General features: G+C 35.1%; 9 protein-coding genes across 9 annotated transcripts in view; 8 read left to right on the plus strand and 1 right to left on the minus strand.

The window, feature by feature from the left end:
* Positions 1 to 552: 552 nt before the first annotated feature.
* LOC128210680 (protein mono-ADP-ribosyltransferase PARP14-like) lies at positions 553 to 17,543 on the plus strand. Its single transcript, XM_052915031.1, has 21 exons — positions 553 to 610; positions 864 to 1,079; positions 1,214 to 1,492; positions 3,009 to 3,293; positions 4,462 to 4,749; positions 5,264 to 5,521; positions 6,102 to 6,338; positions 6,454 to 8,157; positions 8,298 to 8,553; positions 9,044 to 9,249; positions 10,482 to 10,646; positions 10,788 to 10,853; positions 12,059 to 12,248; positions 12,563 to 12,717; positions 12,949 to 13,160; positions 13,423 to 13,541; positions 13,801 to 13,974; positions 14,193 to 14,296; positions 15,289 to 15,431; positions 16,489 to 16,666; positions 17,251 to 17,543. Exons 1-21 carry the CDS (start codon positions 553 to 555, stop codon positions 17,541 to 17,543), a joined length of 5,586 nt encoding a protein of 1,861 aa, XP_052770991.1.
* A 3,975-nt stretch (positions 17,544 to 21,518) lies between these two features.
* On the plus strand, positions 21,519 to 29,429 carry LOC128210681 (uncharacterized). The gene is made up of 10 exons (XM_052915032.1): positions 21,519 to 21,593; positions 21,747 to 21,962; positions 22,082 to 22,360; positions 22,990 to 23,226; positions 23,602 to 23,886; positions 24,649 to 24,903; positions 25,572 to 25,958; positions 26,372 to 26,683; positions 27,434 to 27,672; positions 27,785 to 29,429. Exons 1-10 carry the CDS (start codon positions 21,536 to 21,538, stop codon positions 27,800 to 27,802), a joined length of 2,286 nt encoding a protein of 761 aa, XP_052770992.1. The 5' UTR covers positions 21,519 to 21,535; the 3' UTR covers positions 27,803 to 29,429.
* On the plus strand, positions 28,168 to 38,833 carry LOC128210682 (uncharacterized). Its single transcript, XM_052915033.1, has 3 exons — positions 28,168 to 28,364; positions 33,350 to 33,552; positions 38,658 to 38,833. The coding sequence occupies exons 1-3, from the start codon at positions 28,168 to 28,170 to the stop codon at positions 38,831 to 38,833; spliced, it is 576 nt and encodes a 191-aa protein (XP_052770993.1).
* Positions 38,834 to 38,974: 141 nt separating this feature from the next.
* On the plus strand, positions 38,975 to 52,129 carry LOC128211211 (protein mono-ADP-ribosyltransferase PARP14-like). Its single transcript, XM_052915738.1, has 10 exons — positions 38,975 to 39,036; positions 40,279 to 40,458; positions 40,817 to 40,984; positions 41,376 to 41,587; positions 42,013 to 42,131; positions 43,852 to 44,034; positions 45,493 to 45,596; positions 46,596 to 46,738; positions 49,369 to 49,546; positions 49,762 to 52,129. The coding sequence occupies exons 1-10, from the start codon at positions 38,991 to 38,993 to the stop codon at positions 50,052 to 50,054; spliced, it is 1,626 nt and encodes a 541-aa protein (XP_052771698.1). The 5' UTR covers positions 38,975 to 38,990; the 3' UTR covers positions 50,055 to 52,129.
* A 21,312-nt stretch (positions 52,130 to 73,441) lies between these two features.
* On the plus strand, positions 73,442 to 87,027 carry LOC128210683 (protein mono-ADP-ribosyltransferase PARP14-like). The gene is made up of 11 exons (XM_052915034.1): positions 73,442 to 73,454; positions 75,099 to 75,269; positions 75,407 to 75,472; positions 76,925 to 77,104; positions 77,408 to 77,575; positions 81,411 to 81,622; positions 81,884 to 82,002; positions 83,191 to 83,291; positions 83,763 to 83,905; positions 84,563 to 84,740; positions 86,345 to 87,027. Exons 1-11 carry the CDS (start codon positions 73,442 to 73,444, stop codon positions 86,635 to 86,637), a joined length of 1,644 nt encoding a protein of 547 aa, XP_052770994.1. The 3' UTR covers positions 86,638 to 87,027.
* A 10,928-nt stretch (positions 87,028 to 97,955) lies between these two features.
* Positions 97,956 to 100,197, plus strand: LOC128210684 (uncharacterized). The gene is made up of 4 exons (XM_052915035.1): positions 97,956 to 98,010; positions 98,353 to 98,439; positions 99,213 to 99,440; positions 99,905 to 100,197. Exons 1-4 carry the CDS (start codon positions 97,956 to 97,958, stop codon positions 100,195 to 100,197), a joined length of 663 nt encoding a protein of 220 aa, XP_052770995.1.
* Positions 100,198 to 100,440: 243 nt separating this feature from the next.
* Positions 100,441 to 104,639, plus strand: LOC128210685 (uncharacterized). Its single transcript, XM_052915036.1, has 7 exons — positions 100,441 to 100,591; positions 100,802 to 101,098; positions 101,334 to 101,588; positions 101,874 to 102,206; positions 102,473 to 102,724; positions 103,010 to 103,246; positions 103,365 to 104,639. Exons 1-7 carry the CDS (start codon positions 100,441 to 100,443, stop codon positions 103,466 to 103,468), a joined length of 1,629 nt encoding a protein of 542 aa, XP_052770996.1. The 3' UTR covers positions 103,469 to 104,639.
* Positions 104,640 to 109,548: 4,909 nt separating this feature from the next.
* Positions 109,549 to 110,042, minus strand: LOC128210686 (transmembrane protein 127-like). The gene is made up of 2 exons (XM_052915038.1): positions 110,036 to 110,042; positions 109,549 to 109,874 (listed from the first exon to the last, which is right to left on the minus strand). The coding sequence occupies exons 1-2, from the start codon at positions 110,040 to 110,042 to the stop codon at positions 109,549 to 109,551; spliced, it is 333 nt and encodes a 110-aa protein (XP_052770998.1).
* Positions 110,043 to 137,682: 27,640 nt separating this feature from the next.
* The window catches only part of LOC128210687 (protein mono-ADP-ribosyltransferase PARP14-like), a 10,987-nt gene continuing 4,490 nt past the window's right edge, over positions 137,683 to 144,179 (plus strand). The window contains exons 1-7 of the mRNA XM_052915039.1: positions 137,683 to 137,809; positions 138,114 to 138,194; positions 138,471 to 138,665; positions 138,796 to 139,074; positions 140,667 to 140,951; positions 142,983 to 143,102; positions 143,399 to 143,686. Of these exons, the coding sequence (XP_052770999.1) occupies positions 137,683 to 137,809; positions 138,114 to 138,194; positions 138,471 to 138,665; positions 138,796 to 139,074; positions 140,667 to 140,951; positions 142,983 to 143,102; positions 143,399 to 143,686 (1,375 nt within the window). The remainder of the gene's footprint in view (positions 137,810 to 138,113; positions 138,195 to 138,470; positions 138,666 to 138,795; positions 139,075 to 140,666; positions 140,952 to 142,982; positions 143,103 to 143,398; positions 143,687 to 144,179) is intronic.

The following is a 144,179-nucleotide window of genomic DNA, read 5'->3' on the forward strand; positions in this document are numbered from 1 at the left end:
TAATGAAATATCACAATTAAAGATAATCAATAAACATGCAAAGCTTTTTAATATCTACTTTCGATTTTAATATCACATAAAGTCAAATAAATTCTTCTTACGATTTTAAATATTTTGTTGGAAATATTTATTCGCAGACGTGTAAGTCGATGTAGTTATTGTTTTTATGAAATATTTCCATATATTTACCAAGAAAAATTCGCATTTGTATTCACCTACCTTGGAATTTGTTAACCTGCTTTCTTACCACCCCTCGCCGGCCCTAAAAATAGATCAAACATATGTATAATAATATAAATAAATAAACAACAACTGGTTGCGGTGGTTTAAATATGTTGTTTCTACAATACCACTGGCTACACCGGTGCTTTCTAATTGAATTGATATGTATATCTATTTGTATTTCACGGTGCACTACAAAATATCATAACCTGGAATATATTTAACTATCACCTATGTATACCCTTTCATTTGTTTTCAATCTTCACCTTCTATAATAATTTTGGCATGTTTTTTATTTCATGCTCAGATCGTCTGAAGCATTGAATCAAGATGGCATGGGCTAGCCGCCCAATGCCATGTCTTGATGACGAAGTTGCGGGACGTAGAGGTAAGTTTCAAGTCTTTCGTTAATAAAACTAGTATGATAATCATCAATTGTTACAATCAATTTTCAAATAATACATTTTAAGATGAATGATTGCACTTGTCAAAGTGTTCAATAGTAGTAGTAAAGAATCATGGAACGCTGCCATCTTTACCCTAAATAGTTAAAAAAAAAAATGAGCTTGTCCCTGTAGTTTTGATGGTATTTTGAAAGATTTTAATGCATAACTTATATTAAAAGTCCGTCTTTAAACCAGCTGCCATAAGACCTTCAACAGATGAGAGCTCTACATCACATTTTGAGGACGGAAAAAAAACTGCAGTTTTTTTGAAAGGCATTCCCGAAAACGTTCATGAGGAATTCATTGAAATGTACTTTGAGCACAACAAGAACTTTACAGGTGTAAAGGTTCACTCTGTTTGTATAGACAGGGAAGAGAGAACAGCTATAGTAAAGTTTAAGGACAAGCAAGGTATTCACTTTAAGGTCTACTACGTGCCTTTCTAAGGTTGTATTTTATCATTCATGACAAAAACGCTTCTATAAACGTGATAGTTAAGTTTACAAATTACAATCTTTCATGCCTTCAAGTTCTTAATTTTGCAGCTGCCAATGTCGTTTTGGAAAAAGAATGTATCATCATGAAGCGCGCAAGGGTTCATATAGAATCGTATCACCCCGAGCAACAAACACAAGATGTAAAACAAACCGTACACAATACGGAACTGCCAAGAGTTATTTTGAAAGATTTGCCCGATGATGTAGACCAAGAAGATATAGAAATGGTGTTATGTAGCACGAAACGTGTTGGAAATATAGAAGTGGTTGACATTGACTATAATGAGGAGGATTCCTTGGCTGTTGTGACTCTTGGAAATCAGAAGTGTAAGTTTTTGTCTGCCGCATGTTGATATTTGGTTTCGTTGTTTTTCGCCAAAAGTGTTTATTGATTGATTAAACATTTATAATTAATATTAATCAATGCAACTGTTTTACTGCGATAACTAGTCAAACATAATTTGTGGACTAGATCTATATGCCAAAGTTTCCAAATAGAACTCATTTTAAAAACATTACTTTCTGATTGAAATTGTAAATACTCCCGATACTGTTAAGAAATAAACTGATATGTATATAACAGATTCTAATTATTCAATAATTAATTTAATGTGAATGAATGTTCACTTCTATTATAATTTAGTGTTACAATTTGCCACATATGGTCAATAAATTTGTAACGAGTAAAACCATATAATAAAAACAATTATTTTCAGAGCTTAATAGCTCGAATGATGAACACCATTTTTAAAGCCGATTAAGTCAATACCTCAATTAACCCTTGTGCCATTGTAAATTATATTTGTAGGCCATTATATACTGGTTTTTCTGTCTGCCATTGTAAGACTATTTTAAACCTACATGTCCTTTGATAACATAATAGAAATTGTTATGTCTCTTGATATATATATATATATATATCAAGCGTATCTGTTTCTTGATAACAAAGTTTAAATAAGTCTGACCTTTGATAACATATTTCAAGCTTTTCTGTCCCTTGATTACATAATTTCTTTTAAAAGTGTCTGTTATTTGTTTACATATCTTGAACCTGTCTGTTCTTTGATAACATATTTCGAACCAGCTTCTCCTTTGATAACATATTTTAAAGTTTCCTATTCTTTGAAAACATGTGTTTAACCTGTATATTCTTTGATAACATATTTTAAACCGGTCACTGATTTCAAACCTGTCCATCATGTGATAACTTATTCAAACCTGTATGTCCCATATTTAAAAACTGTTTGTCCTTGATTACACATTTCAACCCTGTACGTTGTTTGATAATATATTTCGAGCCTGACTGACCGTACGCATGTAAACAATACAGTTTTTCTTAAGCAGTTTACATATCAAAATGTTTTCTATTGTTTTGATAGCACTGGCGACTCTTCTTGCAAAAAGCCCCTTGAGAATTTTCGGGGAAAGTGTGCAAATCTTATTGCATGAGTCAATGAAACAGCCGAAGATTCTTGTCTCAAGACTACCTGAAACTGTCGATAATGAAGACGTCGAAATGTTTTTTGAAAATAGACGTCGATTTGGTGACACAAAACCCTTGCATATAGAGTTTAACGAAGAGGATCATTCGGCTATTTTAACATATGATACAGAATACAGTAAGTTGTAATTCATTATATTTTGGCTTGAAGAAACTTTAAGTGGTTTCAACGATGATAACAAAATAGACGTAGATTTGGTGACACAAAAACCTTGCATATAGAGTTTAACGAAGAGGATCATTCGGCTATTTTAACATATGATACAGAATTCTTTATGTGCATTCAAGCATCAGTTTCGTTAAAAGGTAAATTTCACATTCAAATGGGAAAAACTGTTTCAGGTGCTTCTTTTGTTGTCAATCGGAGTCCAATAAAAATGAACGGAAGCAAATTACTACTTAGAAAGCTGCCGATAGATGAAATAATTGGTTCAGACGAAATTATAGCTGATAATGGAATCGATAAAGCACAAACACAACTTCTTGTAGAAGATATTCCGGAAGATGTTGACAAGGAAATTATTCAGATGTTCTTCGAATCAAGAAGATTTAAGTCCTGCGAGGTGATTGATGTTGATTTCGATGAGAAAGATAGAAACGCTGTCGTCCGATTTGCAAAACCAGAAGGTAATAAATATGTTGAATGTTTTCTTTTCCTACCTTATAAGAGCTGAAGTATAACAGTCCGTATATTGTTCCTGTCGGCGTCGATTTTTACTATGAAGGTTAGGACATACGACTTGACAACTTTGTAAAATATTGGGCTCTTATCAATAGATATATTTGGAAAGTATTAATGTAAACGACATGTTCAAACATGAAAATAAGGGTAAAGTTAACACGATTTTTTTCTAAAAACAGACGCCAAAGTTGTGTCGGGCTACATGAAATTAATTTTATGTTTAATGTGCTCCCAAAGGGGAAAGCAATCGTTTGATTAACCAAGCCATCTGTCCCTATTTCACTCCCAATTACATGGGTAACATTCCAAAACCGCTTGAAGCCTTTTCAAATAATTTGAAAAATACCTATATTCATTTTAAACCGACGCACAGGCGCCATTTCCTGCCCGTCGTACTAAAATGGTTATGGTCGCACTTTGTACAACTTTGAGTTCTTCCTGCTAGACTGTTTTCACTACTCAATTTTTAATTGAATTACAGATATATTTGTTTTTGCATGTTTTTTCATTCATTCCTTTTCGCCCATGAGCTTTGCACTGTTCTCATAGAACGTCTTGATTGTGTAAGATGCACAGATGGTATTGGAATCTCGTCCACTTTGCATGAGAAACCAGGAACTTTCGGTTCAAATCTACGTACCAAAGCCCCTGGACACGATAATGATTAAAGGGCCACCCGACGTTGTTAATGCGAACTCTTTAGACATTTTAGAGCTGTATTTTAGCAACGAGAACAAATCTGGAGGCATGGATATCATAGAAAGCAAAACAACATTTGACTTTGAAAAAAACATTGCGTTTGTTACATTTAAAGAGGAAAAGGGTAAGTCCATAAATCATTGAAAACTAATATCAACTAAATATTTCTCCCTAGCGCCTTAAGGCATTCGGCATATATACATATGATGTCCGTCATAATTCATTGAGATAATTTGATCATTCGAACAAATACACTTGTCCCCTTCTAACATGCGTATTTAATGTTCTCTTATCTGATCTGATTGGATCCAAACACATCGCCGTTTATTTTGCAGTAATATAATACGTTTGCTCATTTCTTCAATAAGATAGTATTTATATTCTTTATTTGTTCATCATCATTGATCTGTACAGTTGCAGATAGGGTTGTTTTGCGACAAAATCATTACCTAAGAAAGAGACATTTACATGTCTCACTAATCAGGCCACCACGATCTACAAAATGTCAAAAGCTTCCACGTTACACTCAAAAGAAACCTTCTAGGACGATACGTGTCCGTGGGATGAGGAAGATTAGGACCAGGGAATCTGTGAACTGGTACTTTAAAAGCAAGAAGAGGGCAGGAGGTGGAGATATCGAATCGAGATACACCGATGAGGAGGACGATGATACAGTATACATTACATTTAATGAGGAGAACGGTAATCGTATGCATTTTTTGTTTCTGAAAGAAATTTTTCTTTTTAAGAGAAACAACTCATGCTCTTCTCATACTCTAATATTCTCCAATGATGAAGTGATACTTATATGCCTGTTTGAGTAATAGGACGCATGTGCTGAAATTTGCTTTCAGACGTATGACATTATTGATCGCATCAACAAATATAATCAGACTGTACTGAAATAGCCATATGGTATTACAATTTAAACACACTGCTTTGACGCATAAAAATTATAACCTAAATGTTTAAAAGCAAAATCAACAAGTTCTTGACAAACTCCTAACATGTTCAATATTAACTAATAAATTTAACCTTTTTAGTACATTATGCAAAAAATCAGAATGTTTTACCGTCTCGTTTAAAAACAAGGGTTTGAAATTCGCAACCATCTATTTCAGCCGTAACTGCAAGTGAGAAAAATCTTCAAATTTATTGTATTTATTTTTCTATTCAACGACATACATTTAATTTTAATCTGGTCATCTATTTGCAGCTGCTAAAGCTGTAGCAGACCGTGAGCACCACACTGTGGATGGAGTTGACCTTATGGTATCCCTATACTCTCCGTCCGTTCAAACAACGCCTAGTTACACGAACAAGGTCCTAATCAAAGGGCTAAACACAAAAATAACAGAGAGCCTACTTGGACTATATTTAGAAGCTAAAGCTAACTATACTCTTATAGATGGGAGTCTTACCTACCACGCTGTCCGTGATGATGTTGCTTTAGTAACTACAGAACAAGATATAGGTACGGTGCAAATGGGAACTATTTGACTTTTTGAAAATTTCAATACTACTATAGCCGGTGTTGTTGGGCTTGGTCAGTGTTGCCGTTTTCATACGGTTTAATGTTTTAGGATTTTGTGTGTACGTCGTCCATAGTGACGGGTTTTTTTCTTTCATGATTAATGAATTTTGTTTGTTCTGTTGTTGTGTTTTGTAATAGAATACCGCTTAACCCATGTTGCATTGACAGTGTTGCAATTTTATTTCCTTTAAAAAACGGTTTCTATCCAAACTTTTAAAACTGATAAAAATATAATTTGTGCTCCTAAGAAATTCCGTTCCTAAATATATATATTTGCCAATTTTCTTGAATTAAATGATGAGATTGAATTATCAAATACTTTGTATATAATGCTTATTCGTTATGTTTAAATTTTATGATAACGTTCGAAACAATTACGGTAATTATTTTAAGTGTTTGTAAATTGTACGGAATATAACACACTGTAAACAGTCTTTTCTTAAAAATGTTAATGTAAATGGTGATGCATTAAACATAAGCTTTTAACTTATAACTTGTACCGTAACACTTCCCTTACTAGATTTTGAATCACTGGAACGGGTATGCAGAGATAAACCGCTAGAAGGCTCATACTTGGATGTCTCCTCTGTTCCAATATCAAACTGTATCGTCGTGTTCAACATTCCTGACAATGTAACCAAAGACATGGTTGAGCTCTACTTTGAAAATAACAAGAGGAGCAATGGTGGACCAGTTAGCAAAGTTGGGATGTTCAAATCCCTAGGATTCTGTTTGGTTTATTTCGATGATTTTAAAAGTGATTATACAATTTATGTAGTTAATTATATTTAAATGATACAAAATTTATGAATTGTTTGTATTTATCATTTTCCTTTAATGTCTTTGATACTTATTTGCATTATTTTTTGCAGCTGTGGGATCTGTTTTAAGTAAACAGCAAACATTGAGTAGCATTGTAGTCGAAGTGAAAAGATACCTTCCATGTATTGCAAGAGCAGAAGAGGACTCTGTTAATGGAAAACTTCGATTTTGTGATCCCACTGCAATAATTGTGAGTTCATCAAAAATCAGATTTATCAAAAGTTCTCAGTTGGCTACAGTATCACTTGATGCGCAGATGAGCATGTGCTATGCAGCATTGACCTGGTCAGAAGAAAGTTGTTCAGTCGAAATAGCATGTACATTGACGACTGAAGTGGAAAATTGTATTTCATTAACATGTAATTGGAAGGAGCGTGCAGAACAAACTTTCAATGATTTTATAGACAAAATATCGGGCCAGGACATGCCCGTTAAGCAAGAGATTTGGGAGAAGGTCACACTTAAGCTCTCTAAAGTTTCCCTAGAGAAGCCTGATGTGGTTGCCGTCTATTTGGCGAAAGAAGACAGTAAAATAATCGTTGTTGGCATGAAGCATGCTGCTGATCCGCTTTTTGATAGTATTTGTGGCCTCATTGAATTGGCTTCAAACGAGTTTGCGAACCAGTGGACAAGAGAAATTGTTACGGTATTAAAACAGATTGAAACAGAGATGCTTATTGCGGACAGATTTCCAACAAACATGGAAACAATTAATCCTGACGTTAAAGTCAAAATAAATCAAGTAAAGAACGAAATTATTTTCGAAGGTACAAATAAAAATGTGAATTCAGTGCTTTTGAAAATGTACGAACTGAAAGAAAAGTTTCGGTCGCAAGAATTTCAATTCCAGAAAGAAGTTCTTTGCCTGTACGACCCAAGCAACAAAACTGTGAAGGAATACATCGTGAAAAAAATGAAAAACAATCACGTTGTTGCAGTTTGGGAAATCCGTCGAAGCAAACTTATTGTGATGTCTACAAATAAGCAAACACTAGCCACAGCTGCAAAACTTGTTCGAGAATCTGTGTTGAGTAAAACAATTATATTATCCGAAGAAAATAGTTATGTATTACATAGCGGCACTTGGAAAGAAAAACAAAAAGAGTTGAATGCAAAATATAGAGACAAATTGGTCCTGTACACGAACGGTCTAAGCAAACTTGTTATTGGGACCACAGATGATATTGCGAATGAAGTCGAACATTCTATTCAGTCATTCATAAGGGCTCATTCCATCTTAATAGACACCATCAAAGTCCCCAAAAATGTGTATAGGTTAATGAAATGCAACCATGAGAGTGATGTTCAAAGAAATGCAAGTTCTTTGCATTCAGAGCAAGTTCGTATATGTTTAAAAGATGATGCATATGCGTTTGAAATATCTGGTACAAAAGATGGAATGGAGCAGGCAAAGGCTCAAGTGGAAGTACTGTTGAAAAAGGTAAACAAGAAGAAGCACGAAGTCAGAAAACAAGGTCTTGAAGAATATATGCAAACTGAAAAGGGAAGAGAAATAAAGCGATCTATTGAATCGGCGTTTCCATGTGTTTTATCCATGAATGACGACAGTGATGAAGATGATGACATGGGAAGTGACAAAATTTGTGTGATTGCAAGCTGCACAGGTTATGAAAATCGACAGATTTTTGCTGCCGTTTGTGATATATCAGAAATAAACGTAGATATTATTGTTTACCCATCTGACGACAAAATGAGTATATCTGAAGGACTAGGAAAAGTGTTAAAAGTGAAAGGTATGTTGTCTTAAAATGTGTTTTTGCATATCAAGGTGAAAATTTAGTTATATTAATTGTATATGAAAGATAACTGGCATATATTTATTCAAGAATAAAGTTTAATCATTTTGTATCGTACTGCAACAAAACCTTTATAGGAGGACTAGCGCCTGAACGCCCTTGCAAAGGTTTCACCAAAAACAACGGCCCACTGAGTGAGGGAGAGGTTTTTGTATCCCCGGCAGGAAACCTTAAAGCAAAGCACATTATTCATGTGGTGGTTCCGGCTTGGAAGGACGGTACTCAACAAGAGGATGAAAAGCTGGCAGAGGTGGTGTTCATGGCAATGAAACAGGCGTCTATGAAAAACCTGAAATCACTTGCCATGCCTGCTTTAAGTTGTGGTGTTTATGGGTTAGTATTGTCTTTTATATAATATCTTGTGTCATCAATGTAATATGCTACTCTACTTGATTTTTTAATAACATTAACATATTGTGGTGCTATGGATATAAAATGAAGCTTTGGTTGATTGCACACATACAGCATGTATGTGTACTAATTGTTATTGCCTAAATCTTTAGGTTAACTACGTTAATAGTCAACTGTTTGCATTTGTGTCATTCATGGCGGACAAACAAAATTCGTTTCAAACTATTTAGCTGAATATGCGAAGGCCTATTAATGTGCTTTATATAATTCAGACCCTCCTGAATTACACTTATTTCTCACAGACCGACCCAACATTTTGCTAAGTCGCTCTTCCGAAGTCTTTTTGTCATGATTATTGTGCCTTGAAATAAATGTTTGGTTAACGTTATGGCCAATGAGCTTGTACGTGTAGTTTCCATTATTTTATAAACATATGGCAACCATGGTTATCTGTATTGCAATTCCTTTTCAGATTTCCTGTTAAGAAAGCGACATACATAATTGTAAAAGCCGTTAAGAACTTTTTCCGGGAGAAGCAAAATAGCTCTTTGACAGAGATCTACCTGTGCGATAGGAAGGATGGAACAGTTTATGCTTTTATTGAAGCTTTACAAAAGGAATGGGTAGAACAAAACGTGAACAAACACGCAAACAACCAAACACCACGTCAGAAATCTGGTAATTTACATTGATAAGCTTGAAGAAGTTGACTATAGTGTGTGTGTGTGTGTGTGTGTGTGTGCGTGCGTGTGCGTGTGCGTGTGCGTGTGCGTGTGCGCGCGCGCGTGTACGTGTGTGTGTGTGTGTGTGCGTGCGTGCGTGCGTGCGTGCGTGCGTGCGCGCGCGCGTGTGTGTGTGTGTACGCGTGTGTGTGTGTGTGTACATGCGTGCGTGCGTTTGTGTGCGTGCGTGGTGTGTGTTTGTGCCATAATACTCTGAATGACAAAACTTTCGACGGATTTTGATAAGCTTTGGTACACATGTTATATATACTAATATGCATTACAATCTCTTCAATTGTGTGGGTATGACAAGCAGGTAATCCCTGTTTATTTTGAGGTCATCAGGTCAAAATATCAAGGACACAGTGACAATGATGTAAAAAGCTTATTCATTTAGTGATTACTAGACAGTGCATAGACCTTTGTGTCCTCAAACATGGCATGGAGGTTGGTTGTGACCAAACATTATTCCCCATTGATTAGCTGCATAAAGTCAAAGTCGAGATTTGCCTTACGGTTTTGTTGTTCTTGAAAGTTTAGTCCAAGTCAGATTAAACAGTAGGCATCATAGCCTTACTGTTTCGCTCATGTCGATCTAGCTAATTTGGTTTTACGGCATAACCTTAAAAGTTGATCAATGATAAGTAATGAATAATACCAAAAGAACGTTTGTTTGATTCTTAAATTTTGTTAATATATATAGACCTCACGTGTTCCTTCTCAGTGCAAGTTATTGAAGTTCGTTAGATACTTTTTTCAAAGCATGTGTACAAGAATACCCTTTTTGGTAAAACAATTTACAAAACTTGTGTGAAACCACTCAGTAAACTAATAAACAAGTGTTGGGTATATGATGATGGTTCTAAAGAGAAACGAACAGGCGTTGATGATCTTAATCATCAATATTTGCAACTTTTTAAAATTTCGATACGGAATGTAGATTAGTGTTCATTTCTTGTTAAATAATAATAACCACGCAAGGACTTGGTATCCACGTGAACGTCGGCGTTGTTCATAAACAAAAGTTTTGCAAATCGGAAACCTTTAAAGATAATCTAATTATGAAACTTGATGAAATGTATTGAAGGATGTCCCATTGGTAAAGTAAAAAAAAACGAGATCTTTTTAATCAACCGATTGGGATTTTCTTCAAGTTACTTAATGCTGCTTTCTGAAAAACAAAACCAGACGCCGAAGAAGCCGAACATTTATACGAGAGACTTCCGGGAGCAGAGTGCCCTGACCCATATTTGTTTTGGAACGTGAGAATTACAATCAAATCAGGCGACATTACTTCTGAGGATGCTGAGTGCATTGTTAACAGCTCAAATGAGGACTTGGATTTCAAAAGAGGTACATATGTTGAAATTCGCATATACTCGTATTTCCAAAAACAACCAAAAAATCATTTGTAACCACACTGTACATATCCGCATAGCAATATTCACATATTTCACTTTGTATTCATTTCCGAATGATATATTTACATTTAAGGAAATGTTTCACAGGCGTTGATGAAGAAGTGCGGAAAGCCGCTCTTGAAGGAAGCAACGTCAAAGAGTAATTGCTTTACACCTTTTTCTTTTTGTTTAATTAAAAAAACTATAAGGCTAGAATATAATTCAGGAAGTAAGTATTTGTGAAACAGTCATATCTAAGTATTACCAAATTCAAAAAATGAATAGGATTAAATAATTAATAAAATAACTGAAGAATTCACGGGAACAGTAGAATGTTATGATACACGTAAGTAGTTTCGGTTTAATTCTGTGTACGACTTTGTAAAGCAGTGGAAAGCCTAACTTTGTCAAAACAACACCATACACAATATTTGAGAACGTTTTAATCTAAACTCCTTTTATATGACTTTCAGTTGGGAGTTCACTTTTATTGCAAGGTTTAAACACTTTGACACAAATTATGTTTGGCTTGATGGGCGGTATATTATTAACAAAAACCTTACTTGGTGACAGTTGTTGTAAAAATTAAGTGGTAATCAGGTGTTATCGTATGTTAATTTAAAAACAAAAACGTTATGCAAGTTTGATTTAAATGCTAAATTGCGAAATGTCGAGCAGTTTGAAAATCCCTAAACTCTGATCAAATCGTGTTTGTTTTCATAACTTCTCCATCAAGTTCGGTCGAAGGTAAATGTCTGTTTACTACGTAACGAGTAAATTACGCCCAATGTAAGTTAGCTTTGCAAGAAAGTATGTTTTGTCATCAATAACTAATTTATTTTCCAATCATGATGATTTCCTGCCATCTTTATGAGGATCACAGTGTAGTTCAATCCGTAGGGTCATTCGTGTCAGTTACTCGAGAAAAATGCTATTGTTCAGTGAAATGTAATTGGTTAATTACTTGTAAGTAAAGTTTTTCATTATTATCCAGGAATAAGCTAAGTGAGTTTTTGTAGCATTATGTCTTCTCCAAGGTCGAACAGGAGATAACACTATTACACTAGAAATATGCTTGTATTATATCAAAAACCAAGTGTTTTATTTTTGGGTATAATAAATTGATACTTAAATTGGTTCAACTGAGTGGCGCTCCAAATATGAAAAACATCCGAATCTGCAGAAATATATGGCTAAAATGTGAAAAAAACATCCCTATGTTTAAATTCGCGACATGATTGAGTCAAAACGAATATTTTACACTCGCGAAATTAATCAAATTTACAGTTTGCTCGATCAATATAGACTTTCCAAATTCATTGGATAAATGTCATTTTTGTGTTTGCTCTAATGGTATTTTTACAGAGGGTGACATGAAGAAGGATGAAGTGGTTATAACGAAAGCTCCGCGTTTGAAGTGCCGTCAAATTATGCATGTTGTGGCCAAAGAGTCACCACAGGAGTGGAAGCAGATTATCGTCAAGTGCTTAAAACGTGCCAAGAAAAAGGGCTTCCGTAGCCTTGCATTCCCTGCATTAGGAACTGGTAATGTTACGTAATGTTTTGATGTCATAATTGATTGATTAGAATTTAATGTATATCGTGTATTTATGGATGTTTCGCAAGTGAAAATAAAACTGTTGGACTAAAATACAGGTAAGTGTGTGAACGTATCTATTTCATTTAGTAATATTATTGATAAAACTACATGAAGTCTCTTTATACCATTTCATATTCCTTTGAAAAAAAGCAATCCGACTTAAATGCTATTTAGCAACTTTAGGCCTATTGTGATTTTAGTTTGCCAGGGTTTATAGATCTGTTTCATTGTGTATGACATGAAGATTTCATCTTAGGCATGAGTACTAGCGTCGCTGCGGCAACTGCACAGATAATGGTACAGTCGACAAAAGAATTTGCAGCGGATGGGTGCGGCAGCTTAACAGACATCAGATTTGTGATTTTTCAGAAAGAGATGATTGAAAGTTTTCACTGTGCAATTCGCAAGGCAAAGGGCTTACAGGGTAACTGGAGTACACTGTTCTTTATATGTTCTGTTTGTACCTTATTGTACCCACTGCAATGCATCGCAGGAATACACTTTGTGTGTATATTTAGTTCAATTAGTCAAACGTCAATGTCAATGTGACTTTCTCTGAATTTGTATACCTAAGCAAAATCAGTTTTTAAAACCTGTAGTATCGCCGACGTATATATATATATTCTAGTTAAAGTCTAGTTTGTCATTTATCCAGGAGTTCCCGGAGGATTGCCTCCGCCTCAAAAGCCGTTCACTCGTAGGTTTGGTAAGTTTAAAGCGAATGAGGACGCTGTACGTTTCACACTGTGGGCCCTTGAACAAAACACTATAAGTTCAGCAATTAAAGAGTTAGACAGTTGCATTGAACATGAAGTGTCTACGAAAGTTTTTAGGGACAGTGTTATTTCCCGGATGAATGATAAACAGGTATTTGTATGTGTGTGTGTGTGTTCTCTGTGTTTATCCGTATATGGTATTAATTATGAATTATTTCGACTGTGTAACACACTTAAGATCAATTTAATACACTGAAGAAGTGTTATATTGACCTAACCTACGTGTTAGATTGAGTATCCGAACCCCACTTTAACCCCAAACTACTCAATAAGGAATAGCTGGTCTTTCAAAAATTATTTTTATTATTATATAGCGGTCGTGTACATGTTTTTCGTTTATGTTTTGGTTGCAGCTAAAGGAAATCAAACAGAAGGCAGACGAAAACAATGTCGAATACAAACTAATTGGTGGATATATCCAGATTGTTGGTTTTATGCCGAATATGGTTCAAGTTACAGATGATATATATACGTATGATGATTTTCAATTAGCTAAACATTGCTCCCGGACTAAAAAACATAAATAAATCGAGTAATTACTTATATACAGGCAAGTTAAGAAAATAGCATAAAGATTTAACTCTTCAAGATTTTTATTTTTCATTTCTTGCGAACATTGTTATTTACTATTTATAGTATATGTAAATATTATATTTTACAGTTAAACAGTATGTACAATATAAGGAAATAACTCGATGAATGTATCTCGACACTCTGTTCTATATCAACAGATGTATGCGTGATGCTTCAAAAATAGAAAATGCCGCTATGATACTAAAAGACATCGTGCAGTGGTATTGGATAGAACAGATCGAAATGGAGAATGAACTGAAACCCTATGAAAGTATGCTAAACTATCAAATAGAGCAGGCTTTCAAGGCGCAAAAAGACAATTTTACTTACACGTAAGCCTTTGGAGATCTTCAATTAGCTTATAATGCTAATTGAACAATACCACAAGTCGCTATTTGTATCAATGCCTTTTTCTGCTGCTTTATTATGTTCCTGGGAAAATAGGGTTTAAAATACCCTTTTCTGATTCACATGACTTCGACGTGTCAATGCTATGTAGCAAATATTTATTAGCATGAAATATATTTCGACGTATTTTTGTCTTTAACAGTGACAATGGAGAAATGATGATCGTTGATTTTAAGAATTGCTCCAAGTATTCCCAGTTCAAGCATGAAGAAAAAGATACTATTCTTCGAAAAGATCTCATCAGAGGTAACAAGATTATTTTATAGTCTGAAAAAACAACAACATAATTTTCGAAAACAATAAAAACATTTTTTCAATACTTGAACACTAGTTATCTTTGACTTGTGCTCTTTCGTTTGTTCTCCTCCGTGGTGGCAAAAATGTAAAATACTGATGCGATGCGCCAAAGATTTGTCTTACTTTCACACCAACACTTAGCTTGTTCGTGTTCGGTGTTTCTCCGTCCGGAAAGCATGACTCATTGGTATTTTTGTCTTGATAACGTTTCACCTGAATGTGAAATGTGAAAAAGTGTCAAGGCGATATCACGAAAATGCTCCAACTTAAGGGCAGAAATGCAATGCATTTTTTCGCATTTTCGTCGCGCTTCTTAGGGCATGTTCCTTTATCAGTTGGCATTAGAGACATTTAAGACTCGATACTTGGTACATTTTCTTCACTTCCCCTACAAGCAAAACTGCAAAAACGCTTCCAAGACAAACCATACCGATATAAAGTTGATTTTGACTTTGTATTTGTCTATGGTATCATTGAATGTTATAAGTGATAGAAAGCATTTGCCACTGTAAGCGATTATCGAAAATCGAACATGTCTGATTTAAGTGGATCGATTGTTTTTCAATATTTTGTTATATACCAAGTAATGAGTTTGTGAACCTGAAAGACAAAAAAATGTGTATGCTTGTTTCCTTTGTTTAACCAAATTCGAGAGTGCAATGTATAGCTGTACTTTCCTGATTCTGTATCATTCTAGGTTCTTGTAGATTGTATTGTTCCTTTTACACTCGCATTATATATTCTTTATGTATATAGGTCATTAATTGGACTGTGATACCTTATAATCGAGGTTAACGTATTATGTAGTAATCTTCATAGCAGGCAAAGAAGATAGTTGGTGTCTACAAATGATATCGTGGTTGTTGATACTTGAATTTCCTATATATACTCAAATAACATTGTTGTTGTATTTTGCACTTGAAAATATTTCCCGCGTCCAGTATTCAGCGGTAAGGTTCCAGCCAACTGGAAAGCCATGAAGGGTTTTTTTCTGGTGTATAAGTTGGCCCCCGCTGACAAGGAGTACACTGATTTATCCGGGACATTCAACGCGTCCAGTGGTGGAGGCTACATTATTCACTCGGTAAATCATCGACCGATGCTAACTTGTGACCTATTCCGTTGTACCCTTTTGTTATGAGCCCTTTTATAGAACGGGTCATTTTTATAGTTTCAACTACGGTGTACGGGTGCACGGATTGGCAGGCGGGTGTTGTTCGGTTTGTTGTCCGATAAATTAAAAAGTCGTCCAAATATTACTAATGAGCCAGAAGTTGTTTAGGCATACTTTTTAAACAAACCCGAAAACCATCCATATCCGCTCAGACATTCGAGAGTAAACGCCCTTTGAAAATAGAATTTACCTAAAATTGATCTTTCGCGTTCAACAACCTATAATCGTTTACCGAATCATTACCAAATTCCATCAAAATGTGTATGGGCATTACATCTCCAGACAACTTTGATAACCAGCCATAGTGCTAGTGTCACTAGAGAGTAATCACCCTTTACTATTAGTAAGTAGCTGAAATGGGTCTTGTCTGATCAATTATTTAATAATCATTCGTCGAATAATCACCAAATTTGGTACCACAGACGGGTTCGATAACAGGCCAGTTCGCCTCAGTCACTCTGGAGTTATGAACCTTGAATTAATTTTAAGTTAGTTATTTATATGTTCATTCGCGCCGGCTCATTTAACGTTTTTTTCTGATTAATTTGTTCTCTATTAAAGATGCACTCTTACTCCTTAATAAGCAGTACCACATTTGATACGATTGTTTTAATTTAATTTTCCGATAAATATAGATCGATATCGAAAATAATATTGTTCTTATGAAGGATACGCGTTTAATTTGACTGTGCAATGAACACGTTATTTCTATTTTATGACACGGTTGTTGAACACAGTAAATTTGAGGACCCAGCAGTCATTTTAAATATGTGCGTTTTGATGTTATAAGTAATTAATTATGCATTTTTGTAAGAAGTTTAAGGTTTATCATTCGTTATTGTTATACATGTATTGATTTGAAGTACAAGTATCACATTGAAATGTCAATTCTTAATTAGTAATCTGAATGTGATCAACTTTTGTAATAGAAACGTATGGTTGCGTTAAAGTATATAATGCTTTTCAGATCGAGAAAGTTCAAAACAAATCACTATGGCTACAGTATGAAGCGAAAAAGAAACAACTCGAGGGACAGAATCCTGCAGGAACGAAAAACGAGCAATTCTTGTGGCACGGTACATCTGAAGTCACCGTGGACAATGTCAACGTATTTGGCTTTAACAGGAGCTACTGTGGAAAAAACGGTAATCCTTTAATTAAAATCACCGGCTTTTACCTCAAAAACAAGAACTTATAATTTTCTAAATAAGCTCAAGATGGGACGTAAATTGAACGCTTAAACCTAACCATTGTTATGATATTTCTTTGTATAATTATAGTTCGTTTTATTGATGTTAAATCGGTTTATGCACATATATACCCCTATACCATTAAGCTATAAGCATAAATTATTCTATTTCATCATTTGACCGATTGTTCAGAACATTGTTAAAGTTAACAAAGTTGTTAACTGGATCGTTGTAAACATTCAAATCTGTAATACTCTGAAAGGTTTATGGATACACATGTTTTTACGGTACTTGTCACAACTATTGCGGTAGCAGATTCAGCTATGCTTGTTTTATTTTAAAACATCAGCACATAATAAAATATCTTACCTTTAAAAGTTAACAAAGATACTGTTAACAACTTTGTTAACTTGAACACTCGGCCCATTGACTTGATCTTCTCTTGAAGTATAATAGCGTAGTACATTGCAATACAAATGCTTACGTAGTAGGATTAACGGTAATAACAATAATGTTGAAATGTGTTTATTTTCTTTAAGCTACGGCCTTTGGGGATGGCGTTTATTTTACTGTAAATGCAAACTATTCCTGTCTTGATACGTATTCAAGACACGGTGCCCAGGGACTAAAGAAAATGTATTACTGCGCTGTTTTGACTGGTGAATTCAGTTTGGGAAAAGCTGGAATGCGCGTCCAGCCACCGAAACCTAACGCAGGAAAGAATGCCTTGTACGATTCCGTCGTTAATAACGTTGCTGGTCCAGCTATGTATATAATATTTAACGACACACAGGCCTACCCTCTTTACATAATAACGTTTAAGAAACAGTAGGTAGTCTATGGCGGAAATATTTTTTTCTGCTCAAGCACATGCTATCTAGAGACATATATCTGTAGAGGATATCAATCTTGGAGGTTTTGAACGACAATAAAACACACTTTTTTGAAGAGGTCGTAGTGTCCAACTCCTCGGACTATACTCTAAGATACTTTTTATGCTACTGTATTTCCGTATAAACTGTCTTTGTTTTATCATAAAGCTCTGCAATGCATACCCTTTTAAATATGAAATTTCATCAGACCGTGGTGTGTTTAAACAGATGCCCAAATATCTTCGAGCATTCTCCAACACATATGATTGGTATTTGTGATACTCTACTTCAGAACATAGAATTGTATTAGCGATATTCTAACGTTTTTTGTTTTAATTCTGCTGTTGTATCTTGTGTACTTTGGGCATAACAAATGCTTGCACATTTGTTAATTTCATTGATTTCCCTGATATCTAATGTTGTGTAACCATTCACTTAAGTCCATGCCAGCAACATCTATGTTTATTTTGTTTTGATTATTGTATATAACGTTTATGAAGAGTTTTTTCTATAAGCTTTTATTTTTTTTATTTTTTAAGGAACCTTGTTTAAGTCATAAGATTAAATATATCAACATTTTTCAACTAGCAATTCCCTTGTGGAACTTTTTCTTGCATGATTTGTCTACAATTGACTAATTTAATAGAAATATATTTTACTATTTGACTTTGTTATATTGTGCATATATGCTCATCGTTGTATTACTAATATTTGTAATCGTTGTAGAAAGATATTGTGTTAATTATGTTAACGCCAAGTAAAACATAGTAACAGGTTATTTGCTATAAAGCAATATTACCTATTGGGACTTCCCTCGTTATGTATTACCTCTATACAAGAATATATTAATATATCTTTATTTGGGTAAAGAAGTCCCATACTATGTGTATGTTTGCCTAGATGCTCTAGTTACCATACACTTTTCATCAAAAATAAGTATATACGAATTGGTCTTTTTTTGCAAACGGCCACATATGATATTATCGTCAAATCGGTAAACCAGCTAGAATATATATACTAAATGAAATGAAATCAATGTTTTCCAGGCAAAATTTATACAAATGTGCTTGAACGTTTTTGATTAAGAGACTGCCTTTCATATCAGTTTATTATCTTTTGTATGTAAACAGCATATTGAAAAAGCTGTTACGATTATTATTATATTCATGTCCGTTTATAAGACGGTCAATCAATTAAAATTTTACCCAAGTTTTGATATGATCAGCTTTTTCTAAAGCGGTAAAACAATGGCTATTATATGTGTGCTATCATTGTGTGTGTATCAGTCTTGAACCGCGTACTTTATCATTGCAATTGTACTTGATACATGCACTTATTTTGCTGAAAAGAGTGTGCGAAATTGCAATGGAAATAAGTTGTATGCACAACTAAATACGATCTTATAAATACGTTTGTTGAATTCAAATTATAACTATAGCCTATATTTTGAGAGTAACGTTGACGTCATGAATGAATAAAAATTTTACACGCGCCTTACGATTTGTTTCCGGTATATAATGACGTTACTTAAATGTCATCGAAATATTATGCATTGCTAAAGATTTTCCACTCATTTTCTTTTAAAGTTTTGCTGATTTCATTTTTTTAATTTCACTGCTATTATTTCAACCTAATCATTATTGTTGAATATTTTGTTAGAAAAATCCATATTGAGTATCTAGGCATACCATTTATCCTGTCATGTATTATTGTGATTATTTGATTAGGATGTATGGTGTTTTAGTGTATATGGTCAATGCAATGTGGTGTTATATACGTACTATTGGGTGTATAAGCTCAATGCAATGTGGTGTATTAGATTCGGATGAATTAGCTCCAGGAAATGTGTTTGTTAGCTCGGAATTATATGGGTTATTTAGTTCCATGAGCATTGGTGTACTAAATGTTAGAAAGCGGCGTATAAGATCGTTGATATGTTGTATTTTAAAAAGGGGATGTTCATTTGTGCTGTATAAAATTTGTGATATGTGAAGTATAGGTTTAAATCCATGATAACGACACCAATATTTAAAGACAACAAAGTATAGCCATTGGTTACAGATGCATGGTTAAACCATGATATATCGTATAGTGTGTATAGTGTAAACGCTTATCATAGAAGTGTGTAGTTTATGTACAGCAATATATGATGAACAGAAATACTCTGGAAGCCAAAAGGACACATAAGAAGTGTTTCTCTGTTCGTGCATTTTTGTACATTTTCAGAGCAGGCTGTTGAAAGTGTTTCGAATAAAAACATGTATACCATGTTAATGCAACATCCATGTGGTTTGTAAAAGTATGAATGTTAAGGATAATAAACGTTGTCATTTTGATTTGAGGTGTTGCTGTTTCGCCCCAATAAACTTTTTAACGATCATATAATCTATACCCAAGTTAAGAACGTTCATATATGTCCTGCTTTCGTTTTCTTATTATAAATTTTCTTTGGTGTTGGTGTGCAGGACTTTTTTTATGATCATTACATATTTACTTATATCTGATTCCCTAAATAATTAGATTTTCTCTTGTGAAAGATAAATTACGAGAAATATGACGAACAAGGCCTATTTACTTTATATATGTCAAAAAATAATAACCTTATTTTAATCTCCTCTAGATGCTGATTGATAACATACCCTTCCCATTGTCTTAAAGACGTTGTATTGTTATTTACCCGCCGAACGAATCTTCATGTTTTCTCGGTTAAATGGATGTTAGGTTTGAACAGCAACAAGCGAGTGTAAATGAATAGCGCTTCTCTAACAGCGACCTAAAGCTTACTTTGCTAGCAAACATATTGAACCGGTCATTTTCGGATTCTTAAATGCAGGCTTAAAACGAAAGCTTAGTTTCTTGAAGGCAGGCTGCGTCGGATTAAGTGTTCCACTTACTTTTTGAGATAAGATTGATGTCTAGTTTTAGCCAGTCAGTTCATGTGGAGCCGTATACATTATTATAGGAAATGCTTTTGAGGATGATGGGGTCAGGGTCATTGTTACTAAAATAGAAAAACGATGACCGTTCATTCAATCTTTTTATTTTGATTTATTTAGACATCCAAGTTAGTTTTGTTTGACCCAACAGAATACGTTGTTTTACAACTACTTTTAAAGACAAATTTTGGATAAAGTAATGCAATTGTTGAACATGAAAACCAATCATGCCTTCAATGCCTAAATTATTAAAAATGTCGGAGAATCACTTATGATCTAAAACTCATTTATTTGTAAAATACCACTGGGTTGCATATCAACTTTAATTCGATTGTTTAATTTTGTAAAACATGTACTGTAGGTAATTATCAGAGCGGTAATAGTCCGAGCTAGTGTTATAAATACCGATTAACATTTAAGTATATTTAATTATAGTGACTGTCATTTCTGTTTGTGTTGTGCGTCAATATGGGACTTTCTACAATATTCTGGAAATACTATTGTTTTCCATTTAAGTACACGATCAATGCATTCAGGTACTTTCGTATCTTTGGCATATACAAATTTAGCTTTCTCAGTTGTACATATAGCTTTTTACATGTACATCCTGCTTTCTTTCTTGTTTATCTTGCTTTTTTACTTGTACATCTTGCTTTCTTACTTTCTTGTACAAAATATCTACTTTCACTTTAATACAAATTCCATATCGTAACAGTGAGTAATACAGATGCCTTCTATTTGAAAAGAAGTAAATAGAAGCGATAAGTACATGTATTCACATTTAATGGTATACTTACATATTTCAAAAGAACATCACCTAAAAGGGAAATAATGCGAATACGTACTTGAAGAGTACATGCAACCGTCCCCGAAGACTGAACAAATCCCTGACGTGGAACATACAAGATAATCACACATGTATACATACATTTCTATTATTTCAATCTTTACCTTCTTTAGTCATCTGTAATATTGTTATTCAATCATGTATAGATCGCCTGACGCGTATATCGAAGATGGCGTGTGCCCGTTGTCCAACGTCATGTTTTGATGACGAAGTTGCGGGACGAAGAGGTTAGTGTCAAGTTTACAGTTAAGAAAACTAGTGTATATGCTATATCTAAGTATGCCTAATTAGTAAACATACAATATATTTATTTGGCTTTTCAATGGTTTCATTGTCAACATTTTACAGCATAACTTATATTAAAAATCCTTTTTAAACATATATCACCCGTCCCTCAACAGATGGAAGCTCTATATCACAGTTTGCGGACGGAAAACATACTGCAGTTTTGTTGAAAGGCATTCCCGAAAACGTTCATGAGGAATACATTGAAATGTTCTTTGAGAACAAGAAGAACTTTACAGATGTAAAGGTTTACTCCGTTTGTATAGACAGGGACGATAGAACAGCTATAGTCAAGTTTAAGGACAAGCAAGGTAAATAAGTATTCACTATTAGGTATAGTACTTGTCCAGTTGAGCATACGTTTTCATTAAAAGGAATAGCAAAAGTTAAATCTACAATCTTGCATGCCTTGCAATTCTTAATTTTCCAGCTGCCAATGCCGTTTTGGAAAAAGAATGTATCATCATGAAGCGCGCAAGGGTTCATATAGAATCGTATCACCCCGAGCAACAAACACAAGATGTAACACAGTCTGAAGACAATAGGGAGCTGCCAAGAGTTGTTCTTAAAGATTTGCCCGATGATGTAGACCAAGATGATATAAAGATGTTATTATGTAGCAAAAAACGTGCTAGAAATATTGAAGTGGTTGAAATTGACTATAATAAAGTGGATTCCCTGGCTGTTGTTACTCTTGGAAATCAGGAGTGTAAGTATTTGTCTGCAGCAAGTTTTTATTTGGTGTGGTTGTTTTAGGCCAAAATCTTATTTTAATTGATTAAACAATTAGTTTTATTATTAACTAATGCAACTGTTTTATTGTGATAACTAACCAAACGAAAATATGTTGACTATATCTATTTATCAATGTTAACAATTCTCTTTAGGCTTAAGCACTCCTTTTAAAAACATATTTTTTACTGAAAACGTTTATGCAAACGATATTGTTACGAATTAAACTAACGTATATATGCTACATTCAACTTATTCAATTGAACATTCTATATCAATGTATGTACATTTTTGCATAATTTATTTAAGATCCATTTATTTGTTCCAATATGCCATCGTGTGAAATTTTCAACGAGTAGAATCATATAATGATAATATTCAAATTTAGTGCGTAATAGCTCGAATGATGAAAACTTCATATTTTCAACCAGTCTGTCCTTTTATATTAACATATTTCAAACCTGTCTGTCCTTTGATAGCATAGTTCAATCCTGTCTGTTCTTTGACAACGTATTTCAAACCTGTTTGACCGAACGCATATGGACAAAATCAATTTTACTTCAACTTGTTACAAATCAAAAATGTTTCTATCATTTTATTTGACAGCACTTGAGACTCTTCTTGCAAAGAGCCCATTGACCATATTCGGGGAAAGTATTCACGTTGTTTTACAGCCATTAGAACAGCCTAAGATTCGTGTGTCAAGACTGCCTGAAAATGTCGATTACGAGGACGTCGAGCTCTTTTTTGAAAATGGACGAAGATTTGGTGACATAAAACCGTTGGATATTGAGTTCACAGAAGGAGATCATTCTGCTATTTTAACATATGATACAAAAACAAGTAAGTTGTAAAACGTTACATTTTGCGTTTAATGCTTGATTAAGAGAAGCAGATGAGATGAACCTTTATTTGATTGCAAAGATCATACCAAATTAACAATGTGAAAAAAGAATAAACGTGTCGATTTTGTTTGGTTTATATCGCATTCAAACGGGTTACACTTGCGGTTTGTTACACTCTGTCTTGACCGTCTTTGTTCTTAGGGTTTTTCTTCGTCATGACATTGTGTCTTTCGTTATAGTTTTAACTATGCATTGAAAGCGCTAACCAGCAAAGAAATGTCGGAGCGCATTCAACGTCGGTACACTGATTTTTTTTATGATTTTTCTGTTCATTTTATTCATTCTCTTAGTTCCTGTATTTACTATATTCCAGGTGTTACCTTTGTTGTCAATCGAGGTCCATTTAAAATGCGTGGAAAACAATTGATGCTTAGAAAGTTGCCGATAGATAAAACAGTTGGTTCAGACAAAATAATAACTGGTAATGAAATTGATACATCTCCAACACAACTTCTTGTAGAGGATATTCCTAATGATGTTGACAAGGAAATTATAGAGATGTTCTTTGAATCAAAGACATTAAAGTCATGTGAGGTGATTGACATTGATTTCGATGAGAAAGATAGAAATGCTGTCGTTCGTTTTGCAAAACCAGAGGGTAAGAATTATATTGAATTTGTCTGTTTTTCACCTAATAATATCTGAGGTATCCCTTACATATTTGCTGTCGGCATGAATGCGAACTGAAAAAAGGTTCATATTGCATATGGTTGACTACATTGTATAATATTTGCCTTTCAATTGATCAATGCATATATTTTCAACAGTTCAATTTATACGAAATGTTAAACAATGAACATAAGTATACAGTTCATTTAATATGTTCTTATACAGACACCAAAGGCATGTCAGTCGACATGAAATGCATTTATTTTGCTGCTCGAAGGGAAACATGTAATTAGCCCTTGGTCCATCCAGCCGTCTTTCCAAATTGTATGTACATCATGTACAATTTCTCAACCGCTTGAAGAGACAAACGTACACCCTCCTTTAACTGATACACCGAGCGCAATTTCCGGCACCTCGTACCCTCATGGTCCCACTTGGGGATTAAACTCCATTAGTTCGTCTCCGTTCCATTCTTAATAACGGATGTATTTTAATTTGACATTGCGCAAGTGTTCGTTAATCACACAACGGCAAAGCTAAGATCAATGACACACTGATGGGTCAAAAAACGTGACAGCTTTTATGGTGCTTCTCCCGCTGGAAAGTTTTCAAAATATGTTTTGCCTTGGGTTTATCAAACTAGCTTGTTTTTACTTTTAGACATTTTATTAAGTTAAATAAGTATAAGTGTTCCTATATTCTTTTTTGATGAACATTATACTGTTCCTATCGATAGCCTTGCTTTTGTAAGATGCACAGGTGGTATTGGAGTCGCGTCCACTTTGCCTAAGAAACCAGAAGCTGTCGATTCAAATCTACATACCTAAGCCCCTGGACACGATAATGATTAAAGGACCACCCGACGTTGTTAGTGAGAACTCTTTGGACATGTTAGAGCTGTATTTTGACAACGAGAACAGATCTGGAGGTTGCGGTATCGTAGAAAACAAAACTACATTTGACTCTGAAAACAACATTGCGTTTGTGACATATAAAGACGAAAGGGGTAAGTCCATACATTATTAAAAATTCAAGAAACTATTTCACCGTAACGTCAAAAAATATTTGACATATATACATGATATTCGTCATAATTCATAAAGTGGAATTGAACATTCGAACAAATGCACATGTCCCCTTTTAAAACGCGGCTTTAAGGTTCTCTATCTGGTCTGATTTGAGTCAAACACAACACAGTATATTTTGCAGTCATTTCATAAGTTTGGTCTGTATATTGTTCGTTTCAACGGTTTAATCTTAACAAATACCTCTTTATCGCATGTATAACAAAACTGCACTTGAATCATGTTCCTGTAAACATTTCTTTAAGATGAAAACAAAGGTTTTATCAAGAATATCATGTTTAATTTGAAAGAAAGATGCCGAAAACACGGTAATTCTACCTTACGAGAACATAGGAAATCCATTCATTTTTTAAGCAATCACCAATCATTTAATATTTTTGGGTTTTCAGCTATTAAATACACGGTTACAATAGAGTTATCATTAATTAATATTTTCTATAAATGCATTCTTTAGTAAGTATTTGAAGGTTTATCACTCAAAATCTATGTTTGTTATATATGTGTATATATTTATTTTGAATAAGAGTGTCACTTTAAATGTTGTTCAGATTCTAGACTATGTGTGTTTATTAAGTGTTGATCTGTATAGTTGCAGAGAGGGTTGTGTTGCGAAAAAACCATTACCTTAGAAAGAGACAACTACAGGTCACACTGTTTAGGCCAAAACGATCTACAAAATGTCAAAATCTAGCACGTAACACTCAAAAGAAACCGACTAAGACGATACGAGTCCATGGGATGAAAAAGATTAGGACCAGGGAATCTGTGAACTGGTACTTTGAAAGCAAGAAGATGGCTGGAGGTGGAGATATCGAAACGACATACACAGATGAGGAGGACGACGATACAGTCTACATTACATTTAATGAGGAAAGCGGTAATACAATGTCATGCTTGTTTCTGAAGGAACAATGTGATTCAAAGAGCGATAAATCCTATGACGTATTCGCCCGTTTGAGTAATGGGACGTATTTAGGTATCAATAATGGTGGGCGCCCTTATCATCCACTGAAATTGTTCACTCGTTTACTTTTCTGGGGGTTTTTCTAGCCAAGTAATAACAAACTATGTTACAAATGTTTTGGGGCATATATTATATCAGCGAGATTTTGTTCGTAATTTCGGACCTGTGGCAAATTTCATTTTGTTCGCACTAGTTCTTGTTCTTTTTCATGCAACTATATCTTTGACAGGATTTACTTTAGCAATTTTCGAATATTTAAAGAAAAAGATAGCATTGACCATTGTGTATGTACATATTCACCTCAAAAAGGTTTAATATACTTAATCATGAATTCTCTATAATGATTGATAACCGTCATTAGATTGCCCCGTTGGCGGTCGTATATGCTCAGCCTCACGGCGCTTAAGATTATTCTCATCCAATAGTAAATCAGCGACATACAAACGTAACCCATATGACAATTATTTTATTTTTTGCAGCTGCTAAAGCTGTAGCAGACCGTGAACACCACACTGTGAATGGAGTTGACCTTACGGTATCCCTATACTCTCCGTCCGTTCAAACAACGCCTAGTTACAGGAACAAGATCCTAATCAAAGGGCTGAACGCAAAAATAACAGAGAGCTTACTTGGACTATTTTTAGAAGCTAAAGCTAACTATACACTTGTAGATGGGAGTCTAACCTACCACGCTGTCCGTAATGATGTTGCATTAGTAACAACAGAACAAGATATAGGTATGGTTCAAATAAAAACTGCTAATGTACTTGTAGCCATTGTGTACATGTACTGTGTAAAAGTTAACATCAGCTCAATATGGTTACCCTTAAAACAGCATTATGATTGTCTGTTTTTTGTGAGTGCTTTTCATCCACCATGCATTTTTTGTTTTTCTTCGGGATCATTGAACATGTCTTAATGACTTTTTTGAAATTTGTTACCACTAAAACTGGTGCAATGCCATTTTCATAAGGTTTAGTTTCAATGACTTTTGTGTACGTCATAGTGTAGTTTTAATTTTTCGTTAAGAATCAATGAATATGATGCTTTTGTAATTGAATATCGCTTTAGTCATGGGGCATCGACAGTGTTGCAATTTCCAATCAACAGTTTTAATCAGACTAAAACGTTCAAACCTTGGATGTAATTTATGCTTCCTAAGGAATTTCGTTTCAGAACACATATATACTGAAAGAATATTTTTAGCACTATTTCCACTGAATGTTGCAAATTTGTGGTTATAATTTAAGTTTTTTTTTTCCAAAGTACTTGCCTTAATGGAGCTGATGGGATTTTATTTACAAATACATTGTACATCAGGCTTATTCGTTATGTTCAACAACCACGGTCATTATTTTTAGTGTTTGTAAATTGTACTGAATAACACACTGTAAACAGTTGTTTTGAAAACAATGTTAATGTAAATGTTGATGCATAAAACTTAAGCTTTAAACTTATAACTTGTTTCATAACACTTCCCTTACTAGATTTCGAAACACTGAAACGGGTTTGCAGAGATAATCCACTGGAAGACTCATACCTTGATGTATCTTATGTTCCTATATCAAACTGCATCCTCGTGTCAAACATTTCCGAAAATGCTACAAAAGACACGATAGAGCTGTACTTAATGAAAATAAAAGGAGGAGCAATGGTGGACCCGTTTGCAAAGTCAAGATGTTCAAAACCCAAGGCTATTGTTTGGTTTACTTCAATGATTACAAAAGTATTTTACTAAATAGCTGTAGTTTACATAATCAATTAATTGTGCATTTCATACGTTAATATCATTTTTATATATCTATTGTAAATTCTGACCTATTCCTCGCATTTTACAGGTGTGGATTCTGTTCTAAGTAAGGAGCAAATGTTGGATGGAAACAAAGTTGAAGTTAAAAGGTACATCCAATGTATTGCAAGAGCAGAAGGAGACTCTGTTAAAAGACGTTTTCGATTTTCTGAATCCTTTACGATTTCTGTCAGCAAATCGAAGACAAAATTTCTCAAAAACTCACATATGGCTAAAACTGCACTAAGAGAACAGATGAACATGTGTAATGCAAGTCTAACCTGGTCTGAAGAAACCCCATCGGTAGAACTATCATGTTCATTAACGACTGAAGTCAGAGATTGCATTTTATTGGCTTCAAATTGGAAGGAGTGTGCAGAACAAAATTTCAATGATTTTATAGACAAAATATCCGAACAGGACATGCCCGTTATGCTAGAGCTCTGGGAGAAAGTCACACCAAAACTCTCTGAAGTGTCTCTAGAGCAACCTGAAGCGGCTGCCGTCTATTTGTCGAAAGAAGCAGGTAAAATAACCGTTGTTGGCATGAAACATGTTGCTGATCCGCTCATCAAAAGCATTGGTGCCATCATTGACTTGGCTTCAGATGAGTTTGCTAAAGAGAAAATGTGGACAAGAGAAACTGTAACGAGTCTACATCAAATTCAAACAAGAATGCTTCTTGCGGACAAATTTCCGACAAAAATGGAAGAAACTTTTCCTGACGTTAAAGTTAAAATAAATCAAGGAAAAAACGAAATCATTATCGAAGGTATTTGTCAAGATGTGAATACAGTGCTACTAAAAATGTATGAACAAAAAGAAAAATTTTGCTCAGTAGAATTTCAGTTCCAGAAACAAGTGCTTTGCCTATACGACATAAGCAACAAAACAGTGAAGGAGTATATCGTGAAAAAGATGAAAAACAATCGCATCGTTGCAGTATGGGAAAACACAGGAAGCAAATTAATCGTGATGACTGCAAATAAGGACACACTAGATACAGCTGCAAAAGTTGTTCGAGAATCCGTGCTGAGTAAAACTATTCCATTATCCGAAGCAAATATGTCTGTATTACAGACAGACATTTGGGAGGAAAAACACAGAGAGTTGAATTCAAAATATAGAGACAAAATTTGTCTTGACACAACCTATTTAGGCAAACTTGTTTTCGGGACCACAGATGATATTGCGTACGAAGTCGAAATTGCTATTCAGTCATTTCTAAGGACTCATTCTATCTTAAAGGAAACCATTCAAGTCCCCAGAAATGTTTATAAGTTGATGAAGCGTTATCATGAGAGTGATATTCAAAGAATTGCAAGTTATTTACACTCAGAGCAAGTTCGTATATTTTCAAAAGATGATGCACATGCGTTTGAAATATTTGGTACAAAAGATGGAATGGAGCAGGCAAAGACTCAAGTTGAAGTTTTTTTGAGAAAGGTAAACAAAATGAAGCACGAAGTCAGAAAACCAGGTCTTGGAGACTATTTGCAAACTAAGAAGGGAAGTGAAATTACGCGATCTGTTGAATCAGCGTTTCCATGTGTTATATCCATGAATGAAGACAGTGATGGTAATCATGACATGGGAAGTGAAAACATTTGTGTAATTGCAAGCTGTACTGGTTATGAAAATCGAAGAATGTTTGTTACCGTTGGTGATATGTCAGAATTAAACGTCGACGTTATTGTTAAGGCCATCATTTTTTTATTATCTGATTTACAAGATTTTTTTCAAAAATGTTGAGTCGAGGGGGCGAAATAAAAATAAAAATAAAAGCTGAAAAAGTGAGCAGTAGTACAAAAAAATAAAATAAAAGTACCGAGAGGGAGCATACATTTTATTTCCATTTATATCATTTTAAGCCCAAAATGCCTGTTTATAGAGCTATATATCATGTATATGCATGTTTTGTGTCCATAATAACCACAGAAATGTATAATAAAACACTATTTTACTTCACAACACAAATTTGCTCAATATATGCTTTATTTTCAAGGCTTGTAGATTGAAGCCAGATTAAGATTTGGAATGGATTAACAATTGAATTGTACAAAATAAATTGAATGAAGAAACATGTTTTGGCTTATTGTAACATAACCTTGTAAAACAAGAATGACATTTCAGATGAAATACTCGCTAACATCAAGTTAAACAGCAGTCAAACAAATATTGCAAACTATTTGTTTTTACTTAGGTTGTAATGCACTATTACCAATAGTGAATGGTAAACTTTCTCTTATTCATAACAACTCAAAATTAATGTTCTATGTAGCAGTTCAAGGTGACATAAAACATCAGCTATTTCAGATACAGTAAAACCTCCCTTAAAGACCACTTCAATAATAAGACCACCTCAAAATTAAGAACACAATGTTCAAGTCCATTTTCCAAATTTTGCTCTGTCATTTAAGGTCGTTATTTAGGCCACCTCAATAATAAGATCAGTTGTAAAGGATCCCCAGGGTGGTCGCAAAGTGAGGTATACTGTATATTGTAAGTATTGTAGCAGTATAACTACAGACTTTGTGAAATAACTGAACATAATGACATCAAATTCTCACAAAGTGGTCTACAATATCAACCAACAGATTGGTCATAAATGTTGACCACACATTCAATACATACACAGTAAAGTATTTTACTTCACTTCAGATATGTTAGTGTACAAAGAATGAAACAGAAAACTGTACACTGAGAAAGTTTGACAGCATTTAGGTAAAAAGCTGCTGAATAAGAGAAAAAAGGTCTGCATTATCTGAAGTGCATTGTTAAGTACTTGTCATACTAACTGAGTCATAAGAACATTTTAATAGACTGTCTAGATGGCAAACGGTTTTTAAACCTATTGAAACAAATATTGACGTCCGGATTTCAGCATTGTTGGCACAATTCATATACAAGTTCACCTTCCACAGTCTAATCTCTTATTACATGTTATAGAACTTACTACATGTGCTTGCAAAATAAAAATCTTCACAAACAAACTAGTGTTTGTTAATATTTTAACTCATACAAGCTAAAATGATGTTAGAAAATTATGTAGTCATAACAAGAGATGTACCAAAGCCTTACTATTGGTATTTTGACTAGAATAAACATTGTAACATATACATTTTGTCATTTTTTCAACATATTAACAAGATTCCCCTGGTATACTGAGGATATAACATTAAATGCTATCAGCAAAAATAATATATTCTCATTTTATATATACATGCATGCATATATATATATTTATTTATTGTGCTAATGGCCACCGGCCTATACACAAACATATGTACATATACAAAGAATCATGGTCAGTGTTTATACTAATATACATACATTGTACAAAAAAAGCTTTTCACAAAAGAAGTTTGTAAAAACAATATTCATATGACACATGACTAAACATTATCAAATTCTAATATGGCAATTACCGTACATGTACCATAAGTTTACATTACTGTTGCATTGTCATATTCAAACCTTCGTTCTAAGTATTTGTCAGATTACTATATCACACATCCAACATACAAAAATTTAATTAATATTTGATGTCTTGTCCAAATATTGTTACTATGAGAGGATTAGCTATACACTCAATATAATGGGAGTTAATTCTGTTAAAACGGTAAAGAATAGCTAATTTAGGTTATGTGGACAAATAAAATTGAGTCTATGTCACCACAGTGAGCACGTCAGATTCTGCTCTAGCTTGACAAATACTTGGTTCGATTACGTGCCTGGAAATAATTTTTAAAATATACAATAATACATTATAGATCAATATAATAATTATAATCAGTTACATTTACATGAAAATGACATGGCAATCAGTAGACCCATGCTCAATTCCCGGTAGCGCCATTGATCGATTTTTTGTGGTCTTCAAAAAATGACTTTTTCAAAAACATTCAATCATTGTTAAGTTGGAAAATCTTTCAGTTGAGAAGAAACCTAAACATTCTGTAGTTGCTTCAATACTGTATGAATTGTGGATTGGTTTTGTTTGAAATGTAATGCAATTTCATGCATCCCATTGTTTCAATTACTCGTGATACCAAGCTCCAAAGTCACCAAGTGAAATGTACCAAAAAGAAGAGACAATATGTTAACAAACGTCTCTAGACTGCCTGCATGGTGCACTTAACTGTTCAGTACAGTTGATGTAAATTTATAATTGAACTGCGCCACCATCTTTTGCTTGTGGTCTAGACAGCATTAATTGCACGTGACCCAAAAAGTGGGAAAGTAATGATGTCATCACAGTTAGTGTGTAAATCCAAATCACAAGTCAAAATCTGTCATGAAGTTTGATAAACATGTAAATAGAAACAGTTTTACATCAAATGGCTCCATCATCTTCTTTGATATGTTTTTTTGTAAATCAAAAAATGAATCCATTCAAATGTCCGTAAACTCGTCACTTTAAATAATGTAATTCATAGCCCATCGGTATTCAGGGTCATCCGTACCGTATATTCATCTCACTCTCAGCCTAACTCGCATTAATTTGGGGAAATATTAACTCGTAGTCGTTGTATCATTGTTAATCCCGATAATAAATTGCGTTTTGTAAAAAGTTTCAACTGAAATATTTCTCTAAATGAAAAGGCGTGTATTTTTTAAAATTCAATTACCCGAAATCATTCAGAACCCAGAACGGCGTGTTTAAATCCGTGTCCGCATCATCCCCGGCCACGCGCTCGATATGGACGTCTTTGTCTGCTAAATAAGCAGATGCGAACTCCGACAACGATTGGTTAAGGTTGATGGCTTGGATTGTCGATGTTTCTGTTTTGTTGAGGATTGTTTTCACTTTAAAATAACAAGCAGCTGACGATGCCGCCATTGCAGACGATATTCAGAGTCACCTCCCTTGATGGTTATACTTAAACGGCATCGATGCTCGAAATGCGTATATGTTTTGCGAATTCGTTAAAACTAGTCGAAGAATGCATTTTTTCTTTCTTTTGAACAACAGTTGATAGACGAAAAACTTAACGTGTAATTGGCAGACAATCAAGTTAGAATTTTTGCAACATTATGCACAGGGCCTATGTTTAGCACAGAGCGTCGTGGAATAGACGAGTTCAGGCTCCGGGCTTTACCACATCCTCACCGCAATCGAATCTCCTCGGCCAACAAGCTGCAATGTTATCTGTGTAACGGAGTCGTTCGGAAATTTCCGTGGGTTGTCGACAATGACGTCGCCGTAGCAGCTCGGCGATCACAAAGCTGTAGAGAATGTCGATGGATAGCCGAATGTCAGCTTCCAATCACCAGGGAAACCCGTTATATAGGTTTAATACTCGGAAATGAAGTCTGCGAGTTGTTTTTTAATGATCATGTAAAGCTAATTTAATTTTTCCAAGAAGTTATTTTATTTTATTTGCTCCCAATTTTTCGGGTCGGCGGGCAAAGTAAAAATAAAACAGTTGATGATCTCTTTTATTTTTATTTCATTTTAGCAAAAACTTGGGTCGGCGAGTTTGTAAATCAGATTATTAAAAAATGATGGCCTTATTGGTAAACGTTTAGACCAAAGGGCTTGTCCGTGTAGTTTCAATTGTGTTATATACATAATTCAATCAGTGTTATCTGTATTGATATTCGTTTTCAGATTTCCTGTGGAGAAAGGAACAAGCATTATTGTAGCTGCCGTCAAGAACTTTTTCCGGGAGGAACAATATAGCTCTTTGACGGAGATCTACCTGTGTGATATGAAGTATGGCACAGTTGATGCTTTTACTGAAGCTCTACAGAATGAATGGGGTGCTCATAACGTGGAAAAACATGCAAGCAAAACACAACAACGGAAACCTGGTAATTTTCATTCATTAAGTCGTAGAAAAAGTAGCCTACAGATTGTTGGTCGCTTTCGCATCATTCAGTAAACTTCAACTTCAACAAAATACTGGTGCTAAAGAATAGAAAAAAGTGGTATTGGCTTGAACGTTTCGTAAGATATATTTTAAATAACATTCTAGGTAATCACGCTTTATTAAGTTGTTTATTTTAGTTATTATATCCCATGAAAAGAAAATATGTGTGTGAGTACTAAGGAGTGAGCGATTTTGTAAGTTTGTCAGTCGTTCGGTCTATCATGACGATAACCAATGCAAAGGTCGACGGATTGAAAATACACACGTTAAGCTATATGGTATTACATGGTATATGTATGGTGTATTTCTCACTGGCCCTCACATATCTTTGCGAAGATCGCAAATTTGTTTGACGGTGTGAAACAGTTTGAACTTGTACAATCTACACATGAAGTAAAACAACCTCCGAAACCTTTCTATCATCATTACTGGCAATAAAGAAGTCACTGGTGTCAACATTCCTATTATTATCAAACACCAGTTTTAAATGTACTCAAAATCATTTTTAATTTTAAGATGCGAATGAATAGATAACCTTTGCACCAAAATCTGATATAATTAAGTTGTCAATTGATACGTTGGTTGTACATGATTACATGATACATGACGCGATTCAAGTATTCCGAACATGTTAACGTAATTGCTGTTGCCAAAAGGAGTGATAAACACATTGCGTATTCTTGAAGCAAGTAAACGTGATTTGTGCCTGTTTCTATGTTAATTCCTTAAGTTAACATATTGTGCAAGCTTGTCACATATTGCTCGAAAGAAATGTGTTTATCTCTTCTTTTGTTCAACAGCTTCCGAAGAGTTCGCCTCCGATGACGAACAAACCTTGTTTAAGGATTCAGCTGACCTGTACTTATCGTCTCATTAGTGATTGCAAAAGGTGCTTGACCCAAGGCATTGGCTTGAAGACGAAGAAATAGATCACGCATGCAAATTGATAGAATAATTATCCTATTATTACAAGACGTGTTTGTAGTGACGGTCGGTGACGGTGTTAAAGTCCGTAATCGAATGCTGCAAATGTTGCATTCTCATAGGCAACATTAGGTGGTTGCATCGACAGTTGGCTGCGCTGATGGAAGGGTTAGGGTGTTTGATAGCATGTTCAAAAAGATGGACAAGGATTGCATACACACGCTATTAAATATGGTTATATATAAGGAGAACGAGGGTTTGATAATCGAACGAGCTAATTTTCAAAAACAGAAAAACAAAGCCGATTGTGGTGTATTTGCGATTGCTGCTGCATTTTCGCTCGCTGTCGGAAGCAACCCATCTAATCTTTGTTACGATACAACATTAATGCTTAAGCATTTGTTCGATTGTCTTAAGAATGGGATTGTTAGGAAATTTCCCTTGTAGGACACGTGATTAGCTCTTCAGTATAACAACAAGCCTTTTCGATATATAGTAATGTCATTTTGGGCTATAAACATGGAAAAGAAGAATCGCTAATGGTTGTATTGAGTCATTTAAAAGCTAATAAGCTTAACACATTTTAGGGGCTGCACATTATAATTGTAACGTCTTCAGAAGTTATGAAATTGTTAGGATACCCATTGTTTAACAGCTATATATTGTAAGGTAAATTCCAGAAGCCAATTCCTATATGTTAATGTTGTTTAGTACATTCTGGCTTTTACCTAACGGTAACATGTGATGTCTTTCTTAAACAATACTTTCAATATACAAAGAAGTTATTCATTTTTTTAAACGAAACTCGTATTTTCTTTAAGTTGCAGTAAAGCGTTAATAATTGAATCGGTTCGATACAAATAAGTATCAATTCAATCAAAGTAAAAAAGACAACATATTACGTTATATTGTATCCAAACTGTGTTTCAGTGGGCCAAAAACTTCTTCAAACAACTTTGTTTTAATAAATATTAAAGTACGGTCTTTCGCAAAAGTATAGTTCTATCTTTTTTGCCTGCTCTTGCTGTGTTGTATCAATACGCAATGCATACGAAATCGTTTTAAGGTGTTTGCGATTGCGCTTAGACTTGGTATGTTTTTCAATTTATGGCGAATATTTTCTTGTCTTAATTGTTTACGTCAAAGACCCGTATATTGGACATTGAAGAGTTAACAAAATTAAAAATGAATTCATGTTGTTCTGAATATTCCGCTTAGTGGAGGAGGAATTGCATTTGTTGAAATATAATCGTTTAGTCAATGTTGTAAATTGTTTTAGTCTTGTTATGCATGTGTTTATAATTTATTGGTTGTGCATTCATTGTACAGTTTAAAGAGAAATAAATGGCTTAAAGTTATGTCACCTTTTATTAAACTGCAGCTGCATAGGGTCGTTCAGTGTTTAACTCTCTTAATATTTGGGTTTGAAGTCCGAAACATCGAAAGGTTGTGTGTAAGAGAGACACAACGTGTATGGCTAGAATTTGCCTTATTGTTTGTGTTTCTTGTAAGTTCAGCCTTTGTAAGATTTCATTGTAGTTTAACAGTAGAAACATTAGCCACACTGTTTTGCTTATGCCGATCAATCTCATTTGATTGTAAGACATGACCTTGAAGTTGATCAAGATGTTGCCAATTCTTAGGTTTGGTAAAAAGATAGATATGAAATACATGTGTTCCGTTATTCATGACTTTTTATGCCCCCCTTCGAAGAAGAGGGGTATATTGCTTTGCACAGGCATGTCGGTATGTCGGTCGGTCCGTCGGTAGACCAAAGATTGTCCGAGTGATAACTCAACAATTCCTAGACGTATGGTCATCAAACTTTACATGAAGGATGGGCCTGACCAGTAGATGACCCCTATTGATTTTGGGGGTCATCGGGTCAAAGGTCAAGGTCACCGTGACCTTTAATGGTAAAATAATTTTAAAGCTTGTCCGAGTGATATCTCAACAATGCCTGCACCCATGGCCCTCAAACTTGACATGGAGGTTGGGCCTGACCAGTAGATGACCCCTATTGTTTTTGGGGGTCATCAGGCCAAAGGTCAAGGTCAAAGTGACCTTGAATGGTAAAAGGTTGTCCGAGTGATAATGTGACAATGCCTGCACCCATGGCCCTCAAACTTGACTTGGTGGTTGGGCCTGACCAGTAGCTGACCCCTATTGTATTTTGGGCTCAATGGGTCAAAGGTCAAGGTCAAAGTGACCTTGAATGGTAAAAGGTTGTTCGAGTGATAACTCAACAATGCCTGCATCCATGGCCCTCAAACTTGACTTGGAGGTTGGGCCTGACCAGTAGATGACCCCTATTGTTTTTGGGGGTCGTTGGGCCAAAGGTCAAGGTCACAGTCACCTTGAATGGTAAAAGGTTGTCCGATTGATAACTCAACAATGCCTGCACCCATGGCCCTCAAACTTGACTTGGAGAATTGGCCTGACCAGGAGATGACCCCTATGGTTTTTGGGGGTCATCTGGCCAAAGGTCAAGGTCACATTGACCTGGAATGGTAAAAGGTTGTCCGAGTGATAACTCGACAATGCCTGCACCCATGGCCCTCAAACTTGACTTGGAGGTTGGGCCTGGCCAGAAGATGGTCCCTATTGATTTAAGGGGTCATTGGGCCAAATGTCAAGGTCACAGTGACCTGGAATGGTAAAAGGTTATCCGAGTGATAACTTGACAATGGCTGCACCCATGGCCCTCAAACTTGATTTGGAGGTTGAGCCTGGCCAGAAGATTGTCCCTATTAATTTTAGGGGTCATTGGACCAAAGGTTAAGGTCACAGTGACCTTGAATGATAAAAGGTTGTCCAAGTGATAACTCAACAATGCCTGCACCCATGGCCCTCAAACTTGACATGGAGGTTGGGCCTGACCAGTAGATGACCCCTATTGATTTTAGGGGTCAAAGGTCAAGGTCACAGCGAAAGCAAACTCGACAATTCTTGGGCCTATGGTCATCAAACTTGACATGAAGGTTGGGCCTGCCCAGTAGATGACCCCTATCGACTTTGGGGGTCATCAGGCCAAGGTCAAGGTCACAGTAACCTTTAACGGAAAAAAGTTAACAAATCTTCCCCCACTGATATCTCAACAATGCCTGAACCTATGATCATTAAACTTGACATGGATGTTAAGCCTGACCAGTAGATCACCCTTATTGATTTTAGGATTCATAGAGCCAAAGGTCAAGGTCACAGTGATCTTGAATGGTAAAAGGTTGTCCGAGTGATAACTCAACAATGCCTGAACCCATGGCCTTCAAACTTGACTTGGAGTTGCATCTGACTTGTAGATGACCCCTTATGATTTAAGGGGTCATCTGGTCAAAGGTCAAGGTCACAGTGACCTTGAACGAAAAAAACTTGTCTTGTGATAGATTGACAATGCCTGCACCCATGGCCCTAAAACTTGACATTTAGGTTTCTGGTGACCAGCTGATGACTCTGGATTTTGAGTTCATAGAGTCAAAGGTCATGACGGTCATAACACACTTTATCCTCACACTTTAACGGTCATAATCTTAAAACAGCAACAAATCAGCTGTCATTTCGGTCCATGCATATTTCATTCAATTGTCCATATAATCCTGACAACATGGCGCTCAGGGGGGGGGGGGGGCATAATGTTTGACAAACATCTCTTGTTTACTTTTGTTCGGCCTAGTTTTCAATCCTTCAAAAAAATTCAAAGCATATGTACAAGAAAACCCATATTTGGTAAAGCTATTGACAAAACCTGTGTGAAACCACTCAGTAAAATAATAAACATATGGTGGCTATTTGATGATTATATTAAAAAAATTCGAAAAGGCGCTGATAGACTTTTTCGACTTTTTCACCATCAATGGCAGGTTTTTTAATTGATCGATATGGCATGAATATTATTCTTTATTTGCCTTTGAAAAACCCATTTCGCAATGACTTTGTATCGACGTGATCGTTGGCGTCGTACATAAACAAAAAACATCCAATCGGAAACCCTTTCAGATATTCTAATTATGAAACTGTATAACATGTGTTGAATTATGTCCCTTTGGTAAAGTTAGAGAACGGAGAAATGGTTGCCAATCACTTTGATGCTCATATTTTACGCTGCTGTATTTCAAATAAACCCAGACGACTCCGATGAAGATGCCGAACATTTATATGAGACACTTCCGGCAAAGGCAGGTCCTGACCCTTATTCTTTTGGGAACATAAGAGTTACAATCAAGTCAGGCGACATCACTGCTGAGGATGCTGATTGCATTGTTAACAGCTCAAATGAGGACTTGGATTTCAATAAAGGTTAATATGTTGGAATTCGCATGTATTTCCAAAAACAACCCAAGAAAAATCATGTGTAACAACTCTTTACATAGTTATCAGCATTGCCATGTTCACATGTTTCACTTAGTGTTTATTTCCGAATCGTATATTTACATTTTAGGAAAGGTTTCACAGGCATTGATGAAGAAGTGCGGAAAGTCACTTTTGGACGAGGCAAACTCAAAGAGTAATTGCTTTACCCCTTCTTTTTTTTGTTTTATTTAAAAAAGTGCTAAAATTATAAGGCTAGTATATAATTAAGGAAGTAAGTATTAGAAAGTAAGTTATATTTAAAATCATTCTATTGTGTTACTTAAACATTGAATGAACAAACATTCGTATATAAGTATTACCAAATGCCATAAAAACAGGATTAAATAATTAATTTAACAAGTAAAGAATTCACGGAAGAGCGAACAATTGAACGCTAAAATACACGTATGCAGTTTCGGTTTAATTCTGTGTAAGACTTTAAAGCAGTGGAAAGACTAACACTGTCAATACAAGACAGAGACAATATTTTAGAACATTTAAATCTCCTTACACTCCTTTTTTGCGATTTTCAGTTTTGGAGTTCGCTTATTTCGCATGGTTTAAATTTTTTGACACAATTTATGTTTCTCTTGAAAGGGCGGTATATATTTAAAAAATAGCGTCGTTGTCGGCATCGTCGACTGTGTTTTCAGCAAAGTTTCATGCCGATAATAACGCATTTTTTTCCAATGGTGATGGAACTTTACTTGGTGACAGTTGTCCTAAGCACTATGTATAAATCAGGTTTTTATCGTTGGGTAATTTCCAAAAAAACACGATGTAATGCACGTTTAGATTCAATTAGAAACCAAATTGAGAAACAAGCAAACAATAACTTCATAATTTATTTTCCGATCATGATGATTTCGAGCCTTGTTTATGAGGATCACGGTGTAGCTGTAGGGTCAATCGTGTCAGGTACTCGAGAGAAATGTCAATTTTCACTGTATTGTAGTCGGTTAAAAACTTGGTGCAGTTAATGTCTTAATCATTATCCAGGAATAAACTAAGCGAGTTTTTTTTAGCATTTATGTCTTCACCAAGGTCGATTAGGAGATAACACATTCTCATTGCACTAGACATATCCTTTTTTACATTAAAACTCAAGTGGCTCACTTTGGGTATAGTAATCAGTTCTCGATTTCTTCGATTTGAATTGATATTCAAATTGGTTAAACTCTGATTGGCGCTACAAATAAGAGAAACATCCAAATCCGCAGAAGTACATGGTTAAAATTGGTAAACATTGTCGCTAGGTTTAAAATTCGTGACAAGATTGATTACACACGAATCTTTTACACTCGCGAAATTATTCCATTCTACAGTTTACTCGATCGATATAAACTTACCAAATTTATTGAATAAATGTTACTATTGTGTTTGCGTTTTTTTACAGAAGTTGACATGAAGAAGTATGAAGTGGTAATAACGAAAGCTCCGCATTTGAAGTGCCGTCAAATTATGCATGTTGTGGCCAAGGAGTCGCCGCAGGACTGGAAGCAGATTATCGTCAAGTGCTTAGAACGTGCCAAGAAAAAGGGCTTCCGTAGCCTTGCATTTCCTGCATTAGGAACTGGTAATGTTACTGCCAGATATCATAATTGGATTTTATAATCCATATCGTCTAATTCTCGATTTCTTGTAAAGAAACTTGAAAACTGTCACACTAGAAAATATAGTATAGTCTAGTATAGTATGAGCCATTGTGCGCACGTCTCTATTGCTTATCGAAAAATTATGAAAAACTGCATTTATGATTTACTTCCAATGTCATTTTCCTACAATATATCCTTCCAGAGATTCAAGTGCAAAATAAGGAAAGAAATATTATCCAATAATAAAAGTTAATTAGATACCATGTTCCTATTACAATTTTCATATGCCAGGGTTAACAGACCTGTTTCATTGTGTATTACATGCATGCTCCTTTGTAGGCATGAGTGCTAGTGTCGCTGCGGCAACTGCACAGATAATGGTTCAGGCGACAAAGGAATTTGCAGCGGATGGGTGCGGCAGCTTGACAGACGTTAGATTTGTGATTTTTCAGAAAGAGATGATTGACAGTTTTCACGGTGCAATTCGCAAAGCAAAAGGCTTACAGGGTAACTAGGGTGAAGTGTGTTCTGCATTTCTTGTATTTGTACCGTATTGTGTCGCCTGCATGGCATGGCATAATTATTGCCATTTGGTGTAGATTCTTCACACTATGTATGTACATCGGTTATTGTCACAGTATCCTAAACTGATTTCGGTGTTGACCTTTACTTGAAAAAAGATCGACGCTCTCCATCGGCGACACATATGATTCACGGAAATCTAATCAATCATATATATTGTGAATAATTTTAAATTGCCATGCGCTGCCTCTAAATGAATTAATTTACCTTTTCAAAATCTCTTTCAAAACCTGTGTATGTCGAAGTATTGCTAATGCATGTAGCTATATATTCTAGTTGATTAACGGTAGTATATACTGTTCTGTCTCTCATCTAGGAGTTGGCGTAGGATTGCCGCCTCCTCCAAAGCCCTCCACTCGTAGGTTTAGTAAGATTGAAGCAGATAAGGACGCTGTTCTTTTCACGTTGTGGGCCCTAAATATGAACACTATAACATCAGCAATTCAAAAGTTGGACAGTTGCATAGAACGTGAAGTGTCTACAAAGGTCTTTGATGACACTGTTATTTCCCGGATGAATGATAAACAGGTAAAATTATATGTGTGTGTGATTTTCCGTGGTTATCCGCATGAGTATTATTAATAATACGCTTACATTTGTTACACAGTGGTATTACAATTTGTGTTCACTGAAGAAATCTGAAAGTATTGTGTAATGTAAAAACATATGTCATTTCAATAAAATGTGTTAGGTGTGGGGTTGAGGATCCGTCCTCCGGTTTAACCCCATTTTACACCTATGTGGAGTTTGCTAGCCTTTCAAAAAGATTTCCCCAAACTGTTAATGATAAAAATGCATTAATATTAATGAAGATTGTGATAACCATGTGACTATCATGCGGATTGATCTATTTGTAATTCGGCTCTGTACAGAGCCACTTAACAGGATCACAGTAGTATTTTTGGTTTGGGTTTGTTTATTAGATTATATTCGTTTACATGTTTTGGTTGCAGCTGAAGGCAATCAAACAGAAGGCAGACGAAAACCATGTTGAATACAAACTTATTGGTGGAGTTATCCAGATTGTTGGTGTTATGCAAAATGTGGTCAATGTCACAGATGATATATACGCGTATGTTGGTTTTCAGCTAAACATTCTTGCCGGCCATAAATAAATCACGCTATTACGTGTATGTGTATACAGGCAAGCTATGAAATGTAACACATACATTTAACTATTTCAGATTTTAATATTTATTATTTTCACAAACATTATTATGCCCCCACCCCTTCGAAGAAGAGGGGGTATATTGCTTTGCACATGTCAGTAGGTCGGTCAGTCGGTCAATCATTCGGTAAACCAAAGCTTGTACGAGTGATAACTCGACAATTCCTGGACCTATGGTCATCAAACTTGGCATTAAGGTTGGGCCTGACCAGTAGATGTACCCTATTGATTTAAGGGGTCATCGGGTCAAGGCGACAGTGACCTTTAACACGAAAAGGTTGTCAAAGATTGTCCGAGTGATAACTCAACAATGCCTGGACCTATTGTCATCATACATGACATGGGGGCTGGGCCTGACCAGGAGATGACCCCTGATTTAAGGGTTCAAAGGTCAAGGTCACAGTGACCTTGAATGCGGAAAAGTTTGTCCGTGTGATAACTCGACAATGCCTGCACCCAAGACCCTCAAACTTGACTTGGTTGCTGGACCTAACCAGAAGATGACCCCTATTAATTTTAGGGGTCATCGGGTCAAAGGTCAAGGTCACAGTGACCTTGAACTCAAAAAGGATGCCCGTGTGATAACTCGACAATGCCTGCATCCATGGCCTTCAAATGTGACATAAAGGTTTGTGCGGTGGGGAGGGGGGTAGACAATGGGTAGATTTTTAGTCCTCAAACCTTACGTAGAGGATGGGCGTGAGCAGTAGATTACTGCTATTGTTTTGGGGTCATCATTTCCAAATATCACTTTAACCTTCAACACATAGAGCTTGTCTGATTGATAACTGAAGAATGCTTAGCCCTCTATATTCTTACCACTTTGGTATGGCATCGTTTTTACCACAATGGTATGGCATGAAGAGATTGGATCTCTACATTTCTCTATTCAACCTTTTTTCTTTTTTTACCACATCAAAGGTTGAAATCTTATTATATACTGCAAAGCAATAATTACCTTACGTAGAGGATGGGCGCGAGCAGTAGATGACCCCTATTGTTTTGGGGTCATCATTTCCAAATATCACTTTAACCTTCAACACACAGAGCTTGTCTGATTGATAACTGAAGAATGCTTAGCCCTCTTTATTCTTACCACTTTGGTATGGCATGAAGAGATTGGATCTCTACATTTCTCTATTCAACCTTTTTTTTCTTTTTTCACCACATCAAAGGTTGAAATCTTATTATATACTGCAAAGCAATAATTATTAGGTAACACTAATTTAGTTTTTCCAGATTGTCAACCATATGTTAATGGAATATTTTCCACCTAATAACACAGGCACAACGGGTGAGAACTTAGGTTCCAATTTAATTGTGATCGTTTGTGTAATATGCCTGGTTTAGATGAAGACTTGCAATAGCTGTTACTGCCCCCACACTTTAAATGGTCATAATCTTAAAACTGCCTCTAATGTCAATGACAAATCAGCTGTCATTTCGGTCCATGCATATTTCATTCAATTGTCCAAATATTCCTGACAACATGGCGTTCAGGGGGCATACTGTTTGACAAACATGTCTTTTTTGATACTATTTTCAATTATTCAGTTAAACACAATATATGCATGAGGTCATGATATGATGAATGTATCTCGAAAAGTTTTTTCTATATCAACAGATCTTTACGTGATGCTGCAAAAATAGAGCAAGATCAGAATGCCGCCATGATATTGAAAGACATCGTCCAGTGGTATTGGATAGAACAGACCGAAATGGAGGATGAACTGAAACCCTATGAAATGATGCTGAACTATCAAATAGAGCAGGCTTTTAAGGCACAAAAGGACAATTTCACTTACACGTAAGCGTTCGGAGTTCTTCAATTAGCTTATAATGTTATGCATGTCTTTAGACCTTGCGTTCAAGGATAACCCGTGAAAGTGCAAGCACCTATTTCCAACGGGTCCTTGTCCGGTGATAATTGATATTGCTATTCGACCAATACCAATGGAGTCGTCAAGTCGCTGTTGGTATCATTGCCTTTTAGCTCGACTATTTGAAGAATAAGGACAGCTATACTATTAACCCATGTGTAGGCGTCGGCGCCACGCCTTGGTTAAGGTTTTGCATGTAAGCACATTTAGGTCATTATCTCAGCAAATGCATCGTGTATTGCATAGAAACTTTAGATATGTATTCCAAACATACTAAATTAATCAAGTTAGATAACACTAATTTGAATAAAAATGCAAATTATGGGCCTTTCTTAATTGACTTAGAAATTCTGGTTAAGGTTTTGCATGTCATAGGTTAATATCGCAGCAACTACTTGATGTATTGTTTTGCAGTGGTACTTAATTCTGGTTAAGGTTTTGCATGTCAGCACTCATAGGTTAATATCTCAGCAACTACTTGATGAATTGTTTTGCAGTGGTACTCAACCATCCAACCTACTTAAATCGCCAAGTTAGATAACTCTATTTTGCATAATTATCACCGGACAAGGACCCGTTGGAAATAAGTGCTTGCACTTTCACGGGTTATCCTTGAACATAAAAATTCTGGTTAAGGTTTTGCATGTAAGCACACATAGGTTAATATCTCAGCAACTACTTCATTTTTTTGCCTTGAGACTTTATACAACGGTATTCAACCATCCAACCTACTTGAAAAAAAACCAAGTTAGATCACTGTGTTTTGCAAATGATGGCCCTTAATTATTCGACTTACAAATTCTGGTTAAAATTCTGCATGTTACCACACTTAAGTCAATAACTCAGCAAATACATCATGTATTGCATTGAAACTTTATACATGTGCTCCCAACCATTCAACCTTCTTAATTAATAAAGTAAGATAACTCTATCTTGCATATGATATAAATTTTGCACCTTTTTTATTCGACTTAGCAATTATGGTAAAGGTTTTGCATGTCAGCACATGTAAGTCAATAACTCAGCAACTACTTGATAAATTGCTTTGAAACTTTAAACCATCAAGTATGATGACTCTATCGTGCATATAATGCAAATTTTGACCCCTCATTATTTCAATTAGAAATTCAGGATATGGTTTTGCATTCAATCGTATTTTACAGTAATCCATGCATTTTTCACTAAAACTTTGTAATTTTTCTCTTTAAAGCGGCGGACTAGTCGAGCTCGCTGTCTTTATGACAGCTCTTGTTCTGTTTGTTATGTTTCTATTAACTATAGGGTTAAAATTACCTTTTCTGAGTCACATGACGACGGCGATACAATGCTTGATATATATATATATAAGCATAAAATATATGTTGACATGTTAATGTCGTTTACAGTGACAATGGAGAAGAGGTGGTCGTTGACTTTAAGAATTGTTCCGAGTATTGCAAGTCAAAGCCTGGTGAAAAGGATACAATTATTCGAAAATATCTTATCAAAGGTAATTAGTACAGTTTTAAAGTCTGACGAAAATGCGGCATAATAATGCGGCTGATTTTCGCCAAATATTTGGCGTATTATCACCCCGTCACTTCGCACATTTTCGACCCGCCCAACTACTTGGTGCATTTCGTATTCTTCTCGTTCCGGAAGACATGAATCGTTGGTATGTATTGTCTTTGTAGCGTTTCACCTAAAGGCGAAATGTGCAAAGTTCAAGGCGCAAATGCGCCATATGTGGGAGCGAAATTGCTCAAAGGGGACGGGCGAAATCACGAAAATGCATTGTTATTTCGCATTTCCGCCGCGTTTCTTGGCGAATGTCCGTCCACCAGCTGGCATAAGGGACATTTTCGCCTCGACACTTGGCACATTTTCTTCTTTTCGCCTGCCGGCGACACTGCAAAACGCTACCAAGACAAATCATACCGATATGAAGTTGATTTTTACTTTGTTTTGGTATATGGTATTAGTAAATGTTCAATTTATAGATTTTGATGAAAGAAAGCATTTTGTAACTGTAAGCGAAAATTGGTTTATTAAGATCGCTGATTTGGAAGGATCGATGTTGTTAAATACTCTATCTTTGTTATATACAAAGTAATTAGACTGTCCATTTGAAAAACTGTATTTTCTTATAGAATGTGTATTCATGTTGGCGTTGTTTTACCATATTCGATAGCTGTATTATTACAACACAGTATTTTCCTGATTCTGTAACATGCTAGTTTTCTTGTGTATTGTATTGTTCCTTTTACAATCTCATTACATATTCTTGACGTAAAGTCATACATTGAACATTGATGCCTATTAATCAAGGTTAGGATGTAATTTTTTAATCTGCATTACACCTTCTCGCTGCAATCTGTCTTGGCCAAAAGCAGGCAAAGAAAATTAATTGGCGTCTACAAATGATATCGTGGTTGTTGGTGTTTGAATTTCCTATGATTATTCAAGTAACTTTGCTGTTCAATTTCGCATAAATATTTCCTGATTTCAGAATTTAGCGGAGAGGTTCCTGCCAACTGGAAAGCCATGAAGGGAAATTTACTGGTGTATAAGTTGGCCCCCGCTGACAAGGAGTACACTGATTTATCCGGGAGATTTCACGCGTCCAGTGGTGGAGGCTACACTATTCACTCGGTAAACCATTTTCCAATACTCATGTGTGACCTATCCCGTTGTACACTATTTTTATGCGCCCTTTCATAGAACGGGCCGTATTATAGTTTCACGTGCGGCGTACGGGTGGGCGGATGGGCAGGAGGGCGTTGTTCAGTATGTTGACCGATAAATTTCTTAAACAGCCTTTGTCCAGTTATAACCAAATTTAGTCAGAATGACTAATCGGCTTAGTTGTTCGAGCGTTATCGCTCTTTGGTTATAGAAATTACCTAAAATCGATCTTGTCCATTCAATAACTTTAGAATCGTTAACCCAATCATCACCAAATTCGATCAAAATAGGTATGGGCATAACATCTCAGACAAGTTCGATAACCAGCCTTAGTTCGAGAGTCACTAGAGAGTAATCACCCTTTAATTATTGAAATTACCTTTAATTGGTATTGTCCGATCAATTACTTTTGAATCAATTGTCAAATCATAACCACATTTGGTAAGAATGTATATGGGCAAACTATCTCGGACATGTTTCACAAACAGCCATGCCGCCTTAGTCATACACGAGTAATCACCCTTTTGTTATAGAAATAACGATCGGTTATGTCCGATTAATAACTTAAAAAACCTTTGTTTAAATCAACACAAAATTTTGGCAAAATGAGTATCTCGGACAAGTTCCATAAACAGTCATTTCGTTTTCGTCAATGTAGAGTTATAACCCTTAAATAACTTTATTTCAGTAATTTTTAGCTCGACTATTCGAAGAATAAGGAGAGCTATACTACTCACCATGGCGTCGGCATCACACCTTGGTTAAGGTTTTGCATGTAAGCATCTTTAAGTCTTTATCTCAGTAAATACATCATTTATTTCATTGAAACTTTGGATATGTATTCCCAACTATCTAACATACTAAATTAATGAAGTTAGATAACACTTATTTGAATATGATGCAAATAATAGGCTTTTATTATTCGACTTAGAAATTCTGGTTAAGGTTTTGCATGTAAGCACACATAGGTTAATATCTCAGTAACTACTTGATTTATTGCATTGAGACTTTATACAATGATACTCAACCATTCAATCTACTAAAATAATCAAGTAAGATAGCTCTAGTTTGTATTAAATTCAAATAATGGCCCCTTTTTTTATTCGACGTAGAAATTCTGGTTTAGGTTTTGCATGTGACCACTTTTAAGTCAATACCTCAGCGAATACATCATGTTTGCATTGAAAGTTTACACACAGGCTCCCAACCACTTATCCTTCTTATTTAATCAAGTAAAATTATAAGTATCTATCATGTGTTTCCGGTACGGATAGAAAAATCCGACCCGATTTTTCGATCCGAACCGGAAAAATCATGATTGGTATTTTTTCTTGCATATCTTAATTTAACAATTTGTGGAAAAAAATGACATTGAAAACGAACTTTTGTACAATTACACCAAAAAGCGCGTGCGACATTGTTTACTGACGTCATAGAGCGCAGACATTTTGAATAACTAAAAATAGCGTTTTTTAACGATTATATACTTTCATTTTTAATTAAAAGTCTTGCAAACATATATATTTGATTGCGCTATATTGAAATGATATAATATATTTTTCATATCATACAATAAATGAAATAAGAAGTGGCGCGTTGTTGCGCGTGACTCATCTTACATGGGGGGTGTAAGATGAGTTTTTCCAGCACCGGTCACATGACCGGAAACACACGTCCGGTATGCAAGAAAACTCTATCTTTCATATTATAAAGTTTTTGCCCCTTTATTATGCGACTTAGAAATTCTGGCTCAGGTCTTGCATGTTAGCACACATATAGGATAATATCTCAGCAACTACTTGATGTATTGCATTGAGACTTTATACAATGGTATTCAACCACCCAATCTAATTGAATAACCAAGTTAGATAACTGTATTTCGCAAATAATGGCCCTTTATTATTAGAATTAGAAATTCTGGTTAAAGTTTTGCATATAACCACATTTATGTTTATTTCTCAGCACATCATGTATTGCATTGGAATCTAATCTGACAGTGATCCATGCATGTTTCGCCAATATTTTTCAATCCTTAAACTGAAAAGCGGTGGAATAGTCGAGCACGCTATCTCTGCGACAGCTCTTGGTTATGATATATTCATTCGCGACCGCTCATTTAACACTATTTTTTATTTCTGATTGATTTTTCCTTTAAAAGATGCTATCTTACTCCCACCTAGCAGAACCACAATTCATACAATTGTTTAAATTTACCGAAAAAGGTTAATAAATATCTAAAATAGTATGTTTCTTATGAGGAATACGTGATTCATTTGAAAGAACTGTGCAAAACGTGGAATTTCTACCTTATAAGATGATAGACGATCACTGTATTTTCTAGGACCCACCAGTCATTTAAATTTTGTGCGTTTTCAGCTATGAAATACTCGGTTACAATATTGTTATCAGTAATTAATAATTTCCATTAATGCATTATTTAGTAAGAAGTTAAAGGTTTATCGCTCAGAATTTATTATTGTTATACATGTGAATGTATTGATTTTGAATACGAGTATCACTTTAAAATGTCATTTCTTAATTAGTAATCTGAATGTGATCAAACTTTATAAACGTTTAAAGTATATATTGCCTCTCAGATCGAGAAAGTTCAAAACAAATCACTGTGGCTACAGTATGAAGCGAAAAAGAAACAGCTCGAGGGCCAGAATCCCGCAGGAACGAAAAACGAGCAATTCCTGTGGCACGGTACATCTGAAGACACCGTGGACAGTGTCAACGCACATGGTTTTAACAGGAGCTACTGTGGAAAAAACGGTAGTCACTTAATTAAAACCACCTGCTTATATCTCGTAACAAGAACTAAGTTTAATATTGGTTTGTCGAAATATTCTGCTAATGATTTTGCATTATTGACGTTGAATTAGTTTGTGCTCACAATTAACCCATAACATTTAAACTATACAAGGGCTAAGGCAGCTGAATTAACAATACTGATAATATTGCTTAAATGTGTCTTGTTTCCCTTAAAGCTACGGCCTTTGGGGATGGCGTTTATTTTGCTGTAAATGCAAACTATTCCTGTTCAGATACGTATTCAAGACCCGGTGCCCAGGGACTAAAGAAAATGTATTACTGCGCTGTTTTGACCGGTGAATTCATTTTGGGAAAATCGGGAATGCGCGTCCAGCCACCGAAAACTAACGCAGGAAAGAATGCCCTGTACGATTCCGTCGTAAATAATGTTGCTGGTCCCGCTATGTATATAATATTTAACGACACACAGGCCTACCCTCTTTACATAATAACGTTTAAGAAACAGTAGGTAGTCTAAAGCGGAAATATTTTTCTGCTGGAGCACATGCTATCTAGAGACATACATCTGAAGAGGAAGTTTTAATCTTGGAGGTTTTGAATGACAATAAAACACAGTTCTGTGGAGGAGTCATAGTGTCTATCTCCTCGGACTATATTCTAAGATACTTTTTGTGCTGCTGTATTTCCGTAAAAACTGTATTTCTTTTATCATAACGCTCTGCAAGTTTAATCAGACCGTGCGGTTTAAACAGATGCCCAAATATCTTCGAGCATTCTCCAACACATATGTTTGCTATTTGTTATACTCTCCTGCAGAACACAGAATTGTATTTGCGATATTCTAACGTTTTTTTTTTACGTCTGCTTTTGTGTACTTTGGGCATAACAAATGCGTGCACATTTGTTAAATTCATTGATTTCCCTGATATCTAGTGTTGTGTAGGCATTCACTTAAGTCCATGTCAGCAACATCTATGTTTATTTTGTTTTTATTATTTTATATTATGAATAGTTTCTTTTATAAGCTTATGACTTTATTATATTTTGTTTAAGTATCCTGTTGTTAAAATTCCTGAGATTAAGTATATCAACATTTTTTTAATTAGAAATTCCCTTTTTCTTGCATGATTTGTCTACGATTAACTCAATTAATAAAAAAATCTACTTTACTATTGTGACTTTGTTATAATGTGCATATATGCTCACCGTTGTATTACTCATATTTTTAATCGTTGTATAATGATTTTGTATTAATTATGTCGACGCCAAGTAAAGCATAGTAACAGGTAATTTGTTATAAAGCAATATTACCTATTGGGACTTCCCTCGTTATGTATTGCCTCTATACAAGAATATGTTACTATGTCTTTATTTGGTTAATGAAGTCCCATACCATGCATATGTTCGCCTAGATGCTCTAGTTACCATACACTTTTCATCAAAAATAAGTTCATATGGATTGGTCACACACGATATTATAGTAAAATCGGTAAACCAGCTATAATAATTATATTTAATGAAATGAAATCAGTTTTTAAGGCAAAATTTATACAAATGTGCTTAAACGTTTTTCTTATGTGACTGCCTTTGATATCAGTGTATTATCTTTTGAAGTTAACATTTTGAAAAAGCTGTTGCGATTATTGTTATTACCAAGTCCGTTTATGAAACGGTCAACTTATTAAAGTTTTACCCAAGTTTTGTTTTGATCAGCTTTTCCTAAAGCGGTAAAACAATGGTTATTATATGTGTGCTATCATTGTGTGTGGATCAATCTTGAATCGCGTACTTTATCTTTACAATTTCACTTGATACATGTACTTATTTTTCTTGAAAGAGTGTGCGTAATTGCAATGGAAATAAGTTGTATACAAACTTATAAATACGTTTGTTGAATTCGATTTATAACTATAGCCTATATTTTGGGAGTAACGTTGACGTCATGAATGAATATAACCTTTACAAGCGTATCGCGATTTGTTTCCGGTATATACTAACGCTACTAAAATGTCATCAAAATATTATGAATTCCTAAAGATTATCCACTCATTTCCTTTTTAAGTTTTGTTGAGTTCAATCATATTAAATTCTTTGACTGTTATTTTCGACCTAATCATTATTGTTGAATATTTTGTTAGAAAAAATCATATTGAGTATCTAGGCATACCATTTATCCTGTCATCAGTATTACCATGGTGTATTAGATTCGGATGTATGGTGTATTGGTATGGTGTATTAGTTAAGTGAAATGTGGTGTATTAGATCCGTAATATTGGGTGTATAAGCTCAATGCAATGTGGTGTATTAGATCCGTAATATTGGGTGTATAAGCTCAATGCAATGTGGTGTATTAGATCCGTAATATTGAGTGTATAAGCTCAATGCAATGTGGTGTATTAGATCCGTAATATTGAGTGTATAAGCTCAATGCAATGTGGTGTATTAGATCCGTAATATTGGGTGTATAAGCTCAATGCAATGTGGTGTATTAGATCCGTAATATTGAGTGTTTAAGCTGAATGCAATGTGGTGTATTAGATCCGTAATATTGGGTGTATAAGCCTAATGCAATGTGGTGTAATAGATCCGTAATATTGGGTGTATAAGCTCAATGTAATGTGGTGTAATAGATCCGTAATATTGGGTGTATAAGCCCAATGCAATGTGGTGTATTAGATCCGTAATATTGAGTGTATAAGCTGAATGCAATGTGATGTATTAGATCCGTAATAATGGGTGTATAAGCTCAATGCATTGTGGTGTATTAGATCCGTAATATTGAGTGTATAAGTTGAATGCAATGTGGTGTATTAGATCCGTAATATTGGGTGTATAAGCTCAATGCAATGTGTAGTAATAGATCCGTAATATTGAGTGTATATGCTCAATGCAATGTGGTGTATTAGATCTGTGATATTGGGTGTATAAGCTCAATGCAATGTGGTGTTATAGATCCGTAATATTGGGTGTATAAGCTCAATGCAATGTGGTGTATTAGATCCGTAATATTGGGTGTATAGGCTCAATGCAAGGTGGTGTATTAGATTTGTTACATTGGGTGTATAAGCTCAATGCAATTTGGTGTATTATATTCGGATCCAGGAAATGTGTTTTGTTAGCTCGGACTTATTAGATGAGTTAGTTCCATGAAAATTGATGTACTTAATCGTAGAAAGCGGTGTATTAGATCGGTGATATGTTGTATTTTGATTCGCGGATGTTCTTTTGTGCTGTATGAAATCTGTGATACGTGGAGTATAAGTTAAAAGCTATTTAAAGTATTATATACATGATATGTTATAGTATTTCAATGTTGTGGAGTGCATTCGAAACACAAGTTCATTCGAATGTGCTGTATTAGATCATTGTTATGTGGTGCATTAAATCCATGATTACGACACCAATATTTAAAGACAACAAAGTATAGCCATTGTTTCAGATGCATGGTTAAACCGTGATATATCGTATAGTGTGTATAGTGTGTGTTGATGTGAACATCAGATATAGTAACGTTACAAACGCTTATCATTGAAATGTGTAGTTTATGTACAGCAATATATGATGAACAGAAACACTCTGAAAGTCAAAAGGACACATAGGAAGTGTTTCTCCGTTCGTGCATTTTTGCACATTTTCAGAGCAGGCGGTTAAAAGCGTTTGGAATTAAAACATGTATACCATGTTAATGCAACGTCCGTGTGGTGTGTGTAAAAGTATGAATGCTAATGATAATAAAAGTTTTCATTTTAATATGCAGTGTTTCTGTTTCGCCCCAATAAACTTTTTAACGATCAGATAATCTGTACCCAAGTTAACGTTCATATTACGAGAAATATGACGAACAAGGCCTTTTTGCTTTAAATATGTCAAAAATAATAACCTTAGTTTAACCTCCTCTAGCTGCGGACTGATAACATACCTTTCCCATTGTCTTAAAGACGTTGTATTGTTAAATACCCGCCGAACGAATCTTCATGTTTTCTCGGTTAAATGGATGTTAGGTCTGAACAGCAACAAGCGAGTGTAAATGAATAGCATTTCTTTAACAGCGACCTAAAGCTTACTTTGCTAGCAAACATATTGAACCTGTCATTTTCGGATTCTTAAATACAGGCTTCAAACGAACGCTTAGTTTCTTGAAGGAAGGCTTGCGTCGAATTAAGTGTTCCACTTACTTTTTTTAGTTATGATTGGTGTAGGGACCAAGGTCATGGTTTCTGTTTCGTAAAATAGAAAAAGCGGTTTCCATTTTTTTTTAAAAATGAGAAATAATGAGTGGTGAAGAATCTGTGTATGTGTATATCCAGGTAGTTTTGAGATTGGGATCGGTGGGGTCAAGGTCTGTGTTAATAAAACTATACGCATTCTGTCCATTCATTACAACGGGGAGAAGTCTACGTTCCTGGGATTTTTGTAGTCATGGAAACACAACAACATCTATGAATATGTAAGCGAGAGAGGGCAATGTCACTACATTTGCCACTGAGCTAACCACAAATATCCGAAAGGTGAAGTATTGATGAATAATAAAAAGAAAAAGAAAAGGTGAATGAATTAATTGATTAATAAACGAACGAACGAACGAACGCACCCAACGAGTAATGAGAGAGCGAACATAAATGTTGAGAAATTTGAAAAATAGCAACACTTAAATCTTCAGAATGTATGAACACTTTCGCGCTAAACAGCTTAAACTGCATGCTATATTAGTCATAATACATTTAATGGATTTATTGTGTATGAAATGTAGTTCTAAATGTCAAACCAATATACATTAAAGATAGTTGTGTCAGTCAAGGGTGGTCAAAAGACTCGCGACAGGTAGACCTCGACGTTAATGACATTCTGTGTTTAATAGCCTATAAAATAATCTAAACTAACAAAGTTACTTCCGTTATATAAGAGATGTCCAAGCCATCAAAACGCCAAACATTGAAGATTACCTTATAAAACCCTAAGCATTTGATCGTATATATAAAAGTACTTTCATTGTTTTATAATTGATATGACACACATACGAAGTGCGTATGAAGGATGTTTGGAAAACATACTTTGGAATCAGTAACACATTTTGTTTACTTAGCATTTATACTAAGAAATATAAGCAGTGATAAATATTTGTAGCAATTATAGTATGATAAATGTTTGTATGCAATTCAGGATATATCATTGTCCACGATTAAGTAAGTGATGGTTATCAGACTTTTTTAACAGAGTTATCGATGTTTTGCTCACATAGCACAGGACATACAAGGATCGTGAAAGTTTGCTTTTTCTAACAGTTTAAATACTTTTCCAGGAGCCGCAGCAGGTTTCTTCTAAAAACATTAGCCTGGGGATGATCCAGCAATCAAAGAATCCCAGATAAAACAACACTGCAAGGTGATTGTCCAGGCGGTCAAAAGAGCCGCATAGAAATCCCAGTCCTATGGCAAAAAAATTGGTTGAATCTAATGTTTATAATTGCAGTGTAAAAGTAAAAGCATCTATTTTTCATGAGGGTTTTATTTTGTAACCAATAACTGCTCTTTTTTTATTGACAATAAATATATGTGTAATGCAGATGAACATAACTACGCAAATTTTACCCCAGACTCTAACAATTGCTTACTTGGAACAATTAGTTTAAGACACGCATTTCTTGAGAAGAATGGAACCAAGACATCCAAGTTAGTTTTATTTGACCCAACAGAATACGTTGTTTTACAACTACTTTAAAAGACAAATGTTGGATAAAGTAATGCAATTCTTGACATGTAATGTTGTCTAATTAGACAGTGTTTGCAATGTTTTGTATTCCTCACTAAAATCAGCGTCTAGCAATCTAGACGATCATTTTCTTTCAATATTTTTATTTCGATTTATTTTGTAGAATATAAGTGTTTTTCGGCATTTTATCAATACAACGACCTGTGCGCTACTGGTCCGCATCCCATAGACGGTCGGTTACGGGTGCGAATATGGAAACTGATGCGGCGCAGACGCCATTGAAAAGCTTATATTGATGTTCTACTTGGGCGTGATTTTTTGTTTTACAAACTCCGATGCAGATACAGATTTACTTTTTCCTTTATATTAAAATAAGTCATATTTTGCCTCTATTCACATGGGTATGCGTTGACATAAAACTTGGTGATTAGCAATTAACATGTCCTAAGTCATCAAATATTGAGACTGAAATGAACGGTTACTCTGAGCACTATTATTTTGGCAATTAAAGAATAATAAGAATCTCTACATAATTAATTTCAATTCGTTTAGAGCTTTCTTAGATAGTATAACCATACAGTTACAGTTAATAGTTACATCTCCCTTTCATTCAAAATATCACAATCCTGTTTCCGACCTGTTCTTTGTTAACGGTTTTGTGTATCTTGTAAAATAAATGAACGCGAACTTGGTATTGAACACTTTTCAGACAACCCATAGGAATATATATTGGAATATATACAGATTTGAATTGGATTCTTAACAGACAACCCGAGTGGCATACAAAAGACTCTATACCGTTAAGGTCTGGACTCTATACAAACGACCCTTATGATGCACATCAAGCTAAGTTAAGCCCCTGAAATAGGATTTGATCAACAAAATACTTCAAGGCCATACACTCTATTCACATATTGCATAAACATACATTGCATATTAGTTTACATCAGATACAACATTTACTATAGGCAGGGTGAATATATGACTAAAAACAGAAACATTAAATACTCACATTTCAATGAGTATAATTGAATTAATGACCATTGCATAACAATTCAAATTATTTAATCAATATGCTATATGTTTAATATGCTATACTATGTTTGCAAAGACAAACACCCAACTAGGATACTCACATGCTTCAAAGCAAGATGAGTGCATAAACCAATAAACTAATAGACACCTTTGAGCCCTTTCATCAGAATGTCCCACCCGGTGTTAGAATAAATAGCCGTCTTTGAGTCTAAAGATGTCTTCAGTTGAATAATCTAAATATGATAGAACAGAATATTACAGCGAGGAATACCATTTTCAAGTTTTCACTTTCAGTTAAAAACAGTGTAAAACAAAATTTTATTCAGTTCGAATATATACAGTTTTGATGCAGACTGCTTACTTCAGAAAACAAGACGCTTGACTTATAAGTTTGCCATCATTGTTCGATTATCCGTCTGAACATGCGTGTGCGTGTGCGTGCATATCTTTAACAAAAACACGCTAGTAACATTGCTGAACTTGACTTTTAAAGCCAACGATTAAGTGTATAAAGTACATTTGCAATGTAATTTTAGGGAGGAGAAGTAATGCTGTGGTTGTCTGGTGATGACCTTTGGCTTGAATATGACTACATATGTGCAGAAAGTGACCCATATAGACTTTCCAAGACACTACTGCATTGTCTTGTCAAAAACAATGCTGGTAGACTGTTCAAAAGCCTTACACTTTGAAACCGAACTTTAAAATGAAACTTCCTTACATGTTTATACCACTAATATTATTTTTACACTTTTAAAATAAGGTTGAAATGAATTCATGGTGCAATAAAGTATGACGGTAAAGTTGGAAGGTAGTTGATAGTTGGGGATTGGAATATTCAACTACTTACCAGTTGCCAGTTGGGGATTCGAATATTCAACTACCTGCTAGTTACCAGTTGGGGATTTGACAAACACTGTTTTAATTCACTTTTATTCGTATATTCGTCAGTCGGATATTCGACCATTTCCAGTTGATTATTCGCGAATGTTCAACTGCAAACCAGTCAGTAGTTGGGGATTCAGTTTTTGTCTTTATGTAGGGTTTTAAAGGTCACATATGGGAAAATTAATCGCCAAATGTTTATTTATGCATGAACACATATGTATCTTTGCGACAAACACTGTTTTAATTTACTTTTATCCGTATATTCGCCAGTCGGATATTGGTCCATTTCCAGTCGATTATTCGCGAATGTTCAACTACTAACCAGTCAGTAGTTGGGGATTCAGATTATGTCTATATATATGGTTTTAAATGTCACATATGGGAAAATTAATCGCCAAATGTTTCTTTATGCATGTACACATATGTATCTTTGCGACAAACACTGTTTTAATTTACTTTTATTCGTATATATTGGCCAGTCGGATATTCGACCATTTCCAGTCGATTATTCGCGAATGTTCAACTGCAAACCAGTCAGTTGTTGGGGATTCAGATTATGTCTATATATATATGGTTTTAAATGTCACATATGGGAAAATTAATCGCCAAATGTTTCTTTATGCATGTACACATATGTATCTTTGCGACAAACACTGTTTTAATTTACTTTTATTCGTATATATTGGCCAGTCGGATATTCGATCATTTCCAGTCGATTATTCGCGAATGTTCAACTGCAAACCAGTCAGTAGTTGGGGATTCAGATTATGTCTATATATATGGTTTTAAAGGTCACATATGGGAAAATTAATCGCCAAATGTTTCTTTATGCATGTACACATATGTATCTTTGCGACAAACACTGTTTTAATTAACTTTTATTCGTATATTTGCCAGTCGGATATTCGACCATTTCCGGTCGATTATTCGTGAATGTTCAACTGCAAACAGGTCAGTAGTTGGGGATTCAGATTATGTCTATACATGTGGTTTTAAAGTTGACATATGGGAAAATTAATCGCCAAATGTTTCTTCATGCATGTACACATATGTATCTTTGCGACAAACACTGTTTTAATTTATTTTTATTCGTATATATTGGCCAGTCGGATATAAGTCCATTTCCAGTCGATTATTCGCGAATGTTCAACTACTAACCAGTCAGTAGTTGGGGATCCAAGATCCAGCAATATGACCGCCAGACATTTCCAACATCTACGAATGTAAGAACCGGCAATATTCCTTAAACATGTCTAATATTGTTTTATGTATTGTCAAGGGTCAAGTTATAAGTCATAGGCCGGGTTGAACTAGTATGGAAGAAGAAGAAATCGTAACACAAACTTTGAATGAAAATAGGACATTTATTAATGCTATAAAAGCTTTTTACGAAATATCGTAAAATGAAACATAAGAGTAAATAGCATGTGTATAATAACATTTCCCGAAATACTTATCTGGGTGGACAATCCGCCACGAGTAGAATCCTCCGTCGCCACCCATATTGTTATTCATATTTCAAAATGTAACGGGCTCTTAGAAACAAATAATTAGTTAGTTAAGCAGCTGTTTTGGTCAAAGCTGGTGGTTCACGAAGGTTCATCTCTATGCAGAAAGAGATTGTTACTTATATGCTCCCAACTGATATATTACAATGATACATGGACTAACTATTTGTTTACCAATGTATTGTAACGACTCAATGTAATTATACACAATGACCAATCAAACTGTTTCTGCTGATGCGATTTAGATTGTTGGAATTTGTGTCTGCATGATTCGGACACCGTCACTCGAGCCGGTTATTTGCAGTTAATATCAGAAAACTCACTCGTAAACCTGTGCCTTATCTATACGAACATGTCCTTAACACAAATTATTATGAAACTGTTTGTCATGTCTGACATAAAGTGGCAGTGCCGACAAGATAACAAGATGATATTGCGTCTATAACTAGACGTTTGAAGGTTTTTACGAAATGATAAAGGTTAAGTATTGATCTGCTTTGTGGTAGGGAAAATTGCGTTTGTGTTTCATAAATGATGGGAATTCGTACAAAATTACTGTGGTAAGCATATTATTTTGAAATATTACAATTTAAGATGATCAATAATCTTGCAAAGCTTGTTAATTTTTACTTCCGATTTTCAATTACAATGACAGTATACGTCGAAAAGAAGAGATTTTGTGCGAAATGTTTATTCGCAGACGGGTGAGTCGATCTAGTTACTGGTATTATGAACTATTTTGAAAAATATTCCCCGAAAAAGAAAGGCGCATATGTATTCACTTAACTGGGAATAGTTTACCTGTTTTCCACCATTCCACCAACCCCACTCCACCCCCACCCATTCCCTGCCCTCGACCCCCCCCCCCCCAAAAAAAAGATCAAAAATTAAGAACATGAAAAAATGTAATAATTGAAAATAAACAGCCATACTGTTACCTTATCAATGTTTCATGTCATGTCGTGTCATGTCTACTGGCTCTGGTGCTCCAAATAAGGTTGTTTCTACAATTGCAGTGGCTTCACATATGCCTTCTTTTTGAAATGATATGTATGTCTGTTTTGTTCATTGTATGTATTGTAGCGTAACCGTATATTTGCACGATTACCGCCCTTTGTTATAAATTGGCCACTTGCGTTAACAAAGTTAAATGTCTCGCGGTGTTTTTCAAAGATTAGTTTTATATTTTAGACTTATTTATTCCATACAAATATTGTATTAGCGACAGTAATAATTAAAGGAATTATGTTAAACGTTATTTATTAATCGGGGGTTGTTTTTATAAAGAGTATTAGTAAAATTAAAGCTGTCTCCCTTCAAGTTTTTGATAAGTGGAATATACCCGTTTTACTCATCTTAATAATGAACTCTTCCGCCCGGTTAGTATATAAGCGCGGCGCTCAGCTGAAAGATTCATTCTGTGTTTGACCGCCGTCGAGGTAACATCAAACAGTAAACCGGAAATAGTCTTTTGAAGGGAAATAATTAGAGACTTGACCTTCTGGCTGTTTATTATTGAACACAGAGCATTGCGATCTGTGGGATAAAAAGGCACCAGGAACTTGACATCTATAGGGTTATCTAGCGTTCCAGTTCAAGTAGCCAATAAAATAGAGCATTGCGATCTAGTCTGGTGAACGGAGCTGGTGGTTAGAAACTCTAGTAAGCCTCATACCTGACATCTGCTTTGGCCACAGAGCATTGCGATCTGCGCGCTGACAAAGGTTAAGGTATTTTGCATCGCAAATAAATAAGCTCCCGTAAGAGAAAGCCATTCATCAAGTGACTGAACTTTATATAAACCAATGCATACTCTTTGAACCCTGATTATTTGGTTGATTATGTTTTAACTCACCAAACATTTTTCGAATCATCTGTTTTAATCATAAGGCAAAGTAGCCTGAGGAAAATGTATATAAGAGCGATCCATATAGGCTCTACGACACCGATTGAACATACGGCCGGCACGTTACAGTATCCTGCTTGATGCCCTGACCTGGAAAATATTTGACCATCACTCATGTATACAATTCTTTTTTTGTTCGAACATTACTTTCTAAAATCAAATGTTAACATATAATTCGATTTCATGTTCAGATCGTCTGAAACATAGAAACAAGATGGCGTGGGCTGGCCGCCCAACGTCATGTCCTGATGACGAAGTTCCGGGACTTGGAGGTTAGTTTCTAGTCTTTAGTTAATAAAACTAGTGCAATAAACATTATTGTTATCAATTTGCAAATATAACTATTTAAAATGAAATGATTGTACTTGTGAAAATGTTCAAAAGTTATCTTATAGAGACAAATGAAATGCTGCCCTCTCATCCCTAACCTGCTACCAAAAAAGTACTTATATGGTTTGTCCCAGTAGTTTGGTATTTTGGAAATATAATAATTCTTAAGTTATATTAAAGTCTGACTTTGAAATAGCTATCATAAGCCCGTCAACAGATGAGAGCTCTACATCACATTTTGTGGATAGAAAACACAGCAGTTTTCCTGAAAGGCATTCCCGAAAACGTTCACGAGGAATACATTGAAATGCTTTTCGAGAACGAGGTGAACTTTACAGGTGTAAAAGTTCGCTCTGTTTGTATAGACAGGACCGAGAGAATAGCTATAGTGACGTTTAAGGACAAGCAAGGTATATAAGTTTTTATTTTAACGCCTACTGCAAGTCCGTACTTGCCTTTCTCAGGTTGTAATTTATCATTCCATTAACGGGTTAGCTATGTTTAAAATCTTGCATGCCCTTTTATTCTTATTTTTGCAGCTGCTAATGTCGTTTTGGAAAAGGAATGTATCATTATGAAGCGCGCAAAGGTTCTTATAGAATCTTATAACACCCAGCGACAAACTCTAGATGTAACACAAACCGTACACAATACGGAACTGCCAAGAGTTGTTCTTAAAAACTCCTGTTTAAAACATTTCTTTCTGACTGAAATCATAACAACATCCGATATTATTAAGAATTAAACTGCTATGTATATGACAGATTCTAATTTTGAAAAATAATTAAATATGAATGAATGTTCACTTGTTTCATAATTTAAAGTGTTTCAATTTGCCACATATAGTAAATAAATATGTAACGAATAGAACCATATAATCAAATATTTTCAGAGCCTAATAGCTCGAATGATAATACTATTAGTAAAGCAGAGTAGGTCAATACCTCAATTAACCCCTGTGCCATGGTAAATTAAAATAGTAGGCAATTATATACTGGTTTTTCTGTCTCATTTTATAACATATTTTAAACCTACATGTCCTTTGATAACATAATAGAAATTGTTATGTCTCTTGATATATATATATCAAGCGTGCCTGTTTCTTGATAACAAAGTTCAAATATGTTTGAACTTTGATAACATATTTCAAGCTTTTCTGTCCCTTGATCACATAATTTATATTAAAAGTGTCTGTTCTTTGTTTAAATATTTAGAACCTGCCTGTTCTTTGATAACATATTTTGAACCAGCTTCTCCTTTAAAAACATAGTTCAAAGTTTCCTATTCTTTGAAAACATGTGTTTAACCTGTATATTATTTGATAAAATATTTTAAACCTGTACTTGATAACATAGTCTCGTTATAATTACAGATTTCAAACCTGTCCATCATGTGAGGACATATTTCAAACACGGACGTTCTATAATAACATATTTCAAACCTGTCTGTCCTATATTCCAAAATTGTCTGTCCTTGATTACATATTTCAAACCTGTACGTTCTTTGATAATATATTTTAAATTTGTCTGTTCTTTGATAACATATTTATACCTGACTGTCCTTTGATTATATATTTCGAACCTGGCTGACCGTACGCATGCAAACAATACAGTTTTCTTAAGCAGTTTACATATCAAAATGTTTTCTGTCATTTTATTTGATAGCACTGGGGACTCTTCTTGTAAAAAGCCCCTTGAGAATATTCGGGAAAATTGTGCATGTCGTATTGCATGAGTCGATGAAACAGCCAAAGATTCTTGTCACAAGATTACCTGCAAATGTTGATTATAAAGACGTCGACATTTTTTTTGAAAATAGACGTCGATTTGGTGACACAAAATCCTTGAATATAGAGTTCAGCGAAGGGGATCATTCGGCTATTTTAACATATGATACAGAATCTAATAAGTTGTTATTCTTTATATTTTGGTTTGATATAACTTTAAGTGATTTCAACGGTGATAACAAAATATAGCAAAACCAAATTGAAATACGACCAAACGTGACGTGTTCGTATGATTTCTTAATGTTTATTCAAGCATTAGTTTTCTTTTAAAGGTAAATGTCACATTCAAATGGGAAAAAATGTTTCAGGTGCTTTATTTGTTGTCAATCGGAGTCCAATGAAAATGCACGGACGCGAATTATTACTCAGAAAGCTGCCGATAGATGAAATAATGGGTTCAGACGAAATTATAGCTGATAATGGAATCGATAAAGCACAAACACAACTTCTTGTAGAAGATATTCCGGAAGATGTTGACAAAGAAATTCTAGAGATGTTCTTCGAATCAAGAAGATTCAAGTCCTGCGAGGTGATTGATGTTGAATTCGACGAGAAAGATAGAAATGCTGTCGTCCGATTTGCAAAACCAGAAGGTAATAAATATGTTGAATTGTTTTCTTTTTCTACCTTATAATATCTTCATTATAATAGTCCGTACATTGTTCCTGTTGGGTTCAATTTCTACTGTGAAGGTTATTATTGCATACAGCTTGACAATTTGGTAAAATACTGGGCTCTGATCAATACACATATTTTTAATCCACCGCCACGGAGTGGGGAGGGGATTATAGGAATGCACTTCGTCCGTTTGTCAGTCTTTCTGCCCGTCCGTTCGTCTGGCTGTATCATTTCGTGTCCGGGCTATAATTTGGTACAAATGTTGTACTCGTTGAGACGATGTGCAGTGACCTTGCCGGGTCCATAACCTCAAAGTTAAGGTCACACGAGACAATTAAAGGTCAGAGTACACTTCTTCGTGTCCGTGCTATAACTTACTTATGCATTGATGCATAACCATATTATTTGGTACAAATGTTGTCCTTATTAAGACGATGTGCAGTGACCTTGATCCGGGTCCATACCTCAAAAGTCAAGGTCACACGAGACATTTAAAGGTCAGAGTACACATGCTCGTGTCCGCGCTATAACTTACTTATGCTTGATGGATTTCCATATTACTTGGTACAAATGTTGTCCTCATTTAGACAATGTGCATTGATGATGACCTGGGGCTATACCTCAAAGGTCAAGGTCACACGAGACATTTTAAGGTCGATGTTCACATGTTTGTTTTCCGCGCTATAACTCATTTATGCATTGATGCATCACCATATTACTTGGTACAAACGTTGTCCTCATTGAGACGATGTGCAGTGACCTTGACCGGGGTCCATAACTCAAAGTTTAAGGTCACACGAGACATTTAAAAGGTCAGAGTACACATGCTCGTGTCCGCGCTATAACTAACTTATGCATTGATGGATTACCATATTACTTGGTACAAATGTTGTCCTTGTTGAGTCGATGTACAGTGACCATGACCCAGGTGCATACCTCAAAGGTCAAGGTCACACGAGACATTTTATGGTCATAGTACACATGCTCGTGTCCGCACTATAACTTACAATTGCATTGATGGATTACAAGGTTACCTGATACAAATGTTCTCCTTATTAAGACGATGTGCAGTGACCTTGATCCGGGTCCATACCTAAATAGTCAAGGTCACACGAGACATTTAAAGGTCAGAGTATACATACTTGTGTCCACGGTATAACTTACTTATGTATTGATGGATTACCATATTACTTGGTACAAATGTTGTCTTTATTAAGACGATGTGCGGTGACCTTGATCCGGGTCCATACCTCCCAAGGTCAAGGTCACACGAGACATTTACTGCTCAGTACACATGCTCGTGTCCGCGCTATAACTTACTTATGCATTGATGGATTACGATATTACTCGGTACAAATGTTGTCCTCATTGAGACAATGTGCAGTGACCTTGACCCAGGTCCATACCTCAATGTTCAAGGTCACCAGAGACATTTAAAGGTTAGAGTACACATGCTCGTGTCCGCGCTTTAACTTAATTATGCATTGATGCATTACCATATTACTCGGCACAAATGTTGTCCTCATTGAGACAATGTGCAGTGACCTCGACCCAGGTCCATACCTCAATGTTGAAGGTCACACGAGACATTTAAAGGTTAGAGTACACATGCTCGTGTCCGCACTATAACTTAATTATGCATTGATGCATGACCATATTACCTGGTACAAATGTTGTCCTCATTGAGACGATGTGCAATGATTTTTACCCGGGTCCATACCTCAAAGTTCAAGGTCACACTAGACATTTAAAAGTCAGAGTACTCATGCTCGTGTCCGCGCTATAACTTACTTATGCATTGATGCATTACCATATTACCTGGTACAAATGTTGTCCTCATTGAGACGAAGTGTAGTGACCTTGATCCGGGTCCATACCTCTAAGGTCAAGGTCACATGGGGCATTTAAATGTCAGAGTACACATACTCATGTCCGCGCTATAACTGACTTATGCATAGATTAATTACCATATTACTTGGTACAAATGTTGTCCTCATTGAGACAATTTGCAGTGACCTTGATCCGGGTACATACCTCAAAATTCAAGGTCACAAGAGACATTTAAAGGTTAGAGTTGATGCATTACCATATTACCTGGTACAAATGTTGTCCTCATTGAAACGAAGTGTAGTGACCTTGATCCGGGTCCATACCTCTAAGGTCAAGGTCACATGGGGCATTTAAAAGTCAGAGTACACATACTCATGTCCGCGTTATAACTGACTTATGCATAAATTAATTACCATATTACTTGGTACAAATGTTGTCCTTATTTAGACGATGTGACCTTGACCCGGTGTCATACCTCAAAAGTCAAGGTCACATCTGACATTTAAAGGTCATAGTACATTGTGTCCGTGCATTTTACATTTAGCAGTGTAGACATGTCAATTCTTACTGGATTTATTGACCTTATACATTTCATGAATTTTTAGCAACAATAAACTAATTTGATCCAAGAACTCGAACCAATTACAATTTGTGCCAGTAATCCATCATGAAGTTTCGGGTACATATTATGACAATGCTAAATAGAGGATAAGATATAAATTTTAAATAAACGTGTTAGACAAGTTGCACAGATTGATACTTAGCGCACTTTACCAAGCATTAGCATCATGTCCAACAAGTTTAATATTTAAAACAAAACAATAGACACAAATGTGATAATATATTTATATTATGTGTTTTCTCTTTAAAAACAGTAAAACAATGTTATGACGTCACCACAATATATATGGATCACTTTATCGAAAATACTTGCTATTACATCGATTTAATAAATCAAGGACTCATTTTCCTTCTTTCTTTTAGCCAAAATAAGCTTGACATTGATCTTACCTACACTTCACACAATATGAATAACTGTAACAAATATCCTTTTATAATATGTTCAAATATCCAAGAATATTCAGGTTACCGATCAAGCAACTATTTCCTATATTCAAACTATTGACAAGTGGTTGTATACAATTTTGGTCAGATTTGACGTACCAGTCAGGTTGCGAGAAAAACAAAATATACTAAAGAATAACGGCGGGGGATATAGCCGTCCTTTGGACAGCCTTGTGAAAGTACTAATGTAAACGATATGTTAAACGATGAACATTAGGGTAAAGTTAACTTTTGTTCTTCTAAAAACCGACACCAAAGGTGTGTCGGTCTACATGAAATGTGTTTGATGTTTATTGTGCTCACCAAAGGGAAAACAATCGTTTGATTAACCAAGCCATCTATCTGTACTTCACAAACATCTCTCCCAATTACATGGCTAACATTCCAAAACCGCTTGAAGCCTTTTCAAATAATTTGAAAAATACCTAAATTCATTTTAAACCGACGCGCAAAGCGCGTTTTCCTGCCCGTCGTACTTAAATGGTTACGGTTGCACTTCGTACAACTTTGAGTTCTTCTTGCTAGATTGTTCTCACTACTCAATTTTTAATTGAGTTACAGATATATTTGTTTTTGCATGTTCGTTTTTTTCATTCATTCCTTTTCTCCGATGAGCATTACACTGTTCTCATCGAACGTTTTGTTTTTGTTAGATGCACAAATGGTATTGGAATCGCTTCCACTTTGCATGAGAAACCAGAAACTTTCGGTTCAAATCTACGTACCAAAGCCACAAGATACAATCATGATAAAAGGGCCACCCGACATTGTAAATGCGAACTCTTTAGATATATTAGAGCTGTATTTTGACAACGAGAACAAATCTGGAGGCAGCGGTATCGTAGAAAGCAAAACTACATTTGACTCTAAAAACAACATTGCGTTTGTGACATTTAAAGAGGAAAAGGGTAAGTCCATACAATATTAAAAAAATAAGGAAATATTTCACTCTTGCGCCTTAAGGCCTTTGGCATATATACATATGATGTCCGTCTTAATTTATTGAGATAATTTGAACATTCGAACAAATACACTTGTCTCCTTCTTAGAAGCGTATTTAAGGTTCTTTTATCTGATTTGATTGGAGCCAAACACAACGCAGTTTAGTTTGCAGTAATTTAATACGTTTGCTCATGTCTTCAATTAGATAGTATTTAGATTATGTACTCTGTTTTTTCATCAAAGTAGTATTGATCTGTATAGTTGCAGAGAGGGTTGTCTTGCGACAACGACATTACCTTAGAAAGAGACGACTATTGTTACACTATTCAGGCCAACACGATCTACAAAATGTCAAAAGCTGACACGTTACACTCAACAGAAATCGACTAAGACGATACGTGTCCGTGGAATGAGAGAGACTAGGACTAGGGAATTTGTGAACTTGTTCTTTGAAAGCAAGAAGAGGGCTGGAGGTGGAGATATCGAATCGAGATACACAGATGAGGAGGACGATGATACAGTCTACATTACATTTAATGAGAAAAACGGTAATCGTATGCATTTTTTGTTTCTGAAATAAATATTTCTTTTTAAGAGAAACAACTCCTGTTCTTCTCATACTCTGTTATTCTCCAATGATAAGGTGATACTTACTCGCCTGTTTGAGTAATAGGACGTATGTGCTGGAATTTGCTTTCAGACGTAAGACATTATTGATCACATCAACAAATATAATCAAACTGTACTGAAATAGCATATGGTATTACAATTTTAACACACTGTTTTGACGCATACAAATTATAACCTTGACCAACATCAACAAGTTCTAGACAAACTTATGACATGTTCAATATTAATTATTAACTTTAACCTTTTTGGAACATTATGCAAAAAAAACAGAATGTTTTACCGTCTCGTTTTATAAAATAAGGGTTTGAAATTCCCAACCATCTATTTTAGTCTTAACTGCATGTGAGAAAATCTTGGAAGAAGCTAAATATTTATGTAGAAATAAAATTATTTTTTAATAAAAACACTGTATAAACTTCTGTAAATACTGTTAGCTGAAAAAATAAAAGAAAAATGTTTCTGGATCGAGTCGAACCGCTATCCTGAAACCCTCAAAATAGTTTGAGTCCTGTGCTCAACAACATACGCTTAAGCATTAAAATTTAAGAGTTTCAAGTGGAGGTTTTCGTAAGGGTGCTACCTCAACAAACTACTATCTTACAAATGGTAATAGGCATACTATAGCAGCGATTTCTACCGTTATTTCTGGTATTTGGCCAAATTTCTGGTATTTGGCCAAAAAACTTTGTCCAAAACATTATTAGCATTTTATCCAGTGCATACTTCAAAGAAACAATGTTGCAAAATTGGTGCTAATATGATTTTGCCAATTTTCTTGCCGTAATTGAATTGGTGAGATTGAATTAGCAAATACATTGTACATAATGCTTATTCGTTATGGTCAACTTTTAAGATAATGTTAGAAACAATTAAGGTAATTAGTTTTGGTGTTTATATATTGCAATAAATATAACACACTGCAAACAGTCTTTTCTTAAAAATGTTGAGGTGAATGGTGATGCATTAAACTTAAGCCTTTAACTTATAAATCATGCCGTAACACTTCCCTTACTAGATTTTGAAACACTGAAACGGGTATGCAGAGATAAGCCGATGGAAGGCTCATACCTTGATGTCTCCTCTGTTCCGATGTCAAACTGCATCGCCGTGTTCAACATTCCTGACAATGTTACCAAAGACATGGTTGAGCTGTACTTTGAAAATAACAAGAGGAGCAATGGTGGACCAGTTAGCAAAGTTGGGATGTTCAAACCCCTAGGATTCTGTCTGGTTTATTTCGATGATTTTAAAAGTGATTATAAATTTATTTAGTTAATTATATTTAAAGAATACAAAGCTTATGAATTGATTATATTTATATTTTCCTTTAATGTCTCCGATACTTATTTTCATTATTTATTGCAGCTGTTGGTTCTGTTTTAAGTAAAGAGCAGACATTGAGTAGCATTGTAGTCGAAGTGAAAAGATACCTTCCATGTATTGCAAGAGCAGAAGTGGAATCTGTTTATAGAAAACTTCGATTTTGTGATCCCATTGCGATAAGTGTGAGTCCATTAAAGTGACACTCTTATTCAAAATCAATACATACACATGTATAACAAATATCAGATTTGACTGATAAACCTTTAACTACTTACTAAACAATGCATTAAATGGAAAATATTAATTACTGATAACAAGATTATAACCGTGTATTTAATAGCAGAAAGGGTAAAAATATTAAATGATTGGTGAATGCTAAAAGATTTACTATGGTCTACTTTAGTAAGATAGAAATACTGTGTTTTATGCTCATTCCTTTCGAATTAAACTCGGTTTCCTTCATAAGAACCATTGTTTTCAACTTTTATTCATCCTTTTTGGAATATTAAAACAATATTATTAATTGTGGTAAATCTTATTTGGGAGTAAGAGTGCATCTTTAAAAATGAGATTCATCAAAAGTTATCAGTTGGCTACAGTATCGCTTGATGCGCAGATGAGCATGTGCTATGCAGCATTGGCCTGGTCAGAAGAAACCTCGTCAGTCGAAATATCATGTACATTGACGACTGAAGTGAAAAATTGTATTGCATTGGCATGTAATTGGAAGAAGGTTGCAGAACAGAAATTCAATGATTTTAGGGACAAAATAACTTAACAAGACATGCCCGTTATACAAGAGCTCTGGGAGAAAGTCACACCAAAGCTCTCTGATGTTTCTCAAGAGAACCCAAAAAATGCTGCAGTCTATTTGTCGAAGAAATATGGTAAAATTTCTATTGTTGGTGTGAAGCATGTTGCTGATCGGCTCATCGATAGCATTCGTGACGTCATAAAACTCGCTTCAGATGAGTTTGCGAAAGAGAAACAGTGGACCAGAGAATATGTTACGGCATTACAACAAATACAAACACGGATGCTTCTTGCGGAAGAGTTTCCGACAAAAATGGAAGAAGCGTTTCCTGATATTAAAGTTGAAATAAATATTGGAAAGAACGAAATTATTATCAAAGGTAATCATGAAGATGTGAATGCAGTGCTTTTGAAAATGCATGAACTGAAGGATAATTTTGTGCACAAGAATTTCAGGTCAAGGATCGATGATTTTGCCTCTACGATATTAGCAATAAAACAGTCAAGGAGTACATCTTGAAAAAAATGAAATACGTTTGCGTAGTTGCAGTGTGGGAAAAAACTGAAAAGAAACTACTTGTGATGTCTGCAAGTAAGCAAACATTAGCTACCACTGCAAGAGTTGTTTTCGAATCTGTATTGAGTAAAACTATTTTATTGTCCGAGGCAAATATTTCTTTATTACTGAGCCACACTTGGATGGAAAAACGGAAAGAGTTAAAAAACAAATATAAAGAAAGGCTTGTTTTTGACACGACTGATTTTGGCAAACTTGTTATTGGGACCACAGATGATATTACTAATGAAGTCGAACGCGCTATTCAGTCATTTCTTAGGGCTCATTCCATTTTCAAGGACAAGATCAGAGTTACACACGAAGTGTATCAGTTGTTGATACGCCATCATGTGCAAGATTTTCAAAGAATTGCAAGTTCTTTGCAGTCAGAGAATGTTCGTATATTTTCAAAAGATGATGCACATGAGTTTGAAATATCTGGTTCAAAAGATGGAATGGAGCAGGCAAAGACTCAAGTTGAAGCACGTTTGAGAAAGGTTAACAAGAAGGAGCATGAAATTAGAAAACCAGGTCTCGGAATGTACATGCAAACTGAGACGGGAAGTGAAATTGTGCGATCTGTTGAATCAACATTTCCATGTGTTATATCCATAAATGACGACAGTGATGACGATGATTACATGGGAAGCGACATTTGTGTGATTGCAAGCTTCACAGGTTATGATAATCGAAGAATGTTTGCTGCCGTTGGTGATATGTCAGAATTAAACGTCGAAGTTATTGTTAACCCTTCTGATGATAAAATAGGTCTTTCTGGAGGACTTGGAAACGTGATAAAAATGAAAGGTATGTTGTCAAAAGATGTGTGTTTTGCGTATCAAGATAAAATGAGTTATATTAATTGTATATAAAAAATAATGCGTATAGATTTAGTCAATAATACAGTTTTATCATTCATGTATAGTACTGCAACAAAACCTTTACAGGAGGACTAGCGCTTGAACGCCCTTGCAAAGGTTACATAAAAAACAACGACCAACTAAGTGAGGGAGAGGTTTTTGTATCCCCGGCAGGAAACCTGAAAGCAAAGCACATTATTCATGTGGTTGGTCCGGCTTGGAAGGACGGTACTCACCAAGAGGATGAAAAGCTGACAGAGGTGGTGTTCAAGGCAATGAAACAGGCGTCTATGAAACATATGAAATCACTTGCCATGCCTGCTATAAGTTGTGGTGTTTATAGGTCAGTATCACACTATATATATATATATATATATATATATATATATATATATATATATATATATATATATATATTCGGTCCCTATTGAGTTATTACTTAGGTATTTCACTGGCAATGCCATGGCGGTTTAAGCAACATTTTCCTACGAATCATAATTGTACATATAAACAGGAAATAGGTCAACGTTTTGGTCCGTGTAATTTTAATTGTGTTAACTATATACATGTAATTCAACCAGTGTTATATTTATTGCGATTCTTTTTAGATTTCCTGTAAAGAAAGCGACAGACATTATTGTAGCGGCCGTCAAGAACTTTTTCCGGGAGGAACAAGATAGCTCTTTGACAGAGATCTACCTGTGTGATAAGAAGGATGGCACAGTTTATGCTTTTACTGAAGCTCTTCAGAAGGAATGAGGTGCTCAAAACGTGAAAAAAACATGCAAGCAAGCCACAACATCGGAAATCTGGTAATTTTCATTTTATTTTATTTTGTCTTTCAAAAAGAAGCCTAAAGATGGTTTTTCAATAAATCTGTAAAAAATCAACTTGGACAAAATAATTTTTGCATAAAATACAGATTAAGTTCCACTTGAGTTTCTGTTTATGGAGCCTCGTTTAAATAGCCTCATTTCAAAAAACATTTTGCGAAATTACCGGTAACCGGACATGAAAGGGTCGACTGACTGCTTTAGTTTTGGTAGCATGTTTAATGCCAGTAAAAAAAAAATAAAGTACAAGCCCGACCTACAAATTACTTTTATAGAGTAATTACCCGTTTTCAACGTAGAATGGGCTAAAATACACCACCAAACTCATGAAACTGTCGACGGATTTTTATAAGTTGTGTACACATCTTTAACACAATTAAATACAGCTCTGGTTACAAACCATCAAATTTTAACGGAGAAATGGACCCTTTTTCGTCTGATAAATTAAAAACAAATACGGTGGGCTGACAATAACCCGTGAAAGGGTTGACGGATTAAATAATATTTAAGTACACATGTACAACACCATAACAAACAGGTCAAGTTCGACTTTTTGAGTTGTGTCCACTTTTTGCTATGGCCCCAATGACGGGTAAATTAAAATCGCATCGTCCGCATCGATTCCGTGTCAGGGCTGTAAGTTTGTCTTACAATGAGGGGATTGTACTTGACACAGGTGTTTAACACATTTGGACAAAGTGTCGCGAGCAAGGCAAACGACCCTACCTTAAAGTTCTAGGTCACACTTTGACTTTAATAATGAAGGAATGCTGCTTATATGCAAGTACAGTAGAGTTGGTCATGTCCGGGCTGTAACTTAGTCTTGCAAAGTGAGATTTTGGAATAAGTTGGTACCTGTGTTTGGTGTATATGCAAGACAAACGACCCATTTTCAATGTCATGGTCACACTTGGGAGTTCAATCATTACGGAATGCTGTTTATATCAATACAAGGTATAGATGGTCGTGTCTGGGCTTTAACTGTGCACAGAGAGATTTTTAATATCTTGGCACATATGTTGGTAACGCAAAGGCGACGTTTTGCATGCAAGACCCATTTCCCTCTGATCTTAATGGAGGTCAGGTCCACACTTATAGGTCCACGGGTTGTAACTGAGGGATCTTTAAATAAATAAGCACATGTGTTCGGTACATAAAGATGAAAGGTCGAGGGCAGACATTTGTCTCTACCTCTAACTGCATCACTCCTCCACACTTGACCACAATTCTAATGAATTATTGTTGATTGGTATAGCTCTTCCAGTATGTAGGCATATGGTTATGAAAATAACACAAATAGTTATTGATAAGTGATTAGGAACCATGAGGTCAAAAGGTTCATAATGACATTGAAGGCGAAAAAGTTGTCCGAGTGATAACATAACAATGCCTGCACACTTTTTTGGGTATGCACAATAATGTAAAGTATTGAGAAATTACAGAATTGCTAGATTATCCGTTATAGATACTACCGTTTTAATAACTAGATATCGTAAGGTCTATGCCAGTAGCCAGCACCTTTCTTAATGTTGTTTGGAGCCTTCTGGCCTTTACCAAACAAATCATTTTATATATAACCTAAAACAATAGTTTCAGTAGACAAACTAGTCATATGCTGTGTAAATCGGAAACCTTATTGTCTATAATGTAACAGCAAATCGCTGATAATCGAATCGGTTCGACACAAGAAAGAATCGATTTTATGTAAAAAAAAGTATCTTTGATTTTGTATCCAAAATGTGTTTCGGTGGGCCAAAAATTTAAGGTAATTAATAAGTACCATTTTTGCCTTATATAATTGCAACCTTTTTTTATGTTCTTGATTTCTAAAATTAAATAGATAAAAGCAATCAAGGCAATGCCTACTAAATCGTTTTTTTTTTTGTTTTTTTTCGTTCTCACGGAGACTTCTTGTTTCTTTAAATCATGGTGAAACTATTATAATCGTAATTGTATTCGTTAAAGACTTTTAATATATTTGATATCGATGAGTTTACAAAATAAAATACATGCTGTTCTAAGTTTTCCGCCTGTGTAAGATGAATTCCATTTGCGGAAGCAATCATTTTATTAATACTGGAAAGTTTTATTAATGATTATCATGTGTTTATATTTTATTGGTTGTGCATTCCTTCCAGTTTTTTTATAGATGAATTAATCGATTAACATAAATGTCATTTTTTATAAACTCCAACCGCATAAGTTCGTTAATTGTTTATCTCTCTTTTAATGATTGGGTTTGAAGATCGAATATCGGAATATTGTAAGAGAAGCACACCGTATTGGGCTAGAATTTGCCTCGTTGTTTGTGTTTCTTGATAATTCAGCCTTAGTCAGATGTATTAAAGTTTAACAGTAGGAATCTTTGCTTACTTTTTAGCTCATGTCAATCAAGTTTATTTGGTTGCATGGCATGACCTTAGTTTATCAAAGATGAATACTAAATCATACCATAAGAACATTTGTTGCCAATTTTTAAATTTGGCAAATAGGCAAAGACTACGTGCTTCGTTTATCAAGGCTGTGTTTCTGAACTTTTATTTAGCGTTTGTTTTAGCCTATGAAAAAGAAATACCATATCTGGTAAAACAATTAACAAAACGTGTGTGTTACCATTCAGTAAAATAATAAATAAATGGTGGATATTTGATGATGCTGTTTAAGAGAAACAAAAAAGGGCTGATGAACTTAATCATAAATAATTGCAGCTTTTTAAGTTTATCTATATCGAATGTTGATTATTTTTCATCGTTTTCAATAACAAAAAAAGATACGCAACGACTTTTTTAGTATCGACGTGATCGTTGTCGTCGTACATAAACAAAAAAGTTGCCAATCGGAAACTTTTTCAGATATTCCTATTATGAAACTCGATAAAATGTATTGAATTACGTCACAATGGTAAAGTAAGAAACCCGGAAAAATGTGTTATCAACAGCTTGTGATGTTTGTGTTTAATGCTGCAATACTGTAAAAGCAGACGATTCCGATGAAGATGCCGAACGTTTATACGAGAAACTTCCAGGAGCAACGTGCCTTGACCCTTACTCTTTTGGGAACATAAAAGTTACAATCAAGTCAGGCGACATCACTGCTGAGGATGCTGAGTGCATTGTTAACAGCTTAAATAAAGACTTGGATTTTAAAAGGGGTAAACATGTTGGAATTGACATGTATTTCAAAAACAACTCAAAAAGATTCATTATAACCACTCCTTTACATATCAGCATAGCAATGTACTCATAGATTCCTTTGTATTAATTTCCAAATCGTGTATTTACATTTGAGGAATGATTTCACAGGCGTTGATGAAGAAATGCGGGAAATCACTTTTGCAGGAGGCACGCTCAAAGAGTAATTGCTTTTACCCCTTGTTGTTTTTTGTTCCCCCGTATGTGGGCATACTAACAAATCTCACTATTCGTCTGTCCTTGTGTCCGGAACTTTTCACGTTTGGGCTTTTGTATGGACATAAATAATTTGCCTTCGGTATATGCAGACGCTCACAGGCCCTGTGTTACTAACTTTAAGGTCAAGTTCTCACTTAGTGTTTAAATACTGTGGAGTTCTGCATATCGTGACATTGAATAGAGGTGGTCGTATCTGGGCTAAAACTTTCTGATGTAGGGACAGATTTTAAATAACTTGCGGCATGTGTTTGACATACAAAGACGACGTGTCGCGTGCATGACCCGTGTCCCTACCTCTAAGGTCAATGTCAAACGTAGTGAATACAATGGAAGGCTGCAAATGAGACATATAGTACAGATGGTTGTGCCCGTGCGTTTAGTTTTTCATGTATGGACATATTTTAAAATTATTTGCTATATGTGTTTGGCAAACCAAGACAGCGTGTTGCGCGTTGCGTGCAAGATCCATGTCCTTACCTTAAAGGTCAGGGTGACGCTAAGTGTTTGTTTAACATGGAGCGCTGTTGATAGTATATTTGGTCGTGTCCTTGCTGTAACTTTCTCTGTTTGTCATATCAGGATGACGTGTCGACAGGTTGGCAAATATTGGTGTTTTTTATGTTCTGATGAAATTTGAAATAACTCGACGTATGTTTTTGACACGTAAAGGCAGTGTCTCATTGTCAAGACCCGCGCTGTATTGTTGTCAAGGTTAAAGGAGTTTCAATCCTATGGCACAGACAAAATGTCATGTGATCTTTCAAATGCACCAGCCATGTTGATAAGAAATAATGCAATGGTGTCTTGCAAATGCGCCAGCTATATTTATAAGGCATACTGTCATGTGGCCCTGCAAGGTCACCAGCCGTATTGGGTAGACATAATGCCAAATGGTTAAGTAAATGCACCAGCCATATGTGTTAGACATAATGCCATGTAGTCATTCAACCATATTGTTAAGACATAATGCCATACGGTCAAGCAAATGCACTAGTCATGTTCTTAAGACGTCATGCCATGTGGTTTTGCAAACGCAGCAGCCATATTTGTTAGACATAATGCCATGTGGTCCTGCAAATGCTCCAGCCTTTTTTTGTGAGACATTATGCCATGAGGTGGATCACATTTTGGTTATTAATATCAGATTTCAATTTCTTCCATTTAAAGTGATTTTAAAATTCATAAAACCCTGATTGGAACTCCAAAAAAGAGAAACATCTGAATCCGCAGAAATTTATGGTTAAAATTGGTAAATATTGTCGCTAGGTTTCAAATTCCCGAGATGATCAATTCCTACAAATATTTGTTAATTCAATTTACAGTTAAATCGATGTACACTTACCAAATTCATGAGATGACTGTCATTATTGTGTTTGCTCTAATGTTTTTTTTACAGAGGGTGACATGAAGAAGTATGAAGTGGTTATAACGAAAGCTCCGCATTTGAAGTGCCGTCAAATTATGCATGTTGTGGCCATAGAGTCGCCACAGGACTGGAGACAGATTATCGTCAAGTGCTTAGAACGTTCCAAGAAAAAGGGCTTCCGTAGCCTTGCATTCCCTGCATTAGGAACTGGTAATGTTACTGCCAGATATCATAACTGAATTAGTTTAATATATACTCTTCTATTTATCGATGTTTCGCCAGATACAAATACAACTGTTGGACTAGAATATAGGCCAGTTTTTGAATAGATCTATTCCTTTTCGAAATATTATGGAAAAACTGAATGAATGCTTTCCATCCTTCCGGAGTTTCAAATGCAAGTTTTGAAAAGAAAAGCTATCCGTCTATAATGTCATTCATATACTTTTGGCATATTGCGATATTAGTTTATCGATCTGTTTTATTGTGTATGACATGAGTATTTCTTTGTAGGCATGAGTGCTCGCGTCGCTGCGGCAACGGCACAAATTATGGTTCAGGCGATAAAAGAATTTGCAACGGATGGGTGCGGCAGCTTAACAGACATCAGATTTGTGATTTTTCAGAAAGAGATGATTGAAAGTTTTCACAGTGCAGTTCGCAATGCAAAAGGCTTACAGGGTAACTGGAGTGCATATTTGTTCTGTGTGTACCTTATTATGCCAACTGGAATTCATCGCAGAAATATAGAAATTTGGTGTAGATTATATGTGTGAACATCGATGATATGTTCCCCTTCTCATTGTTAGGTCAATAGGTCATAAGTCAATGTCAATGATTAGTATACCTAAACAAAATCACTTTTTAAAGCATGTTAGTGTATCGAAGTATTTTCGATGCATGTAAATATATATTCTAGTTAAAGGAATTTGTCCTTAATCTAGAAGTTGATCATATTCTGAACTTAACTCTAAAATGAATGCCACTTTGAATATTTATTATCAATTGGTAATCATTATTTTTGTAGGTTTTTGATGCCATTGAAGTCCTGAATGAAGCTTATTGATATTGATGATATATTTATAAAATTCGGACAGAACAATCAATGCCAACCTTGACTTTGTATAATAACGCAATGCTTTATTATTTACCAAAACCAAAGGTTACATAAAATCTTTATACTTGTCCGTGAAGGCCAAGGAATACAAATTATGCCAGCCAGGGTTGAACCCCATTATTGTTTAAAATTGACAGTGTTATTATAAGTCTTGTAAGGTTATGGTTCATAATGTATAGACAGGCTGCAAATTCCGAGATTAAGGGGAGCTATACTAACACCCCAAGCGGCATCGTTGGCGTCACTCCGAGGTAAAGATTTCGAAGGTAAGCACAAAGTTTACTATCCAACCTACTTGATTAATCAGATGTGATATGTTTTTATTTCATGCATATCGGTGAAAGAATGAAATATATTGGTGAATGACTATTTGATTATTTGAATTTGATTATTTGAATATCAAATTATGCAATATTTTTAACTAAACAAATATTTTGCGATTGATTATAACTATTAAAAAGGAATGAACTGACCCTTTATGTATGAACTATTTCATGGAACATACTGTTACAGTTAACCCGCTTGGTGATATCGGTTGAATACTTACTTGGCAACATGTGCTAGTAATAGAGTTGAAGGTCATTTCTACCTACAAACTGTAACCGCGTACATGTTTACACAAGCATATTGAATTTGACTAATTTATTTAACGCTTTACTTTTATCAATTTTTTTTTTATAAAAATAATGCAAATAAAGAAAAGGCTTGTCCAAAAGTTGAACGACAAATGAGTCTCGCCTTATCAAATAGTTCAGATCATCGGCCATACAAATTTATGGCAGACTGAAAACCAACCAGGTCATGGTGATTTCCGACATCTCGTCGAGAAAACATCCGAAGTCTGCGCTCCATCATTCTCAAAAGCATCTTCGAAAACATACTCGACATTTCCTCTGCGGTTTTTGTTAATCCAAAATCTAACGGAAACGTGACATTCAGTTTAATAGATATAAAAATAACTTGCTATCTCAACAACAAAAAAAACCATCGGCTGCCCCGTCCCCCACCCCCGAAAAAATACCTTAAGATCCAGAGTCTGAGAGCAAAAGTAATTAGATATACACTACATAAACACTGAACACAGACTTCCGTTGATTTTACGCATGCACACTGTTATAAGTCCATATTTGATAATATAAAGATGCACACTTACTTCCAATTAAGATTTACCACAATTAATAGAATTGTTTAATATTTCTTTAAGGAAGAATAAATGTCGAAAACAATGTTTTTTATGAAGGAAACCGAGTTTAATTTGAAAAATATGTGCATAAAACACGGTATTTTTACATTGAGAAACTAAAATAGATCCCAGTAAACCTTTTAGCATTCACCAATCATTTAATATTTTTTCGCTTTCTACTATTAAATACACAGTTACAATCTTGTTTTTAGTATCTGATATTTTCCATAATTGCATAATTTAGAAAAAAGTAGAGGTTTAGCAGTCAAAATTGATGTTTGTAATACATGTATTAAGTACTGGTTTTGAATAAGAGTGTCACTTTAAATCTGGTAAAAAAAATTGAATGTACAAAGAAAGATCATGCTCAAGTTTCATTTAATTGTATTTCTACATGATATTTATTTTTATTTGTGAAATGCTTTTGATTAAATACTTGTTTTGTGCCTCAATAACTGTTAAAAATCAAAGGTTTCGTTGATGGTAGTATGGTTTTATCTAAAAAATATTTTCATTTGCAATTACCATTTCCATAAAGTTTGGAACGTTTTTTAGTGGACGGACTGCTCGCTCGCATAGGAGTTACCTTGACACAGCGGTTATGTCGCAGTAACTTCCCTTTAAAAAGAGGCCACGGAAAGGGACTGTCGTCAAACAAAATTTACTCCAGCGGGGAAATATATTTAAAAAAAAACACACACAATAAATGCATGAAATATATATTTTTTTTAATTCAGTGTAAGATCGTATTTCACTTGTGGTCACAGAAGAAAAATGTTTCCACTCGTGAAAATATCTTTTCTGTGACCACTCGTGAAATAAAATACGATCTTATACTGAATTCAACATATACCCTCTATATCTTTCATTTAATCAAATCATTGCCCTTTATTCTTCGACTTAAAACTCTGATGAGGTATGCATGTAAGCACAAATCGATTGATATATCAGTACCTTCTAGATGTATTTCATTGAGACGTTATACAATGGTATTTAACCATCCCACCTACTTGAATAACAAAGTAAGATAAATCTATTTCGCGTGTAATGCTAACTTTAAAATTCTGGTTTTGGATTTGCATGCAATCGCATTAATCGCAATACCTGAGCAAATACATTATGTATTGCATTGATACTTAAGACACGTGTTCCCAATTATCCAACCTACTTTATTAATCAAGTGAGAAAACTATGTCTTGCATGTGATATAAATTTTGCCCCTTTATTATTATACTTAGAAATTCTGGTTAAGGTTTTGCACGTAATATAATTTTACAGTGATCCTTCCGCTTTTTATTACATCATTAAAGGTAAAAGCGGCGTAATAGTCGATGGCGCTGTCCTTGACGGCTCATTTTTAACGTGCAACAGGGTAACGAACAATCACACTGCCTCCACCATCATGTCCCTACTGGAATCGCTCGGAAAAGAAAATCATGTTGGAAAGAACTTTTAAAATAGTGTGGTCATCAGTGTTCCGTTGTAATCAATCGCAAAACTCGTTACGATAATATTTTCAGATCTACTTTTTGATTAACAATTGCTTTATCATAATGGTATATTCAATTTACATTTGTGACTAAACTTGGTATTTAGGAACAGTTTATGGGATTGCATTTGGGGTCTTTAGGGTCAAGGTCACTGGTACTAAAAAAGAAAAAAAAATGGAAACTCAATCTCACAACGAATGCTGAGGTTCTTCAATCAGTTATTGAAAACCTTGGTTCGTCGCACTGCGGCCTTTCTTTTTGACATTTTGTTTTGTTTTTGTTGTGTTTTTATCCAAAAGTCCCGAACGGTTAATAAATTATATCATATACAAACGCTAACACAAGGAGAGGTCCGGTTGGCTATGCCTATAATAGATTTGTTCAATGTTTAAAAAAAGGAATATCGAAACGATCCTAAATACTCCCTAAAATGACCGTGGTCGATGACATTTGTGGTGACGTCACATTTCTGACACCGTCGTATTAAACTATTAATGGGGGAAATATATTTAAAATAGAAAATATATTGTTCATTTTTTATCCCTTGTTCGCTAGGCGTTGTTTCTGAACCACTATACTTTAGCTTCAAAGAAATCAACTAAAAAACTTTAATTGGTCTAAACGTGTTTCTGTTGTGACAAGAGCTTCTACATGTATCTTATGTTTATCGGGATACACATCCAGACGAACAAATGATATTATATATATTAATTGTCTGTTATATAGTAGTTGGCAAAGAATCGCCTCCATCCAAAAAGCCTTCCCCTCGTACGGCTGTTAAGTGCAATGCAGATGCTGACTCTGTGCAATTCACAATATGGGCTCTTGAACAGAAAACTATATCGGGAGCAATTCATAAGCTCGAAAGTTGCATAGACCGGGTAATCTCCATAAGAGAGTTTACAGACTCCTTCCTTTTAAAGATGGATGATAAACAGGTATTATTTTATGTGTGTGTTTCCGTGATTATCTGTTATCTGTAAAAATTTACAATGTGTTTAAATTTGTAACATAGTTTACTTGGAAAGTGTGTTCTTATAAACGGGGAAATCCAGTTATTGATAAGTGTAAATTGTTATGAATGTATTGTGTGTTTTCTATTTCTTTGTCTTGATATATATTTGTAATATGGCTATGTGCCACTTAACAGTATCACAAAAGGATAGTGTATATTGAAAAAATACATATTTCGGTTGCAGCTTAAGAAACTCAAGCAGAAAGCAGAAGAAAACCATGTTGAGTACAAATTGATTGGTGGAAACATTCAGATTGTTGGTGTTATGCAAAATGTGTTCAAAGTCACGGATGATATAAACAGGTATATTGATTTAAATTTCATCTAAAAAATATGAACGGCCAACGATAAATATCTTTTTTACATATTCGCAGTTTTCATAGGAAAGCTGCACAAATATTTAGATTGTTCGAGTTCATATCTTTTAACGATCAGGGTTACTCGTTTATTATCTATTTGAGCCCTCAGATTCGAAGTCTTTATTTTGTTCTCTTTCAATATACTGTTTAACAAAATTGAGGAAATGTCGTATGCTATAATTTGTATATATACAGTTGCATACGAGATGCTGTAAGGATATAACAAGATCAGAATACCGCGATGATACTCAAGGATGTCGTCCAGTGGTATTGGATAGAAATCACCGAAATGGAGGATGATCTTAAGCCCTATGATTATTTGTTGAATTACCAAATAGAGCAGGCTTTCAAAGCACAGAAAGACAAGTTCACATACATGTAAGCATTTCGAAAATTGATACCATTCAAGTCATTGTACTGACGGAGCGTTCCTATTTCCAGTCGCTGTTGTTTACCCTCGACGGTTTGTAACTTGATAGTGCAATATCTCACGATTATGCAAGCTAGCCTTATGAAACCTGGACCGGTATCAACTAGCTACCAAGGTCGGAGTTTCAGCCTCAGAAAACTGAATTCTTAATTATTTCAAATTATTTATAATATAATTAATTTTGACAAAATATGTATGTCTGATTGTAGAACCGATTATTTGTAACATCTTTGCTCCTATTATAGCATCTTTACAACAAAATTGAAAATTACCTTTTCTGAGTCTGAGTCTTAAACTAAGAATGTTAGTGAATACGGGCCCTGATATGTTTATAAAGGGTCAAAAGGCAATTTTGCGCGTCATTTTATTTCGTTTGTCGGATGAAAGATGTCGTTACTATGACATCTATGACATTATAAACCCTGACAAAACTGGATCCTGCGGTAACTCGAGAAATATTCAGCTTGGTATATGAAACGTTGTATAAGAGAGGTAATTGACCAATAAGGGAATTATGCACATCAGTTGAAAATATTATAACCACGAGCACATAACGGGTAGAGGACATTGGACCTGTGCATATTGCCTTATTCCTATTTCTGTGCCACATAGTTACGAAAATTCCATATTCATCACGTATTCATTAAGATGCCCAATGGTTTAACTTGTAAATAATTAAATTCGGTGCGTTTCTTTTCACAGCGAGGGTGACACAGTCGTTATAGACTTTAAGGATTATACTGAGTATTGCCAGTCAAAGCCTGATGAAAAGGATACTATTCTTCGAAAAGATCTGATCAAAGGTAGCGAGTTTACGAATCTGACTGGTCGTTCTTTTCGTTGTTACTTTTATGCTAGTTGGTTTTGCTTTTCCATATTTATGAGTGCAATGATGGCTAGCAGTATTATGCTTTAAGCTTATTATGCTAGTACCCTGTATTATGTGCTTCATTTACATGTGACATTTCATTTTAATTCTAGCAAGGTTATTCTAACACTCGAAATCTAAACCTCCGGGATCGTCGTGTAAAAGTTAAATGCAGTAACACTATTTATAAATTTAAACATTGGATTCAAACATAGGAACAAACAAATAAACGAAGGAGGCATAAAAAAGGAATGTTACAATAAAAGCATTTTGTTCGGTGAAATAAACGCATCCGTTCTCAGCGGGCTGCATTGTGTTAACACATGATTCGTCGTGACACAGGACGCCATTAAAGCGTCCTGTCATAATATTATCTCTGTTCCAATATATTATGTACTGTTTGCAGAATTTAGTGGTGAGGTCCCTGCCAACTGGAAACCAATGAAGGGGAACTTGCTTGTCTACAAGATGGCATTGGCTGACCAGGAATACACGGATATTGCATGGAAATTCTATGCTTCAAGTGGGGCAGACTTCACCATTCATGCGGTAAACCACCACCTTATTTGTGGCCCATTCCGTTGAACTCTGTATATGGTTAATAGTATATCGGGATCGATCCACATTCGATTCAGACGATTACAGTATACATACTACCAGTAGCTTTTACAGAAAATTTAATGAGTATTCTGTAAATATGTTCTTCATTTTGGCATTTAACAATGAGCAGTTTGAAACAGCAAAAAGGTTGTTTGTTTCCTAATGAAGGCTAAATGAACTATTGTGTTCTGATGTGGTCATTTTATAATATATTTTTTCATTGGCACCGTTCAGTGAGATTTATATGCATACATACAAACACATATATATAACATAGAACATGTGTAAATACATCTTATTAAAGTAAGTGGTGTAGTTGAATACCATTCAAAACAAAGCAGAACGAAAGACAAGTGTAAAGCACCAACATTGAAATAGTCAGTTCATGTCCAAATTCAGATTGATAGGTAAAAAGGTCACATATTCTTATGTAAAATAGATTATTTAAAATATGTTTAAAACACATAGATGTTCATTTTACAATAATATTTCATTCTGATTTAAAGCATTTCCTATTTTGATAATAAAATAGAACAAAAATGAAATTGAAACACCCTCTTTCGTTAAACACACATGCTTGCGTTAATGTATATAATGCTTTTTCAGATCGAGAAAGTTCAAAACAAATCACTATGGCTACAGTATGAAGCGAAAAAGAAACAGCTCGAGGGCCAGAATCCTGCAGGAACGAAAAACGAGCAATTCCTGTGGCACGGTACATCTGAAGACACCGTGGACAGTGTCAATGCACATGGCTTTAACAGAAGCTACTGTGGGAAAAACGGTAATCTCGTTATAAAAAAAATAATTATTATACTTTAAGGTTTGTCTCTGTATTTTTCATTGTATAACTGACCCGGGATTCGATAATCTTTTATAGTTTGACCAAAAATTATTGAGAATTATGTTTTTGTACATAAAACTAGAACAAAACATAGCATCAATTAGTTGTTTATATCATGATATTGAACATATATTGATTATATTCACAATATAAAATCACCAGCATTCAATAGTTTGTAAGTCCGCCTTCCTGAGTAATACATGCTTCAATTCTCCTGGGCATACTCACTATCAAAGAAGTATCAAATCAGGGTCCATAGTGTCCCAGAAACTGACTACCTCTTGCTTCATAGCATCTATGGTAGTTAGGTTTTTCTGGTTGATATTGTTCTTCATTAACCCCCAAATGTTCTCAATAGGATTCAGATCAGGACTATAGCTTGGCCACTCCAAAACATTGACATTTTCCGCTAAATACCAGGATTTTGCATGTTTGGCAGTATGTTTTGGATCATTATCTTGTTGCAAAATCCATTCATGTCCATACAAAACCTGGGCTGTTGTAAGCAAATGTCTATGAAGAATGTCTGTATACCGCTCACTGGTAAGATTACCCTCGAAGACACACAGTGGCGTCACTCCAAAGAGACATACCCCACCCCACACATGGAACTTGGGACTGTGTTTTGGTCGCCGGTAAAGTGGAGATTTGTCGTCTTTAGTCCACATTTTCATAATAGAAAGAGCTTTCATCAGAGAATATCACATTATCACAGTTAAAGTCTCTGTGACGCAAACTCCAAACTCTTCTGTTTTTGCTCTGGCCTCGTGAGTGGTGATGGCGTTGCATTCTTTTTTTCCCAGCCTATGGAATTGAGCTCTTTCCACACAGTCTCTTTGGATACCGGCACAGTCCCTCTGTAAATCATTTTACCTCTGATCTTGGAAATACTCCATCTCCTGTTTTGGGATGTGACTAAACCCAACCTCCTCCGATCACCAACTGTCAAACTTCGAGGCCTACCTGCTCCCTTCTTATGCTCTATTCCCTGTCCATTCTCAATATTTCTCAAAACCCTGTATGCAGTAGATAGAGGAATGTCTGCAGTTTCTGAACTGGTGCTTGCAGTTGTAATCCCATCACTATAGAGCTCATAAACAATTTTTTTCTCATAAGCACTCATTTCAACATTCAACTTTCAAGGACGTCTGCTCAAATGTAAACAAAGGGAGATCACTCTAAAAGACTACTGGAAAATTTAACGAAAGAGTTACTTCCCCTTATATTAAAAGAAGTTAATTGATGTTGAGCACAAAACAAATATGTTGCCACATCAAAGTTGTTAATAAAATTCTCAATAATTTCTGGTCAAACTATAAAACTGCATTACCATTTGTACAGCGAAAACTGAGTACCATTTGATTGAACAGTACATGCTTTCTGTTTAAGAGTTCTGTGTCACTATAATGTAGATGTTCCTCTTTCAAAAAATAGTAACATGGAGTACAATGGTTCTGCTTGTGATATTGTACAAACAATTGGCTGTTTATTTAACAAACTAAATGCAATCATATGTAATGAACATTGCTCTATTGCTATTTTAGCGACGGTCTACGGAGATGGAGTTTACTTTGCAGTACAGGCAAGCTACTCTTGTCATAATACATATTCAAGACCAGGAACACAAGGAATAAAAAGAGTATACTACTGCGCTGTCCTTACCGGTGTATTTACATCAGGAACTCAAGGAATGCGTGTCCAGCCACCGAACCTTAATGTAGGAAAGAATGCTCTGTACGATTCAGTGGTCGACAACACTGCAAATCCGGGAATGTATATAATCTTCAACGACACCCAGGCCTACCCCATCTATATAGTAACATTTAAGTCACCATAGGCAATATTTGGTTGAAAGACATTCATCTTGATCACTTGAACACTATCAGTCAATTGACTATAAATTAAACAGAGTTCTTGTAAGAGTCGTAGCGTCAATCTCCTTGGACTATTCTCGGTACTTGTTGTTGCTGTTGTGTTTTTTTCTGTATTAAATCCATTGTATTTGTGTGTGTTTTCTGAAACTCAGTTAAGCTTAACTGTTTCAATAATTGATATTAATGAAACAGATGCCCGAGCATTTACGCGTTTGCTCCTGCACACCTGTTGGATGTTCTGTAGAACATACATTTTTGTAAGCGATTTTAAAACCTTTTTGCTATGTTTCTTCTCTTATGTCTATTATACAGTGGATATAACAAATATATGGCTCAACAAAGTGTTTTGATTATTGAATTGAGTTAAAGTCATGAATATTACTATCAGAGTGGTTCGTGTATTCAATTTGTGTGTGGCAGGAATTGGATTAGTGTTTCGGTTATCATAAACTCGCCACGATTTGACATTTCATATACTTTTGTGTTTGGTAGCGTAGCCTTAAGCTTAAGCTGCTTAAGTTAAGCTTGATCGTTACACACTTTATCAAACTATGTTCGCCCTCGTCCACTGTCACGCCACTTTACCGTCAGTGTCATAAACATGGTCAATGCTACAATATATGACGCTAATAGGATTGCAAGTCAAACAGTTATTAAATACACATACAAGACTGTGGTATAAACATAACCATCACAACCCTGCTATTCTAAACTAGTTTTCTCTAGAGCACGAAAATGATGGTCAAATTTTGATCAATGGAGTGACAATAAATACAAAACAAATACAAACACATTGCACCAAATGCAAAATGAAACTCAGAAAACAAATGCACATCAGCTCAAATATTTATGGAAACAAAAGATAAAACCATAAAAATGCAACATGTATGCCTGAATTATTAAATGAAGGAATATCTGGCAGTCACTTATCAGCTTGTTTATTGTGATTTATGCAACTATAACACGGTGCGAATCCATTTCGGTACCCTCTTTGCAAAATCTACTGAAACGGTACCCTTTTTGCACATGCACCGGTCATTCTCTGCTGAAAACAAATCGGCGATGGACAACAATCCAGTTAATGTTTATTCTACTGATGAAAGGAGGTATGTCATGTGCAAAAGAAGTATACCACGGAACACTAGAATGTTATAGCTATGTCTTTTTTTGTCCATTTTTCCATTACTGCAACTCCACAATAAGCTACACAATATCGATATGTCTTGCCTCGCCCACCGCCTCTGCATGTTCTGCGGGTTTGATTATGTACACACCATACATATTACATGTATTCATTTATATATCATATTCATACAAATGGCAGTTAATAGTCTAAAATATGTGTAAAATTCATAAAAAAACAACCTACTTTCGGTTTTGCAGCGGCACGGGATACCTCTTTGCTATTGATTTTTTATCACAGGTAACCTCTCTCACACATTTTTTTAAATTCCTTTATAATGTGAATGTTTTTTTATCCAAAATCAGTTTGTTTTGGGGTTATTGGAAAATTTGTTTAACTCCCAACTAACCCAAAACATGTAGCCAAGAAAAAATGTTTCACTCCCCAAAAAAATTGTTCTTCAACGCTAAATAAAGCATGCATGTTTTAGTTTTTGACCTTCTCCACCCTCGTTTGCATCGCTGCCGGCCCTTAAAATACCACTAGGCTTCGCATGAACAATTATGTTTTTTGTTAATCAAAAAAGATAACTACCACTTGTGGTAGTTAGTGTCATATCAATAACCGTTCAGTTATAACTTGCCATAACTCTGTATTTTAGACTTATACAACGAAAGTCTACGGGTTATCTCAGTTGTTATGGTAACATTTTTCTGTGATAGTCGTTCGGTTTGTGCAAATGCCTAGGCAATCAGACCGATCAGTGACATAACCAAGCATCCAGCTGCGAATCTTCCTGTCAGCTGCAGCAGAGCGTTATGTTAGTTCTTGGATGTTGCAACATAAATATTTCTCAGTGAGAATAGAGACAGACAACTTGTCGGTAGACAATGATGCCTCTCATAAAATTTCTTATGAAACGTCTGATAATGCAGACAAAACGAACATGCATATTAAGAAGACAGAGGTGCGTGAAAATCAGCTGGATAGCCAGACAGCCGAATATGTTCATTCAATTTCAATCCGGTGGAGTCTATTTTCCGAGGGGTATTTTATTCGACTGGTGATTATTACTCGCTTAATTGGTTCATAATACCATATTCACAAGCGGATCCAATGGAGGCATAATGCGGTTCACCCCGCCCCTAAAACGTTTTCCCTTTATGTCAATATCTAAGAAAAATGTAATAAAATACACTGAAATGCACCATTTTGGACTAGAAATTGTTAAAATGTTCTCGAGGGAAAACCCCAAAAACCCCTTCACAACAATTAAGACCATTTGAATTTCGGTTTTGAGGTAGGGCAGGGTTTAAAAAAAAAATGTTCCCCTTATCTACGCCCCTCTTTCGTCACCTCTGACCTACCACACCATATGTCACCACTTGAGGAAAAATCGTTAAGTCATTCAAATCTCTCTCAAACTCTATGAAAGGTCGTTTACTCGTTGAAAACACTCGCAAAGTGGGTCCAGAATTGTCAAGATGCACCAAATGAGCGTCACCACTCTAACAAAACTCCTTGACTCGTTTAAAGCACCCAAAAAGTTGGCTCTAATCCGCAGAGGAAAAACACTTTTGTGTGGATAATCTTGACTTCAATATCGGCAATGTTTTCGACTTTGTTAGACTGACTATGGAATATGGTGATGTTATCTGGGGAAATCTGAACCTTCGAGATGAAAATTCACTCGAAAGGGTTTAGTTAGAAGCACGTAGAAGCAATCGTCACTAGGGCTACAAAATTTGCTATTACTGGCAGGGACTCTTTGTTTGAACCAATTGAGTCACAAATAACAAAGATTCACACTGTTTCATAAGATGATAAAATCCATGACTAACTTTTTGTTACTTAATTCTCGTCTCGAACCATGTATAGAATGTAACGTCCTATCATCTACGGAATTCTACTTCTACAACGAACTACTTTTGCAATATATAGGTCTTCGCAAAATCATTCGTCCACTATATCACCTATAAAGCGATCTTTCTTAATATCAAACCAATAGATTCTACTTGGAATTCCACTTATTGTCGTGGATTATATAGGGGAATAGCCCTCCTAGCACCCCATGAAAGTTACCATTCTGAAATGATCGGGACAGGTGGTTGTTTCCCCTACATTACCTATTATTCGGCACACCGCCTTCTTCACTGTAGTGATTAAAGTGAGTAGCCGGAAAACGAGTTTTGTGTCGATTCTGTGCCTTTGTAGGCTAATTTTTCGAGTGCTTTAAACGATTTAATTAGTTATTACAGAATGTTGACCTATATGAGGATTGTCGTTCGTCACTTCCATCCCTTACAACCTGTCAGGTGGTACACCGCCTACTTCACTCTAGTGAGTATCCGATCCAGCAAAAAAGGGTTCTGCGTCGATTTTGTTTCAATTCTAAGCCTATTTTGCGAGTGCTTTAAACGAGCTTCTAAGTTTTCCCAAAATGGTGACCTTTAAGGGAAGACATATGGGTTTGTTTCCTTCATCACCTTCTAGATGGTACTACGCCTACTTTATTCATGTAAGTATCATACCAAATCGCAGAACCGGTTTTTATGCCCACATTTTGCAAAAAGTGAACGAGTTTTTCCAGAATGGAAATCTGTATGTGGTGGTTGATGAACGGTTCTGCGTCGATTTCGTTTCAATTCTAAGCCAATTTTGTGAGTGCTTTAAACGAGCTACCGAGTTTTCCCAGAATGGTGACCTTTAAGGGAAGACAGATGGGTTTGTCTCCTTCATCACCTTCTAGATGTACACCGCATACTTTATTCATGTAAGTATCATACCAAGCCGCAAAATCGGTTTCGTGCCCACAAGTTGCCTTTTTTTCCGATTTTGTGAATACTTTGAACGAGTGAACGAGTTTTTCCAGAATGTATGTTAAATTATTCCAACAATCTCTTCTATGTGGTAACAGATCCAACTCGAAATTCCATATTGAACAAAATTGGCAAAATATGAACTGTTCTCTGTCGAATTTGTTCCAATTCTAATTCCTAGAATGGTGACTTATAAGGGAAGGCAGATGGGTTTGTCCCCTACAGCGCCTTCTAGGTGGTACACCGGCTTCTTTATTCATGCAAGTACCAAACCAAGCCAAAGGACTGGTTTTGTGCCCATATTTTGCCAATTTTGTTCCAATTTTGCGAATGCTTTGAACGAGTGAACGAGAATTTCCAGCATGGAAACCTATATGGGTTGGTTTGTGGGATTGTCCTTACAATCTCTTCTTGGTGGATCTCATACTACTTTTCTCATGGGAGTAACGTATACAGCTTGATAACGGCTTTTGTATCGATTTAGTGTCATATTTTGCAAGTGTTTAAAACAGTTCACGGGTTGTACCAGAATAGTGACCTAAATGGGATGCAGAGTGGGTTCACATCGACTAAGTGGCACTCCGCCCACTTTACTCTAGTAAGTACAAGACCTAGTCGGAAACCCTGTTTTGTGTCTATTTTGTGCCAATTCTTGTTAAATGTTGTGAGTGCTTTAAACGAGTTAACTAATTTCACCGGAGTGGCGACCTAATTCGGTGATCTGTTGATCTGTTAAGCGCAGTGGTTAGCGAACTCCCTTCTCACCTAGACGACGCGGACTCGAGTCCGACCTTGGCGCGTTAACGTTTGGCTTTTGGTCACCAAGCCGGACAAGTGGGCTTCCACCGGGTTCTCCGTTTTTTCCCACAACACAGGAGTACATATTCGTGTAATGATTGATATAATGTTGTATTTATATTTATTTATTCTTTTAGGTTAATTAAAATAAATCTTTTTTTGGAGTAAGAGTGCATCTTTATTTTTTAGGGATGCAAACGAATGGCAAAATTGTTATTCGAATATTCGGTAATTCTTTCGATCGAATATTCGAATACCGAAATGAACCTTTGAAAATTGTAGTAAACTATTATACGCTAACGTAATAGCAGGGGCCCTGTAACCCTTCTTTGTCGTATCCGGTTCACGCGACGGACACTTATTGTTCCACAAATTAGCCTCTGAATTTCACTATTTTCAGAATATATCCCAAGAAAAAGCGATGTATTTTAGACAAAAAATCAAATTGTATCAATTCCTCTGCGTCCATATTTGTAAACAATGCAAAATAAGATCGGGGAATTTCGTATTTTCCCGGTTAAATGACGATATGCGCCAACGTGGGACTTGCAGCCTCGTTCTGGGATTGATGTTTACGAAATATATGTATAGAAAACTTCACCCTGGCCAAACGTCGATTTTGACTGATGTATTGTACAACAATACAAGAAGTATATCTTTAAACGCTAAACAATACAGTTACTTTTCTAGGCAAGAACGTTATATCGAAACATGAAAAACAGTTTAAAGCACATAACTAGCACATGTTCTTCTTATAATCAAGGCGATTTGACCAATATCAGTGAAGACAACAGATTGGTATCAGGCGTGAGACCACAGTTATTTTTACTATATGTTTCATATAGACACTAACCTGGCTTTTGACTTTATACACACCCCAATTGAAAAACAAGGACATGGCATCTCTAGAACAATTCAAGACACAAAATATAATCACAAGAAAACACCATGTTGACCATTGACCCGACTGTCAAAATTGAGTTCAAATACATAACCCTTCCGCCAGGGAGTCAATCGGCTACAAACAACTAATTTTCAGACTTCCACAAGCTATGATTTTTCCAATATTTACATTGAAAACTATCAATTTCTGCAATAGAGTGTCAAATTCAGTCAAGTTCTCTGCAAAAAGAACATTTTTTGCTTCTTTTTCATTCAATTTTAATAAAATATTGATACTTGAACACAAGCACTCTTTGTTTCTGTATTCACATCCGGATCTTGGTCAACGGGGGGCAGATAACTGTGGTCTTGAGCCTATTTAAGCAACATTTTTTCAGAAACAGACTTCAAAACTCCTATAGTTCAGCTTCAGGCTATATGCAACACATACTGAAAGTTTGGCAATGATATATCAAACACTAAATGAATGAGACAAGTATTAGCACCTGTGGTATTTTCATAAAAAGCAGAAACAGCCATTTCCCTCAAATGTTAAGCCGCAAACCTTTGAAGAGCCATTATTTCCTTATGCATTGGAATAATTTGACCAAGTAAAGTTTTCCTTGTAGCTTATAATGGTGTCTATAGAACAGCACCACAAAACTGGCCTGCCTACTCTTTTAAGATTTTTTCTAAGCAAAATAAGGTTTTTCCACTTCATCGGCTTAGTGTTTTATATAAAAAATGACATAGAGCCCAACTGAAATGCCTCAACTTGTCAAAATTTTGCTTTTCTGGTCCACTTATATACAAAGGTAACAGAACTGTTCAGTTTAACACAAGAAATTTAGTGATAATGTGTTAATAGACAGTCTAAACAACACTATATGCCAAATTGTTGGCTTCCGGGACAAATGGCGCAACAAAGGAAATGGCAAAAAACACACCAAAAACTCATGACAACTGCTAGTGTTTTCATGTATGAGGTGGCTATATGATGTAGAAAATGCAGAGATAGCATTATTATGCCCATTTTTAAAAAAAATTTACTTTAAGAATCTGTTTTGAAGGCTAGATTTGGCATTAAATTCAGAGTACAGCACTTCACTATTGTCTATAAGATGCTTATTTACACCTGATTTGCTATAAATCTCACTCATTGGAATCATTTACACACAAACAAGCACTACAGAGTTGACTAACATCTTCATTCTTCTGAAATATTGGATTCAGAGCTGCATCTCCTGGATTCAGATTGCAGGACTACCGCCTGGGGAAAAGGCCGCAGCTAACTGGAGCTTATTGGCACATCATGATCTGCAATCAAGACATAAAGGCAATGTTTTACACAAATAAAACTATCTGCCACTACTGTTAAAGTTTGAAAAAGGCCTGTAAACACTCATTTGAGGCATACACAACCTTTAATATAGTCATAAATGTGATAAATATGCAGAAAAGTCCATGAATTCAAAGATTTGCAGGACAAATTTAATAGAAGAATTTTAAAGCCCGATCTCTTAAACCATTAATTAGCATGGTCATTTAAATGTACCCAAAAGAATTGGAATGTGTTTAATGTCACTTGTCTATCAGCCAGTAAATACAAAATTACGGGGACTGTTTATAGTTCTCGACGATGTATCCGATATGACAGGTGTATAGTGTCATCAAGTTCACACCTCTGGCATTAGGGGCCGGCCATTCGTTGTAAAAACAAAACAGACGAAGAAAACAGTTGTAGGCAAAAAGTTTATTAATTGATTATTCAACAAAAACATCGAATATTCGAATACCGATTTTGACATTCGAATACCAAACGTTCGTACGAATATTCGAACATTCGTTTGCATCCCTATTATTTTTTTAAGTAATACACATAATTTTATGTTAAAAAATCTTGTAGTTTTGACCATGAACATTTTAGGCAATCGACTTAAGTCAAATTAAGATGTTTTATGAATATTAGCTCAGTTTTTTTTATATCATACCCCTTACAAACTGGAAGAGTATAGAATTTTCCTTTATTCACCAAAAGCTTGTGTCACACTTAACTCAAACTTAACTATAAACGTAAAACTTAAAGTTTATAATTGTAAGTATTACAGCACCTGGGAATTTTATGGTCAAAACGGTGGTATTTGGTTATCCGATCGTCTGTCCGTCCATCCCCACGGTTTTCGATCAATATCTAAAGAAGGAAGGTTTGTATGCGGGTTAATTATGACCAGCAGATTAAGCCATTTGCTTTTGAGGTCAGTTGGTCAAAGGTCAACGTCGTGGTGATCTTAAGAATACCTTTAGCTAATAATCGGTTTTCGATCGATAATTGAAGAACACTATGGCCCAATGACCTCAAACTTTGTAGACAAGTTGGATATAACCAGCAGATGAACCCTATTGCTTTAGGTCAGTGGGTAAAAGGTCAACGTCGTTGTGACCGTAAGCTGAAAATACGCGGTTTCCTATCAATAATTTTAACGCTTAAACGTAGAGACCTAGAGACCTCGAAATTGGTAGAGGTCCCTTAAACATGACCAGCACCCTAAATTTTTTGACGTCAGTTGGTCAAGAGTCAAGGTCGTGGTGACCGTGAGCTGAAAGTCCGAAATTATTCAATTAAGAACGCTTGTATCCAAGTACCTCAAACTTGGTATCATGGTGAACTGCATCTGCTTTTTTAGTCGTGTTTCGAAAACATTCGCAGCGATTTTGATGTGTGCAATTGAATAGGGAATTAATATTGCTAGTACAAATCATCCCTATAAAGGGTGGATCTCACAATTTACCAAAGTAGGCAGTTAGCACATTTGCATATTGTTAACCATTTTGAGTATTTTATAAGATCAGTTGTAGATCAGTTGTAGGTACAATTAATAAATTTTCATGTGTGGTAAGTTTAACTACTGGCTGCAACGCACAGTTACTTTAGTTGCGATGTTTCTGCAGTGCTCCAATTGCTCAATGGATTAACGAACAGTTATTTATATCAGACGAAACGACAAAGTTTGATCTGATTTCTTGCACAAGTTTTTCTGAGTACTTTAATTTCACAGAAACCTTATCACAAACTTTTCTAGTAAATGCTTTATAGACAATAAACTAACTAATGAAACACGGCTGTAAAAACAATGGTATCAATTGAAAAGCTACAAACGGTCCTCTATTAAGCCACTGAGAGCTACTTAGAGCTTCTAAGAACTACTAAGAGATACTACAACCAATAAGAGATACTTAATATGTCTGTGAAATGTAACAATGTCAGGAAATTCATCATAACAGTATTTAAATCTGGAAAGGAAATTTATTCTCAAGTTGTTCAATGTGTTTGCGTATGGATAGAAAGACTATTTATAAGATCTTTGATATCAATTGATTATAAAAATTGCTCTCGATTAAGGCATAACCATTAAGATATTCATGTGTAAAAGTTAAGTTGGGTTTTAACTATATATAATTTTAATTGAAAGAATATGGAATTATAAGGGTCGACATGTTATGAATCGCAAACTTGCAAACTATTCAATGTATTGCTTAGATGTTCAGTGTCTATATACCTCAAAACTCATAAGTATAAGCGTTAAAGTTAATATGATTTCATCAGGTTATGTATTCCGCCTACTTCATTATATCGAGTATCCGACCCAGCTGAAAAACTGGGTTTGTTTCTATTTGGGGCCAATTCTGCGGGTGTTTTAAACGAATCTAAGAGCTTTTCTACTTCACTGTAGTGAGTAAATGAGTTTTCTACAGTAGTGGCCTTTAAATGTGTGGTACGTAGGTGTATTGTACTCAGAACCAGTTAAACTCGTTAGGCAGCGAAACAATCACGGCTGGGTGTAAATATATCCGGCCAGAAAATGTTTGCTCCAGCCGGAAGTTGTCCCACTATCAGGCTAAGTTTACGCACTTAGAAGGCAGTTTTCAGAGATTGTTATATTTGAGTAAATAATTAAGAAATAAAAAAAACGTTCATAAAAGATGCACTCTTACTCCCAAAAAAGATTAACCATAATTTATACAATCGTTTTAAAAATGCCAAAAGGGATGAATGGATTAATTTGATAGAAATTTGCAGAAAACACGATAGTTCTACCTTATAAGACGATAGTAAATTACAGTAAACCTTTCAGCATTCACCAATCATTTAATATTTTTATGCTTTCCACAGTTTCATTCACGGTTACAATCTTGTTATCAGTAATTAATATTTTCCATAAACGCATTATTTTGTGAGAAGTTAAAGGTTAATCACTCAACATTTATGTTTATTAAACATGTGTATGCATTGATTTTGAATAAGAGTGTCACTTTAAGAATTATGTCGCAGTTGCAAAGAATAAGTCGGCATGAATCGAGGTCAACATTCTTCAATTTGTAAACATGTTGAGAAACACATTGTTGAATGCATAGTTGCAACAATCAACCATTTTTTTCTCTTAAAGGTTACGTCGTTACCTTAATTCAAATGCAGTTTGAAGTGTAGCATTTAAAAATGGTGTATTGGATCGTGAAATACAAGACATTAGTCATATTCACAATATAATATATAGAAAATTTAATTAGTGGTCTATAACTTATAGTATGTTTTAAACGAATAAAAATATGATTAAAAGTCTGGCCATTTACCGACACTTAGAGAACGTAGCATGGTAACGGTCTGTATCGACCAGTCGACAGAATACAGTGTGATCCAATGACTGGGTATTTTGAATCACTCACAGTTAGCATGAGTCTGTGATTGCAATCATGAATTACCTCAATTACTTCTGTAATAATGAGTTAACTAATTGAACAGGAACAGATTCACTGTAATTTTACAGTTTAATAACAATATTGTTAAGGAATTCATAACTGTTTCGGCGGGGGGCATAGTCGTCACTGAGGTATTGAAATGGCACGCATAAAATCGTTGATGCATTTCAACCATTCATTCAAAATTTACTTTTATACCTTTAATAAAGTGGACAAACTTATAAATATTCATATTCATATAGAATCTTCTCACCCCGAGCAACAAACACAAGATATAACACTGAGGACGATACGGAACTGACAATGAGTTGCCCAGTGATGTAGACCAAGCTGATATAAAGATGTTGTTATGTAGCACGAAAAGTGTTGCGAATATTGAAGTTGTTGTTATTGACTATAATAAAGAGGATTCGCTGGCTGTTGTCATGGGAATCATTGGTTAAATTGTTTGTCTGCAGCCAGTGTATATTTGGTTTGGTTGATTTGGACCAACAATGTTTATTGATAGATTAAACGAATGTTGATATCATTATTATTAACCAATGAAACTATCATAACGAAAATATGTGTACTAGATCTGTTTATCAATGTAAGTATCCAAAAACTTCCGTCATTGTATCTGAGTGTGCTTGCAAGTTTCCGCACTTGTAATGGCAATTGTTCGGAGTTCGTTAAAACCAGAGGTCGTCTTAATTGATTCTAAGTGATTTTTGTCCGGTGTATTAGGTTTAGTAAACTTTTTTGCTTTTCAACTAAACTCATAATATACCTCTGTTAATGCATATCGTGTACAGTGAAGTTTATTGTTTGAAATGATATTTAATAATTATTTACATTTTAGTCATGATTTCTGCCTCACTTTTTTAAACAAGACAGTAAGGCTATAGCTGACCAGGCAATAAACATGCAAAATATGCATGAGGAAATACCAGCAGAACATGACAGGAATTTTAAGCCAGGTAAGACTTAAGATGTATTTCATGTATCCAACTAGGAGTTCTGAAACGTAAAGTCTAACTGACCACTAAACAGGCTTTAAATCAAAGTACTGAACGTATTGCGGGTAAGGGTATAATGTACCAGTATTTACTTGATACAATACTTTTCTTTTATTCTGGTCTTTAATTGTTTTTGTTTTTAAATCTGACTGTTTAAATTTAACGGGAAATCAAAATTAACATTTTTGGCAGAAGTACTAGAATGTGCAAATCAAACAGGTGGTTGAGTTCATTTGTTTCGTAATTTTAATTATTAAATAGTTGATTACATGTTCATTTATTAAGTAATTTATTCTTCCTCAGGTTTTGAACAAGACAGCAAGGCTGACCATGAAACACAAAAATGCCAGGGGAAAATACAGCCAGGGCATGAGGTGGATTTTCAGTCAGGTAGGATAAATGTAGTTCATTTATCTAATCATTGTTATGTATTCTAAATGACCACCACGCAGCCGTTAAACCAATGTGCTGAATGTACTGCAATAAGGGGTATACTGTATTGGTATTTATTTGATTAAATTATGTTTTCATACTACCGACAAACAAATTTTGAAGGGGGGTACATCGGAATCCCCATTTGGTCGGTCGGTCAGTCAGTTAGTTGGTCGGTCGGTCGGTCGGTCGGTCCGTTTCAATTATCCTTGTCAGAAGCATAGTTTAAAAAGAAATTATTGGAATTTAATTAAACTTCATACAATGGTAAAGCACACAGTGCACATAAAATATAGTTAAGCTAATTACAGAGTTATTGCCCATTGATATTTTTTATGGTCCGAAACAATCTTGAAAACTACTGGATATAATTTATTTAAACTTCATACAAAGAAAGGAAGTGCAGTGTACAAGTTTCATAAAGGTTTTCACAACATTGTTAATTTACTGAGGGATTCTAAATGTTTCACTGCCATTTCCTATGGTGGCGTTCGGGGGTATAAATAATATTCAGTGATAGCTCTTGTTTTATCTAGGTATTTAAACAAAAATCAAATCTGACTTTTCAAGTTAAACAGGTAATCAAAAGTTACAGCCTTGACTGAATACTAAAGTAGTTAAAGTACTGAAGCTGAGACTATCAACTGACTTCAGTTCATATTTTGCCTGTATTAGGTGATAAAGGTCCTTGATAAATTGACCATGTTTTAGTTTGAGCTTATGTTCTTCAGGTGATGAAGACATAACAGCTAGAAAACAGTTTGAAGCATCTCAACCACCTTTTCATGCGGAAAAAAGATGTACAGCCGTTCTTCTAAGAGGCATTCCTGGCAATGTCCGTGAAGACTATATCGAAATGTTCTTCGAGAATAAAAATAATTTTTCTGAGGTTACAGTCCTCAAAGTTGAAATTAATAGGCAGGAAAAAACCGCTGTTGTTGAGTTTGAGGACGAAGAAGGTATGAGTACATTTTGTATTCTTGAAGTGTCATTTGATTTATATTATTTAATATTTTTTTAATGTAACTGCCTTCAACGGACTTTCGCTTGACAGTACTAAGTAAAACAGCCGCATTTGTATCTGAACTAATGTTTGTTTAAACTGTATTTAAGTTAGAGCCGATATTCCTGTTTTGCAACACGACAAAGACAACGTTGTTGATATACCATGAATTTCGGGGGGACAAAACATAAAACAACAGAATAATGAAACGCATTACAGCATCGAACATCAACTGACTCGCAGCAGTGCAGGGAAAACATAAAGAATTTTCAATTTATACCGTCGACTTGAAGAACGTGTTTAAAACAATTTTAATAAAACAATGACCACTACAGGGAAAAGCCCAGCCATAAGTCGAAAATTCAAAATTTAACCGTCTTTATACATGTCTTAAGCATACCTATCCTGTTTTATAAATAGCTTCACGTTTTGTGTTGGAAAAGAAATCTATCATCCTAAAGAAGAACACGATTATGATCGAGCCTTACATACCGAGAACACAAGAAGTAACCAAAGAAGATGCTGTAGAAGATGATGTATTACCGAAGGTTGTTCTTAAAGATTTACCTGACGATGTTGATCAGGAGGAAATAGAGATGGTCTTTCAGAGCAAAAAACGTGTTGGAGATATAGAAGTGGTAGAAATCGAGTATAATGAGGAAGACTCATTAGCCATTGTAACGCTTGGAAATCAGGAGTGTAAGCCATTTTGATGTGCTTTGTCGGTTAAATGCTCTTAAGAACATATTTTTCTGTAAACATAATACGCTGTAAATATGAAACATGTTTAATTGAAAAACCTTTGAAATATTTTGTCAGTTTTGTCAAACAGATATTTGCCATTTCTTCTGTTTTTATAGCTGTAGATACTCTTCTTGAAAAATGTCCATTGAAGATTTGCGGAGAAAGGATTTATGTTGAAGTGCATGAGCCATTAAGGGATACAGATGCTGATTATGGGCAGCCAAAGATTCTTGCCACACGGTTGCCTGAGGATTTTGATTACGAGGATATCGAAATTTTCTTTGAAAATAGGCGCAAATTTGGTGAAGATAGATTATAATGAAGAAGAACAGTCCGTAGTACTTACATATGAAAATGAATCGGGTAAATTTGGAGCTAAGAATGCGTCTTTGATTGTCAATCTCTGCAATTTTTAGTCGTTCTGTATTTACACACTAGATCTATGGTGGTCTAAAAATGGATAAATTTAAGACATTTTTGATAGAAATACACTCTGAACCTACATGTCTAAGAAATTTGAAATTATATTCATTAACATTTTGGTTGAGTTTGCTATTCGAACTTGTATTTCAGCTGTAGACCACGTTCTCAGTAAATGCCCACTTAAGATACGCGGTGTAGAGGTTCAGCTTGACAAACTCCATGTGAATGTATATGAAAAGGATGAGACGTCGGACGATAAGATTGAAAACGATGTAGAGTTTAATGGTACGCAGACGAAGATACTTGTAGAAAATATTCCTGAAAGCATTGACGAGGGGGCATTAGAAATGTACTTTGAAGCGAGGAAATTAAAGTGCTGTCAAGTGGTGAATGTTGATCTTGATGAGGAAGAAAGAAATGCTGTCATCGAATTCGCTGAACCAGGCCGTAAGTATTCTTTTAACTTTATTTAAATCATAAAATTAAGAGAAAATGAACCATTTTATAGTTCTTCTATTTTATTAATTTTAAATTTTAAAAATAAAACTGATATTTTTGTTTTATTTTTTTCCATATCCGTCCAGATTTTAGTTTTTAAAGATACAAACTCTTATACAACGATCTTTACTGATATTCAATGTTGATTACACATTAGCTGCAGCCGATATATTTGCTGTTTTAGATGTCGAATTGGTCTTGCATTACTGCCCACATCATTTAAAGAAGCAGAAAGTTTCTGTTCAAATTTATGTACCAAAACGCTTAGACACAATCATAGTAAAGGGTCCACCAGACGTTGTAAATGAGGACTGTTTAGACTCATTGGAAATGTATTTTAATAACAAGAAGAAATCTGGAGGTGGGGGTGTTAATAAAGACAATTCTACGTACAGTGCAGAGGAAAACTGTGTATATATAACATTCGAGAAGGAGAAAGGTAGCCCTACTTTTCTAACTGTGATATGCAAAGAACAGTTGTTTCTAGCTATAACTACTTACCACTGAGTAGGCTCAGTTATATCTTGAATAGGAATATGACCGATTCATGTACCGATTAAATTGTACAATTGAAGTGTATACACAATTACGAATATAGATTCTTGTAAAGTCAACATGTATTCTCCTTAATACAAATAAAATCAGTGTTTTTATAAAAAAAAATAGATTCTTGAAGTACATATATACACACTTTGAAACTGCTGAAAACAACTTTCTTTTACAGTTGCACAAAGAGTTGTAAACAGAGGAAATCATAAAGTACTTAGAAAAGAAATTGAAGTCACCTTATTCAAACCGACACGCTCAACAAAAGTACCACTCTTACGAAGGCAAACGGGTAATCCAGATTCCAAAAGCAGTGTCGTAAAGCACAGTGAAGTAAATCAAGAATCGGTTAAGACAATACGTATCCGTGGTATGAACAACATCAGCAGCAGGGAAATGGTAAATTGGTATTTTGAAAACAAGAAGAGATCCGGAGGAGGGGATATCGAGAACAGATACACGGATGAGGAGGACGATGATATAGTCTACATCCGGTTTAAGGCGGAAGAAGGTACACACTTTTATAATTTACATATTATGCTCTTTTGAGAATCCGGTACCATACGTTTTGTCAGCAAGTTGTTTTTAACATTTATCAGTGAGTTACTCGATAATAAGGGAGTTCACCGATCGTTATTTGATATGTCGTTTGTGGCTACTGGTATTAAACTTACTTAAGACTTTTCCATAACTTAAGCTTTCTTGAATTTTCCAAGAAATACATGTGAACATCCTGCAAGCTCCGAAAAGGTATAATGAAGTATTTCTTCTTTCCAGTTGCAACGACTGTAGCAGAGCGACACCATAGAGTGGATGGAGTTGAGCTTTCAGTATCCTTGTACACTCCACCCGTCCCTCCGCTTAGCTACACAAACAAGATACTGTTTAAAGGGCTGAATGAAAAAATAACAGAGAGTGTACTGGGCCTTTTTCTCGAGGCTAGAGCAAACTACACTCTTGTAAAGGGGAGTCTTACATATCATGCAGACCATGATGATACTGCTATAGTAACAACAGAGCAGGACATTGGTATGATGTTATAAAGCTATATATAAGCAAGGTTGTTCTTTATACTTCTTCATTTATTTTGGCAGGATTAATGGGAATTAATTTTCATTGGTGAATGGATTAATAAGTGGTCAGGCTATCTCTGCTCGTTGTTCAACAATCGCTTTACCAGTAAGACATTGCATATATTTATAACATTCGCTCGGTTTTATTTCATTTTCTGCAAATCATCTGTTATAATACTCTTGTACTAATATGTTCAATATCGCAAAATTAAAACGTTAACGAAATTTTCATATTGTTTAGACTTGGAAAAATTGGAACAGGTTTGCAAGGTGAAGCCATTGGAAGGCTCAAACCTCAAAGTTTCCAGCGTTCCAATATCAAACTGCATCATCGTTTCCAACATATCTGACAATGTCCACAAAGACATGGTTGAGCTGTACTTTGAAAATAACAAGAGGAGCAATGGTGGACCCGTTAGCAAAGTCGAGATGTTCAAAAACCAAGGCTATTGTTTGGTTTACTTCAATGATTACAAAAGTATTAAATTAAATACTTGTAGTTTATTCAATTTATTTAATTGTGTCTTTCATTTATGTCATTTTTCTATGATATCTATGCATTCTAACTTTCATGACCATTTCCTCGCATTTTACAGCTGTGGATTCTGTTTTACGTAAGGAGCAAACGTTGGGCGGAAGTACAGTTGAAGTTAAAAGATACATTCAATGTATTGCAAGAGCAGAAGGGGACTCGGTTTAAAGAAGGTTTCAATTTCCTTAACCCTTAACGATATATTTTAGCCAAAGAAACCCATCGGTTGAATTATCATGTTCATGAACGACAGACATCAAATATTGCATTGCATTGGTACCAACTGGAAGAATCAAGAAGAACAAAGTTTCAACGAGTATATGGCCAATATATCTGAGCAAAATACGCCTGTTATGGAAGAGCCATACGAGAGAGTGTGTGTTGTGTGTGTGTGTGGGGGGGGGGAGTTTATTACTTAAACTTTTTATTACTTTTATCATTATCACAGTTAGAACATGTGGAAGGTGTAAATGAATATTGGCGCTCGTAAACATGTATGTCTCATGAAAATGAATACTGTTTTAACCTGTGTTATGATCTGATGAATAAATGAACAATGCATATCACCCGCCTTTACCTGTATTAAAAGTATACTCACTAGAAAAAGTGGTCTATCGTGAATGCTGTAGATTCTCGATCGGATTTAACACGTTTGAAAACGTGCACTCATCAGACACTGAAATTCACAGTAGCTTACGAGCTGAAGACCTTGTCCAAATTAGTGCCCTTATTCAAATCTTTCGAAGAAAAATTGCCCTCTACGGTATGGAAACATCGTCGATGGCAACCTACAGGGTCTAAACAATAAAGTCATAGTACGGCTTGTACAACTGTCAATGATCAGTTTGTCACTCCTGTTAAATCTGTGCTAATCAGTTTTTATCTTTAAAGACGACGTTACGTATATTGACTATTCACATTATGTTTGATATCATTGACAATTACATGATCTTTACTTCGTATCACTTAGTCGTGCTAAACTTATTACCAAATACAAAATATTTATTTTTTTTCCGATATTTGAAATTAAACCAAATGATTGGCCTTATACTGAATCCAAAGTTTTGACCAGTAAAAGTTGTCACATAAATGAATTATAAGAAGACAATACTAGTACTTTTCACAATTGCTTTGTTTTTTATTCTGTACTGTTTCAATATATATAAGGGCTGCGAAATCTCAACGAAAACAGTTTAAATATTCAAATTATTAGGTCATTATAATGTCATCTGGAAAATAATGACGGTAGCAGTAGCAGTAAAAAAGTTATATTTATTCATACAATGCTGATTGTTTTATAATTTGAAATAATACATATTAATTACCATTAAAACATCTAAACAAACGTTCTTATATAAACTGTTTATTGTTCCTTCATCCTGCAATGCTGTACGTGCTATGTTTGTAACGGCATCATTCAATTGTTAAGCTTTACCTCTAGCTGACCATTATACATTATATTTAAGGTATCAGTAAGGTAATTTTGAACCTTCTACAGAACTGTAAGAACCAAGAGGCACACCGTTCTGTGCCCCCCCCCCCCCGCTGGCCGGCAAATTTTGTTTATCTAAACTTTAAATTTATATCCTAATAATTAAAACGCTGATGTTTATATATACATGTTCATCTTTTTATAAGTATGTCCTCTATCAAAGATGTATAAAAGTATTCTTAAATGAAACGGTTGAAATGCATGAAAGATTTTATACTTGCCATTTTAATAGCTCAGTGAAATAAAAGTTTTGATAGGGTTAGAAGGTTGTGTGTTACCCCCCGCACCCCCCCTCTCCTCCCGCCACACACACACGCACACGCACACGCACGCACGCACGCACGCACGCACGCACGCACGCACGCACGCACGCACGCACGCACGCACGCACGCACGCACACGCACACACACACACATGCACGTACACACACACACGCACACACGCACACGCACGCACGCACGCACGCACACACACACACATGCACGTACACACACACACACGCACGCACACACACACACGCACACACACACGCACACGCACGCACGCACGCACGCGCCCGCGCGCGCGCGCACGCACGCACGCACGTACACACACACACACGCACGCACATCCGCCACTGTTGTTCTATTTATGTTTTGTGCTGAAATGATGAGAGTCATAAGAATAGGTGAATTCGTAATGCAGAAAAAAAAATATGAAGTTGAAAGAAGTTCGTTACAAGGCAAAAGCCTAATAAAAACTGATATCTGGTCGAAAAGGTGTTGTCTTTGATCATGATAAAGTAACATGTAAAGACGAATTTTTCCACAATGGCAGTTGAGGCTATTGACAATATCATAAGAGTTCATTAAGATTACTACAGTGCACCCGGAGACACTCAATTTGCGTTCACCGTGATACTAAGTGTAAATATTATACATGTACTTGAAGGATGACAAGAATGGAGAATAAAGAACTGTTTCCGGTAGTCCATTCCATATGTGTTTTGTAGATGGCAAAAAGGAATTCAACTATAACAGGGTTTTACATGAAGTATTACGAACGTTAACAGAGTTTCGAACTACTTTTGGGTATAAACTGGTCAACTTTTTAAATTAAAACCTTCCTTTCGTGAACTTTAATGACTAAAGCTACGATATTCGATATTGGTAATCCGCAACGTTTGTTCAAACGGTCACAGGTAGTAAAAACATGCCCCACCCGAGGGGGGGGGGGGGCTATTTGTTTTATGTAGACTTACATGTATATGGGAAATGCTTTTAAAATCGTCCCATGAACCGCAATTACTAGAGCTAGGAAATTTTGTATATAAGAATGTCGAGTGGTCCTCTACTAAGTGTATTCGAATATAGTTATAGAGTTAAAAGTACCTCCGCGCGCTTAGGTTTCCGCATTAAACATGTATTTAACAATCGTGTATAGTGATGAAACCCGGCATGTAATTAACAAATGTGAAGACTTACTTTGGAATGGTATTCTTGGTGTTTGGGTCAAGGTCATAGTCATTCTTAATACAAGTAAATGGGTTTTACTCGTTTACCTAATTAAGAAATGTGGCATAACAATATACTTTGTGTATAGCAAACGAATGCTGAGACACACCATCGGATTGAATTAAAAGGTCGGTAAGATCAAGGTCACTGTTATTAAAAACAGAAAAATATATCCGGTCAATAGCTAGTTAGCTAGTTGATACATAGTATTAAATATTGGTGTATAGCAAGCGTATGTCAAGTCTGAGCATGGGATTGAATTTAGCTTAGTTTGTGTCAAGGTCAACGTCACTTTTCCTGGACATAGATAAACAGTGCTTTTCGCTCAATTACTAGAGTTGTGAATGGTGTAAAATGGTGAAACCTGTATGTAGAAAGCTCATGCGAATGAGTACCTTAGGGTTTTATAAGTGAATCATAACGATGGTGTCAAGGTCACCGTTACTAAAATCGTAAATATACTTTTTGCGCAAAACTCGGAGAAATGAACGACATATGATATAGTGATGAAACCTGTTAATTCGCAATCCCTTGAAAAAATATCTTCCTTATTTGGATTTTATTTGGGGTTGGCACAAGCAAGGAAAAGGTCAAGGTCGACATTCAGAACTTTAATTTGGCTGAATGTTCTAATGGTCCAAACTGAAAACCTGGTTTTGTAGCATTTTTGATTCCTTTTTGATCATGTTCACTTGAGTTTCGGTAAATCTTAAGTATTCTGTTGAGTATCTGCCAGTCGATGTGCCATGTCTGTTCGTGAAAGTAAATAATATAACTCAATTCCAATTACGTTGAGAAAAAAAGAGTCTTGCTTAAAATCTGTAGATTAATCCGTTTAATATACTGGATTATTTGTAGAAGTGGATGTCAAAAATCTGATATGGCAAAATGTCTTTCTCAGGTGTCCACATGCAATGAAACTTAAAATGGGCAGAATTTAAGTAGCGCAGTTAAAGTTAATTGAAGTGTTCTCGTGGAGTGCTTAAGTTTTGCAGAAATATGGGACAGGATGTGTTTTATGCCTCACAATATTAAAGGTTGTGTTCGCTATGGAGTATGGGAGCTACATGCAAGCCAGAGTAGAAGTTGGGAATTCCAGTTTCCAGTACTTTTGCCCCTATCCAAAACCACAGGGGACAGAAGCAAACTTTTTTTTAATATTTCATAGCCTATATGCACTTTACTAACAGATACATGTGTAGTTTGCTGCAATTCGATCTCGACATCATGAAGGCCGACCTTTGGGAGTGAAACCTTTTGAGTTTTCGGTCATGTGCACCTGTTAGGAATTATTTGAATGACGTGCTGATGGACACCCGACCTCTGTATGAATGTGAAGTATATGGGATCATTTTTTGTTTTTACATCCTTTATCTTTTTTAAAGTGTAAGATGTGTAAATAGCCGATTTTTTTTCTTATATGTGTATACAGTATACATACATGTAGGCTAGGAAAACAAAAATAGTGTGCTTTTATCTCCTATGTCCAAAATCTATAGCTTGCGCATTCGATTATTCATACTAATACGGGCACTTTTGGACAAATTTGTCAATATTGAAAGAAATGCTGAAATCATGTCAGATGGTGTTTATTTATCTATTGTAAAAACGGGTACAATTGTGCTCAATATAATGCATTCAATAAAATATAACAATACACACATGTAGCAATTATGTACAGAAACGAGTACTAATATTTTATGAAAACATATTCAGTATAAGTTCCCAATTTCTCAAACAATCTTAAGTGTAAAAAGTTTAAAAGTGTTTTATTTCATTTAGCCAAATAAACAATTTTAGGTTGGGTTTACAAAATAAAAAAAAATATTTCATCTTGATAATCGATAACCGGTTCCACTCAAGTTACTGATTATCGATAGTACAATCGTTTATTGACAATACCTTAATTGTAGTTTTATCCTTGTACAATATCTCAAACTTATTAACTATGCTTATGTTATGTGTATGTTTTAAGATATTTAGTGCTGTTGCTTTCAGCCATATTGTTAACTGTAACAACTGAACATTTCTGAATGTATTCATGTACACAATGGAGAAAATTGGCAGAAATTAACGTTTCAGGCCCAACCAAATAATTTTTAATTATAATCGATCATTGAAACATCACTAATATTGATTATGTACATGTAAATGATAACTTCCTCAAAACATCTCAGAACCCTCTAAAATGAGGATATAACACAAATTATACCAAACCAAAAGGTGTGCTTTTCTTGATCTTGTTATAAGGGGCTTAAGAAAAAAGGGGCTAAGAGAAATAAAGGTCAGGCCCCAATTTCTCGAAACTTCTTAAGCTTAACAGGCTTAGTAGCTTATTTCAATTAGCCAAAATATATACTTAAATTTTGAATTTGATAAATGAAAATGGCTTAGTGGCTTATCAGTAACAATAATTCATTACTTAAATCTAAAAGCTCTTAAAGGAGGAAGAATTACACAAATAAAACCAAAACAAAATAGTGAGTAAGAATGTTCGAGAAATGAGGGCCTGAAGTAACGCATGATTGCTCTTAAATTCCATTTAACATCTAAGTTAACAAAATGAATGCAACACAACAATAATAAGAATATTATTCACGATCATAATTTCCACTCATTTTTATGATATAGAAATTATCAAGAATGGTCAAATGTACATAAAACACCTTGTGGTTTCGGATGTATAGCAATAAAATAAAACAAATAAAACAGGTAAAACACTATAAAGCAAGCAAAATAAAAATCAATAATATGATAAGCTTCTGAATAACATACTGTACACTAAAGTTATTTTTAATTTACGAATTACATTGTATTATACATCAAATAATAAAAGAAAGCAAAGAAAGATGAGATACATGTACATGGAAGTTATTAGCACTACATGTACATTTATATCCTTGGGAGAGATTTGTCATTGGAATATACATTAACATAACTTAAAACCAAAAATAAACTTGACGATAGCAGCACAAATATCACAGGAGACAGAGAGAAAATAATGCCAAAATTCTGAATTTTTAATCAATACTATTTGAAACACTAAATATCCAAAATGTATTATTAATGGGACCTATGATAAACCGCAGCACTCCCAGGACAATTGTTGACATTGAACCATTCAAGCACCATGATCTGTCAACACAGTGACAAGGTTGATTTTAAGGGAGAGATGGGTTACATTATAAGAAAAAGTGAAATCAGGAAAGCCATGCACTGGGCTGCTATTAGTCTGTTTATCAGGAGCAGGAGTCTATAATTATCATGGGGAGTATGCGGGAGGGGCTGGAAGAGAGTTCGGGGACAGACTCCTGTCAGGGGCTGGGGGTGGGGGAAGTAGGGCCTCCAGGCCCTCATATTCATCCAAGAGTGATTCTCCTTGACTGTCCTCGTATAAGGGATAACGACAAAGACAGTTGAATGCTGTGGCTAACACACTGAGACCACCTGCAGCTGTTATAACATAGAAACTGATGGCAAAGTCAACCAAAACTTTACTGCCTGGGTGTGGCTTAGTCTCTGTCTGTAGAATTTCCACTTCTGTAGCGAGCCAATAGCAGAATAAGTTGATCACCACACTCTGTATCACTGAAAATACAGAAGATGTAGATCAGTAATCTTGATACATGATGTGCTCCTAAATTCTTTGCATACACGAACATACAGTCGATCCCTGTTGGGTAAAACTCACAGGGACCAGCAAAAATACCTCAAGCCTTGGAAAATGCAAGTCAAATGGGAATGTTTACCTTCCATATAAAGAAAACAGTCCTTTACATTAAGTTTGAGCCAACAGGGAATTTGAGCTGAGCAAATTCGATCCAACGGGGTTTGACTGTACAATTGTTTTATCTCTTGCTAGGTAGCAAAAAGCTAGCCTATTTGCTAGCTTACTCAAGTCAAACAATGACTTCCACTGACCAGGGCTAACACAGTTCTATTTAAGTGTGGCATAGAGGAGTACATTTGGGCCATGGCTACTACATAAACATGATTATTGATGAAAAACTGTTGGATCTTACTGATACCGTACATGTATATTAAACAAGACTGCTGACAATCACATAACTAAGATTGACCGATAAACTTAACTCTAACAAGCCTGTTACCTAATTTTTTTATTGATTATAGGGCTCGTTCATGTGTTGGCACCTTTAAATCCTGGTTATGCATCTAAAACTTTAACTATTTTACTCTTTGATACCATATTGCAGAATAAATACACTCACGAGTATAAAAAATATTCTGCTTTACTTGAGACAAAAGCCACGCCGGAACAGTTAAGGGAAAAAGGGAAAAATGACAATACAATCACATGCCCAAATAGACTCATACCTTTAAATAAAAAATGAATTAATTGTGTATAAACATATTCACTACCTTAAATGGTTTAAGGTGGAACGCGACTATGAATTTTTTTTCGAGTTACTGTCTGAAAATTGGTATACGAATAGAAGAGCATATGCCCAGTTAGGGACTGTTTTTACTTTTTTAATATTCGGAACAGTTTTGAATCTACGAGTTTTCAAAATATACCACTGACGTCAATTTTGAGACGTCTGTCATATTTTTGCGTTCCAGCTACAATAACCGATATTTTCATCAATTCTTCTTTTACAGCTATGAAATTTCAACGTCAAGTACGTCTTGTGAAAACGTTCACGCTCATCTAATTTTCTTTCTTTTGTTGAACGTCATTGTTTCTAAATTTGTCTATAACGTCATTTTTCGCGGGGAAAACGGCGTCGTGTTTCGCTGAAAAAAGTGCGCATTTCTTTAATTCTTGAAAAAACTGCTCGTTTAATTTTTGATTTTTTTAAATACATGTATTCAATGTTTTATTACAAATCACATGATATCAAGAAAAGGGTACCTCACCGACTTCGTTTTTGCGCAGTATCAAATAATCTAACCCCTATACCTGTTTCTTTTTGATAATATATTGATAAGTTTACAAAATAAAATACCTGTTGTTCTAAATTTTCCGCCTGGTGTAAGATGAATTGCATCAATTGCGGAAGCAATTGTTTTATTAATACTGGAAAGTTTTATAATTGATTATTACGTGTTTATATTTATCGGTTGTGCATTCATTGTAGATTTTATAGATAAATTAACGCTTAAATGTCACTTTTCTATAAACTACAACCGCATAGGTTCGTTAATTGTTTAACCTTCCAACCAAAACTCTCTAGTTCATAGTGGTGTCAGTGATCCATTAATCGACCATAACATTCGTTTTCATTGTCCTATATTTGGAATATTCAGATATCATAAACAAGTTAAAAAAATAATTCGACGTCTTATATGGAAATACGACAATGGTGATTATGAATCATTACGACAGAAACTATCGGATGTTGATTGGTCAGCTGTGAAGTGTAATAACGTTAATGACTTTACTTCAAATCTTACAAAAACCATCACTGATATTGCTAGCTGTTGTATTCCAAGCAAGGTTGTTAATGTTAATCATAAAGATCCCCCATGGATGAATGCTGATATTAAATTAAAAATTCGAAAACGCAAAAGGGCATTCAGAAAGGCTAGCTCCAGTAATAATCCAGTACACTGGTTAAAGTTCCGTGGTCTTAGAAATGAAGTTGCTCTGATTCGTCGGTCCAAATCCTTGTATTTTGATAATCTTGCTTCCAAACTCAAATCCAGCGAAATTCGTTCGAAAGATTGGTGGAAAACTCTTAAATCCTTCATTAGTCCGGATACATCCAAAGCTATTCCTCCACTCCTTAACCCAGCTGATGGTGAACTAAAGACAGACGAACAAGATAAGGCTGATATTCTGAACGATTTTTTGCTCGTCAAACATACATCGACGACTCTAGTCAAACTTTGCCTCTGCTTGATTCAAATCCTACTCATGATATTCTTAATAACATTCACATTACGCCATCTGAAGTAAAAGATGCGATAAGTTGCCTGGTTGTGGGTAAAGCATCTGGTCCTGACGGAGTAAGCAATCGCATTCTTCTCGAAGCCTCTGCTCAACTCAGTCAGCCTTTGTGTGATCTGTTTAATGATTCATTAAATACTTCTATTATGCCGTCAAGTTGGAAGTGTTCAAATGTTTGTGCAATTTTCAAAAAGGGTGATCCTTCAAACCCATCAAATTATCGTACAATATCACTCCTAAATACTATGGAAAAGGTCTTTGAACGGATTATATTTAAACATGTCTTTAACTTTCTCCGTGATACTCACTTCTTTACATGTTTTCAATCCGGTTTCATGCCGGGTGACTCTACCGTTAATCAACTAAAATATATCTATAATAAGTTCTGCCATGCCCTTGACGAAGGTCTTGAAATAAGAGTTGTTTTCTTTGATATAAGTAAAGCCTTTGACAAGGTTTGGCACCGTGGCCTTTTGTACAAACTCGAACATGCAGGCATATGTGGTTCACTTCTTTCTTGAATTTCATATACATTGGAATATCGTCGACAAAGAGTGGTTATTCCAGGAGCCTCTTCATCATTTTCTGAGATTAAGGCTGGTGTACCCCAAGGCTCTATTTTAGGCCCCCTTTTGTTTCTTATATACATTAATGATATTGTAAATGATGTCAATTCTAACATCAATTTATTTGCTGATGATACTAGTCTATTTGTCATAGTCGAAACACCCCAAGTTGCAGCTGAGCAACTACAGTCCGATATCAACAAGTTGTCTCATTGGGCTGACAAGTGGCTTGTGAAATTTAATCCATCTAAATCCGAATCTATGGTGCTAACCAAAAAAAGATTAAAGCCCCTTCATCCTCCTTTGCAAATGTTTGATACAGTGATACCCTCTGTTGAATCCCATAAACATCTCGGAATACATATATGTGAAGATTGTAGTTGGCATGTTCATATTGATTATATTAAAGATAAAGCTTGGGCTCGGATCAACGTGATGAAACGGCTAAGATTTTAATTAGACAGGCGATCTTTAGAAGTTATTTATTTATCTTTTGTCAGACCAATCCTTGAATATGCAGACGTTATTTGGAGTAATTTCACCCAACATGAAAATAATGAATTAGATAAAATCCAGACCGAGTGTGCCAGAAATGTAACTGGTTGTACACGTTTGGTTTCCTTACGTCTTCTCGAAGTTGAAACTGGCTTGGAAAGTTTACAAACTAGGCGCGAAAAGCACAAACTTCTTCTTTTTCTTTAAAATGAAAAATGGGTTCACTCCTGATTATCTTTCAAACTTGGTCCCCCCAACAGTATGGCAAGTATCAACAAGATCTCTCAGAAATTCATCTAAAATCTCCATTCCTAGAACTCGCACATCATTGTATATGAACTCTTTCCTTCCTTCAGCCATCTCTTCCTGGAATAGTCTTCCAGCTGAGGCATCTTCTTTAGATACCGTGTCTGGTTTCAAAGAGTATCTCAAGTCAGTTACTTCTAAATCTAGCAAGTTATTCTATTATGGGAAGCGTAAGCTTCAAGTCCTACATACTCGCTTACGAACGGAATGCAGCTCATTAAACCATCACCTTTATTCGAAAAATATCGTATCTTCTCCACTCTGTATTTGCGGACGCCAAGAAACAACATATCATTTTCTTCTTTTATGTCCACTCTACTCCGATCATAGACTTTCTCTGATCGACTCAGTGGAAGCACTGACTGAAGTAACTCTTCGTTCACTATTGTATGGTGCTGACACTCTGACTGAAGAACAGAATTTCAAACTGTTTGATGCAGTACACCAATATATTCACTTAACAAAAAGATTTGATTAATCGACTCCAGTTTAAATACATCATATGACTTTTACTCTGCCTTCCTTTTTTCCTTCTCCTATCTCAACATAGCTTATCATTATCTTCTTTTGCATTTCATTTGTAACAAATGCTGTATTGTTGTTTTTCTGCATAATAAATATGTTTAAACTAACCCTCTTTTAATGATTGGGTTTGAAGTTCGAATATCGGAAGATTGAAAGAGAGGCACACCGTATTGGGCTAGAATTTGCCTTATTGTTTGTGTTTCTTGATAGTTCAGCCTTAGTCAGATTTATTATATTTTAACGGTAGGAATCTTTGCTTACGTTTTAGCTCATGTCGATCAAGCTCATTTGGTTGCAGTTCATGACCTTAGTTTATCAAGGATGAGTAATGAATCATACCATAAGAACATTTGTTGCCAATTTAAAATTTAGTAAATAGGCACAGACTCCATGCTCCGTTTATCGAGGCTGTGTTTCTTACCTTTTATTTAGTCATATATGTACAAGAAATACTAAATCTGGTAAAACAATTAACAAAACGTGTGTGAAACCACTCAGTTAATTGATAAATAAATGGTGGATATTTGATGATGGTGTTAAAGAGAAACGAAAAGGCGCTGATGAACTTAATCATAAATAATTGCAGCTTTTTTAAGTTAATAGATATCGAATGTTGATTATTATCATCGGTTTTCAATAAAACAAAAAGATTTCGCAACAACTTGTAGTATCGACGTGATCGTTGCTTAGGATGCTGAGTGCATTGTTAACAGCTCAATTTTGATTTTGATTTCAAAAGAGGTTAATATGTTGAATTTGCATATATTTCACAAAACAACTCAAAAAAATATTTGTAATTACTCCACACATCACCATTGCAATGCTCACATGTTTCAGTTTGTATTATTTTCCAAATGTGGATTTACATTATTAGGAATGGTTTCATAGGCGTTGATGAAGAAGTGCGGAAAGCCGCTTTTGGATGAGGCAAACTCAAAGAGTAATTGCGTAACCCCTTCTTGTTTTTGTTTTACTTTAAAAGGTGCTAAAATTATAAGGCTAGTATATAATTCAGGAACAGTAAATATTCGTGGAGGTAACCTATATTTGAAATCGTTGTTTTGTGTGACTTGAACATTGAATGATCAAATCGTCGTATTTAAGTATTACCAAATGCATAACAAATTAAAAGAAATAAATACTAAATTTAACAAGTAAATAATTCACGGAAGGGAAAACAGTTGTGTAAAACTGTAAAGCAGTGTAAAGCCTAATACTGTTAATAAAACACATATACAATATTTAAGGACTTTGTAATCTTAACTTCTTTATAAAACATTATGTTTCGGTGTTCGCTTTTTTTGCAAGGTTTAAACTTTTCGACGCAATTTATGTTTCGCTTAAAAGGGCGGCAGAGACGTATTTTGGCGTCGTTGCCTCCGGCGTCGACTGTGTCTTCAAATAACTAAATAATTTGTTTCGAAACATGATGATTCTGAGTCATATTTATGGGGATCACGGTTAAGTTCAGTAGGGTCAATCGTGTCTGTTACTGGAGAGGAATGTCATTTTTCATTGAAATATAGTTGTAAATAACTTGTACAGTAAATGTCTTAATCGTTATCCAATCATTACCCAGGAATAAGCTAAGTGAGTTTTTGTAGCATTCATGTGTTCATCAAGGTTAATTAGGAGATTACATTGAACTAGACCTATGCATCTTTTACATTAAAACTCAAGTGGATTTCTTTTTGGCTATAATGATCAATTCTCAATTTCTTCCATTTAAATTGATATTCTGATTGGCGCTCCAAATAAGAGAAACATTTACGTCCGCAGAAGTACAAGGTTAAAATTGCTTAACATAAACATGGTGCAGTTCGCAAGGCAAAAGGCTTACATGGTAACTGACGTTCATTGTTCTTTATATGTTCTGTTCCTTCATTATTTTGTCGACTGCAAAGCATCGCAGAAAAAAAAGAATTTGGTGTAGAATCTACACTTTATGTCTACATAGGTCAAACGTGATTGTCTTTGTCTCACTTAATCTTTTTTAATCCTGTCCATGTGTCAAAGTTGTGTCGATGCATGTGAATTTGTACTCTAATTAATCTAGTTAAATCGTGTTTTCCTTTATCTAGGATTTGCCGAAGGATTGTCTCCACTTCAAAAGCCGTTCAGTCGTGAGCTTAGTAAGTTTAAAACGGATGTGTACGCTGTTCTAGTCACACTGTGGGCACTTGAACAGAATACTATTATTTCAGCAATTAAAAAGTTAGACAGTTGCATTGAACGTGAAGTGTCTTCGAAAGTTTTTACAGACAGTATTATTTCCAGTATGAGTGATAAACAGGTAATTGTATTTGTATGTTTTCCGTGTTTGTCCGTATGTGGTGGTATTTAACAATTATTTTAAATGTGTAACACTGTGTATTTGTAGTCAATACACTGACGAAGTCCGAAAAATAATGGGTAATCTAAAAAGATATGTCATTTAGAAAATAATTGTTAGGCTGGGTGTTAAGTTAAATATCCGTTCTCCGATTTTCTGGCCTTTTAGAAAGAGGTACCAATCTGTTGTTGATAAGCGTCCATTGAAATGAACGAATTGTGTGTTTAGCTTGTGAATGTCTTGTATATTTATCTGTTTGTAATTTGGCTGTGTGCCAGACAACCACAGTATTATTTTTGTTGTTGGATTTGGACATGTCTTTATATAAAATTCGTTTACATGTTTTGACTGCAGCTGAAGGAAATCAAACGGAATGCAGACGAACACCATGTAGACTATAAACTAATTGGTGGAGATATCCATATTTTTGGTGTTATGCAAAATGTGGTCAAAGTCACAGATGATAAATACAAGTATGATGTCAATTTAGCTAAACATTTACCCCTGGCATAAATGAATCAAGTAATTACTTATATACAGGCCAGTTAGGAAAAGTAGCACATATATTTAACTTCCTGATTTTTATATTGTTATATGAGTCTTAACTATTTTTATATTACAATGTAAGGTTATGCTTTGATGAATGTATCTTGAAACGCTTTTCTATATCATCAGATCTTTGCGTGATGCGGCAAAAAAGAGCAAGCTCACTATGCCGCTGTGATACTTAAAGACATCGTGCAGTGGTATTGGATAGAACAGACTGAAATGACAGATGAATTGAAACCCTATGAAATGATGCTGAACTATCAAATAGAGCAGGCATTCAAGACACAAGAGGACAAGTTCACTTACACGTAAGATGTATCCAATTAGCTTATAATGCTATTCGAAAAATACCATTAGAATTGTCAAGTCGGTATTGGTATCATTGCCTTTTTCTGTTTTATTATATTGCTGAAAACTACAGGTTAAAATTACCCTTTTCTGATTCACATGACTTCTACAAGTCAATGTTTTGTAACAAATATTTATTAGCATGAAATAAGTCATGAGTATTGCCTGTCCAAGCCTGACGAAAGAGATACTATTCTACGAAAATATCTAATCAAAGGTAATTAGATTGTTTTAAAGTCTGAAAAAAATAACATAATTCTCGAAAATAATGAAAACATTTTTTCAATACTTTTACACTAGTTATCTTTGACTTTTGCTCTTTTGTGTGTTCTCCTCCGTGGTGGCGAAAATGTGACATACTGATGCGGCGCAATTTTCGCTAAAGATTTGTCCTTCTTTCACACTAACACTCTATCGCTCAATAGTGTTCGATGTTTCTCCAACCGGAAGCATGATTAATTAGTATGTTTTGTCTTAATAACGTTTCACCTGCAGGCAAACTTTGAAAAGTGTCAGGGCGTAAAGGCGCTTATTTGAGGAGCGAAACGGCATTAAGCGGCGGAGCGAAATTACGAAAATGCTCCAAATTATGGGCAGAAATACACTGCATTTTCGTTGTGCTTCTTAGCGCATGTTCTTCTATCAGTTGGCATTTGGCACATTTTTGTCATTTCTCCTCCAAGCGAAACTGCAAAAACGCTACCAAGTCAAATCATACCGATAAAAAGTTGATTATTATCCTCCGCCGAATCGAAGATTTCGGGAGGGGGATATTGTTTTGGCGTTGTCCGTCCGTCATTCCGCCCGTCCGTCCGTACTTCCGTCCGTCCGTCCGTCCGGTACCATATCTTGGTAGGCATTGATCAGAAAATGTTCAAACTTGGTCAAAATGTTTCCCTTGATCATATCTCGATCTAATTTAAAAGTGGGTCGCATGGGGTCAAAAAGTAGGTCACAAGGTCAAATCTAATAAAATCTTTTGAACATACTAGAGGCATTATACATGGTCAAATATTCATGACACTATATCAGAATGTTTTCCTTGTTGAACTCTTGGTCGTAAATAAAACTCTTGTCCAGAACCATATCATGGTAATGTTTGGTCAAGTTATGTCCAAAATTAGTCATGATGTACCCCTTGAAGAAATATGGACCATTTAAAAAAGTGGGTTACATGGGGTCAAAAATAAGGTCACTAGGTCAAATCTTAGAAAAATCTTTGAAACACATCAGGCAATATATATGGTCTTATATTAATTAAACTTAATCAGAATGTTTTCCTTGATGAACTCTTTGACATATTTTAAACTGGGTCATATGTGATAAGAAATTAGGTCATTAGGTCAAATCTTTTAAAAATCTTGTCCGACACTATTTTATAGTGGTGATTCGTCTGATTAAGTTCAAACATGGTCAGAATGTTGGGTTAAATTTCGACTGCGTTTTAAAAAAACAAACTAGGTCACTAGGTCATATCTTACAGAAATCTTGGGAACACTCTAGAGGCAATACATCTGCTCTCCTTTGTGAAACTTTTGTGAAAAATGCCTCAATGAAATATTGGAATAGTTTTAAACTAGTAGGTCATGTGGGGTCAAAAATGAGGTCACTGGGTCAAATCTTAAAAATCCTTGTGGACACTCTAGAGGCTATACTTTTTGCAATATATCTGGACCAATCTTAATGAAACTTGATCAGAATGTTTGCCTTGATGAAATCTTACATTAGTTTGGAACTGGGTACCATGGAGTCATAAACTAGGTTTCTTGGTAAATTCTAAATGTTACATTATATACATTTTTTTATTTCAAACAGTTGCAATCAAACTCAAACTCATATATATATATTTCATCAACAATTGATTTCCATTCCTTGACCTAGCCCAATCAGGCGGGGGATATCAATTCAAAGAATTTGCTTGTTTCTTTTTTCTTGTATATGGTATCATTAAATGTTCCATTTAGAATGTTCACTTTCGAATGTTTAATTTATAGATTTTAATGGAAGAAAACATTTTGTCACTGTAAGCGATAATCAATTAGTGAAAATCACTGATTAAGAAAGATCGATGTTTTTCAATACTCGATATTTGTTATATACTAAGTAATAAGTTTGTCTTTTGATCTGAAAGACTTAATTCTCTTATAATATGTGTACATGTTTGTTTCCTTTATTTTACCATATCCGAGAGTACACTGTCTAGCTGTACTTTCCTGATTCTGTACCATATTAGTTTGCTTGTATATTGTATTGTACCTTTTACAATCTCATTATATATTCTTTACGTATAATCATAAATTGGAATGTGATGCCAAATAATCAAGGTTAAGATATAATATATTAATCTTCATTGCTCCTTCTCGCTGCAATCTGTCTTGGCCAAAAGCAGGCAGAGAAGATATAATTGGCGTCTTCAAATGATATCGTGGTTGTTGGTTTTTGAATTTGCTATATTTGCACAAGAAACTTTGTTGTTCAATTATGCACTTAATATTTCCCGAGTCCAGAATTCAGCGGAGAGGTTCCAGCCAACTGGAAACCCATGAAGGGTAATTTACTGGTGTATAAGTTGGCCCATGCTGACAAGGAATACACTGATTTATCCGGGACATTCAACACGTCCAATTGTGGAGGCTACATTATTCACTCGGTAAATCATCGTCCGATACTGACTTATTCGGTTGTACTCTCTTATTATGAGCCCCTTTCATAGAACGGGCCGTTTTATAGTTTCACCTACGGCGTACGGGCACACGGATGGTCAGGCGGGCGTTGTTCAGTATATTATCCGATTAATTAAAAAGCCGTTGTCCAATTATTACCAATTGAGTCAGAAGTTGTATTAGGCATAATATCTCAAAACAAATTCGATAACAATCCATATCGGCTCAGTCAATCCAGAGTTAACGCCATTTGCTAATAGAAATTACCTAAAATCGGTCTTGCCTGTTCAACAATTTAACAATCGTTTATCCAATCATCGCCAAATTTCATCACAATGTGTATGGGCATAACAACTCCAGACAAGTTTGATACCCAGCCACATTTTAGTGTCACTAGAGAGTAATCAACCTTTAATTATAAAAATTACCTGAAATGGGTCTTGTCTGAGCAATCACTTATGAATCATTCGTCGAATAATCACCAAATTTGGTCAGTATGTGTATGGGCATAATATGGCTGACATGTTTCATATACAGCAATGTTGCTTTAGTCATTCTAGGGAAAAGACCCTTTTGTTATAGATATAATCGTCGGTTATGTCCAATCAATAACTTAAAAACAAACTTTGTAAATTCATCACAAATTAGGTCAAAACTGTTATCTCTGACAGCTTCGATAACAAGCCAGTTCGCCTCCGTCGCTCTAAAGTTATGACCCTGAATTAATTTTTTTTTTTTTTATATGTTCATTCTTGCCGGCTCATTTATATTTTTTTTCTTCTGATTAAAGTGTTCTTTTAAAGATGCACTCTTACACCCTAATGAGCAGTACCACATTTGAAAGGATTGTTTTAATTTACCGAAAAATATAATATTGTACTTATAAAGGATACGTGTTTAATTCGAAAGAACTGTGCAATAAACAATTTGTCTACCTTATGAGACGATTGTTGAACACAGTAAGTTTTGGTTGTCGTGTCCGGGCTGTAACTTTCCCTTGTATGGACATATTTTAAAAAAACTTGCAACATGTGTTCCACATACCAAGACGACGTGTCGCGTGCAAGACCCGTGTCCCTACCTCTAAGGTAAAGGTCACACTTAGTATTTATTCACAATGGAGTGTTGCATATAAGGACATAGAGTATAGGTTGTCGTGTCCGGGCTGTATCTTTCCCTTGTAAGGACATAATTTGAAAATAACTTTCACATGTGTTCCACATACCAAGACGATGTGTCGCGTGCAAGACCCGAGTCCCTACCTCTAAGGTCAAGGTCACACTTAGTGTTTATTCACAATGGAGTGCTGCATATAAGGACATAGAGTGTAGGTTGTCGTGTCCGGGCTGTAACTTTCCCTTGTATGGACATATTTAAAAATTTTGCCACATGTGTTCCACATTCCAAGAAGATGTGTCGCGTGCAAGACCCGTGTCCCTACCTCTAAGGTCAAGGTCACATTTAGGTGTTTATTCACAATGGAGTGCTGTATATAAAGACAGAGAGGATAGGTTGTCGTGTCTGGGCTGTAACTTTCCCTTGTATGGACAGATTTTAAAATAACTTGCCACATGTGTTCCACATACCAAGACGACGTGTTGCATGCAAGACCCGTGTCCCTACCTTTAGGGTCAAGGTCACACTTAGGTGTTTATTCACTATGGAATGCTGCATATATAAGGACATAGAGTATAGGTTGTCGTGTCCGGGCTGTAACTTTCCCTTGTATGGACAGATTTAAAAATGACTTGCCACTTGTGTCAGACATACCAAGATGACGTGTCGCGTGCAAGACCCATGTCCCTACCTCTAAGTTCAAGGTCACACTAAGTGTTTATTCACAATGGAATGCTGCTTATAAGGATATAACAGTGTAGGTTGTCAAGTATGGGTGGTATTTTTTATGTTTAGAGGCAATTTAAAATATCTTGCCATATGTATTTGACACGTAAAAGCAAGATCAACTTTTCATGTACTGACCTTGTTCATAGGTCAATGTCACATTTGGGGGCATTCGTCACATACTGTGACAGCTCTTGTTTACTTTTAAATATTTCAGAAATAAATTACCTTAGTTTTTCATACCCTTTCAATTGCATTTAATCTAGTGTAGGAATGAAGTCAGCACATGTAGAACTGTATTTGTTTTTAATTTGATTGTATTTTAGGCTGATTGGGTCAAGGTCGTTGTTACTAAAAAGAAACAAAAAAAGATTACCGTTAAGTTAGTTTTGACAGAAACTATGTATCGTGGAAAAAATGATATGTAGTAAACACATATGAAGACGTAAATTATTGGGGTGTAGGGGCCAAGGTCATGGCTGCTTCTGCTAAAAACAGAAAAGCGGTTTCCATCCAATAACTTCTTTTAAAATGATGTATGGTGGTGATAATTTGTGTGAGTAGCTCGTGTAGGGATCGGTGAGGTCAAGGTCACTGTCTATTAAACTACAAGGCTTATTTCCAAACTTTTATTTAGGAATGGCGGCGTAGTGCCTGGGTCTTTTGTCGCCGTGTAAAGCACTAGCATACGTATATATTAAATCAATGACAATGCCACTAAATTGGCTACTGAGTCGAAACACTAAAGGTCGAGTTATATTAGTGTTGTTTCATGTGCTGGTTGGTTGTTTCGGAGAACACAAGATTAGTTTTAAATACCTGCTATTCGTGAGTTACTAATCGTGCTATATTTTGTAAAATATGAAAAAGGTTTTGTTACGCATTTGTTTTAAATCTTTTTTATAGTAAAGGATTACTTTATGATTGAATCGCTCAACCAAATGTTTGTTGATATAATATATAATTTGAGCTGTTGAATCAAGCCAACAAGCTAGTTGATGTTAAACGGGTACCTGTTTCAGTATAGAAATATAATCTTGCCTCGTGTTTGCCAGAGAAAGACTTAATGGTGTTGAAGTATATGATGTTTAGGACGGGACACTGACTATGAGTCATGAAACAATACCGTCAAAACATTCCCAAATCAATCTTTCCCAAGTTAAGGCGTTCCCAGTTTGATATAAACAAATCTTTGTCAACACGTCCCCATATGTTTTTAAAATTGTTCAGAAGTCATACCATCCCTTATGTCTCGGTAATTAGAATGTCCACAACTGACTTTTGGTATGGACTAATTTACCAAAACGTAAGACTATGGGATTTTTCATCTGTACCTTGCTATCTTAAGAAACGCAATTTTGAAGGATTATTTTATGACGAAAAAACCTGTCTATTGTCATCCTCTGACATGCTCAGATGTTTAACCCAGTTCGCACACTAAATTAATAATAAAGAGTGACTGACATAACATATGTATTCCCCAATACAGCATACTATTGATAAAATGTGTTACAATTAAGCTTAAGTATAAATATATGTAAATAATGCCCAGCATTCTGTAAAACTGTTAGCTGAAGATACTAACATTACTCAGGAACATATAAGCTGTATACTTATTATCCATTTTGTTTCTAGACTAACATGTTCATGCATTGGAGACCTAAAGTGAAGAAACAGTTGCTTGTATGACATTTCGACACTTGACACATCCTTAATAAGAACGTCCTATGATTGCTTGAATACTTGCATTTGTAAGTCTACGCTACCAGACACAAAAGTGAATGAAATGTCAAATCGTGGGAGTTTATGATAACCGAAACACTAATCCAATTCCTGCCACATACAAATTGAGTACACGAACCACTCTGATAGTAATATTCATGACTGTAACTCAATTCAACCAAATCAGAGATTTACTTAAGTCACATGATAACCCTGGAGGAACAAACACACATTATGACTCGCTTAACGAGCTTAACTGGTTCAGGATACCACATTCACAAGCGGATCCAATAGGGGCGTAATCCGGTGCACCCGCCTCTAAAATCGCCGGACTGTTTGCTTTATGTCGATATCGGAGAAAATTGTAATAAAATACGCTAAAATGCTCCATTTTGGACTAGAAATTGTTAAAATGTTCTGGGGGGGGAACCCCAAAACCTTGCGAACATTTTAGACCATTTGTATTTCGGTTTTGAGGTAGGGCGGGTTTCAAAAAAATGTTCCCCTTATTTACGCCCCTCTTTCGTTAAATTCTGAATCCGCCTCTGACCTACAACACCAAGTATGTCACCACTTGGCGGAAAATCGTGAAATCATTCAAATCTTTCCCAAATTCTATAAAAGCTCGTTTACTCGATTAAAACACTCGCAAAGTGGGTCCAAACTTGTCAAAATGCGCATTAACGCTTATTCAGTTTCTAAATAGTCTGAAGTAGACGGAATACTATCTAGAAGATGTAGTGAGATCTAAATCTACCACCAGATGAACGTCACCACTCTAACAAAACTCGTTGACTCGTTTAAAGCACTTAAAAAGTTGGCTCTAGTCCGCAGATGAAAAACATTTTTTTTTTTAATTTAATGTTTACGACCTCGTTAGGCTGATTTTGGAATATGGTGATGTTATCTGGGGAAATCTTAACATTCTAGATGAAAATTCGCTCGAAAAAGGTTTAGTTTGAAGCACTCAGAAGCCATCATCACTAGGGCTACAAAACTTGCTATTACTGACAAGCTTTACAATAACTCTTGGTTAGAAGCAATTAAATCACAAATAAGGGTTTGTCTCCTTTATCACTTTATAGATGGTACACCGCCTACTTTATTCATACAGGTATCATACCAAGTCGCAGAACCGGTTTTCTGCCCATAGTTTGCCAATTTTATTCTAATTTGGGAACGGTTTGAACGAGTGAACCATTTTTCAGAATGGAAACCTATATGGGGTGGTATGTGGGTTTGTCCCTGCAATCTCTTCGCCGTGATTCTCCGCCTACTTTTCTAAAGGGAGTAACAAATCCAGCTCGAAAACGGCTTTGTTCATCAGTGGGCTAATCTCATCACGCATCTACCAAGTGGCACTCCAACCACTTTACTCTAATAAGTACAAGACCTAGTCGGAAACCCCGTTTTGTGTCTATTTTGTGGCAATTCCTGTCAAATGTTGTGAGTGCGAGTTAACTAAATTCACTGGAGTTGTGACCTTATTTGGTATTTGTTTAGCGCAGTGGTTAGCAAACTCCCTTCTCACCTAGACGACGCGGATTCGATTCTCTGCCTGGGCGCGTATGCGTTTGGTTTTGAGTGACCAAGCCGGACAAGTGGGTTTCCTCCATATACTCCGGTTTTCCCCACATCACAGGAATACAATCTCGTGTAATGATGAATATCATGTTATATTAAATTGTTTCACAATCGTTGTTAAACAAATATGTTTAAACTAGTATTTGGTGGTAAGTGGGCTTGTCCCCTACAGTAGGTTGAAGTCCGCCTTCTTCACTTTAGTGAGTATCAATCGATGTTTTCCTGCTGTTTTGGACCAAATTTGGTTTAAAACGAGTTGTACCAGAAATTACCTATTGGGGATGGTGGATGGACGTGTCCGCAGCATCTCTTAATAGAGGGTATTCCGGCTACTTCACTCTAGTGAGTACCCGGCCCAGTCGGAAAACGGGCTTTTTATCGTGTTGAACCTTGTTTTATGATTGCTTGTAATGAGTTAACGAGTTTTCACAGAATGCTACCTATATTTGATGGTAGGTGGGCATGATCCCTATTTACCCACTAGGAAGTTTTCCGCTTACCAGAAACAGCCGAAAAACGCATATTCTATCGTCTAGGCCAAATTTTGCGATTGCTTTAAAGGAGTTAACGAGGTTGTTGTTGTTGTTTTTCAATTTCGTGACCTGTACGAGGAAGAAGGTGAGCGTGTCGTCCTAGGTGGTACTCGGATCCAGTTATGCAAGAAACCATTCCCGACCGATAATTAATTGTTAGTTCCGGACGGAAATTTTATATTGTCCGGAAAAAAAATACCGCCGATTAAAAAAATATGTACGCTCCTCCCGGAAAACTCTTATGGCTGTCTTGATAACCAGGTATCCTCACGAACCTGTTTTGGAAACATAATGTCGTGACTATATTAGTAGTAGGTGTATACGTTTTATCCGTTCTATCTGAGGTTGAGATTGAGGTAGAGGTTAACCGCCCGAAAACAACGTGCCAGAAAACAAGCCCGCCAAATTAACGTACAATCCCTTTAATCATACTAAGTATTATATGTGAAATGTGATAAGCAATTTCATTTATTTTGGTATAAACAATTCCCTGAAAACACAGGGCGTGTCTTAGCTTTGCCTAGCATGTGATGTAATTGATGTAGAGTGACAGATTATATGTCCTTACAAAGATAACACTGATTGTTCAATACATATTTATTTTTCTAAAGTTTGACGTATTAAGATGAAGTGAACCGAACTGTCCCCGTACTCTATCTGTAGACAGTAGATGAAATAAAACTGCCTACGCTCAAAGTTTTCTGATCTTTTTAATTGCTGCTTATACTATTTTTGTTTGCTCAGACTTATACTATTACTTCTTAGTCAAGATATAAAAAGTATATAAAATAGTGTTGTTGTCTTGGCATTAATTTCGTAATGACGATCTGTGCGCTTAATTTATACTTTACTTTCGGTATTATGGCATGTTTGTCACCACGATAAATACAGTTTTGTATCAAACATTTACAAACTGTCAAAAAGCTTAAGAGAAGTAATTTGGATATACATACATTTCGATAATTTTACATTACTTAAAGCTATTGGTACTGGGACATTTGTGGTTAAATTGAGATAAATAGATGAATATATCTATTATTTATATGCTAAAGCAGTTAAAACATCTTGAAGTTCTAATATGATTTTAGCAATATTTATACTTCTAGCATTCCTCTAAATACAGTACTGTTTGTTTATTCAGACCATTGTATTCTTGATAATTGTCGAGTATACAATTATGTGAACTTTATTTAAAATACATACATCATAATTGCTCAGTTTTGATAATAAATACCATTTAACTTGTTATAGTTATTTTCAATTTCTTTTTCTCATATATGCTCCTGGGCGGTATTTATAAAGCATCTTAAGTCATTTCCTATCTTAAATCATTTTCTTAAGTTAAGTATTTCACTGGTCATATGAGAAAATAACTTATTGATATCTGAAATACTTTATTTTTATTAAAGGGACCCTCTTATTCAAAATCATTACAACACATTTATAACCAATATCATTTTTTTAGTGATAAACCTTTTAATACTAACAAAATAATGCATTTATGTAAAATATTAATTACTGATAACAAGATTGTTTCCATGTAATTAATAGTTGAACACGCAAAAATATTAAATGATTGGTGAGTGCTAAAAGATTAACTGTGATCGATTATCGTCTCATAATGTAGAAAAACAGTTTTTTTCTGCACTTTTCTTTCAAATTTAACACGGTTTACTTCATAAGAACCTTTTTTATATGTATTGATTCTATTCAGTAAATTTAAACAACCGTTTTAGTTGTGGGAATTTTATGTAATACACATAATTTTATGCTAAAAAAACTTTTTTTCTTAATTTGACATGAACATTTTAGAAAATCGACTTATGTCAAGTTAAGATGTTTTATGAATACCAGCTCAGTTTTTATTATCATACTCCTTATAAACTGGAAGAGTATAGAATTTCCCTTATTTACCAATTGATGTTAGTATAACAGCACCTGGGATTTTTATGCATATGGGTGGCATATGGTTATCCGATCGTCTGTCAGTCCATCCCCATGGTTTTCAATCAATATTTTAAGAACGCGTTGGCCCATGTTCTTAAGCTTTATTGCCAGGTTGGACATGACCAGCAGATAAAGCCGTTTGATTTTGAGGTCAGTTGGTCAAAGATCAATGTCGTGGTCTCAAACTTTGTAGGCAGGTTGGCTATAACCAGCATATAACCCTATTGCATTAGAGGTCAGTGGGTCAAAGGTCAAGGTCGTTGTGACCGTAAGCTGAAAATACGCTGTTTCCTATCAATAATTAATATGCGTAGACCTAGAGACCTCGAACTTAGTAGAGGTCCCTTAAACATGATCTGCACCCTAACTAATTTGACGTTAGTTGGTCAAGAGTCAAGGTCGTGGTGACCGTGAGCTGAAAGTCCGAATTTGTTCAATTAAGAAAGCTTGTATTCAGGTACCTCAAACTTGGTATCCTGGTGAGCTGCATCTGCTTTTTTAAGTCGTGTTTCGAAAACATTCGCAGCGATTTTGATGTGTGTATCAAAATTAGTCGTGTACTTAAATTGAATAGGGAATTAATATTGGTAATACAAATCATCCCTATAAAGGGTGGATCTCACAATATACCAAAGTAGGCAGTTAGCACATTTGCATATTATTAACCATTTTGTGTATTTTATAAGATCAGTTGTAGGTACAATTAATAAATTTTCATGTGTGGTAAGTTAGACTACTGGCTGCAGCGCACAGTTACTTTAGTTGCGATGTTTCTGCAGCGCTTCAATTGCTGAATGGATTTACGAACAGTTATTTGTATCAGACGAAATGACAAAGTTTGATCTGATTTCTTGTACAAGTTTTTATGAGTACTTTAATTTCACAGAAACCTTATTACAAACTTTTCTAGTAATGCTTTATAGACAATAAACTAACTAATGAAACACGGCTGTAAAAACAATGGTATCAATTGAAAAGCTACAAACGGTCCTCTATTAAGCCACTGAGAGCTACTTAGAGCTTCTAAGAACTACCAAGAGATACAACAACCAATAAGAGATACTTAATATGTCTGTGAAATGTAACAATGTCAGAAAATTCATCATAACAGTATTTAAATCCGGAAAGGAAATTTATTCTCAAGTTGTTCAATGTGTTTGCGTATGGATAGAAAAACTATTTATAAGATCTTTGCTATCAATTTATTATAAAAATTGGTCTCGATTAAGGCATAACCATTAAGATATTCATGTGTAAAAGTTAAGTTGGGTTTTAACTATAATATATAATTTTAATTGAAAGAATATGGAATTATAAGGGTCGACATGTTATGAATCGCAAACTTGCAAACTATTCAATGTATTGCTTAGATGTTCAGTTTCTATATACCTCAAAACTCATAAGTATAAGCGTTAAAGTTAATATGATTTCATCAGGTTATGTATTCCGCCTACTTCATTATATCGAGTATCCGACCCAGCTGAAAAACTGGGTTTGTTTCTATTTTGGGCCAATTCTGCGGGTGTTTTAAACGAGTCAACGAGCTTTCCTACTTCACTATAGTGAGTAAATGAGTTTTCTAGAGTAGTGGCCCTTAAATGCGTGGTACGTAGGTGTATTGTACTCAGAACCAGTTAAACTCGTTAGGCAGCGAAACAATCACGGCTGGGTGTAGTTCCGACCCGAAAATGTTTGCTCCAGCCGGAAGTTTATTACAGCTGTCCCACTATCAGGCTAAGTTCACGCACTTAGAAGGCAGTTATCAGAGATTGTTATATTTGAGTAAATAATTAAGAAATAAAAAAAAACGTTCATAAAAGATGCACTCTTACTCCCAAAAAAGATTAACCATAATTTATACAATTGTTTAAAAAATGCCAAAAGGGATGAATGGATTAATTTGATAGAAATTTGCAGAAAACACGATAATTCTACCTTATAAGACGATAGTAAATTACAGTAAATCTTTCAGCATTCACCAATCATTTAATATGTTTATGCTTTCCCCAGTTTAATTCACGGTTACATTTTGTTATCGGTAATTAATATTTTCCATAAACGCATTATTTTGTGAGAAGTTAAAGGTTAATCACTAAACATTTATGTTTATTAAACATGTGTATGTATTGATTTTGAATAAGAGTGTCACTTTAAGAATTATGTCGCCATTGCAAAGAATAAGTCGGCATGAATCGAGGTCAACATTCTTCAATTTGTAAAACATGTTGAGAAACACATTGTTGAATGCATAGTCGCAACAATCAACCATTTTTTTCCCTTAAAGGTTACGTCGTTACCTTAATTCAATGCAGTTTGAAGTAGAGCATTTAAAAATGGTGTATTGGATCGTGAAATACAAGACATTAGTCATATTCACAATATAATATATAGAAAATTTATTTAGTGGTCTATAACTTATAGTATGTTTTAAAAGAATAAAAATATGATTAAAAGTCTGGCCATTTACCGACATTTAGAGAACGTAGCATGGTAACGGTCTGTATCGACCAGTCGACAGAATACAGTGCGATCCAATGACTGCGTATTTTGAATCACTCACAGTTAGCATGAGTCTGTGATTGCAATCATGAATTTCCTCAATTACTTCTGTAATAATGAGTTAACTAATTGAACAGAAACAGATTCACTGTAATTTTACAGTTTAGTAACAATATTGTTAAGGAATTCATAACTGTTTCGGCGGGGGACATAATCGTCACTGAGGTATTAAAATGGCACGCATAAAATCGTTAATGCATTTCAACCATTCATTCAAAATTTACCTTTATACATTTTATAAAGTGGACAAACTTATAAATATTCATATTCATATATATTTTCTCACCCCGAGCAACAAACACAAGATATAACACTGAGGACGATACGGAACTGACATGAGTTGCCCAGTGATGTAGACCAAGCTGATATAAAGATGTTGTTATGTAGCACGAAAAGTGTTGCGAATATTGAAGTTGTTGTTGACTATAATAAAGAGGATTCGCTGGCTGTTGTCATTTAAATCATGGGTTAAATTGTTTGTCTGCAGCCAGTTGATATTTGGTTTGGTTGATTTGGGCTAACAATGTCTATTGATAGATTAAACGAATGTTGATATCATTATTATTAACCAATGAAACTATCATAACGAAAATATGTGTACTAGATCTGTTTATCAATGTAAGTATTCAAAAACTTCCGTCATTGTAATTGAGTGTGCTTGCAAGTTTCCACATTATCTTGTAATGGCAATTGTTCAGAGTTCGTTAAAACCAGAGGTCGTCTTAAATGGTTCTAAGTGATTTTTGTCCGTTGTATTAGGTTTAGTAAACTTTTTTGCTTTTCAACTAAACTCATAATCTACCTCTGTTAATGCATATCGTGTACAGTGAAGTTTATTGTTTGAAATGATATTTAATATTTATTTACATTTTAGTCATGATTTCTGCCTCACTTTTTTAAACAAGACAGTAAGGCTATAGCTGACCAGGCAATAAACATGCAACATATGCATGAGGAAATACCAGCATAACATGACAGGAATTTTAAGCCAAGTAAGACTTAATATGTATTTCATGTATCCAACTAGGTGTTCTGAAACGTAAAGTATAACTGACCACTAAACAGCCTTTAAATCAAAGTACTGAACGTATTGCGGGTAAGGGTATAATGTACCAGTATTTACTTGATACAATACTTCTCTTTTATTCTGGTCTTTAATTGTTTTTGTTTTTAAATCTGACTGTTTAGATTAAAATTTAACGGGGAATCAAAATTAACATCTTTGGCAGAAGTACTAGAATGTGCAAATCAAACAGGTGGTTGAGTTCATTTGTTTCGTAATTTTAATTATAAAATAGTTGATTACATGTTCATTTATTAAGTAATTCATTCTTCCTCCGGTTCTGAACAAGACAGCAAGGCTATAGCTGACCATGAAACACAAAAATGCCAGGGAAAAATACAGCCAGGATATGAGGTGGATTTTCAGAAAGGTAGGATAAATGTAGTTCATTTATCTAATCATTGTTAGGTATTCTAAATGACCACCATGCAGTTCTGAGCACCCCATTCCTTCTGTAGAGCTTCAGTATAAGCATCAACTGTGTCATCCTTCATACCACACAGATAGATCTCTGTCAAAGAGCACATAACCGAGTGCGATCAATGAGAACAATAATAAATAGGACTTCTGTAGTAATCCCAGTGTAAACAATAGTAAAATTATCCGCTTTGCTGTTTTAAATATTCAAGGGCTTATAACACACACATTTAACAAATTAGAAACAGAGGAACTGAGCACGATATTTAACAACAATGACATTATTTGTTTTACAGAAACGTGGGGAGGTAGCAAACATGATTTTGAATATGCAAACTTTAAATATTTTTCTTTTAACAGATCTGAGAAAATCACAGGTACTAAACGCAATTCGGGAGGTATAATTGTTTATGTTAAAGATTATCTTGTATCAGATGATATGTTCATTTTAAGTTATAATGATACGCATTTATGGATAAGAGTAAATGGAAAATTCTTTAATTTGAACAGTGATATATACATTTGTGCTTGTTACATAGTGCCCTCTAATTCTACGATGCAAGTTTTTGTTGAAAATAATATTTATGATATTATTATGGATAATATAATTACCATAAGACAAACATATGGTGATGACAATTGTACTTTTATGATTTTAGATGATTCAAATGCTCGTGTAGGAAATTCATCCGATTATGTCACAAACGACAATATTAGTTTAAGTAGGCAAAATATATTACCAGACGATTATGCCATGATAGATGCTGTTATACCTCGTTGTTTCCAGGATACCATTACCAATTCAAATGGTCGATTATTAATTGATTTTCTCCAACATACTAGATTAAGAATTGCTAATGGAAGGGTTGATGTAGATGCTAATATTGGATCTTATACTTTTGTTGAAAGAAATGGATCTAGTGTAGTGGATTATTGAATCGTTGATGAAATGTTATTGCCAAAGCTAGCTACATTTGAAATTAGTTCGCCGAATATCATGTCGGATCATTGTTTAATCGAATTTTCGCTCTTAGGATGTTGTAATAATAATAATAATAATAATAATAATAATAATAATAATAATAATAATAATAATAATAAACAGGAATACAAATTTACTTGGAATAATGATAAAAGGGAGGAATATATTCAGTGTTTAAACAGTTCTTATTTCAGTAGTTTTATAAATGAGGTAGGAACTAATATTGACATTTGTAGTTCAAATGAGGAAATTGAAAACAATTTAAATATGTTTTCGTCAGAATTCGAAAAAATGTGTATGCCTATATTCGGTCGATCTCAAAATAAAAAGTTGACTGCAAGAACCACTAAATGTTCATTAGAAGAAAAAAGGTTGTATGAGCAAGTATGCTGGGTAGAAAAAAATGGTTACAACTTGTTTCTTAGTGAAGTTATATATATTATATATTAATAGAGTATTGCATTAGGTAAACTTATATTGTTTTAAGAAATAATGATTCCGAAACATATACAGAGACAATTAATTCACTAGTTTGTATTTTTGTCGCCATGGCAAGATTTCTGTGTATGTTTGTTACATTTATAGATACATGACAATACCTATTTATTGATGTACATTTTCTGAGTATTTCGATAATAGAAGAGTTTTTGTAAATTGATCCCACTTGGACTTAAATCACCGTAGCAACGAAAGATTTGTTGTTGTTTTTTTTAAATTATTTGTAAAGTGACTGCTCATACTTAGGTATTACGAGTACTTTTTGAGAGCTGCATGTGTGATCCCTTTTATTTTTTTATACTGAATTGCATTGTACTGTGACATTTTGATTGTCATTTAAAACTGTTATCATGATTTTACAAAAATTTGGCCACCAATTCAATGATGTTTTATTTTGTGTATGAAATATAACTACAAATTATATAAAAACATGAACAAAATAAAAGTTTTGTTTCATTTCTATTTCTAAAAAATATATGCCACTTTTTAACACTTTGATCGAATCTGTACTTCTTTAAATCGTCATAACAACAAAAGTGTTTAAGATTTTGACCTCAAATTTTCGCCAAAATCTTTCTAATGATGTACTCTATTAATAACCACCAAACCTGCAAATGAAATTTTTGCACCTTTGTACCCCTTTTACAGACTTTGACATTATATTATTAATCAATACGTTTAATGGATTGATTGTGTATTCGATGTAGTTCTTAATGTCAAAAAAATACATTAAAGATAGTTGGGTCAGTCAAGGGTGGTTAAAAGACTCGCGACAGATAGACCTCGCCGCTAATGACATTCTGTGTTTAATAGCCTATAAAATAATCTAAACTAACAAAGTAACTTCCGTTATAAGGAAGATGTCCAAGCCATCAAAACGCCAAACATTGAAGATTACCTTATGAAACCCTTAGTATTTGATCGTACATTTAAAAGTGATTTTTATTGTTTTATAATTGATATGACACACAGTGTGCACGAAGGATGTTTTGAAAACACACTTTGGAATCAGTCACACATTCTGTTTACTTAGCATTTATACTAAGAAATATAAGCAGTGATAAATGTTGGAGCAATTATAATATGATAAATGGTTGTATGCAATTCAGCATATAGCATTGTCCAGGATTAAGGAAGCGATGGTTATTAGACTTTTTAACAGTTATCGATTTTTTGCTCACATAGCACGGGACATACAAGGATCGTGAACGTTTGCTTTTTCTTACAGTTTAAATCCTTTTCCAGGAGCCGCAGCAGGTTTCTTCTAAAAACATGAGCCTAGGGATGATCCAGCAATCAAAGAATCCCAGATAAAACAACACTGCAAGGTAATTGTCCAGGCGGTCAAAAGAAGCTTATATAATTCCCTGTCCTATGGCAAAGCATTGGTTAAATCTAGAATGTTTATAATAACAGTTTAAAAATAAAATCGTCTACTTTTCATGAGGGTTTTATTTTCTTACCAATGACTGCTCTTTTTTATTGACAATACATATATGTGTGATGCAGACCAACATACATTTTTACCACCAAATTTTACCTCAGACTCTAACAATTGCTTACTTGGAACAACTACTTTAAGGCACGCATTTGTTGAGGGGAATGCAAGACATCCAAGTTAGTTTTATTTGACCCAACAGAATACGTCGTTTTACAACTACCTTCAAAGACACATGTTGGATAAAGTAATGCAATTCTTTGCATGAAATGTTGTCAAATTAAACAGTGTCTGCAATCCTTTGTAACCCTCACTACATTTGCCTCTAGCAATCTAGCATTATAGACGATCATTTCTATTCAATCTATTTATTTTGATTTTTTTGTAGAATCGAACTGTTTTTCGGCATTTTATTAATACAATGACCTGTGCGCTACTGGTCCGCATCCCATGGGCGATCGATTACGGGTGCAAATAGGGAAACGGATGCGGTGCTGACGCCATTGAGAAGCTTTTATTGATGTTCTACTTGATCGTGTTTTTTGTTTTGTTTTACAAACTCCGATGCAGATACATATGCAGAAGAGCGTTTGCGGACTTACGGAAAAGCTGCCTTATCGCCAATTTTGGAGCAAACTGGATTGTTGTAATTGTATCGGTTAATCATTACGTAGTTCTGACGTATATTTTATCTTACAATAACAGTGTTAAAACTGTCCGGTATAAATACAAGTTTGAAGATAAGAAGTTGATATATTATGTTTTTATAAAACATATTGAAAAATACTTTTCCTTGTATAAATAATGCAAATAATCTGATTCTCGAAACACGTAAAGTACATTATATAAGGTCTTTTACCATTTGTAGGTGTTTGCGTAAAAATACTTTGTCAAAACTTGTGTCGGTGACCGGGTTCGACGTCTTCCTAACTGAGTTATTAGACTTACTCTAATCGGGTAACATAATTAAGCTATACACCTACCTCGGTAATATCACGTGATAACACCGACTAGCCAATCACGCATAAGGAATGAATTCTACCTGGTAGACATACCCAGTAAAAAACATTAATGGAAAAATACGAAATAACTGCTGAACTTAAATAAATTTTAAACTCTGTGGTACTTCAGTTAGTAAGTTTCAATGCATTGTACACATCGATGCCAAGTTTATGTCATTTTTCGACAATTTTCTTTTTTCCCGCTATTTTATCATCTGTGAGACAGCCCCTTTAACAATTATATTGCAATAATCAAGTTTTAAACAGCAATTGAAATAGTTTAAACAATTTGTATCTAAGTTAAGATGATATCATCGAACCTAATATTTGTCCTAAGATGCATTCAGATATTCCATTCTCCCTAACTAGTTGTCTTGGCATAGTTTAGGTATATACACTGCAAAAATGTACATACACTACTGTATGTTACCATGTTAAATATTTAACTGAAAGACAAGACCCCATATCCGCCTTTAACCCATTTGTATTAAAAACAAGAGTGGCAAACTATCAAAAGATACTCCAGTCGAAAGTATGGTTGACTGCTTTGCAGTTCGAGTAATGTAAGCGATGTAAGGGTCATAACTCTAAAGTGACTGAGGCGAAAGAAAACTGGTTATAAAACCTTGTCGATATAATCTACCCAAACACATATTGTCTAATTTTGGTAATTAAAAAAAAAGCTACAGAATTAATGCAAGAGTTACAGCACGGCCAATATTAAGTTGGTGTTAGTTAAGGGCTTTATGCCTTTTACTTTGAAGTGACTTGGGCGACATGATTGGTAAACTAAGACAGCCGAGGCAATCTGCTCTTCCAATTTTGCGCTCTAATGCCGAATTCTGGAAACGCCCGTGTACTTTACATTTTTAATGACATTCTTCAACCGCCAAAAAGACCTAGTTCATATAAATGGATGTCGTATTTCAGTAAATTTTGCCTTTGGCTGTACTACAATGGGTCATAATTCGAAAACAAATATATTTTAACACCATTGGTTGCAAGATCCAGCAATATGACCGCCAGAACTTTCCAAAGAACCGGCAATATTGCTTATACATGTCTAATATTGTTTTATGTATTGTCAAGGGTTAAGGTATAAGTCATAGGCCGGGTCGATCTGGTATGGAGGAAGAGGAAAACGTAACACAAACTTTGAATGAAAATAGAACATTTAATAATGCTATAAAAGCATTGTACGAAATATCTTAAAATGAAACGTAAGAGTAAATAGCATGTGTATAATAACATTTCCCGAAATATTTATCTGGGTGGACAATCCGCCACGAGTAGAATCCTCCGTCGCCACCCATATTGTTATTCATATTTCAAAATGTAACGGGCTCTTAGAAACAAATAATTAGTTAGTTAAGCAGCTGTTTTGGTCAAAACTGGTGGTTCACGAAAGTACGTCTCTGAAAGATATTGTTACTTATATGCTCCCAACTGATATATTAGAATGATACATGGACTAACTATTTGTTTACCAATGTATTGTAATGATTCAATGTAATCTATACACAATGACCAATCAAACTGTTTCTGCTGATGCGATTTAGATTGTTGGAATTTGGGACCGCATGATTCGGACACCGTCACTCGAGCCGGTTTTTTGCAGTTAATATCAGGACACTCACTCGTAAACCTGTGCCTTATCTATACGATTATGTCCTTAACGCAATTTATTATGAAACTGTTTATCTAAAAGCTTATGTCTGACATAAAGCGGCAGTGCCGACAAGATAACAAGATGATATTGCGTGTATAACCAGACGTTTGAAGGTTTTTACGAAATGATAAAGGTTAAGTATTGATCTGCTTTGTGGTAGGGAAAATTGCGTTTGTGTTTCATAAATGATGGGAATTCGTACAAAATTAAAAACTGTGGTAAGCATATTATTTTGAAATATTACAATTAAAGATGATTAATAATCTTGAAAAGCTTGTTAATTTCACTTCCGATTTTCAATTACATGAAGACAGTATACGTCGAAAAGAAAGGATTTTGTGCGAAATATTTATTCGCAGACGGGTGAGTCGATCTATTTACTGGTATTATGAACTATTTTGAAATATATTCCCCGAAAAAAGAAAGTCGCATATGTATTCACCTAAATGGGAACAGTTTACCTGTTTTCCACCATTCCACCAACCTCACTCCACCCCACCCCATTCCCCGCCCTCGCCCCCACCCCTCCCCCATCCCCCCAAAAAAGATCAAAAACTAAGAACATGAACAAATGTAATAATTGAAAATAAACAGACAAACTGTCACCTTTTCAATGTTTCAAGAATAAATTAATTTCATTTAAGTGTCATTTCTACTGCCTCTGGTGCTCCAAATATGGTTGTTTCTTCAATTGCACTGGCTTCACAGATGCCTTCTTTTTGAAATGATATATATGTCTGTTTTGTTCATGGTACATATCCTGCTTGATGCCCTGACCTGGGAAATATTTTACCATCACTCATGTATACAATTCTTTTTTGTTCGAACATTACTTTCTAAAATCAAATGTTAACATATAATTCGATTTCATGTTTAGATCGTCTGAAGCATAGAAACAAGATGGCGTGGGCTGGCCGCCCAACGTTATGTCTTGATGACGAAGTTCCGGGACGTAGAGGTTAGTTTCTAGTCTTTAGATGATAAAACTAGTGCAATAAACATTAATGTTATCAATTTGCAAATATAACTATTTAAAATTAAATGATTCTACTTGTCAAAAATGTTCAAAAGTTATATTATAGAGACATATGAAATGCTGCCCTCTCATCCCTAACTTGCTACCAAAAGAGTACTTATTTGGTTTGTCCCTGTAGTTTGGTATTTTAGAAATATTTTAATGCTTAAGTTATATTAAAGTCTGACTTTGAAATAGCTATCATAAGCCCGTCAACAGATGAGAGCTCTACATCACATTTTGTGGATAGAAAACACAGTGCAGTTTTCATGAAAGGCATTCCCGAAAGCGTTCACGAGGAATACATTGAAATGTTTTTCGAGAACGAGGTGAACTTTACAGGTGTAAAGGTTCGCTCTGTTTGTATAAACAGGGACGAGAGAACAGCTATAGTGACGTTTAAGGACAAGCAAGGTATATAAGTTTTTTATTTAAACGCCTACTGCAAGTCCGTACTTGCCTTTCTCAGGTTGTAATTTATCATTCCATTAACGGGATAGCTAAGGTTACGATCTTGCATGCCCTTTTATTCTTATTTTTGCAGCTGTTAATGTCGTTTTGGAAAAGGAATGTATCATTATGAAGCGCGCAAAGGTTCTTATAGAATCTTATAACACCGAGCGAAAAACTTTAGATGTAACACAAACCGTACACAATACGGAACTGCCAAGAGTTGTTCTGAAAGATTTGCCCGATGATGTAGACCAAGAGGATATAGAAATGGTGTTAAGTAGCACCAAACGTGTTGGAAATATAGAAGTGGTTAACATTGACTATAATGAGGAGGATTCCTTGGCTATTGTGACTCTTGGAAATCAGAAATGTAAGTTTTTGTCTGCCGCATGTTTATTTTTCGTTGTGTTTCGCCAAAAGTGTTTATTGATTGATTAAACATTTATAATTAATATTAATCAATGCAACTGTTCTATTGTGATAACTAGCCAAACAAAATGTCGGGGCTATCCCAATGTTTCCAAATGGCTGAAGGCTTAAGAACTCATGTTTAAAACATTTCTTTCTGACTCAAAATCATGAATACATTATGAATACGATATTGTTAAGAATTAAACTGCTATGTATATGACAGATTCTAATTTTTGAAAAATAATTAAGTATGAATGAATGTCCACTTGTTTCGTAATTTAAAGTGTTACAATTTGCCACATATGGTAAATAAATTTGTAACGAGTAGAACCACATAATCAAATATTTTTAGAGCGTAATAGCTCGAATGATGAAAACTATTAGTAAAGCAGATTAGGTCAATACCTCAATTAACCTTTGTGCCATGGTCAATTATATCTGTAGGCAATTATATACTGTTTTTTTCTGTCTGTCATTTTATAACATATTTTAAACCTACATGTCCTTTGATAACATAATAGAAATTGTTATGTCTCTTGATATATATCAAGCTTGCCTGTTTCTTGATAACAAAGTTCAAATATGTCTGACCTTTGATAACATATTTCAAGCTTTTCTGTCCATTGATTACATAATTTATATTAAAAGTGTCTGTTCTTTGTTTACATATTTCGAACCTGTCTGTTCTTTGATAATATATTTCGAACCAGCTTCTCCTTTAAAAACATATTTCAAAGTTTCCTATTCTTTAAAAACATGTGTTTAACCTGTATATTATTTGATAAAATATTTTAAACATGTCTGTACATAGTCTCGTTATAATTACAGATTTCAAACCTGTCCATCATGTGAGGACATATTTCAAACATGGATGTTCTATAACAACATATTTCAAAACTGTCTGTCCCATATTTCAAAATTGTCTGTCCTTGATTACATATTTCAAACTTGTACGTTCTTTGATATTATATTTCAAATTTGTATGTTCTTTGATAACATATGTTATACCTGACTGTCCTTTGATTATATATTTCGAACCTGGCTGACCGTACGCATACAAACAATACAGTTTTCTTAAGCAGTTTACATATCAAAATGTTTTCTATCATTTTATTTCATAGCACTGGGGACTCTTCTTGCAAAAAGCCCCTTGAGAATATTCGGGGAAAGTGTGCATGTCGTATTGCATGAGTCAATGAAACAGCCAAAGATTATTGTCACAGGATTACCTGAAAATGTGGATTATGAAGACGTCGAAATGTTTTTTGAAAATAGACGTCGATTTGGTGACACAAAACCCTTGGATATAGAGTTCAACGAAGGGGATCATTCGGCTATTTTAACATATGATACAGAATCTAGTAAGTTGTAATTCATTGTAATTTGTTTTGATGAAACTTTAAGTGATTTCAACGGTGGTAACAAAATACAGCAAAACAAAATTGAATTACGATAAAACGTGACGTTTTCGTATGATTTCTTAATGTTCATTCAAGCATTAGTTTTCTTTTAAAGGTAAATGTCACATTCAAATGGTAAAAAATGTTTCAGGTGCTTTATTTGTTGCCAATCGGAGTCCAATGAAATTTCACGGAAGCGAATTATTACTCAGAAAGCTGCCGATAGATGAAATAATGGGTTCAGACGAAATTATAGCTGATAATGGAATCGATAAAGCACAAACACAACTTCTTGTAGAAGATATTCCGGAAGATGTTGACAAAGAAATTCTAGAGATGTTCTTCGAATCAAGAAGATTCAAGTCCTGCGAGGTGATTGATGTTGATTTCGACGAGGAAGATAGAAACGCTCTCGTCCGATTTGCAAAACCAGAAGGTAATAAATATGTTGAATGTTTTCTTTTTTCTACCTTATAATATCTTCAGTATAATAGTCCGTACATTGTTCCTGTCGGGGTCAATTTCTACTGTGAAGGTTAATATTGCATACAGCTTGACAATTTGGTAAAATGCTGGGCTCTGATCAATACACATATTTTTAATCCCCCGCCACGGAGTGGGGAGGGGATTATAGGAATGCACTTCGTCCGTTTGTCAGTCTCTTTGTCCGTCCGTCCGTCTGGCTGTAACATTTTGTGTCCGGCTATAATTTGGTACAAATGTTGTACTCGTTAGGACGATGTGCAGTGACCTTCACCAGGTCCATAACCTAAAAGGTCAAGGACACACGAGACATTTAAAGGTCAGAGTACACTTGTTCGTGTTCGTGCTATAACTTACTTATGCATTAATGTATTACCATATTACTTGGTACAAATGTTGTCCTAATTAAGACGATGTGCAGTGACCTTTATCCGGGTCCATACCTCAAAGGTCAAGGTCACATGGGGCATTTAAAGGTCAGAGTACATATACTCATGTCCGCCCTATAACTTACTTATGCATTGATGAATTACCATATTACTTGGTACAAATGTTGTCCTTATTAAGACGATGTGCAGTGACCTAGATCCGGTGTCATACCTCAAAGGTCAAGGTCACATCTGACATTTAAAGGTCATAGTACAAATGCTTGTGTCCGTGCATTTTACATTTAGCAGTGTAGACATGTCAATTCTTACTGGATTTATTGACCTTATACATTTCATGTACTTTTAGCATTAGTTACTTAATTTGATCCAAGAACTCGAACCAATTGCAATTTGTGCCAGTAATCCATCATGAAGTTTCGGGTACATATTATGACAATGCTAAATAGAGGATAAGATATAAATGTTAAATAAACGTGTTAGACAAGTTGCACAGATTGATACTTAGCGCACTTTACCAAGCATTAGCATCATGTGCAAAAATTTTAATTTTTAAAACAAAACAATATACACAAATGTGATAATATATTTATAGCATGTGTTTTCTCTTCAAAAGCAGTAAAACAATGTTATGACGTCACCACAATATATATGTATCACTTTATCGAAAATACTTGCTATTTCATCGATTTTATAAATCAAGGACTCATTTTCCTTCTTTCTTTTAGCCAAAATAACCTTGACATTGATCTTACCTACACTTCACACAATATGAATAACTTTAACAAATATCCTTTTATAATATGTTCAAATATCCAAGAATATTTAGGTTACCGATCAAACAACTTACATTTCCTATATTCCCACCCTTGACAAGTAGTTGTATACAATTTTGGTAAGATTCGACGTACCAGTCAGGTTGCGAGAAAAACAAAATATACTAAAAAAACAACGGCGGGGATATAGTCGTCCTTTGGACAGCCTTGTGAAAGTATTAATGTAAACGATATGTTAAACGATGAACATTAGGGTAAAGTTAACTTTTGTTCTTCTAAAAACCGACACCAAAGGTGTGTCGGTCTACATGAAATGTGTTTGATGTTAACTGTGCTCCCAAAAGGGAAAACAATCGTTTCATTAACCAAGCCATCTATCTGTACTTCACAAACATCTCTCCCAATTACATGGCTAACATTCCAAAACCGCTTGAAGCCTTTTCAAATAATTTGAAAAATACCTAAATTCATTTTAAACCGACGCGCAAAGCGCGTTTTCCTGCCCGTCGTACTTAAATGGTTACGGCTGCACTTCGTACAACTTTGAGTTCGTCTTGCTAGATTGTTTTCACTACTCAACTTTTAATTGAGTTACAGATATTTTTGTTTTTGCATGTTTTTTTTTCATTCATTCCTTTTCTCCGATGAGCATTACACTGTTCTCATCGAACGTCTTGTTTTTGTTAGATGCACAAATGGTATTGGAATCGCTTCCACTTTGCATGAGAAACCAGGAACTTTCGGTTCAAATCTACGTACCAAAGCCACCAGATACAATCATGATAAAAGGGCCACCCGACATTGTTAATGCAAACTCTTTAGACATATTAGAGCTGTATTTTGACAACGAGAACAAATCTGGAGGCAGCGGTATCGTAGAAAGCAAAACTACATTTGACTCTAAAAACAACATTGCGTTTGTGACATTTAAAGAGGAAAAGGGTAAGTACATACAATATTTAAAAAAATAAGGAAATATTTCCCTCTTGCGCCTTAAGGCCTTTGGCATATATACATATGATGTCCGTCTTAATTTATTGAGATAATTTGAACATTCGAACAAAAACACTTGTCTCCTTTTTAGAAGCGTATTTAAGGTTCTTTCATCTGATTTTATTGGAACCAAACACAACGCAGTATAGTTTGCAGTAATTTAATACGTTTGCTCATTTCTTCAATTAGATAGTATTTAGAGTATGTACTCTGTTTTTTCATCAAAGTAGTATTGATCTGTATAGTTGCAGAGAGGGTTGTCTTGCGACAAAGACATTACCTTAGAAAGAGACGACTACATGTGACACTATTCAGGCCAACACGATCTACAAAATGTCAAAAGCTAACACGTTACACTCAAAAGAAATCGACTAAGACGATACGTGTCCGTGGGATGAGGAAGATTAGGACCAGGGAATTTGTGAACTTGTATTTTGAAAGCAAGAAGAGGGCTGGAGGTGGAGATATCGAATCGAGATACACAGATGAGGAGGACGATGATACAGTCTACATTACATTTAATGAGGAAAACGGTAATCGTATTCATTTTTTGTTTCTGAAATAAATATTTCTTTTTAAGAGAAACATCTTCTGTTCTTTTCATACTCTGTTATTCGCCAATGATAAGGTGATACTTATTCGCCTGTTTGAGTAATAGGATGTATGTGCTGGAATTTGCTTTCAGACGTAAGACATTATTGATCACATCAACAAATATAATCAAACTGTACTGAAATAGCATATGGCATTACAATTTTAACACACTGTTTTGACGCATACAAATTATAACCTTGACCAACATCAACAAGTTCTAGACAAACTTATGACATGTTCAATATTAATTATTAACTTTAACCTTTTTGGAACATTATGCAAAAAAACAGAATGTTTTACCGTCTCGTTTTAAAAAATAAGGGTTTGAAATTCCCAACCATCTATTTTACTCTTAACTGCATGTGAGAAAATCTTCGAAGAAGCTAAATATTTATGTAGAAATAATTTTTTATTTTTTTTAACACTGTATAA

The sequence above is a fragment of the Mya arenaria genome, chromosome 12 (assembly GCF_026914265.1).
Source record: "Mya arenaria isolate MELC-2E11 chromosome 12, ASM2691426v1".
Lineage (NCBI taxonomy): Eukaryota > Metazoa > Mollusca > Bivalvia > Myida > Myidae > Mya > Mya arenaria.

Bases quoted from the DNA above. Each gene is read 5' to 3' on its own strand.
- LOC128210683 (XM_052915034.1), top strand. The intron at 81,623-81,883 runs GTATTATTTTAT...TTTCGGTTGCAG, and splicing joins TAAAGATGGATGATAAACAG to CTTAAGAAACTCAAGCAGAA. The intron at 83,292-83,762 runs GTAGCGAGTTTA...TACTGTTTGCAG, and splicing joins TCGAAAAGATCTGATCAAAG to AATTTAGTGGTGAGGTCCCT.
- LOC128210681 (XM_052915032.1), top strand. From the start codon at position 21,536: ATGGCGTGTGCCCGTTGTCCAACGTCATGTTTTGATGACGAAGTTGCG. The intron at 23,227-23,601 runs GTAAGTTGTAAA...ACTATATTCCAG, and splicing joins AACATATGATACAAAAACAA to GTGTTACCTTTGTTGTCAAT. The intron at 26,684-27,433 runs GTATGGTTCAAA...TTCCCTTACTAG, and splicing joins AACAACAGAACAAGATATAG to ATTTCGAAACACTGAAACGG.
- LOC128210680 (XM_052915031.1), top strand. From the start codon at position 553: ATGGCATGGGCTAGCCGCCCAATGCCATGTCTTGATGACGAAGTTGCG. The intron at 4,750-5,263 runs GTAATCGTATGC...ATCTATTTGCAG, and splicing joins TACATTTAATGAGGAGAACG to CTGCTAAAGCTGTAGCAGAC. The intron at 13,975-14,192 runs GTAAGCCTTTGG...TGTCTTTAACAG, and splicing joins AAAGACAATTTTACTTACAC to TGACAATGGAGAAATGATGA.
- LOC128210682 (XM_052915033.1), top strand. From the start codon at position 28,168: ATGCTAGAGCTCTGGGAGAAAGTCACACCAAAACTCTCTGAAGTGTCT. The intron at 28,365-33,349 runs GTGGACAAGAGA...ATTCGTTTTCAG, and splicing joins GAGTTTGCTAAAGAGAAAAT to ATTTCCTGTGGAGAAAGGAA. The intron at 33,553-38,657 runs GTAATTTTCATT...AAATAAACCCAG, and splicing joins AACACAACAACGGAAACCTG to ACGACTCCGATGAAGATGCC.
- LOC128211211 (XM_052915738.1), top strand. From the start codon at position 38,991: ATGAAGAAGTGCGGAAAGTCACTTTTGGACGAGGCAAACTCAAAGA. The intron at 41,588-42,012 runs GTAAAATTATAT...TTTTGGTTGCAG, and splicing joins CCCGGATGAATGATAAACAG to CTGAAGGCAATCAAACAGAA. The intron at 45,597-46,595 runs GTAATTAGTACA...TCCTGATTTCAG, and splicing joins TCGAAAATATCTTATCAAAG to AATTTAGCGGAGAGGTTCCT.
- LOC128210684 (XM_052915035.1), top strand. From the start codon at position 97,956: ATGCAAAATATGCATGAGGAAATACCAGCAGAACATGACAGGAATTTT. The intron at 98,440-99,212 runs GTAGGATAAATG...TATGTTCTTCAG, and splicing joins TGAGGTGGATTTTCAGTCAG to GTGATGAAGACATAACAGCT. The intron at 99,441-99,904 runs GTATGAGTACAT...TTTTATAAATAG, and splicing joins TGAGTTTGAGGACGAAGAAG to CTTCACGTTTTGTGTTGGAA.
- LOC128210685 (XM_052915036.1), top strand. From the start codon at position 100,441: ATGGGCAGCCAAAGATTCTTGCCACACGGTTGCCTGAGGATTTTGATT. The intron at 101,099-101,333 runs GTAAGTATTCTT...TTGCTGTTTTAG, and splicing joins CGAATTCGCTGAACCAGGCC to ATGTCGAATTGGTCTTGCAT. The intron at 103,247-103,364 runs GTATTAAATTAA...CGCATTTTACAG, and splicing joins TTACTTCAATGATTACAAAA to CTGTGGATTCTGTTTTACGT.